Source organism: Cyanistes caeruleus, chromosome 24 (genome assembly GCF_971803275.1).
Source record: "Cyanistes caeruleus chromosome 24, bCyaCae1.hap1.1, whole genome shotgun sequence".
Taxonomy (NCBI): domain Eukaryota; kingdom Metazoa; phylum Chordata; class Aves; order Passeriformes; family Paridae; genus Cyanistes; species Cyanistes caeruleus.
Window position 1 is genome coordinate 1,194,968 of NC_141724.1, and position 136,041 is coordinate 1,331,008.

At 51.5% G+C, this 136,041-nt stretch overlaps 9 protein-coding genes and 3 long non-coding RNA genes across 17 annotated transcripts in view; 4 read left to right on the forward strand and 8 right to left on the reverse strand.

The window, feature by feature from the left end:
* Window positions 1–267: 267 nt before the first annotated feature.
* On the reverse strand, window positions 268–7,620 carry LOC111939763 (uncharacterized). Of its 2 annotated transcripts, XM_086862284.1 has the most exons (6): window positions 7,480–7,620; window positions 6,536–6,642; window positions 6,071–6,242; window positions 4,930–5,716; window positions 3,913–4,858; window positions 268–3,827 (listed from the first exon to the last, which is right to left on the reverse strand). In XM_086862284.1, the coding sequence occupies exons 1-3, from the start codon at window positions 7,562–7,564 to the stop codon at window positions 6,078–6,080; spliced, it is 357 nt and encodes a 118-aa protein (XP_086718410.1). In that variant the 5' UTR covers window positions 7,565–7,620; the 3' UTR covers window positions 268–3,827; window positions 3,913–4,858; window positions 4,930–5,716; window positions 6,071–6,077. The 2 variants fall into 2 exon arrangements, with proteins under 2 accessions (XP_086718410.1, XP_086718411.1); XM_086862285.1 differs by lacking the exon at window positions 3,913–4,858 and having other exon boundaries at window positions 268–1,695; window positions 5,270–5,716.
* LOC111939762 (uncharacterized) lies at window positions 3,197–11,931 on the forward strand. Its single transcript, XR_002869329.2, has 3 exons — window positions 3,197–3,316; window positions 5,900–6,005; window positions 10,882–11,931. It is a non-coding gene; the product is annotated as an uncharacterized LOC111939762 (long non-coding RNA).
* A 4,454-nt stretch (window positions 11,932–16,385) lies between these two features.
* On the reverse strand, window positions 16,386–67,515 carry CR1 (complement C3b/C4b receptor 1 (Knops blood group)). Its single transcript, XM_086861553.1, has 67 exons — window positions 67,337–67,515; window positions 66,653–66,844; window positions 65,949–66,048; window positions 64,388–64,470; window positions 63,726–63,920; window positions 62,590–62,649; window positions 62,330–62,452; window positions 62,069–62,245; window positions 61,670–61,758; window positions 58,750–59,011; window positions 54,837–55,028; window positions 54,092–54,283; window positions 53,788–53,884; window positions 53,537–53,622; window positions 53,099–53,293; window positions 52,513–52,572; window positions 52,387–52,413; window positions 52,217–52,280; window positions 51,967–52,077; window positions 51,555–51,746; window positions 51,223–51,318; window positions 50,865–50,960; window positions 49,562–49,772; window positions 46,855–46,945; window positions 45,844–46,023; window positions 44,582–44,764; window positions 44,270–44,449; window positions 43,940–44,122; window positions 43,474–43,689; window positions 42,651–42,842; window positions 42,315–42,414; window positions 41,893–41,978; window positions 41,248–41,442; window positions 40,637–40,816; window positions 40,351–40,542; window positions 40,128–40,227; window positions 39,891–39,976; window positions 39,173–39,367; window positions 38,534–38,716; window positions 38,007–38,186; window positions 37,739–37,921; window positions 37,423–37,605; window positions 36,267–36,458; window positions 35,543–35,725; window positions 35,139–35,330; window positions 34,799–34,898; window positions 34,196–34,281; window positions 33,016–33,195; window positions 32,554–32,601; window positions 32,172–32,354; window positions 31,705–31,887; window positions 31,318–31,503; window positions 30,884–30,913; window positions 30,663–30,738; window positions 29,937–30,016; window positions 27,858–28,220; window positions 26,903–27,094; window positions 26,597–26,693; window positions 25,912–25,997; window positions 25,379–25,585; window positions 24,673–24,855; window positions 23,949–24,149; window positions 23,110–23,301; window positions 22,265–22,291; window positions 21,518–21,584; window positions 19,961–20,058; window positions 16,386–18,214 (listed from the first exon to the last, which is right to left on the reverse strand). The coding sequence occupies exons 1-66, from the start codon at window positions 67,494–67,496 to the stop codon at window positions 19,968–19,970; spliced, it is 9,573 nt and encodes a 3,190-aa protein (XP_086717679.1). The 5' UTR covers window positions 67,497–67,515; the 3' UTR covers window positions 16,386–18,214; window positions 19,961–19,967.
* A 1,745-nt stretch (window positions 67,516–69,260) lies between these two features.
* LOC111939800 (membrane cofactor protein) lies at window positions 69,261–77,261 on the reverse strand. Its single transcript, XM_023942207.2, has 8 exons — window positions 77,130–77,261; window positions 74,423–74,602; window positions 73,474–73,653; window positions 72,558–72,740; window positions 71,917–72,105; window positions 70,758–70,937; window positions 69,960–70,159; window positions 69,261–69,703 (listed from the first exon to the last, which is right to left on the reverse strand). The coding sequence occupies exons 1-8, from the start codon at window positions 77,197–77,199 to the stop codon at window positions 69,551–69,553; spliced, it is 1,335 nt and encodes a 444-aa protein (XP_023797975.2). The 5' UTR covers window positions 77,200–77,261; the 3' UTR covers window positions 69,261–69,550.
* Window positions 77,262–78,298: 1,037 nt separating this feature from the next.
* TAF8 (TATA-box binding protein associated factor 8) lies at window positions 78,299–84,374 on the forward strand. Its single transcript, XM_023942223.2, has 8 exons — window positions 78,299–78,405; window positions 79,175–79,331; window positions 79,918–80,016; window positions 80,283–80,345; window positions 80,705–80,829; window positions 81,418–81,565; window positions 82,135–82,277; window positions 82,791–84,374. Exons 1-8 carry the CDS (start codon window positions 78,304–78,306, stop codon window positions 82,932–82,934), a joined length of 981 nt encoding a protein of 326 aa, XP_023797991.2. The 5' UTR covers window positions 78,299–78,303; the 3' UTR covers window positions 82,935–84,374.
* On the reverse strand, window positions 80,831–88,853 carry CIMAP3 (ciliary microtubule associated protein 3). 3 transcript variants are annotated; one of them, XM_086861609.1, is made up of 7 exons: window positions 88,533–88,853; window positions 88,097–88,239; window positions 87,743–87,841; window positions 87,467–87,600; window positions 86,932–87,058; window positions 86,339–86,449; window positions 80,831–83,696 (listed from the first exon to the last, which is right to left on the reverse strand). In XM_086861609.1, exons 1-6 carry the CDS (start codon window positions 88,555–88,557, stop codon window positions 86,381–86,383), a joined length of 597 nt encoding a protein of 198 aa, XP_086717735.1. In that variant the 5' UTR covers window positions 88,558–88,853; the 3' UTR covers window positions 80,831–83,696; window positions 86,339–86,380. The 3 variants fall into 3 exon arrangements, with proteins under 3 accessions (XP_086717735.1, XP_086717736.1, XP_086717737.1); XM_086861610.1 differs by having other exon boundaries at window positions 80,831–83,691; window positions 88,533–88,843; XM_086861611.1 differs by having other exon boundaries at window positions 87,743–87,815; window positions 88,533–88,837.
* A 94-nt stretch (window positions 88,854–88,947) lies between these two features.
* LOC111939696 (acidic mammalian chitinase-like) lies at window positions 88,948–96,441 on the reverse strand. Of its 2 annotated transcripts, none has more exons than XM_086861608.1 (11): window positions 93,376–96,441; window positions 91,589–91,618; window positions 91,024–91,225; window positions 90,755–90,811; window positions 90,487–90,652; window positions 90,274–90,398; window positions 89,993–90,098; window positions 89,734–89,919; window positions 89,513–89,632; window positions 89,283–89,424; window positions 88,948–89,142 (listed from the first exon to the last, which is right to left on the reverse strand). In XM_086861608.1, exons 3-10 carry the CDS (start codon window positions 91,098–91,100, stop codon window positions 89,290–89,292), a joined length of 972 nt encoding a protein of 323 aa, XP_086717734.1. In that variant the 5' UTR covers window positions 91,101–91,225; window positions 91,589–91,618; window positions 93,376–96,441; the 3' UTR covers window positions 88,948–89,142; window positions 89,283–89,289. The 2 variants fall into 2 exon arrangements, with proteins under 2 accessions (XP_086717734.1, XP_023797786.2); XM_023942018.2 differs by lacking the exon at window positions 93,376–96,441 and adding an exon at window positions 92,090–92,433.
* A 103-nt stretch (window positions 96,442–96,544) lies between these two features.
* Window positions 96,545–100,076, forward strand: LOC111939809 (acidic mammalian chitinase-like). The gene is made up of 11 exons (XM_023942222.2): window positions 96,545–96,617; window positions 97,090–97,119; window positions 97,483–97,684; window positions 97,836–97,892; window positions 97,991–98,156; window positions 98,245–98,369; window positions 98,497–98,620; window positions 98,730–98,915; window positions 99,141–99,260; window positions 99,349–99,490; window positions 99,759–100,076. Exons 1-11 carry the CDS (start codon window positions 96,593–96,595, stop codon window positions 99,992–99,994), a joined length of 1,413 nt encoding a protein of 470 aa, XP_023797990.1. The 5' UTR covers window positions 96,545–96,592; the 3' UTR covers window positions 99,995–100,076.
* A 5-nt stretch (window positions 100,077–100,081) lies between these two features.
* Window positions 100,082–100,837, reverse strand: LOC147649404 (uncharacterized). The gene is made up of 2 exons (XR_015278956.1): window positions 100,747–100,837; window positions 100,082–100,268 (listed from the first exon to the last, which is right to left on the reverse strand). It is a non-coding gene; the product is annotated as an uncharacterized LOC147649404 (long non-coding RNA).
* Window positions 100,838–101,295: 458 nt separating this feature from the next.
* On the reverse strand, window positions 101,296–107,996 carry LOC111939811 (uncharacterized). Its single transcript, XR_015278955.1, has 4 exons — window positions 104,318–107,996; window positions 102,903–102,958; window positions 101,734–101,875; window positions 101,296–101,470 (listed from the first exon to the last, which is right to left on the reverse strand). It is a non-coding gene; the product is annotated as an uncharacterized LOC111939811 (long non-coding RNA).
* Window positions 107,997–116,454: 8,458 nt separating this feature from the next.
* BTG2 (BTG anti-proliferation factor 2) lies at window positions 116,455–120,103 on the forward strand. Its single transcript, XM_086861874.1, has 2 exons — window positions 116,455–116,729; window positions 119,509–120,103. Exons 1-2 carry the CDS (start codon window positions 116,570–116,572, stop codon window positions 119,844–119,846), a joined length of 498 nt encoding a protein of 165 aa, XP_086718000.1. The 5' UTR covers window positions 116,455–116,569; the 3' UTR covers window positions 119,847–120,103.
* Window positions 120,104–129,135: 9,032 nt separating this feature from the next.
* FMOD (fibromodulin) overlaps window positions 129,136–136,041 on the reverse strand; it is a 7,086-nt gene continuing 180 nt past the window's right edge. Inside the window, exons 1-4 of one of the 2 annotated variants that reach the window (XM_086861865.1) lie at window positions 136,017–136,041; window positions 132,303–133,313; window positions 129,527–130,345; window positions 129,136–129,483 (exon numbers count right to left, since the gene is read on the reverse strand). The exon at window positions 136,017–136,041 is cut by the window's right edge and continues 180 nt beyond it. In XM_086861865.1, coding sequence (XP_086717991.1) covers window positions 130,194–130,345; window positions 132,303–133,299 — 1,149 coding nt within the window. In that variant the 5' untranslated portion in view covers window positions 133,300–133,313; window positions 136,017–136,041 and the 3' untranslated portion in view covers window positions 129,136–129,483; window positions 129,527–130,193. Of the gene's footprint in view, window positions 130,346–132,302; window positions 133,314–136,016 lie in introns of both variants that reach the window. The other variant, XM_086861866.1, reaches the window with a different exon arrangement.

Genomic DNA, 136,041 nt, shown 5'->3' on the forward strand with positions numbered 1-136,041 from the left:
AGGGTGAGATCTGGGGGGTGTCAGGCTCCATATGCTGTCGCTGTTCAGGGCATGGCAGCAGAAAATCACACAGGAGACGCTGGAGAACAGAGGATGAACCTTTAGGCTTCCTCTGGAGGTCGAGGAATCGCTCCCTGAGCCTTTCGTGGTGCTGAGGGAACTGCCAGTGACAGCCTAGAGGGTCAATCCCCTCCCTCCCTCCTCAAAAAATGGTATTTTCCCCATCATCCAGCCCAAAGCAGCTCAGTTGCAAGTCCTGAGATCTTGTTACAATGTTCAGCACTGTAAAAACTGTTTATTTTATTAATCAGCACAGTAAACACTCAGAGCCCAGCTGTGATCAGCCAGGGGGTCACATCCAGTTTGGGAAGAGATTCCTGCCCTGCCATTCCGACGGTGACACCCATCTCCCCTGTCTCAGACCACGGCCATGGATTATTCTCCATTATTCACCATTATTTCCCAAGCCTTCTTTCCAGCCCAGGACTTCACACCCTCATAGGTGGTTCTTACCAAACCACAGCTCTGTCTCCTACAATCAAATTCTGTGAGGAAAAGAAAAATAAAAAAAAAACCAAACTCAAACCAGTAGCAACACATGGAAATGGGCTCCAGCGAAACCAGAAATGCAGCCTAGATTTTTATATGGAAATATATGGAATATATGGAATGTCAAGGATGTTTGAACCAGAAAATGCCAAATCCTGGCCTAGAGTGTCAGAAAATGACTTTTATGTTTTTAGGCCTCTTCACTCAGGTCTGAGGGCTGAAGTTTTCCATTGCCCCAAGATTTCTTACACGGTTGATTGTTCCCCAGAGCAGCACAGCTCTGAGCTCTTGGGAGCCTGAGTGCCACCAGCAAGAACCTAGAGACAGGTAAAGATAGAAACATTCCAGGGCTGCTGATTTTCAAAGCAAAGCAAACCATCAAATAAACGCTGCATTTCCCCTGAAAGCAACCAGAAAGAGTCACTTGAAATAAATCAAAGTTGGTTTCACCTTCTTAACGCGCCGCAGGCCTGACAGAAGCGGTGTGAGCCGAAAGCATCGGTGAACTGCCCCATTTCTGAGGCTCCCAGCGTTTCATCTCGCTCTGGAGCTCCGTGGATCTCCAGGTGGCCTCTGCTGCCTGCACGGCGCGGCGCAAACCGCCGGGGAAAAGTGGGAAGGCGGAAAATCGGCTCCCGAGAGAACGGGGGGGACTGAAATCAGCACAGGCAGCTCCGTGTCTCAGCAAAAGCCGGCCTGCTTCGGGGGGATGACTCATTTCGGGAGCCTGAGCTCGCTCCCAGTCATTAAGGAAGGAGTTAATCCCTGCAGCTTTGGCCACAAAGTGGATGTGTAAGGCCTGGAGTCCCATGGGCTCGATTGCATAAGAAGCCATGTATTGTGGCATTTAGTTGATCATGCACTACTTCTTCTGGTCACATGGAGGCTTGATTTCCCCTTGCATCAGCTACTACAGACTTTTTACATTTCTGGTCCTGCTATTTGCTCAGTTCATCGGGGTCATCCCCTTCACCCCACAGCAGAGCCTGTGCTGCTCACCCCACCCTGACCCACGGCATCTCACCCCATTTTTTGTAGGATCCTGGAAGAGGAACTTGTAATTTCTCTCATTTGTGTCTGTGCGTAACAGGTGTCATTTTCAGTGTAGTACAGACAAATCCCAAAATAGCTCAGGCTCTTCAGACGCTGCGAGGAGAAAAAAAAATCGTGGTTACTTCAGCTTTGGTTGTAGTGAAAAACCCAACGCCGGCAGCCGGCTCTGGAGTCGGAATTAAAATGGCAGACGGAGGAGTGGAGCAGGGCTCTCTCTGCATTCCCCGTTCCCTGACGGACTGCTCCTCGCTGCTCCGTGTGTGCACATCAACTCCCTCACACTGCTGCCTCTCCAGCAGCTCCCCTGATTCCCAGGAGCTGCACCTACCACGGATCCTCCTCCACACTTCCCGGTGCCGGCAGAGCTCCGCTTCCCCTGCCGGGTGCCGGGGCCGGCCGGAGGCACCGGAGTTATTCCAGGGATTTGGGGGGCAGAGGCGAGGAGAGAGCGTGCAGCTGCAAAAGGCTGCCTGCCTGGGGATGATGCCTGCTGTGCTGAAATGCAGAGCTGCCTGTGGACTGTCTCTGTCGGGGATTATTGGATTCTGGGGACTCCAGGAGCGCGGTTATTAGTTCCCCTGCCCACGCCAAGCGTTTTGAATCCGTGTGTGTGATAACACTTATTAATGCTGCTCAGATTAGGAAGATCCTATGGCTTTCCAGCACTTTCAGCACCTTATCTCACACCACGCACCTGCCCAGCAGCTGAACCACGCTCAGATCAGTGTCCTGTGGCCAGCAGAGCAGGGGCCAGCAGTAGCCCTGTGGCCACAAGTCCTGCATTTGTTCACAGCAGCAGCTGCCTTGTGCTTCAGGGGATCTGCCTGCTGAGGATTTGCAGGACCTGGGCCTAAAATATTTTATTTCAGGAAGTCAAGCAGTGGTTCCTGTCACCGAAACAGTTAATCAGAAAGCACCAACTCTCTACTGCAACGTGTGTGTGTGTGCACGTGTTTTTGTTTTTCAGAGCCAGCAAGATTTGCTTTGGCTTTTTTAAAGCAGAAAACACCAAAAAAGTTGGCTGTGGTTTCAGCTGCTATCGCTGGAGATTTGTACTGCTGACTAGCAATCCTAAAAGAGTTAACCTGGTAAGTATGACTCAGAAGCAGAGAAGGAGATGCGAGGCTGAGAGCCGGGGAGGAAGCGCAGAAACAGAGGTGAGGAACAGAATAATTGCCAAAAAAAGGTGCAGAGTCCAGGAGTGACGTTCCCTCCGGTCTGCCTGGCCCTGGCACCGCTGGCACGGGCTCCCTGGAAAGCTGCAGTTCCGCTCTTATAACACAAGGAGCAGGCTGGAGAATTTAGAGCTGCGTCACAGAGCTCAGCGAGAGAGTGAGAGAGCAAGCTCCGTCGATAGGTCTACCAGCAACAGCCCTGCTGCAGCAAGAGGGGAGAGAGGCAGCAAGAGAGGCAGAGAGGGCTCCAGGAAGAGAAGTGGCACCAACACCACGGACTGGGCTCCTGCCACCATCCACTGCCATTTGTACCCCGTACTCGGGCTCGCTCGGCGTAGGAGGCTTCGCCCATTGACGATGCCGGAGACCCTGCGCGCTTAATCCCACGGGGAGGGAGAGTGGGCAGAGACGCCGAAAGGGTTAACGGGAAGGAAATTTCTGGAAGCTTCTCTTCTGCGGCGCTCCAGAGCGAGCGGAGGGCTGAGGACTGCGCAGATGGTGCACGGGCACGGCTCCTCGGTCCGGTTCGTCTCCCTCACGTACGTACCCTTTGATCGGGATGGGGCTGGAGCTGCGGCCGCGTATTCCGATTATTTGCAGGGCGTCCCTTTCCCCCGGCGTCCCTAAGTTGGGATCCCAAAGTGCCTTTATGATTATTTTGGCTGGGCAGGATTGCTCTGTTCTGCGTCAGAGCTGTTTTCTCAATGGAGCGACGGCACAGGTTGTACTAATGTCACTCCTGCCGGCATTGCTGTACTGCAGAGGAGGGTAGTAGCCGTGGGAGAGAGATGACAACTTTGCAAAGACTGCTGTTTTCCCCGGTTTGTCTGAGCTTTTTATCCCCCCCCGTGTCCCCGGGGGCTGGCATGCCAGCGAGGGCTCGGTGCAGGGGTTAACGGGCGCCCCGAGATCCGGAGCTCGCAGCTCTGGCACTGCGTAGTTCGCAAAGTGGCAAACGGTGACGCAGTGATCATTGCAGGGCACGTCGTCCAGTTTTTAAAAGCACTGGGGACAGGTAGGACGGGTGCCTTCCAGACGCTTCCACGCCAGCTGAAAGGGGTTAAAGATGAGTCGAGCCGGGAAGCGAGCATTTAGGGATTAAATGTCATCATTTTGGCGTTGGAAAGTTGTTTACCTTGCTCTCTCGGTGTCTCCATGCTGGCAGGCGGCCAGCTCACATGTGATAGTCTTCCCTGGACTGCTGCATCATTAACGAGAGCCAGCGCCGGCTCCCATTGGCCGGGGAGGGCGCAGCGCCGGGGCCGCGCCGCCATTGGGCGCGCCGGGGATGGCAGGTGGAGCGCCAGAGCCCATTGGCCGTGACAGGGTGTCAGGAGGCTGGCCTGGCACTGACAGGGACAGGGACACTGCCCCGACACTGCTCCTGACAGGGACACTGCCCCTGACACTGCTCCTGACAGGGACTCTGCCTGTGACACTGACAGGGACAGGGACACTGCCCCTGACACTGCTCCTGACACTGCCCCTGCTCCCTGCCCGTGGGTGTCAGTGGGGCTGGCCTGGCACTGACAGGGACAGGGACACTGCCCCTGACACTGCTCCTGACACTGCCCGTGATAGTGACAGTGACACTGCCCGGGACAGGGACACTGCCCTGACACTGCCCGTCACACTGCTGGTGACAGGGACACTGCCCGTGATAGTGACAGGGACACTGCCCCTTCTCCTGCCCCTGACAGAGACACTGTCCCTTCTGCCCCTGACACTGCCCCTTTCTCCTGCCCCCGACACTGCTCCCTGCTCTCAGGTGTCAGCTGTGACTGTGTGAGTGGGGCTGGCCTTGCTGCTGCTACTGCCCATGACACTGCCACTGCCCCTTCTCCTGCCCCTGCCCGTGATACTGCCACTGCCACTGCCACTGCCTGCTCCCTATTCCCTGCTTCCTGCTCCTTATTCCCTGCTTCCCATTCCCTGCCTGCCAAGTGTCAGCACAGGGGTCGTGTGAGCGCCGGGCTGCCCTCTGCCACTGCCTGCTCCCTGTTCCCTGCCTGCTCCCTATTCCCTGCCTGTTCCCTGTTCCCTGCCTGTTCCCTGTTCCCTGCCTGCTCCCTGTTCCCTGCCTGCTCCCTGCCACTGCCTGCTCCCTGTTCCCTGCCTGCTCCCTATTCCCTGCCTGCTCCCTATTCCCTGCCTGTTCCCTGTTCCCTGCCTGTTCCCTGTTCCCTGCCTGCTCCCTGTTCCCTGCCTGCTCCCTGTTCCCTGCCTGCTCCCTGTTCCCTGCCTGCTCCCTGTTCCCTGCCTGTTCCCTGTTCCCTGCCTGTTCCCTGTTCCCTGCCTGCTCCCTGCCTGGGGGTGTCAGCCGGAGTGTCCATGTGGCATTGCCAGCACCGAGCTGCCCTCTGCCCACTGCTGCCCATTCCCTGCCTGCTCCTTGTCTGTTCCCTGTCTGCTCCCCTGCTCCCTGCCCTTCTCTGCCTGCTCCCTGCTCCCTTCCCACTCCGTTCCCTGCCCGCCGCTCGCTCCGTGCCCACCTGGGATCCCGGGATGTCCCTCGGGCAGGACAGGAGCTGGTCCCTGCTGCCTGTGCTGGGTGCAGCCCCTGGCCCATGGGTGCTCTCAGGGGGTCTGAGCTGGTCCCTGCTGCCTGTGCTGGGTGCAGCCCCTGGCCCACGGGCGCTCGGTCTCGTTTCGCCGTCCGGTCGTGACGATGACGTGTCAGAGCTGCAGCTCTCGGTGCGGGGGACAGCACCGGCCTTCGGGGCTTTTCTCCTCGCTTCCTCCTCCCCTGTGAGGTGCTGGAGTGTTGGCAGCACTGTGAGCTGCTTGGGGCAGGGACCGCACCTGGAAATCGTGTTGTGGGAATAGTTAAAGAAATGAAAACGACTCTTACCCAAACTCAGCTTTTGTTGGCACAAGTGTGAGTTTGCCACGGGCTCTGTAACCTCACAGAGAGATGGAGACTGCCCTCGGTGATGGGTCTGTAAAGGTTTCCAAAGGAGAAACAGCATTAGAAAGCACGGACAGAAGGATTGGGAAGGACTGGTTAAGGATAAACGGGAGACTGAGGGCAGAGATCAGCTCCAGAGAGAGGATGGGGAAGTGGAGAACACTTTTCCCTCTTAACCATTCACTATACTATTTTTTCACCTCTCTTCTTAAAGCGACCAGCAATGAAGATGGCAGCTCTGCCGGGAAGTGCTGATGACACAGCCAGCCTTGAGCTTGGTCCTTCTGGCCGAGGAAGCCTCCCGATTATGCAGTGGAGTGGTAACTTTGCTTTCTCATACAACAGGGACCATTATTCCATAGCCTGTCATCATTCTGAGGCTTACCCAAGTTTCAGGATGTGCTAGCAGGAGTGTTTAATCTCTGTTCCTTGCTGGCTGACATCTCCAGAGTCAGGGTTGGTTGTTTAGCAACAACCGCTGGGCTCAGCACCGGCTCGGGCACCGCGTGGCCGCCGTCCCCATCGCCTGGGCTGCAGCCTGGCCTCTGCAGGGGGCTCTGGGAGACAGAGAGAGAGGGAAGGGCTGGATTCACACCCTGGACGGAATTTTGGTGCTTTGGTGGCGAAGGCCGCAGGCGCTGCGGATTTTTCACGACTCCGTCCTTTGCGCAGGGCCGCCATTTCCACCGGCAGTGCGGTGCAGGGAAGAACCCAACAGACTGTACGTGCCACTCCCCACTTTCTTTCCCTCTTTCCCATCTCCATCTCTCCTCCTTCCCCTCCTTTGCTGCCAGATTCCATAGGGAATTTCAGCCTCTTACTGCAGTCATCACAACCCCTCCTGACTCACTGAGCCTCCGCTGGCTGTGGCTGGCTCCCTCGGAGCATCCTCGCCTCCCGCAGCGCCAGATCCGCAGAGCAGGGGAACAACGGGAACAGCAGCGACGAAGGTGGTCCCTGCAGCCAGACAGACAGGCATAAATACATACACACACACACAGGAGAACAGTCCCAGGCAGCTGTGGAGGGGGGTTTGTACAGCCAGGACTAAGGCACGGTGCTGGGTTGTGTGGATGATGGGTGGGTTGTGTCTGTTTTCCCCAGCGTTGGTTGCGTGGACAGCTCTTTGCAGTTTTCCCCACCATAGCTGTGGGGTGGAGAAGCCCTTACTTTGTAAAGCTAGTGCTGTTTCATGGCTTTCAAGGAGGTGCCACTGGCTGCTGAGTGTGTTCAGCATGGATTTGATTCCTTTTGCCACCATGTTTTGGCCAAACTGCGCCCAAACGCAGGGAGGGTAAGGAGACGGATAAAAGAGGAGTTATTTCAATGTTAAACTTCAGCTGTAAATCTCATTACTCAGGAATTGAGGTTACTGGCAGCAGGTAAATCTGCAGGACTGGCAGGAAACAAGGCTAAGAAGGGGACATGGCATATTTCTGTAGGACAGCAGTGCTTTTGTGCCACTGTCACTGTGAGCTGTACCTGGGTAACTGCTCCGGGCTCGTTTTCTGCACGGTGCCGCAAAAGGACTGGGGAAAGCTGTGATTTCTCCCTCCTTCTGCCACTCGTGTGTGTGTGGCACCGTGTGAGCTGATTCATTTTCCTGTATCTGGGTTTCCCTGCTCTGGGGAGTGGGGTTTGCTCTGCCTCGGCCCTGGTGCAGCATCGTGACGCAGCGATCGCTACCACGCCGACAAAACACGCGCAGTTTTCTCGGGCGTTCCGGGGACCGTGGCACTTGGGGAAGGAAGGGTAGGATTTCACGTGCCCATAATATAAATTTGAAAGCATTACCTCTTGTTGTCTGCTGGAGAAGGGAGGCTCTGTGAGGGACGAGGCAGCCGTGATCTCCCCCTGCACTTGTTTTGCCGATGGTCATGTTACATCTGTGACGCAGACGAATTTTGCTGTTGGTTCCTGTCGGTGCTTTAGGGAGTGGAGCTGATGGGGGCACAAGCTTGAATACGGTTAGAAACATTCATTTCACATTGATGTTAGAGTTTGAACCTCACCTGGAGGGTCAGAGGTATCAGATCCACCCAGTGACCTCCCCAGATGATGAAGGAATTCGGATGAGCCCCAGCACCCCTGGCCATTTTGCTGCTCGCAGAGCAGGCTCGGAGCCTGCAGCGCTGCTGCTGCTGCTGTTCATTTCCATGTTATACAAATACAGCATTGGGCTCTGTGTCAGGAGCTTTCTGGTGCTGTGAGAAGCTTAAAGTCTACAAGCAAATGTTTTTCTTTTCTTATTTGGGAACATTCATTAAAACGTCAAAATGCCAAGTGTTCTACCCTCTCTCCTCCGACAAATCTCTCCCAGACCTATCCAGAAAATTCAGTGCTGCTGCTTAGGATTTTTAAAACTTTATCATGGTGTTTTCTTACAGTTTAATATGGGTATGGCTTGGGGGGAGAGTAAGATTTAATTTGGTTAAATATCTGTAATGCTGATTTTAATGGACGAGGATGAAGGCAAGAGATAGGAGTTGTCCACAGCCTCTTTATCTCTGTTTACAGACAGTCCCAAGCCCAGGCTGTGAGGAAAAAGGGGAATACTCTATCCCATTCCCACCCACCCAAACAATTTCGGTGCAAAGGCAGCAGTAGAAAAGGCCAAGCTGGAATGTCACAAAATGGTTCCACCAGCACTCAGAGATGCCAGTGCCGTTTATCCTGGCTCGGCTCCGAGAGCGGCACCGCGAGCTGCCTGCTGCAAGGTCATTCCCCTGACTCATGGTCAGCAACCAGTTGGTTCAGGAACTCCCAATCTACTTCTCTTGCAACTGTGCCCATGCCTGAACCTGGAGGGGAGGCTTGAGAATTAACATTACTGCAGCAGTGGGGGCACTGAGCCCAAAACTGCAGCTCCAAAAAAATCCTGTGTCTCTGGAAAAATTTTAAAATCCATCATTTGTTTCCTTGCTGGCTCCAGAAACTTTCCACTAGTTCCCTCATCCCCTTTTCCCCCCAAGACTTCCTCTGGACTGCTAGGAATGTGTATTTAAGGACTCACACTCTTTTCTAGGAAGAAAACCTCTGTGAATATTTGCATTTCTGTAGCTATCAGGTGGACTCTGCAGGCTCCCCAGGGCCTCTCAAGCCAGGGCTGTCTCTCAGGTGCTTTCAGTTTCAGATAGCTCAGCTCAGGAGCTGCCTTGTGCCCTCCCAGGTTTCCCCATATTTCCCTGGTGTTCCTATTTGCCCATCTCACCGGTATTTTCAGCTGTCTCAGGACAAACCCAGCCATGGAAATGCTCTGGGCTGGCTCTGGCTGCCTCAGCTCAGTGGTTAATGCTTCTGAGCAAAAGAACTTATTCAGTCCCCAAAGCTTGGGGCATGTTCTGTGGCCACAGGGAGAGCAGAGCCAGAGCCCCCAGCCCTGGGCAGCCTGACCCTGCTCACCTTCCCCATCATCATCATCATCATCATCATCATCGTTCCCTGCTCTCCCAAAGGGACAGAGCCTCCTTCCAATCCCCCTGCCAGTGCCACCTCCTCGCCTGCAGGGAGGCAGATGTGATGGCTCGTCTGCTCAGAACCGAGCCAACACACTGTGATTCAGCCCTCCAGCTTTCCAAGGAAGAGCTATTTCTGCGGGAAGCTCATCTCTCCAGCTCCCCCCACAAACACTCACGGCACCCAGGAGTCCGACAGCAGCCACTGGGTTTGCATTTGGGAACCCAGCTCAAAGCCTTCCTAAACTTCTTGGACACACAGTGGTGTTCCAGGGATGAGATGATGGAAATCCTGGGAATAGGGACAGACCAGCAGCTCGTGTGCTTGGGGGAGCCAGCCAGGAGTGCTTGGTCAGTGCTTTTTTCCAGCCTGTTTTGCCAGGTCCTTGTACTGCAGGTAGTGTTAAACCCAAGGTTTGTTGGTTTGTCTGGTTTAAAGGCAGGTTATACTTCAGTGAACATCTGGCTGGGTTTTTCCTCATGCTCCTCCCTGGCTCAGGACATTCTTTTGTCTCTTGAATGACACAAAAGGAAAATATGGCTTCCCTTGCCATTACCTGGAGGAGCAGGAGCGGTGGTGTTGGGGGAACACCGTGTTCCTGAACTGACTGTACAAATCACAACAATCATCTCCCTGTGAGAGCTTTCCAGCCCTGCAATCAGTACTTTACATTCTAAAGGGATGCTTAGGTACAGGAGTTAGGAACAGAAAATGGCCTTTCAGGTTGCAGCTGCTTAGGTGGATCATTTGTTCGAGTGGAGCGAGTTTTGCAATGTGCTGCTCGCTAAATCTGAGGAGTTTTTGTTCCTACTGCCCTTCCCTGACCTCAGCCACGTAAATGCAGAGCTTTTCTTCCCCTGTGGGAGTTTGCCCAGCTTCACCCCACTGTTCCCTGTGAAATCTGGAACCCCCCATAGGATCCAGGGCTTCAGCAGTTCCTGTGCCCCACAAACAGGCTGGGGCTTGGCCCAGGAACTCTCCTGGGAGCAAAGGTGGAGGAAAACTGGGTGACTCCAGGCAAGTGAGAGCAATTTCAGCCGAGCAGAGGGGGATCACAGGCGGGGGAACCACAGCAGGAATATCTGAGCACACCTCCAATGGTCACCATGCTAAAACAGACACTGCAGAGTGCTCTGACAGAATCCCTCCAACAGGAATTGAAATCAGTGACTCATATCAAGCCTGACCGTCCCACTGCTCACAGTTCAATGGCACACAAAGCTCCACAGGCTTTTACCCCCATCCTGTCCCAGTGCTCAGCCTGCCTTGGGGTTTTGGGGGGGTTTCAGACACAGTGTCTGGCTTTTAACTCCATTTGTGCTGCAGCTGTAAGGCTGCCAGAGTAGGACTGAAGGAACAGGCTGTGTTCAATTCAGGATTGTAATGTGGAGTTTTTATTGTGGTCTTAATAAAGGAAAAAAACCAAAAATCTCCCTTATGCTTTAAACTCGTGAAGGAAGTACCAGTTTTTGCTGCCAGTGGCATCTCCAGAGCCATCTCCTAGGCACAAATATCAGTTTTCCTAAGCAGTGCAGCCCCCACCCTGCATGCCCCCAGGCAATGCTGCTGACACACCGAGGGCTCCAGACCGGCTCCCAGTGCAAGCCAGAGCACATTTGTCCACAGCTGACCCACGCAGCACCAGACCTGCACAACAAAGAGATGCAGTTACAGGCTCCCCCACGCTGAGGAGGCTTTTTTGAAACCTTAGAAGTTCACTCATTTCCATTCCCCTTACAGGTCACCACTTGTACTGTCACACCCCTTGTCCTGCACCTGGCCCTGGGCTGATTCATTCCTTCACTGGGAGGATGATGCATCAAGCTCAGATTCTCAGCATGTAAAACAGGGATTATTTTCTCCAGGGGAGACCAGAGCCTGATGAACCACAACCTTCACCCCGTGATGTGAAAATGGAGGAAAACATTTATGATGCACACTGAGATCTGTTTTGCTTTCTGTAAAAGCCTTTCTATACAGAAGGTGTAGGTTGTGAAAAACCAGGTCTGTGGCATCCAGGCTTGCCTTGCTCCTGCAGACTGAAAGTCTCAGGGTAGAGAGGAAATTCCCTTTCTCGGGGAAGCCAGGGATTCCCTTTTTGTCTTTGTCTCCTATGGAATGTATAAAGCAGTGTGAAGTCCATGAAAGGCTTTGAGTTGCTCCTCTGGAAGAAGCTACAGAACAGCACTGCCACTAAAACATCTGAAAAGGAGGAAAACCACAGAATGACGTTGTACTTTCCCTACTGCTCTTTATTGGGAAGTCCAGACCGCTGTGACAAGGCCGAGGACAGGTGACAGCATTTGCTGGTCTCCACACAGCAAATGTTTGAGACCAGCATTGCTTCCTTCCCTTCCCTGTGAGGGTGGGGAGGGGCTGGGATGGAATTCCCAGGGAAGCTGTGGCTGCCCCTGGATCCCTGGCAGTGCCCAAGGCCAGGCTGGAGCAGCCTGGGATAGCAGGAGATGTCCCTGCCCATGGCAGGGGTGAGCTTTAAAGTCCCTTCCAACCCAAACCATCCTGTGCTCCTGCTTTGTGGATCTCAGCGTCCTGAACTGCTCCTCCCTCCTGCCCAGACACACTGGGAGCCCTGGAAAGGAGAGCACAGACAGATGCACCCTTCCCAAAACCTGCACCCTGCCAAGAAGGGCTGACACCTTCTGGGGAGCTTGTGAAGGCAACAGGACAAACTCCAGGTAGCCTGGAGGAGGGGCAGCAGCATCTTAATTATGCTGAAGTGAAACCCGGTTTTATCAAAACTATAAATAATAAATGAGCCATTGGTCTTCATCTGCTGCATGATATTTCTGGAAAGGCTGGTCTCCTTTGCAGAGGGGAAGATGTGCAGAGGTGTTCAGCCCTTCTGAGTCTCATACTTTGAACACAAGTTCCCATTTTCAGCAGAACAAAATCGAGTGTCATTTCCTCCAACTGTTTTTCAAAACCCTAATGAAGATTTCTGTGTAATGCCTCCTACTTGAGGCAAGGAGAAAGCAGAGCAAAGCTCACTGTGAGCCTGTTTCTCAGCTTCTGGGATCTGTGCTGCACCTGCCTCTCCTCAGCAGCAACTCTTGGTGCAGCTTTTCAGGAGTAATTCTCACCTGATAACAGAGGGTGCCTCACAATAACTGTGCCAGCACGGCAGGCACTGGGGAGGGAACCTGCTTTCCACTCGTCTTTCACCCTGTTGCCCCAGATAATGGATTTAGAAACGACAGTAAATATCCAGACACAGGAATCTAGTCCAGTTATTCTCCCTTTCCTCCACCCCTCTTTCTTGGAAGGACGAGCTCTTGTCTCTGAGCTTTCCCTCTGCTGCCTGGGAGTGTGCATTTAGGATGGAGGCGCTGGAGCAGGGTTTTGGATGTGGTTACAACAGGAATACACAGGGTTGCCAAAAAGCCCAGGCCATCCATAAGTGAAACTGCTGCCTCCAGTTGTGCTTTGTTCCATTTCACATCGGCCTCTGCTCCAGCACAGGTCAGACACTTATCCAAGGGTTGATAGGTCCTGAATTATGCATGTGTGGAGCAGTTCAGAGGCTTCTCAACACCCCCTCCACTCCCTCTGCTCCCAGGTTAAGTGCACTGCTCAGCCCTGCTGCAGTTCCAGGAACCATCAGCCACTCATTTTCACACTCCCCTTCCTCGACAGCTTCCACTGAACCGCTTACACCTCAATTTATCAACCTTTCTGTTCTGACCCACACTCAAAGGACTTGCAATCCAATTTGTTTTCATCCTGCCTGCAGAATTTAAAAGTTTTCTAACAAAAAATCTGCGAGTCCTGGCTTATTTAAAGCCCAGGGATTGCTGATAGAGGAAGTTCCATCAGGACACTCACATTTCCTTTCCCTGTCACAAAAAAGCAGCTGATCTGTCCTGTGCTCTCTGATCAGTGACACAAAGCCAGAACTCTCTGTGTCTTGGACAGAATGAGGTTTATAGCCTGGTTTCATCTGCAGTGAAATGGAAAAAAGTGTTCCTGTACCACACAAACTTCCCACACTCACCCCATCAGCATCGTGCTCTGCACTAGCAAGAAATAAAACCTTAATCATCACTTGCTGGGAAGAACTTGAGTGCATTCCACCTGGCTAGGGCAGGAAACAACACTCACTGCCAGGCTGGGGGCTTTCCTCGCCACATAAATTTCATTTCTCCTACACCAGCCACAAAAAAAGCATTATCCATAAAGTAGCTAAGCCCAAGGTAACTGTCTTGCTGTCTAATAAAACTAAATAAATGAATTTTTCTCTAGGTACAGTGGAGATGAAGGATTTTCTCCCTCAGCCTGCAGCCATGCACAAGATGTGTCTTCCTCTGGAAGCTGGTTTCACATGGTGGCTTAGATTTTCCCACTTTGTATCTAGCACCATTTGAAATCAGTGTTCTAGGAGCAAGAATTACAGCGTGGGAGGAGACCAAGCACCTGCTCACTTCAGCAACATCCTCTACTCCTCAAAGCAGCCCCTTTCCCAAAGGTCTTTTTTTGTTTTTGTTTTTTTGTTTTGTATTGCCAGCCATCCACTTTGTAACATCATCTGATTTCTAGAGACTTCTCCAACCACTGTATGCACCCTCCCAAGCCAGGGCCACAGCAGAACAGCCTCCTGCTCGGGTACTTCTGCCTAATAAACAGTGGATATAAGTTCAACTTGTCCAGACTAAAGTGATCCACAAGTTGCATGAAAACCAACGTGGTACTCCTTGTACCTTGACAGGCACCCAAAAACCACGATCAACACTTAATTTCTTGCCTCAGAGCAAAAGGATTTCCACTTTCTGCTTGGGGACTCCATCTCCACAGGATTCTCACTCCATAGCTCTGCAAACAGGAATTCCCTCCAACAATTTCAGCTCAGCAGTCAAACACAGAAGTGCCTCCAGCAATCCCAGAATCCAGACTGGCTGGGGTTGGAAAGGACCTTAAAGATCATCCTGTACCAAGCCCCTGCCATGGGCATCATCAAGATGCCTCACAGCACGCACAGAACCCACTCCTTTCTCCAGCACCATTTTCCAGCACGCACAGAACCCACTCCTTTTTGTAGAATCGCTTTCCAGCTCGCTGTTGGTAGCTCCTAGCAATATTTCACTTCTCCAGCCCTGCATCCCAGCCACTAAAACTGAAGCTGAACTCTTTTTTTTTGCCCTCCCTGATGTCCAGCGTGTTCCCAGACATGGAAAAGCTGATCCTGGTGTGGATGAAGGTTTGATCAGAGCACTGAGTAGTCACCTCTAAAGAATGCATAGCTGTCATCTACAAGAGGATCCTTCTCTGAGCCAGGAAAACATCTCTTACACAGGCTGACCGATTTCTCTTGGTGTTCAGAGTCTCAGTTTTTGTCTAGCACCATTTGAAATCGGTTATGATGTAGGGGGAAAAGCAACAGTAATGGGAAACTTCCTTCCCTCACCCCCCAAGTCACAAACAAACATCCAGAGCATGGCCTGGCCTCCCAAACATGATCCAGAGCACGAGCTGGACTCTCAAACACCATCCAGTGTGTGACCTGGCCTCCCAAACACCATCCAGAGCATGGCCTGGCCTCCCAAACACCATCCAGTGTGTGACCTGGCCTCCCAAACACCATCCAGAGTGTGACCTGGCCTCCCAAACACCATTCAGAGCACAAGTTTGCCTCTCAAATACCATCCAGAGCACGAGCTGGCCTCCCAAACATCATCCAGAGCATGGCCTGGCCTCCCAGACACCATCCAGAGCATGGCCTGGCCTCCCAAACACCATCCAGAGCATGGCCTGGCCTCCCAAAAACCATCCAGAGCACGAGCTGGCCTCCCAAAAACCATCCAGAGTGTGACCTGGCCTCCCAAACACCATCCAGAGTGTGACCTGGCCTCTCAACTCAAGCAAGGCCAGGGCCTGGGTGTGACAACACAGCCACCCAACCTTCTGAGCACTCCTACTCCATGGGATGTTTGCTTGCCTTGACCTGCTCTTTACACAGATACTTTATTTTTTCCTTTTAAATAAAATTGTGTGCTCTGTGCTCCTGGGCTCTGTCTCAGGTAGAGAGATCACTTGATTCCCTGCTGGACAACACCCAAGTGCTGCAAGTCTCTTCACTTCAGCCCCCAGCTCCATTCTCACCACCCTCAGAAATATTTAGATTCAGAGAATCAGAATGGTTTGGCTTGGAAGGGACCTTAAAATCATCCAGTTCCAACCCCTGCCATGGGCAGGGTTTAATTTATATTGATTTTAAGTGTGACACCAAGAACCCACCAAGCACTGTCACTTCACATTATTTAACCTTAAACCAGGTAACTCTGGACCTGTTTTGTTATTCCCACTGCCCCTGTTGCCAGCAGATGGCAACACATTTTTATCCATGCAGCCTTCCCCTTAGCACAGAGTTCACATCTCTTTAATTATCATTTCCAGACTCCAGAATGAAATAATTCACGCAGCACTGAGTTTCAGAAAAACAGCACAGGACTCATGACAATTAGGCCAAATTAATTTGTGGTGTTTAAGTCAGATTTGCAGAATCAGAGAGCAGAATCCCAGAATGGTTTGGGTGGGAAGGGACCTTAAAGACCATCCCATGCCATGCCCAGGGGCAGGGACACTTTCCTCTGGAAGCTTTGCTTATCCCAGCAATGCTCACTGCAAACCCAAACTCCACAGTGTAAAGCTGTCTGGCATCATTTCCACACCAACTCACTTGGAGTATCACAACCACAAACTGGAAAAGAAACACGCCATATAAAGTGGTTTTTTTTTTCCTATTCCATCCCCTGAAAGGCTTCAGTCTATCAGGCAGACTCCACACATGGAAATCCAGTACATTTTGAGTGTGAAACTCACACAATTCCTAAATCCACTCCCCTTTCACAGGTCCCCTAAACCCCCCAGAGCTGTATTCCCTAAGGACTGCATTTGTCACACACTGGACAAAAGGGACAAAACATCCTCTGGCCTTTGCTTTAAGTGTTCCACAGAGCAGCCCCAAGATAAACTTCCTCTTCTCCATCAACCAATTTTTTCAGGAGTCAAAATTTTGGAGATTCTGGGAAATTCTCTTCAATTCTAAAAGGAAACCCCAAAAGGTGCTCAGCAAATTAAAACCCATCCCCTACACTACCACTGGGGAATTCCACTGCAAACTTCAATCTCAGCAGTTTCCACCTGATGTTTGGGATATGAAAAATCACCTGGATAGCAACGGGAAAAGAGCTGCTCAGCACAATGATGAATGAAAGACAAACACTTACTGCTAAATAATTTAACATTTTTATTTGGAACATTACAAATCATGGCTAATCTTTACATCCAGAAAGAAGAGTAAAAAAAAGGCCGCTTTTTACAGTGATTTCACTTCCCAACAAAGTACATTCCAGTGTATTTCAGCACATTGCAGATGCCACACAAAGCAAGCTGAGCTCCTGACCACCAGCACACTCAGCCCCAGTCACACATCCCAGTGTTTGCAAACACCTCTCAAACTGAGATATCAGCCAGGCCACCAACAGCAAATCCTCCTGCAGAGCCAAAGCCCCTTTCTAACAACCACAGCCTATTATCAACTCCAACAATGAGACTGCTGGGATTGTCCCAAAAAGCCCTCAACAGTTCTGTGCCACTCCAACAATCTGTTGATGACAGGGAGAGCAGTGCCAAGCAGCCACAGACAAGCCAGAGCAGTTTGAATGCAGCCTCAGGCATCTGAAGTGAGGCTGTTTGGGTTTTCTGCGAAAATCAGAAGCTGCCTGAATGCTGATAATGAGATTCACGAAGCTAAAGACCTGTTCTAGTTATGATTTAGGGTTTGCTGAGGAATTAGAAGTAGCAGTGGGTCTCTGCTAATGATAAGCACCGTGGTGGGAGCTCCTGGAGTCAGAATCTGGACAAAAACATTTGATGAACGAACAGCAAAACAAGAGACAACCACATCTACCAGCACTCAGACAGCTGAACTGGTCTGGTTCGCCTTTAACATGAAAAGTGAGAGACAGGGGAAAGCTCCTGCTTCCAAACAGGAATCTGATGCTAAATCCAGCTTTTCAGAGCTTGATTTAACATCCCAGTCTGCAGCAGAGGTTAGAAATGTGCAATATGTGACTTCAAGTAAAAAAAAAAAAGCAAGGAAGGTGGATCACACAGCACCTGTTTCTATCCTTGAAAGCAACAGAAGATCTCCAGAACTGACATCAAGGCTCACTAAAATCAAGCACCCCAAGGAACTTCCACTGTGCTCATGGCAGGACACAGCCACCACTGAGCTCTCAGCAGTTCCTTTCATTCAGGACCTCCTGTCAACAGGCAGGGGATGCCTTTGCTACAGAATCCTTCAGCTTTCAGTTCCAACAAATCCACTGCAGTCTTTGGGGGATTATAGCAAAGAATCAGAAATATATATATATATATATATATATGGCTTTTTTCCTTCTTTAAAGCAAAGGAAAAGCTATAAAACTCTGATTTCAAGGCACGCTTTAATTCATTATATACACAGCAACCAGCTTTGGCAGACAAAGAGGTAGAGTATATAAGATCTTAATCATGATAAAAAGACACGGCCTACAAGGGCACCAGATCCTTCGGGGAAGGAGCAACAGCACATCTCAGAAAACAACAGAACCATTTACACCACCTCAACTGCAAAAAGGGACGGGAAGGACAACCAGGTTTGAGGGAGCAGAGCCCTGCAGGAAGGGAGAATATTGGGCATTTTCTGTAAGGCAAGGGGCAGCACTGAAGGCAGCAGGGCTGGGCAGTGAAATTGCAGCATCCCCACAGACTCTGGCATGCTGCAGCTATTGCCTTTCCCCAGCTCACAGAGGGACAACGAGGGCAAAGCAGGATCTGTGGTTATCTATAAGCACACACACTTTTTATCCTATCAAGCATCTCCTCCTCCAGTTCATCAGCAGGGCAAGACACAGCACAAGGAACCCATGGACAGCAACTCAGTGCAAGGGCAATCATCATTTTCCAGCTCTGACAGGGATATTCCACCACAAAGTCCCTCCCAACCCCCCCAAAAAAAGTCAGTCATGGGTTACACATCTTATATTCGGCAGAACTGGGAGCGCTGTCACGTTTCCTACAAACAAAAAAACAAGTCAAATCAGAGGTTTTGCATTGCAAGAGGTTTCACATTTACACTGAAAGCACATCCTTAGTTTTATCATTAAAGCCACAGGTGAAGCCACAAGCTGGGTCGCTCCTCAGCCTCTCTTTACCAAGCAGCTGCTGGGCTGAGGAGATTTCAGCTTCATTCAGCCACTGAAGTGTCAGGAATGACCCAAGGAGCAGCAGAGCCTTTGATCCAAAGGGATCATTTCAAGTCATAACTGATATTACCAAAAAAACGAACACCAGAACAGCTACAGGATTCCTGCAGCACCCTGAAATTCATTTTAATTACGGTGTGTTGCTCAGCACACATTTTCTAACCAGAGATGAAATATTAGTTTGTGTGGATTTCCATTCTGCAGTCCACTAACAGCAACCTTACAATACTTAAACACACAAGAATTAAAATTCACAATGACATTCTTATGTATGTCCTGTTTTGCTTTAACAAAAAACCCACCCCATACCAAACCTAAGTCTCTAAGGAGTTCCACATTCCACAAGAAAACCTCCAGAATTACCAGTGGTTTGACACACCAGACCAGTAATTTCTTTTATCATGCATAAAGGTAAGATTGGAATGAAGAATTCTGTTCTAGTCTATCTCCTGATTCCTTTTTTCCCTCCAAAACCAAGCAAAATTAACCCAGAAACCAGATCCTATCTGAATTAGAAACATTTTTCTTCAGAGTGAAGATGATATTCCTTAATCTATACATTATTTTGGAATAAACACCGAGATTAATCTTCATATAAAAACTCACCAAAAACACTGAAAATTCACTTTACAAGTCAATAAAATCAAGACTATGCACATGAAAAGACCTTTGCATGAAGCTGGAATAAGAGAACCCATCACCTCTCCGAATGGAGAAAAGCAACCAAAAAAAAACTGATGCTGATTTAAAAGATATTTGTAGCTCCAGCTCTGCTGAGATAGCAACGAAAAAATAGTGGCAAGGAACGGTCAAACTGAGCTGTCCTGTCTGCAAAGTGTTCTGTTCAAACAAGCTTTGAGGAGCCAGGTTTTGGAAGAGCTCATTTGACCCCACACAAGTGCAGGAGGAACCCCAACACTCATCAGGCACCTCAGCAGACTGAGCATTCGGTTAAAATACAGGCAAGGACATCAGCTGCACACAAGCAACTGTATTTTGATCCTTTTCAGGGTTAACAAACTCTGAATCTGAAAAAGAAATCAACTTCTCACAAGAAGGTTTCAAAAGATGTTGTTAGGCCCTTCATTCTTCTCTTTTAGAAAGCAAAAATGCAGATGAATCTGTATTTGTGAGAGATGTGATCCGGTTTTCTCTGAAGGGATGCACAATTACCTTCAGAGTTTTAGTGCCCAGCTTTAAAGGTTTTTAGCTTCTAATAACAGGGAATTAAACTATTAATTAAGAAAAGTAACACACCACTGGGATGAGTGCTGAGTATTGTAGGCAATATGCTACTCGTTCTTCAAACACAACACCAAGAAATGTGATTTACAATCACTGCAACCTCTTACTGACACTGCTAAATCAAAGTTCTTTATATATTATATCCTGTTTTCCCAAAATGAATGAAAAGTTAGGATACTCTTTCCTACAGGAAGCCAAGGTTCCCAGCTAGATGGATTCCACACTCCTGAAATTCCAAGCAAGCCACAATAAAAAAAAAAAAGACACTTAAGCTGCATTGCAAAAAGTCCAAACGAAGTGGAAAATTATACCTTTTCTTTAATTCATTTGTGCAGTTCCTTCCATCTCAGCTGGGACATTAGCTTTTAAAATACAAGTTTCCTTGCAACTCTCATCAACTGTGTACGAGCTGAACAGCAGAGGGGGAGAAAGGGCTGATTGAATGTCCTGTCCAAGTGCAATTTAAACACACAACAAAGAGAGGCCAAGGAAAGATTTGCTGTCATTTTGGAGGTGACAAACCAGAGAGGAGCAGGGGCTGGAAGCACAACAGCTCACAAAGGCTCAGCTGCATCAGAACTCAGAATGCTAAACAGGGAGAGGGAGGCCTTAGTAAGAGGAGGTTAGATCAGGGTTTTCAGACAAGAAACAGTCAGATGTTCACAGAGAGGAAGATGAAGGGAAGCACTGGGCACAATAAAGCTTTTCAAGCTGATAGATATTCAGGAATGTCACAGTCATTAATTTTTGATGGTGCTGCTTTAGATCCCTCCTGCTTTCTACACCCTGAGAAGTCTCTCCACGGATGAAGGCAGCAGGAGCTCCTCTTTGCCCCATCCAGGCTGCAGAATATCCAAGTACAGGATAAAAGCAGTGGCTCAAAAGCACCAAATTGCTCAGCAGCACACTCTGGCCTTGGGTTGATACTGCACTGCCTATTTAAAAGACATTAAGGCAAAACCTGACTGGATATAAACCACCTCCAGGGCTCTCCCAGCTCCTCTCTGTATCCTTCCTTGCAAATACGAACCACAGGAATATTCCCTCTGGTTTGCTTCATTTAAAGCATCCCTTCCTTTGTTTCATGCACTGCAGATAAATCCCAAAAGATTCTGGAAAAGGACAACGCTGTTTTGATGAGATGCTTATCCTGACATTCTGTGTGCACCACCTAAGCTGCTCTGGACTGGCAGTGTTTTGCATTTTACAAAAAATTTCTCTGACAAAAAGGGTTATTTTTTTTTTTTCCAGAAGATAAAATCAGATATCACAGCAAAAATCAATGCACAAAGAGGAATTTAAATCTCCTGCCCCTCCATGAAAAACCACACATAAACAACCACACAGTTGTTTTGAAGACAAAGTTTAAAACACCCTACATGTCTCATCAAAAGCTGAACACTAATTGCTTGCTCACAAATCTAATATTTTACAGTTGATTTTGCAAATCTTTAGCACAGGGACACCAACACTGGGGCTGCAGGAGGAGAAGAAAAACCTGAAAACCTTCTGGCAGCACAAGCCCACAACACAATCAAGACTCCCCCTGGCTTTAGGAGATAAACTGACATGATTGAAACAGATGGACAAAAAAAAACCTTCCTTGGCAAGTGGACACTGCTTAAGAACGGGGTTTTTCCTCCCCTGAAATTAGTGCAAGTGTTAATTAGCAGCTTAGCTGAACAGCAGAACCAAAACCAAAGTTGAATTCAGCTTTAGCTTCCGTCAGCTGCTGGGAGGAGCTCACACAAAATCAGACATTTGAAAAAGAAAGGGCACAAGAAGCTCAAGAAACTTCAAACATCAGCACAGCTTTGGCTCAGTCGTTTGGAAATCTGCAGTGTTGATAAAAAGGAAGTTTTACTCACCCATTTTGTGAGAAGAATTTCTTGTAGATCCAGAAGGCAGCCAGGAGCGCCACAACTACCACAATCACTTCAGGGAGAATTAAAATAAATTAAAAAAAAAGCCTTAGAGTGATAAAGATCATCTCCAGCCCACAAAAAAAGCATCAAAAAACTTTGCAGAAATAGCCTTGTTTTCACCTACAGGTCTATCATCCCACCTCCACTCCCCCCCAAAAAATACCCTCACAGCCCAATTTATTTATGGAATGAGCCATGTAAATATTTAATTTACATTTAAATTGATTCTTTACTCAAAACTCTGCAAGATAGCTCAGCTCAGAAGCAGTGACCACCAAGATGGCAAAACCTCACCAGCTCAGAACCACAAAAAACAGGAATGACAAGGCCCTGAGGCTACATTTAACAAGTTTATACAAATCGGGGTAACAAAAGCAAGGACAGAGGATGGACTGAACACTTCTGTTTGCTGGCAGAGTTATTTACTCACACTCTCAGTAATTAAAAAAAAAATAATTAAATTTAAATTTCATTTAAAGTAATTTTAAAAAAGCCCTGAAATTTATCAAAGTGGCCAAGCTGCTGCAAACTGCCTTTGAAATGTGGCCTCACCACATGAGAAAATACACATTTCACACTAAATTAAACTGTAATAGCTAAACAATCTTTTTTTGAATCATGCAGCATGGATTTTCACATAAAAAAAATAATTTGTATTGTATATTTTTTAAGGTTTTAGAAAATACTTACCACAGATGATGGCTATAATATATCCACCTAAAAACAGAAGGAATCAGTGTCACAAGAGGAACAGAGGTGCTTCTTATTCAAACATTATTATAAAAACATTCACAGACCTTTTTCAAGGTACTTCTAGCAACACAATCCTTGAAGCAGATTAATTTAAATGATAAAACATATTTAACTTAGAATATTAACATTTTAATTAATATTTAAAATAATATTTAAATATAAAATGGTGTTTCTGCCCAGTTTTTGAACTGAAGCTGTGAGATAAAAGATTAATTAAGAGCAAAGCATGATTGCCTTAAGTTTATATAGCAGTGATGGTAAAAAGTCTAGGGGTGGAAATCAGTGATTATTTTTTTTTCTTTTTGTTAATTTAGTAGTTTTATTGTTTTAAAATACTTGTATATTGAATATAACTGATAATTTTTAGGCAGGTGTTCACAGGTTGAAGGGGTGGAATGTCCTTTATGATACTGGTATCCCCAAAAGCCTGGTTTATGTTCTATATTAAATTCTGCACTTTTAAGATTAGCTTTGAGAGCGAAGGAAGTTGAAACTGCTGGAAGCTGATGGGAGTTTTTCCTCCTGGCCAATAACAAAAACCTTATTTTCCACATCAAAATAAAGAAGGAAGCTGCACTAAACTATTTCTCCTTAATACCAAAGGACTGAGAGCTAAGGCAGCTGAAACTGCTGGAAGCTGATGGGAGTTTTTCCTCCTGGCCAATAACAAAAACCCTATTTTCCACATCAAAATAAAGAAGGAAGCTGCACCAAACTACTTCTCCTGATTACCAAAAGGGTGTATTTTCATGCTGGTGGGAGTTTTTGCAGCCTGCACTTACTGAGCTGGCAGCTTGGCACTGCTGGCACCCACTGGTTGTCTCCGGTGTACTGAATCCGAGGCTCCCCCTGCAAGGTGTACCCCGTGTAACACTCGATGGTGATGAAATCTCCCACAGAATAGGAAGATTTTTCTCCAGCTGCCACTCTCCCATAATTTATGACTGGTGTGGAACCAGAGCCTTTAGGCTCGCCTGGAAAGAAAAGGGTGGGGAGGAAAAAAAAAAAAATCGTTACAAAAAAAAATTTAAAAAATAAAATTTCATTTAAAAAAATCGTTTAAAAATAATTTGAAAAATCATAAAAAATAATTTGAAAAAATCATAAAAATAAATTGAAGAATCATTGAAGAATCATTGAAGAATCATTGAAGAATCATTGAAGAATCATTGAAGAATCATTGAAGAATCATTGAAGAATCATAAATAAATTAAAAAAATCAAAAATCATAAAAGAATCATAAAAATCATAAAATAAGCATAAAAAAAATCTTAAAAGAACCATTAAAAATCATTAGAAATCATTAGTATTCATAAAAATTATAAAATAAAAAAATAACAAAAATAATAAAATAATCACAAAATATCATAAAGAAATAAAGAAATCATAACGAAATCAAAGAAATCATAAAGAAATCATAAAGAAATCATAAAGAAATCATAAAGAAATCATAAAGAAATCATAAAGAAATCATAAAGAAACCATTAAAAATCATTAAAATATTGTTAACAATCATTAAATAAATCATTAAAAAATCATTAAAAGATCATAAATAAATGTATTACTACATCAGACATTTCAAACTTGCCAGTCTGCTCCTGATTTTAGCGATTTCACTCACAGGCACAGTGCTGTAAAGCACCCCAGGACCTCTGCTCTCCACAGGTCACTGTCACCTCTGCAGAGCCGTCAGGGAAGGAGCAGCCAGGGTTGCACCGGATCTGCACGGACTCTCCTTTGTTATAGTCAGCCTTGACTGGAACCAGAAGCCCATTGGGGACCTCTGGGGCAGGACACACCTCTGCAGGAGCTGCCACAAGAACTTGGAACAAGTTTAGTGAGAATGCAGTTTACTTCATAGTTCAGCAACTCATTCCACAAATACAACTTGATTTCGTGTAAGAAAAATAGCTCAGCACACGTCAGAAGTTTAACTTTACCCCAAATTTAAATACAAATATTCCCTGCAGAAAATTTAAAACATCACAAAAATGATCATAATCATCATAAAAATGAATAAATGTAGGTATTCATTAAGGTAACACGAGTCTATGATGAGGCAGCTCAGAAATCCAAGCTGGTTCATTACTCCTCCGAGCTCTAGAATCATTTCTAGAAAGCAGGAGCTGAAGAGCTGCCTAGAAAAAGACACACAAAGATTTCCACTACTCCAGAAATACTACAGCTTTCCTCACTGTGCATACTCCTCCTTCTCTGGATCAAATATTTCCTCCTGCATTCCACACCTTTCCTCCTGCCTTCACCCATGAAATCACTAGAACACCATGATGCTCTGTTTTAGCTAAAACACTTTTAACACACAAAAAAATTACAGAAAATCTTACTTTTCTCACAAGCTGGTATTGGAGGAACCCAGGTGCTACTTTCTTCACAGGTAATTACCTCTGCTCCAACCAAGAAATAGCCTTGTTCACACTCAAACACAACTGAGTCCTTGTAACTGTAGGAATTTCCAAATCCAGATTTTTTTCTCCCATTTTCAACTCTGGGGTCTTCACATTTGACCACTGAAAAGAGGCCAAACATTTGTTAACGCCAGCATTTGTCAATAAATGAAAACAAAAGCTTGGAAACATTTGTTAACACAAACATTGCACCAAACACAACATCCTTTTCCTGCGTGCCAACTTCCACCACTTTTTTTGGAGAAGAACCTTTGTAAAAACATTGATTCCTGCACTTCCATAGTGACTGTGTTTTAAGGAAAAGGATTTTTCCTAATCCAACCCCCACATCCTTGCCCTTGACACAATTTTTCTGTGGGATTTGTGGTCTCCCAGCTCCTCCACTTTGGCCTTGTCACTTCTACCAACAAGACACTCACACAGTTATTTTTCAAGATTTAACTTAAATTTTAGTCATATTCTGTCTCATAACTCCATCAATATCCACCACGCTGACGTGACCTCCACTGGAACTGTCCCAAACTTTGTCCCAGAGCTTTTGTTCCTTCTTTCCTAGAGGCAAACTCCATCCTGCTTCCCAAGAAAGGGACAGACACTGCAGCAAAGCATTAAAAACCCCAACAACCTCGACATTCTGGAGGTGGCCCACTCCAAACTCCGTTGGAGTGTTCATCAGACATGCAGTGGATCGTGGCATTGCCAATGAGGGAGAAGGGATCGCTGCCCTTGGGAACATCCTGACACCTGTAGGTCACTGAGCTCTGGTACACGTAGCTGACCCTTTCCTCGTAGACCCCGTTGGCTATTTTGGGTGGTGGCTCACAAGGGATTTCTGTAAATAAAGCACAAGAATTGGTTTTGCTGGGTTAGATGGTTCATCTCAAAGAGCAAGCCTTGATTTAAAGGTCATTTCGTTCTAAATCTGACACAGCTACCCAAAATCACACAACATGAGGTTGATTTTAATATAAGATGATTACCACAAAAACTGACATTTTTCAGTGGTCATTCCTCAGGCACAAGCCAAGTAGTTAAGAAAAAAAAAATCATTCCTGTTTTCCCATCATTTTTTATACTGGAAAGTTGGTGGTAGAGCTGTTTGTAAATTAATTACCACCCCCCTGAATAGGAAATCAGACCCAGCAGTAATTTACTTACTTTCACAGGAAGGCAGAGCTGCACTCCAGCCAACACCTTCACCCTTGATATCACAGGAAATCTCTTCACTACCCTGTAATCTGTATCTGAACAGGTAAAAATTTTCAAGAAGTGAAACTTAAATTTCTCATTTCTCCAACAAGCACCAAAAAATTCGTTCTTATAATTAATTCTGTTCTGTCCTTAAGGGGACATAACACACCGAGGTTCTGCTGTAATGAGAACAGAATCTTGTTTATTTTGCTGACAGTCCCACTTTGAAAGCAAAACAGAAACAAAAGAGACATCCCTAAGGAACTGTGGAGGTCTCACCATTTTCAGAAATACCCTCTAATATTAAAGTCCTAAAAATTACCAATACTCAAGGAGAAAAAAAACCTACTTAGTATTTTTGATTTAATTATTCAATAATGGAAGTTGATTAATATATATTTACTCCCTCTGCCACAGGAGCATTAAAAGAAGTCACTGGAGGTAGCACTCAAGTTCTGCAAAATCTCACTAGAAAGCTTAGGGTTGATGCAAAGAATAATTAAACCAGGGAATCAAATTAAATTCAGCTGTAATTTCATTTGTTACAGGTAGAATTCGGATTTCAGGTCAGAACTAGAACAGAAAATTTGAGTTTGGTTCAAATCTGGTGTAAACATAAAAAAGGATTCATTAACTTCACCAAAACACTTACCCTTCTTTACAAAAAAATGTCAATTTTGAACCAAATGTAAGATCTGTTGGATCAAAATAACCATTTTCCAAGTCTCCTGGGTATGGACATTTTCTCTCTGGGGGAAGGGAAAAAAAAAAAAAAGAAAAAAAAAATATCTACATTTTTGTAGTTACATACAAAGACAAAATCTTATTGCTCTTACCCACACCAGCGTTTTCCAAGCTTTGTTTAAAATACAGCAAAACCCCAATTCCCACTTGCAAACCAAGTGAAAATGTTAAATATCAGCGGGGAAAAAGAGGAGGGGGGGACAAAAAAAATTACCTGTACAGAACACGCCCTCGCGTGACCACTGCAAATCATCACCACACGTCCAGGTGAGTGACATCCCCGTGACCCTGATGTATCCTGGGCGGCAAATAAAGGAGATTTGGCTCCCAGCTGGAAAATCCTGCATTTCCATGGAGCTCTGGCTGAGCTCTGCGTACTGCAGCCGCTCTGGCCTGGGACATGAGCCTGGGAGAGGAAGGAAAAAGCAAAACAGCACCTTAGCAACAAGGAGAGAAACGCACCGAGGTGTAGAACAGGAGGATGAAGCATTCAAGAGTGTTTAAAGATGTATTTAAGTCGTTTCCAAATTTTTAGTTTAAGTGCATCCAGCATCCAGCTCCACACGTGTGTAGGGCATTGTTTCCTCGAGTTTTTTAGTCATTCTACCCAGACAATGCACTTCCTTCCAGACCCTAGATTTTGTTTGTTTGCCTCTTTCTGTAGTTAAACACACGACTTAACTCACCGTACACCCATCCCGTTTGCTGCCTGAAAAACAAACCAGCCCCACTCACAGAGCTCACTGTGATGGAAAAAGAAAGCGGAGCTTAAAATCGTCTCCAAGGCCGTACTGGACAGAGGTTTCAGCACAGGTGTCCCTGCCCAGGGCAGGGGTGGGATGGGATGGGCCCGGAGCTCCCCCCCAGCCCAAGAGCCCCGCGGTTCCGCGATCCAAAGCCGGCGCCACCGCCCAAACCCCCGTGCTTCCACCACCGCCCTACAGCCATTTCCTTCCTGCCTCCCCTCGCCCCCCCGGCAGGCCCGAGGGCACCTCAGGGACCAGAGAGCAGGGCACGATCGCCATAGACCCCCATGATCCCCATCCCTCCTCCCGGCCGCGGCCCCTCAGGGGGCTCCACGCCGCGCCCGCCGCTCCGAGCGCCCCTTCCCCAGCGGCACCGCCCGCCCGCCCGCCCGCGGCGGCAAAGAGCGAGCGGCCCCTGCTCACCCTCAGCCCGGGCTCCGCCGAGCTGCCACAGCAGCAGCGCGGGCAGCAGCAGCGGCAGCGGCACCGGGAGCTGCCCCATCCCGCAGCGGGACCGCGGCTGCGGCCGCTCCGCTCCCTCCCGGCGGCAGCGGCGGAGACGCAGCGCGGGGCCGGGTGCGCATGCGAGGGGCCGCCCACACGGCCCGCCCTCAGCGCGGCGCCGCCATGGCCGCCGCTCCCTCAGGGGCTCCTTCAGGGCCTTCTTCAGCCGCGGCGCCCTCAGGGCTCCTTCAGCCAGGGCTCCCTCAGCGCCTCCTTCAGCCGCGGCTCCCTCAGGCGCGGCTCCCTCAGGGTCTTCTTCAGCCGCGGCTCCCTCAGGGCTCCCTCAGCCGCGGATCCCGGGGGACGCTGCTGGGACACCCGGCCCCTTGGTCACCGGGACTCGCCGCTACTCTCTAACAGCATTCAGGCGGTTTCCAGGCACGGCTGGTGTAATGAGTTTATTTCAGTACTAATGACGCAATCCCAGCTCAACGCATGCTCGGGGAAGGCTCTGTTTGACCCCCAAGGTGTGATTTTTATTAGCGTAATAATCACTGTTCGGTTGAAAAGTGCACAGGCCGTGAGTATTTTGCCAAATGCATGCGGCAGCACCATGATTTACTTCATCATTAAATCTAATTCTTTTGGAGATGCACTTGCTCCACTCTTCGGGTCTCCCTTTTCATGGATTAGGATTGAAAGTACACAAAGATTTTTCCACCACAGATCGCCCTGATTTAAAGTAATCTTGGAATATATGGACATATTCCACATTTTACACTGCCCTCAGCGCATTACAGTCCTGGGTGCGAGGAGATCAAACCCTTCAATAAAATAGAACAAAAAATAAATAAATAGACAGCCAAAAAAAAATAATAAACCCAAAACAAAACAGAAAAGACTTAAAGATCTGAAAGAAGACACAGAATTGTAATCATCAGCTTTTATTAGGTTAAGCATTGGTAGAAGAATGCTGCACATAAGCATTGCTGGAAGGAAATAAAGATGTAAATACAGCTGTAATTAAGACATTAATTAATTAACACCTTGCCCAGGTGTGTTTTGGTGGGTGCAGGGAGACAGGGAATGGGGGTTATGTTTCTGTCTGCCAAAGCTCAGGTTTATCTTCTTGGTTATCCAATTTTTTGGGGATAAAGGAAATATTCTTCATCAGGAGCAGCGCACAGAATTCCCTCCGAGGCAGCACCTGCACTGTGCCATCTGAGCCTCGTTAAATCCTCACAGTAACTACTGAGAGCAGAAAAGCATTCAAGATTTACAGTAAAATGTCCTTTTTTGGGCACAGAATTCCAGTCTCCATGTAAGCAGCGTTTCCTCGGAGCCCGGTGCCTGGTTAGCAGCAGCACGGATGCCCAGCCTAGGGGAGATGATATCCTGCTGTTGAAATTAGAGCTTTCCTGTTTTTCTACTGATTTCTAGAGATTCCATCGCCACCCGCAGAGGGAGGAGGGAATTTCTGGGAAATGCTTTGTTTCAAAGAAATCACCCAGCTGATATTGTTTGCGTGTCCCACTTTGTAGGTTGAAGTGCTGCTAACAGTGAAAATTCACTGTTGGCTGCAATAGACCCAGAAAGCAGATTCACTTGTAAGTAAAAATACCATTGTAGCAAGTGTGAAAGCAATAAAAACCCCCAGAAACCAAGTCCAGCGTTCTTTTCTGAGTCTGCTGCAGCTGAGACAGTTTTCCAGTTTTTTCATAATCTGTACAAGTTAAAAGCAGCTTTAAATCAGAAGCAAGGACTGGTCTGGAATGTCTGACACCCAGATTGTGGATGAAGGAAAGACACGCTTTGAGGGCAGTGTCAGAAAGAAAAATAGGATGCTTTAAAAGCCCAATACATTTAAAACATCTTCTATTCAGGAAAAGAAAATATGCTATCAGAAGATGAGAGGGAAAGAGGTTTTTATTTGAATTATTGCATTAGGAAAGTATTTATTCAAGGAGACAATGCAGTCAGCAGTATAAACAAGTGACAGTATCGTTATTGCAGCTCCAGCAGGTGTTTTGTGCCGAGGAGTGTAAATCCTTACCTCCTATGGCAGACACAAGTCTTTGTGCTCAGTTGCTGAGTTCAGGGGGGTTCTGTAATTGTAGTTCTCATAGGTACGATAATAGCTACATGGAAAAGAAGGAAACAATGAATTGCCTCGTAAAAGAACACTGGGTTTGGTTTCCTTTAAGAAAGAGAGGCCTGAAATAAAATGACACAACCACTCCATGGATTCCAGGCTGTATCCCTGACACAACCACTCCATGGATTCCAGGCTGTATCACTGACACAGCCACTCCATGGATTCCAGGCTGTATCCCTGCACAGCCACTCATGGATTCCAGGCTGTATCCCTGCACAGCCACTCATGGATTCCAGGCTGTATCACTGACACAGCCACTCCATGGATTCCAGGCTGTATCCCTGCACAACCACTCCATGGATTCCAGGCTGTATCCCTGACACAACCACTCCATGGATTCCAGGCTGTATCCCTGACACAGCCACTCCATGGATTCCAGGCTGTATCCCTGACACAACCACTCCATGGATTCCAGGCTGTATCCCTGACACAACCACTCCATGGATTCCAGGCTGTATCCCTGACACAACCACTCCATGGATTCCAGGCTGTATCACTCACAAGCCTGAGCTGAGGGTACAAAATGACAAGGCCTGGACACACTGAGGTAAATATTTGGAGTGTATCAAGTGTATAAAGCTAGGGACTTGGCACCAAGGGGCAGGAATAAACATCCAGAGCTGCCTTACCCTTCCTTCTGCTTGGAGATTATTTTCCAGACAACGCCTGCCCCCAGGAGCAGCAGAACTGCTGCGGCCGCCGCTCCTGAGGGAGAAGAACCCAGGTTATTTTCACCGTGTGTTGTAAAGTACACGAAATGCACTACAGGGTGTATCTGCCAAGTAAGCAGAGGGAGGATGTGCCACTGAGGCCACTGAGCTGGGGACAAAAATGTTCATAAGATGCTTACCTAGGCCCACAGACCTGGAGTGGGAGGATGCTGGAGGGAAGGGAAAAAATGAAAATCAGCAAACTCTTCTACCAAAATACAACATTTCTCATCTGTCCTTAATCAATACCAATAAACCTTTTAGAATCATAGGATGGTTTGGGTTGAAGGAATCTCTGAAAGTTCATCTGGTTCCACCCCCCTGCCATGAGCAGGACACTTTCCACTATCCCAGGTTGCTCCAAGCCCCGTCCAGCCTGGCCTTGGACACTTCCAGGTGTTCAGGGGCAGGACAGCTCCCCCATGCCAGTGTCTGCTAAGACCTACAACAGCAGATTCCTTAAAACCACACCTTCTCCTTTGGTATATTTCCTGGTGTATTTCCTTTTTTAAAAAATACAGACATTTGCATGTTTAAAATAAATTTGCATGTCTCTGATCTTTACTTCCTTTACCCTTACTCATTTTACAGGCTGGCACGGGAGGGTCCCAGCTGAAATCCTCTTGGCACTGGGTGTGGCTGATTCCTTCCAGCACGTAACCTTCATCACATTCCAGAGTGATGTTAGTCCCAGAGCGATAAGTATTTCCTTTAATGGCTTTTTTAACACCTTGGACATCCGGGAATTCACATCTGATCTCTGAAATCGCAAGCAGTACAAAGAGGACATTTAGAGGGAACACAAAATACGAGAAACGCAGCTGTGGGTTGTTTAGGACTTGAAGTGTAAGCAGGGATTAATTCTCATTCTGCAAGGTAATTCCTTTATTCGTGGCTGCAGAAGTGGGAAGTGCCTCAGTCCCAGGCGGAATTCTGAGCAGCCAGGGAAGCTCAGACTCACCTTGGCACTGCGGGAGAGGCTGGCTCCAGGCTCCCGACACGGTGCAGGTGATGGAAGCATTCCCAAGCAGTGAGTAACCAGGATTGCAGCTGTAGGATACAGAGGCTCCGGAGGGAAAGGTGGCAGAGGTGTTGCCTTTGAGCCTCCCATTGGTGATGTTTGGAGGCTGCAGACACTTCCCGGCTGGAAAATCAGGGAGAGACAGACAGGATGCTGAAGGGTGGCCAGGGAGTGACCGAGGCTCTGTCCCTCTGCAGCCTCCACTGTTCCCTGCGAATTCCTTCCTGGAATTCCCTGGACTCAGCAGCCCGGACCCCTGGAACTCCAGCAGGCTTCGGAAAGGCTGAAAACCCCAGCTTGTTCTTATCACACATTCTGTACTCAGATCCAGACCTTCTACAAACCTTCCCCCAGGGCAAAACTTGTTAAATGTCCTTTGTTCTCCACTCTCTGCAGCCAGAACACACCTTGACAGACGGGAGGGGGATGGCTCCAGGCTCCAGATGCTGTGCAATAAATGGATGCTGTCCCCAGCAGAGAGAAGCCAGGCTCACAGGTGTAGTTTACAGATGTTCCCGGAGTAAAAACTGCTTTTGCTGGGCCATGGAAAGACCCGTGGGTGATATCTGCAGGCTTGGAGCAGTGCAGCACTGAAAACACAGACGTGCAGATCAAAACAGAGCTCAGAGAGCCAAGAAGGAAAACTTCTGAACAGCTGGGGAAGGCTGAACGCTCCCTCTGACCCCAACAGCCCTGCACAAACCTCTGCAAAGTTGCCTCAAAAAAACAGGACAGGTTGGGAAGAGGAGTTAGTGATTAATGAATCAAATCTTCAGGTAAAAGACCTACCTGGCTTTGTTGTGGTAGCAGGCTGGTGGTAAGGTGCTGCCGCTCCATCTAAATGCAGCATTAAGAGTTTAAAAACAAGAGTTTAGAAGCAAATAAAATGCACAAAATTACCTTCATTCCCCAGTAATACCTCAGTGTTACATTTCCAGGAAAAAAATCACTGCTCTCTGATAGTCAGTGTCCTGCAGCTACCAAATTCCTCTCTTCCAGGGAATGGGGAGATTGTAGATTATGGATTGCAACAAGCAGAGTGAGAAAGCACAAATCATGCCAATACTTACAGCATTACCCAAGCCCTGGCTGATCTCCTGTGTGTGAAGAGAGGCACAAAATGAAAGGAAAAAATTCTGTGTTCTCCTTAAAGCAGTTGGAGCTAACAGGAGAAATAAAACCACCTTTGGTTTCGGTGAGTGGGCAGAAGTCAGGAGCAATGTGCAATAATCCCCGAGAGCTGATTCTTACCCCGCTCACAGACAGGTACAGGTGGGTGCCACCTCCTGTCACCCTGGCACTGGGACGTGGGGTGGCCTCGCAGGGTGAAGCCTCGGTGGCACTTGAAGGTGACAGAGTCCCTGTAGATGTAGTGGGGCTTGGGGACAGCCACCCTCCCATCCTGGATCTGTGGGGCTGGGCACACCACCCCTGAGAGAGAAATCCAGATTTAGGTTTACATATTTAGGGTCAAGAAATCCATATTTAGGGCTACATATTCAGGGTCAAGAAATTCATATTTAGGGTTAAGAAATCCATATTTAGGGTTCCATATTTAGGGTTAAGAAATCCATATTTAGGGTTCCATATTTAGGGTTAAGAAATCCATATGTAGGGTTCCATATTTGGGGTTAAGAAATCCATATTTAGGGTTACATATTTAGGGTTAAGAAATCCATATTTAGGGTTAAGAAATCCATATTTAGGGCTACATATTTGGGGTTAAGAAATCCATATTTAGGGCTACAAAACCGTGTGTAATGAGCACATCCTGAAGTCTCAGTGTGCTCAGAAGAGTTTCACACTTAGGACTCAGAGACTCAGATAAGATAAATTCAAGAAGTGAGAGGTTTTAGTTCTTTTAGGTACCTTAAGGGTACCACAGCATCATATATATAAACATAGTTTTGTGGCTGTAAACAGAATAGTGTGAATATATTCTAATAAATACATGAAATGGGGTAGAAATCTGTCAGTGCTTTACTATCCCGACCTCATTGCCTCCCAAAGCAATTCCATCTGGAGAAAAGACTAATTGCAATGATCAACCCTTGCAAAACATCTTTGTGTTTTGGATAACAATACAGGATTTGGAAAATTCCATTTCAATCGTACTCAAAATACCACTCTTCTACTACAAAACATTTTTTTACTTGATTTCTTATTTATGGTTGTGAAACAAAAGGGGACAAGTCCCCGCAGGCATCTCACAACTCTGCAGTCTGCACTGCTGTGACAGATGAAAAGCTTACATCTGGAAGATTTTTAGAAGAAACCAAACATGCAAGCATAAAAAAACCACCCTATCTCAGAGGAATATTATGCTTTAATAGTCTTATTCCTTTAATTCTGTTTATTTAAAGGAAATGCTCTTTAATTTTAAGGACTTTATATGGCAATTCTGGCCCTGATCTAGTGGTGACCTACTTACTCTGACAGGTGGGAGGCAGACCGGTCCAGACAACATCTCTTCCCAAAATCTCACATCTCCTGTGGGACTGTCCAACCAGTCTGTACCTGGAGGTACAGAGAGACAAATATCAGCTCATACCAAATCCTTCACCTTGGATTGTGCCCTCCCCTGATGTTTCCTTCTGATTTCCTTCTGATTCCAGCTGATCGCCAAGGTCTCTCTGCTGGTTTGACACGAGGGAATGAAGGACACCAAATTCCTTCTTCTCAGATCCAAGAGGAGCAACACTGGCCCCAAAAACTCTGGGTTAGATTGGTCAGGTGATAAATCAGGACCCAACTGATTTCCAAAGGGCTGGAGCCTCCTTGTGTCATGGGCTTGCTCCCACTCTCAGCTCCTGCTTGAGGCCATCTGAGAAGGGAAACTGAAACTGGTTTGCAAATTAATCCATTGAGCACAGGAGGGGAAAATGAGACAATTCTCTCTTTCTGGAGAAGGCAACTATGGTGAAATTGGAACCAAAATTGCAGTTCAGACCTGCTGTGGGAGAAGAGCTGTGCAGAGGAGTGGGCTCTGATCCTTTACCCAACTCAGAGTCAGCAAAGGCAGCGTGGGACTCACCCTTGGTCACACGTGTGGCTCACGGTTGACCCGAAAAGGAGATCTGTCAGAACAACAACTCTGCCGTGCCTGGGGGACTCTGGGTGTTTACATTGCTTCCCTGGGAAAGAACAAGGCTGAGTTTAAACTCCTCTCTCGAGCTGTGTAGCACACTAGGAGGTTTCTTAAGGCTCTGTCCGAGTGCTGCCACCAATAAAGAAGTGATTTTGAAAAGGCTCAAAGCGGCCCAGACCTTGTGACTAGTAAAGCCATGTATCAACCTTTCCTTCAAGATTCCTCTAAAAAACCCACAAACCAGACAATTTCCAACAACCAACACCAAATGGATGGAGCTATTCACTTTTGCAGAACTCTAGGGCTTCAGACCACGTGCGGTTTTGGAGGCAAGTCAGAGTTTGGGGCACTCCGGGGCGTCTGGAGTGTCCCGGCCGGCAGCTGTAGCGCACGGTGTCCCCAACAGCAAATTCCAGCTGATTTCTGTATTCCCTGGTTAGCTCAGCAAAGGTGAGGTTTGGAGGTGCACCACAGCCACCTGTCAGGGGAGAAAACAGGGAGAAACGGGGATGTCAGCTACAGAAGTTGTTTTAAAATGTATTTTGAGTATGTCGAGCTTAAAATCGTTGTGCAATGTGGGTAAAAAGAGAGGAGGGTAAAGGATTCAGAATTTTGGGAAGAGTGAGGATGAGTCCTACAGGTAGAAAGTTCCAGGCTATCCACAACTCCAAGCTTAGAACCACAGTGTACCTGCACACTGAGGGAGAGGGAGGCTCCAGTTGCCAGAGTCGGTGCAGTAGATGGATGCCTCTCCCTGGAGGCTGTAGCCAGGGTCACAGCTGTAGTTCACAACCATCCCAGAGGGAAAAACCTCCACGTCCTGGCTGTTGTGCTTTCCTTTGTCAATATTTGGAGGTGAAGGGCATTGCAGCACTGAAGAGAGAGGACAAAAGGAAACTGAGAAAAAGGCAGGGCCATGATGCTGGGCCAGGATGGGGAAGATGGGCTTGTCCAGCCTGAGGAAAAGGCTCCAGGGAGAACTCAGAGCCTCTTCCAGTGCCTGAAGGGCCTCCAAGAGAGCTGGAGAGGGGTTTGGGACAAGGGATGGAATGACAGGGATGGCTTCCCACTGCCAGAGGGCAGGGTTAGATGGTATATTGCAAAGGAATTCCTCCCTCTCGGGTAGCCCTGGCAAAGGTGCCCAGAGCAGCTGTGGCTGCCCCTGGATCCCTGGCAGTGCCCAAAGCCAGGCTGGACAGGGCTGGGAGCAGCCTGGGACACTGGGGGGTGTCCCTGCCATGGCAGAGGGTGGGATGAGCTGATTTTAAGCTTCTTAAACTCAGTGCCATTGGAAAAGAATCACTATTTTCAGGAGTCTGCCCAAACCTTCCAAAGGAGGGAGTGGTAAAGGAGAAATTACAAGGCTTCAAGCACACAACAACTTAAACAAATTAGAAGCAGCTCCAAAACTTACTTTTGCAAAACTCCTTGGCTTCAGACCATGTTAGGTTTTCAAGACATGTGATGGTTGGTGATATCTGTGGCTGTTCCACATATCCAGGCCGACAGGTGTAGTTCACAGTCATCCCAACGGGAAACGCAGTCTGATTTTCATACTCCTCACTTAGCTCAGCAAATAGCAGCGGTGGTGGTGTGCCACAATCGGCTGCTAAAAAACAAAATGGGCATGAGAAATATGTCTTTAGCTAAAGAGAAACAGGTGCATGATAAGCACTGTTAAACACCAAGTTATTAAAGCATCTTCTGTGTAGTCTGACGTTTGTCTGAATGAAATAACACTCAGCATGGCACCTAATTTATGTGGTCTTAGAAAAAATGGGATAAAACAATGCCCAAAAAATAGTTTGGACAGTGTGGTGCCTTCACACGACTCTGGGCTGTAGAGTGCAGAAATCTTTAATTTTAGCATTAAAACACCCAAGCCTGTCTCCTTTTGGGAAACTTGAGCAGTGCCACCAGCTAGCTCCCAGCGCCACCAGAGCGCAGCTCCTGCGTGTGGCTCTGCCTACACCGGGCAATCCTGCAGCTTGGCAGGTTTGCCTGATCCGGGGTGAGCCTGGCACGGGATGGATGCAGAGCCTGGCACGGGATGGATGCTGAGCCTGGCACGGGATGGATGCTGAGCCTGGCACGGGATGGATTCTGAGCCTGGCATGGGATGGATGCTGAGCCTGGCACGGGATGGATTTTGAGCCTGGCATGGGATGGATTTTGAGCCTGGCACGGGATGTATGCTGAGCCTGGCTCGGGATGGATGCTGAGGCTGGCACAGGATGGATGCTGAGCCTGGCACGGGATGGATGCTGAGCCTGGCACGGGATGGATGCTGAGCCAGCCCCAGCTGCACAGTGTGGGTAGGGAAGGCTCCAGTTGCCCCAGGCCATGCACAGGACCGAGGGGTCCCTGAGCAGGGAGGAGCTGGCAGCTGTGGCTGACAGAGCTGCTGCTGGTGAGGCTCACACCCAGCTCAGGGCGGCGTGGGCGATGGCAGGGGACAAAGGGCAGAGCAGCGCTGCCAGGGCAGCAGCAGAGAGCAGAGAGCAGAGGTTTAGGGGTTTACCCAGAGCTGGAGCACTGGTACCACACAAAGCCCGTCCCAGCTGGCTCACCTGGCTGGCAGGTGGGGACAGCAGGCACCCAGCGGCTGTCGGGCTGGCACTTGGCCGCACGGCTGCCCCTCAGCATGAAGCCTGGCTGGCACTGGAAGGTGACATTGTCCCCAGGGTGGTACACAGCCCTCCTGCCCTCGGCCACCTCTCCGTTCTTGATGCTGGGGCTGCTGCAGGTGATCACTGGGGAGGAAAAGCAGCAGAGCTGGGGCTGGGGGAGCAGCCAGAGCTGAGGTTTCCCCTTTGTGTGCGAGGTCACAGTTCAGTTCAGGGGTGCTCACCCTTCCCGCTGTGGGTACCAGCGTTTCCAGCTCACCTTCACAGCGGGGGTAAGGGATGCTCCAGACTCCTGAGGGCAAACAGGACACGGTGGTTTTCCCAGTGAGGGCGTACCCCGGCTCACAGTTGTACTTCACTGACGTGCCAGGGATGAATTCTGTCACACCCTTGCTGTCGTGCTGGCCGTTTCTGATAATTGGAGGGGGAGGACACGGCGGCACTGCAGGGAGGAGGAACAGTCCCAGCTAGCCAAGAGCTGGTTCACAGAGGCTCAGAAATCAGCCACCACCCTCATTTGCACTTACGCTTCTCACAGGTGGGGGCAGGAGGGTGCCACTTGCCCCCAAACTGGCACTGAGACTCTTGAGAGCCCTTCAAGGCATAACCAAAGTTGCATTCGAAGAAAATGATGTCCTTCAGCTTGTAGGTGGTCTCCAAGCCAGTCGCTTTTCCGTTCTCAATCTCCGGCTTGGTGCAGCCGGTTGCTGGAAGGGAAGAGCACGAGGAGATGAAGATCTGGGGATGTGAAACCCCTCCTGGCTGTGGAGGGACAGCACCTGCTGCTGGGCCTGGCCATCACTGTCACGGGCATTTCAACATTACTGACTCTTGTTCTTACACAAAATGTCGTTATTCAGCTGTTCCTGAGCGTTTGTGCTCAGCAGGAACAGAAAGGGAAACCCACAGAGGCACAAGGGGCTGCTCCTGCCCATGGCACCGCTGGTCCCTGCCTCTCCCTGGGGATTGGGTTGCAGTGATTAAACCAAGAGCCAAGAAGGAGCCCAGGGACAGGCAGAAATCCCACAAACACACAGAAATCCCACAAACACACCTTGGCAGCGGGGCTGGGGCCGGCTCCAGGTTCCCCTGGCGGTGCAGCGGATGGAAGCGTTCCCGAGCAGGGAATAACCCTCGGCGCAGGTGTACAGCACCTCGGAGCCCGGGCCGTGCCTGGCCCCAGGGCTGCCACTGTGCTGCCCATTGGCAATGCTGGGGGGGGCAGGACACCTCACCTCTGCCAGGGACAACAAAAGGAGCGTGAGAAATAGGGACAGGGCAGGAAAACCTCCAAAAAGCCAACCTTCTGAAAGCAAAGGAGGGAGACAACACAAGTGCAATCAGTCAGGACAAGGTGATATGTAACTTTTCCAGAAGCTCTCCTTAGCTCTTTTCTCCATCAGGGGACAACATCCTGGTTTTTAGAACAGTTTCAGAAGTAATAAATCAAATTAAGTTGTAATGAAAACTGAAGCAATAACAGTACTTCCCCACCAGCATCAAAAAGAAAACGCTGTTATACCAAAGCGCTACTCAAATAAACATTTTATGCGTAGAAAAACGATTTGAAAAATTGCAAATGCTCTGAGTCGTTCTGAACACTGACATGAAGTGCTGTGAAGAAATAAAATCACTTGTGTCCCCACGGGCAGGGGGACAGGCAGAGCTGGCTGTGGGCACACCCGAGCCGTACCTTGGCACCGTGGCACTGCCCCGCTCCACGAGCCGTGCTGCCCATCCGCAGAGCTGCAGGACAGGGAGGCGTCTCCAGCCGGGGCCAGCCCCGAGCTGCAGGTGTAGGTGACCACGTCCCCGAAGGAGAAGCTGTCCCTGGAGCCCCCGCTGTGTGTCCCGTGCGGGATGGCCGGGGGGGGAGCGCAGGTGATGCCTGTGGGCAGCACAAGGGCACGGTCACAAGGGGAATGTGGGCACACCCTCTGCCCAGGAAGGGCGCTGATGGAGAGGAAACCACCTCAGCAGTGACACAATGACCCCAGTGCTCCAGGAACAAACTTTGCATGGAAAGAAAACACGTGGGAATTAAAATCTGTCCCCTCCTGTGAGTCACTTCCTTGCTGGCCGTGTCTGGAGGTGCTGGGACAATTCTTACCTCATTTTCCATAACTACCAGTGACACAGCGAGAGGAATATTCCAGGATTCCAGTGAGGAATACTTACCCACCAACAGGGAGTTTAAAATATTAATGTTTCCTCCCAGTTTGGACCAGAAGGAATAAAAGACCTTTGAAACCATTTTCAGAAGCAGATCCAAAACAAAATGGAAAGAAAAAGGAAATATTTTACACATTCAATGACTTGAGAAATCTTTTGCAACAAAACTTTTGGCTTGAAAGAAGTCTTACTTTATCTTGTAAACCATCTCCAAGGGCCTGCTGTGGTGGCCTACTTACGCTGGCAGACAGGAGGATCCCCACTCCACGAGACACCTGTGCCAGAGACCTCACAAATTCTCTGGGAGCCTCCCACCAGCTTGTACCTGGACCACACAGAAGGATTCATTAATTTAACAGTGAGGTTAAATTGGGATTTCTTTACAACCCTTGCAAGTGGCAGGCAAGAGTTCTGACTCGGGAACTGGGTTGTGTAAAGCTGAAAATCCACTTCCCTCTCAGCAGGGCAAGACTCACCCTTTGTCACAAGTGTAATTAATTCTGGAGCCGAGGAGGAGATCTGTGAGCACAGCAGCTCTGCCATTCTCTGGGTCCCCTGGGCTGGGACACTGCTGCCCTGGAAGGGAGCACAGCCTCCTCAGCCACCACAGAGAGCAGGCAGAGAAACCCACAGAGCTGGGCAAACACGGAAAACCAGCCAAGCCTCACACTTCAGCTTCCCAGCCCTTGCAGGACGTACTTTGACAGAACTGCAGCGCTGCAGACCACGTCTGGTTCCTGAGGCAGGTGATGGCTGGCGAGACCCCCGGGAGCTGGGTGTAGCCAGGCTGGCACACGAATTCCACCCTGCTCCCCTCGGGAAACACCTCCTGCTGCCTGTAGCGCTCCTTCAGCTCGGCAAACTCCAGCCTGGCAGGGGCTCTGCAGCCAGCTGCTGGGAGACAGAGCCAGCCCGGCTGTTAAAGAGCCAGGAAAGGTGGATTTGGGAGAGCAGGGGAAGGTTAACGCCCTGCTGGGACACTTGCCCGGCTCGCAGACCGGCACAGGCGGCTCCCAGGTGTTGTTTGGTTGGCACTGGAGCTCTCTGTGGCCACGAATGGCATAGCCTGGGTCACATTCAAATGTCACCGTGTCCCTGTGTGTGTAGGCAGACCTGGGAGCCACGATCCTCCCGTTCTGGATCCGTGGGACCGGACAACTCGCCACTGGAAAAGAAAAGAGGTGCAGGTGCTCCAAACGGGCCCTCAGGCAGAGCTGTGCGGCTGTGAAGCCACCAAGAGCTGCAATTTTAAGATGCAAGCCTGAAAATAATTTTCCAGAGATGATGTTGTGCCCTCATCCTGCAATATCAAACTGGGATATCAAACTGGGATATCAGACTGGGATATCAGACTGGGATATCAAACTGCGATATCAAACTGGGATATCAAACATCTCCAAGGGGAAAGGGGATCCTGGGGCAGTGGGGTGACCCTCCAGCCTCCCCCACTCTGCCTGGCCTCAACCCTTGAAAATACTGGGGCAAGAGTTCCAGCTGGCCGGAGTTTCCCAGTCATTCCCAGCGGGGAGCAGCAGCTCTGGGAGGATTTCTGGGGGATTTCTGGGGGTCCCTGCAGCTCAGGCAGCCCAGCCCCACCTCCGCAGGCCGGCAGGGGCTCGCTCCACACGCCGCTGCTGCCGTCACGGGTGGTGCAGTGGATGGAGGGCTCCCCGTGCAGAGGGAAGCCGGGGTCACAGCTGTAGGTCACCGAGGTGCCGTAGTGGAACTCGCTCAGCAGCCGGCCCGAGTGCTTCCCGTTGGGGATGTCCGGGGGTGGCTCACAAGGGATGCCTGCAGAGGGGCACAACGAGGATTCTCAGTTCAACAACAGCACCTGAAATCCCTCAGTCTGTGGGGCACAAAAGCTGGTTCTAAAGATGGAAATCCTTGTTGGCAAGTGGAAAGCGGGGCAGTAATCAAAGCTCTGAGGAGGAAACACCTGCATGCTTTGCATTTCCTGCTTCTTAAGAAATAAGGAATCAAATGCTTATTTTGTGTCGCTGGTGTAAAATCCTGGTGCCAGGACGTGCAACAGGCACAGTCTGTGTGTCACCTGTGTGTCACACCTAGGAGAGTCTGGGAAATGCTTTAAAACCCCAGAATGTACCAGCAAATGTTTCTCTCTCCGTGTGAAGCTGTCCCCTGATCAGCCACACTACTTGATCAGCAGAGAAAGTGGCAGTCTCTGCTGGGAAACATTTCCCAGATCCATGCAAACCCTCAGAGTTGTGAGCTACTCACGCTGGCAGAGGGGAACGTCACCGCTCCATGCAACGCGTCCCCCAGAGATCTGACAGCGTCTGCTGGACTGTCCAATCAACCTGTGCCTGGTGGTGGAAGGATTGGTCATTCACCCCAAGCCTCTGCAGCTGCAGCTGCTGCTCCTCCCCAGCCCTGGGATGTGGGACCAGCCCTGCTGGCAGCAGAGCTGTGGCCCTGCAGGGAGGTTCCTTCCTTGCTCTTCCTCACCCATTTCCCGGTATTTATAGGCTGTATCTCTATAAATACAGATATACTTTAGTGTTTAGGCACAACAGTGAGCACCTCGTGCTCTGTAGAGAGCCCTGCACTGGGGCTTCTCTGCAGAATCCATTTGCTGGGAGTGAGTGAACAGGGGTTCAGATTAGTTCACTCACCTAATCCATCTCCAGAGCAGGACTTACCCCTCCTCACAGCTGTAAACCACTGTAGACCCAATCTGGAGATCTGTCAGGGAAATAATCTTGCCATTCACAGGCTCACCAGGGTGTCTGCACTGTTTCCCTGGGAAAGGAAAACACCCTTATTTTAGGCTCCTTCACCACAGTACGAAATATGCAATTACTCCTCCAGTCCCCTGCCCGCATTCCCAGTTCCCCCAACACTGGTTTCCAACATCAGAGAGTTACATGGCTTTACTAGTCACACGTTCAGAATAACATCAAGGTTTTGGCAGCACGGACAGAGCCTGGGACCTGTTCCTCCTGCACCAACAGACACCAAATCAAGGATCTATTCACTTTTACAGAACTCTAGTGCTTCTGACCACACTCCGCTCTCAAGGCATGTAACAGTAGGTGACATTCCTGGGACTTTAGCATATCCAGGGCGGCAAGTGTATTGCACAGTCTTCCCAACAGAAAAATCAATGGCATTTCTATGCTCCTCATTTAGCTCAGCGAACTGAAACCTTGTGGGAGCACCACAAGAACCTATTGAGAGAGAAAAGAGACATGAGAACCGGGCAGGACCGGCACATCAGGGGCAAGCACACAAAGGGCACTGCTAGGAGGAAAGGGGTCAGGGTTGCCTTGCAAAAATGTTTATTTTGATTAATGTAAATAAAGAAATTAATAAACAAAATTAATTAATTAAATTAATTAAAATATTAATTACATTATTGATTATTAAATAAAATTATTAAATTATTAATTACATTAGATATAATTATATTTTATATTATATTATATTATATTATATTATATATTATAATATTATATATAATATATAATTATAATATAATATATAATATATATAATATTTAATTATTATATTATATATAATATATATAATTATTATATTACATATATAATTATATTAATTATATTAGATTAATTATATTAAATTATAATTATTAATCATTAAATTAAAATATTAATTAATTAAATAAATAAATTAATAAATAAAATAAATAAATTAATAAATAAAAATTAATAAATTCCCAAAGGGTTGCAGAGGATTAGGTTCGTATTTCTTAGACCTTCCCCTCAAAGGGGTTAGCAACATTTCTGAAACAGGATTAGGGGACATGAAATACCAGCATAGCCCGAGGTTGTTGTGTACCTGGAGACCTGAAGGTGTCCTGGTGAGGCAGTGCTGTGTCACACGCAGGAGCAGGGGGCTGCCAGCTGCCATCCTGCTGGCAGGACACGCTGGCACTGCCCCGCAGCCTGTAACCATCGTGGCACTCGAATGTCACCGTTTGCCCGGGCGCAGAGAGGAGTCCGTGGCCAGCAATTTGCCTTCCGTTGGCTACGATTGGAGTGATGCAGACGGTCCCTGGAAATGAGGGTGGGCAGGAGGAGCAAAGAAAAGCACAAATCCACAGGCTGTTGATGTCACAACAACAAAATCAGCGTGATCTCCACACAAACCTCCCCAGCCGCAGGAAGGCTTGACGCTAATCGATTCCCTGATACATTTTACATGGAATTAACCCTTCTGGAGGATCTGTTTGCACTGGGGACGGTGTCCCCTGTGCCCAGAGTCACTCTGTGCTTGTCCCCGAGGGGACCGAGCCCGGCCTCACCTTCACAGCGAGGGCTGGGCTGGCTCCAGTTCCCCGATGCTCTGCAAGACACAGCGGCATTTCCCACCAGGTAATAGCCGGGATGGCAGCTGTACCTCACAGACATGCCAGCCGTGAAAAACGCTTTGTCCTGCGCGTTGTGCTTTCCATTGGCGACCTCCGGAGGCATCGGGCACGGCCGGACTGCGAGATGGGGATGGGAAATTTAACCCAGCGACAGAGCAGGGAACGAGGGCTCGGCAGGCGGAGCGATGCTGCTCTGCTGGGTTCAATCCCTGCCTGAGCCCCCGTTGGTGCTGCAGCCCCTGCTCCTGCTGCAGCCGCACTCACCCCTCTGGCAGCCAAGGAGCGGCGGGTCCCAGGTGCCCCCGGGCTGGCACCGAGCCTCGGCCGTGCCCTCTGAGCTGTATCCAGCATCGCAGTCGAACAGCAGGGTCTCTCCAGCTCTGTAGGTGCTCTGGGGGTTGTAGACGTTCCCGTTCTGCACCTCGGGGACCTGGCAGCCGATCGCTGTGGGGACAGAGCCCTTTTAGTGTCGCTGCGTGAGCTGCAGCCCGCACACACAGAGCCCCTCGTGCCGCCGCTGCCCTGAGCCCGCTGCTCTGAGCGCACGGGACAGCCGGCAGCGAGGCACCCGCACACCTTCACAGCGGGGCAGGGGCCGGCTCCAGAGCCCGGAGTCCGTGCAGGTGATGGAGGCGTTCCCGAGCAGCTGAAAGCCCTCGCTGCAGCTGTAGGACACGGTCACCCCCCGGGGAAAGCTGGCCCAGGAGTGTCCGCTGTGCAGCCCATTGGCGATGCTCGGTGGCCGAGGACAGCTCAGCTCTGCGGAGGGAAGGGAACGGCCTGTGCCTCTGCTCTTTGCTGCTTTGTGTGCCAGGGTGTTATCCTGGATTCTGCCCTGTGTGCCATTTGCTGGATCGAGGCTTTAATTCACTAAAAGTGCAGCTGCACCTGCCAGAAATTGCCCGGACAGGACTGCGGGTGCATCACAGAATTTGGCAGGGAGCCGCAGTGACATGGAAGCAGTGAATTATTATGATTACTTCCATTCCACAGCGAAGATGAAATGCCCCACGTCTGCCCAGAGAGTCAGAAATCCCCTCGGGATTCAGATCCTGCCGTCTCACGGGGTTCACTTCTCCCCATCCCTGTCGGAGCCCCAGCCAGGGCACAGACATCCATCCATCCATCCATCCATCCATCCATCCATCCATCCATCCATCCATCATCCATCCATCCATCCATCATCCATCATCCATCCATCATCCATCATCCATCCATCCATCCATCCATCCATCCATCCATCCATCCATCATCCATCCATCATCCATCCATCCATCCATCCATCCATCCATCATCCATCCATCCATCCAGCCATCATCCATCCATCCATCATCCATCCATCCATCCATCCATCCATCATCCATCATCCATCCATCCATCCATCCATCCATCCATCCATCCATCCATCATCCATCCATCATCCATCATCCATCCATCCATCCATCCATCCATCCATCCATCCATCCATCATCCATCCATCATCCATCCATCATCCATCCATCATCCATCCATCATCCATCCATCCATCATCCATCCATCATCCATCCATCCATCATCCATCCATCCATCATCCATCCATCATCCATCCATCATCCATCCATCCATCATCCATCATCCATCCATCATCCATCATCCATCCATCATCCATCCATCCATCCATCCATCCCCCCGTCCCATCCCAGCGTGTTCACCGCCGCTGTTTGTGTCTCTGCCAGCTCTGCTTGGAGCAGGGGAGCCGGGACAGATCCGTGCCGGCTTTGCCGTTCCCCCGAATGTGTGAGGACACGAGAGGGAGCTTTGCCCGCGGCCGGCGCTGCTCACCCCGCTGGGGCTCTCACCTTTCCTGCACTCTGGAGGAGGGGGGTTCCACCTGGAGCCCGCTCCGCAGGTGCTGCTGCGGGAGCCTCGCAGAGCGTAGCCCGGGCTGCAGGAGAAGGTCACCGTGTCCCATGTCCTGTAGGAATAGCGACGAGGGGACACCGTCCCGTACCGGACACGTGGGAACGGGCACAGGGCAGCTGGCAAAGGGAGAGAAAGGAAATGTTCGCCTGCACAGGTTCCTGCAGTGATGGTGTCGGTGCAGCTGGGGTGGGGGTCCCTGGGGCCGCAGGACCCTCCCTTTGCTCCCAGGGCACCCCTCTGCCACCTTTGGTGACAAATCCCCGGCAGCAGCCCGGGACTGAGCCGGAGCACCCAGGATCGGTGCTGCCAGGGGCACCCAGGGGCACCCAGGAGCACCCCAGGATCGGTGCTGCCAGGGGCACCCAGGAGCACCCAGGAGCACCCAGGGGCACCCAGGAGCACCCCAGGATCGGTGCTGCCAGGGGCACCCAGGAGCACCCAGGAGCACCCAGGGGCACCCAGGGGCACCCAGGGGCACCCAGGGGCACCCAGGATCGGTGCTGCCAGGGGCACCCAGGAGCACCCAGGAGCACCCCAGGATCGGTGCTGCAGGAGCACCCCAGGATCGGTGCTGCCAGGAGCACCCAGGGGCACCCCAGGATCGGTGCTGCAGGAGCACCGAGGAGCACCCAGGAGCACCCCAGGATCGGTGCTGCCAGGGGCACCCAGGGGCACCCCAGGATCGGTGCTGCAGGAGCACAAGGCTGTGCCGGGGGCTCTCTGGGGGTGCCCAGCCCGGTCTGGGGGTCCCGGCTGTGGCTCTGGTGACCCCAGAGCGTCTCTGCCATCAGCAGGAGGGCTCGGAGGCTCCGTGATGCCACCCGGGACCAGCGCGGGGCTCCCCTTTCCCTCCGCTGGGGTCAGCGAGGAGAGGGGCAGCGGTGAGGAGGAGGAGGAGGGATGTGGGAGGAAGGCCCCAGGGGAGCAGAGCTGCTGCTCTGCCTTACCTGGAGCCCCGGGCGCGGTGCTGAGGAGCAGAGCGGAGCTGCCCAGCAGGCAGAGGGTGAAGGTGGGCACCATCCCCGGCACTGCCCGCGGCTCCGGGGGCGCGGGGCAGATATGGGCACCCCAGTTCCCCCCAGTTCCCCCCAGTTCCCCCCAGTTCCCCCCAGTTCCCCCCCGTGCCCCCGTGGGAGGAAGGAGACGCTGCTGGGGGACTTCCCAGGACTGTGGGACAGGAACTGTGGGCTCCCCGGCACATGCAGGCACATCCAGCACCCCCGGGGAGGCTGCAGGTGCCTCGGGCTGCTGCCGCTGCTGTTTTTGGCAGGGGAGGATGTGGAAGGAGGGGTGGAAAAGGGCTGGGTGCAGGCAGAGGTGTTGGAGCTGTGCCCACGGCGCAGAGCATCCTCAGGGGAAGTGTCGCAGCTCTGTCCCAGAGCCCCAGGTGATGGTGGTGGCACCTGAGGGACATGGCACAATTCACACGGGAGCGGCAGAGTGGGGCATTCCCTCCTCCCATAAAAACCAGAGCAGCTGTGGGCACAAATCCCTCTGATCCGACCCTGGGCTCATCCCTCACCACTGGCAGCAAGAATAAAGGCCCCAGCCAGGACTTTTTGGTGAAGGAGCAGCCCCAGCAGCTCCAGCTCCTCACCTCACATAGGGGACACTTTCTGAGCCTAAAACAGGCAGTGAGACACAAACTGCTTTTATCTCTTTTATTGACAGAGAGATTCCAGTCCTTACAAATCCAACATTCACCCTTTGGAATTGCACTTGGTCGTTTGCACCCAGATTATAAAGAAAAATCAGGTAGAGTTTATTACAAATGCAGTAAAACCTCTGCAATGGTAAATTTTGGTGATCACACCTGTAAATAATGTTTCAGCATTCGCAATTCCTTTCATTGGATTGTGGGGAGATAATTCCAAGCTGATCCCCAAATCACATATTAAATCAATTGAAAAAAAAAAAAAATCACTTTGGACTATGCAGTAGGAATAAATGGGATTAAAATAGCAAACCCAAACACAACCCAGAGCTGCGAGGCTTAGGTTGTATTTAGTCCATTTAGTCTCTCACATGGCTTCCAGTAAGAGAGAAATAAAAATAACCAGCAAAGTGCTTGTTCTGCAAGGCTGAGACAGCTGGGCAGGACAGTGCTCTGCTGGGAAGGGAGAACTTTGGGGGGTTTGTTTGGAACGAGGCTGATGTGTGGATGGAAATGGGTATTTGTGGGTTTCCCTCTTATTAAAGGCTCGTTCCTGCCAGCAGGAAGGCGCTGGGGGAAATGGAGAAACCAAAGGTCTATAGTAGACACATTTTGGGTGGTTCCTGTTCCCAAGTGCGCGTCATGGGAAGCTGCCAGATGGGTGATGTACCTCTGCAGCAGACAAAACCCCAAACCTCAATGTTTTGCTTTTCCCAGCAGCTAAAAAGTCTGAGTGAGTCAAGCTCAGCCAGTCAAAATTCCATATATATAATATATAATATATAATATATAATATATAATATATAATATATAATATATAATATATAATATATAATATATAATATATAATATATAATATATAATATATAATATATAATATATAATATATAATATGTTTATGTTATATGTTATATGTTATATCTTATATATATTATATATTATATGTTATATGTTATACATTATACGTTATATGCTATATATTATACATTATATATAATATATCATATATTATATATCATATATCATATATCATATATCATATATTATATATTATATATTATATATTATATATTATATATTATATATTATATATTATATATCATATATCATATATCATATATCATATATCATATATCATATATCATATATCATTAATTATATATGATATATTATACATTATATATTATATATTATATATTATATATATTACATTATATATATTATATTATATATATTATATTGTATATATTATATTATGTATTATGTATTATGTATTATGTATTATGTATTATGTATTTATATCATATTTATATTATATTATATTATTTTAATATAAATTTATAATTAATTATTTTAAATTTTTATTTTACTTATTTTAAATTAAATTGAATTAATCTAATTGATTCGTTTATTATTTATCAATTATTAGTTAATTTAATTAGTAATCAAATACAAAATTAACCCCAGAGCCAGGATTCTTTATTTTACATTCCTTTTATTTATAAAACAGTTTTACTATAAATACTATAAATTTTGCACTTTTATCTGCACACTAGGACAAGAACCTCAGTTAAAAAATAAAGCAGTTCAAGAAGTACAAATAAGATTGTGCAAAGATTAAATTCTTTTCCCAGCTCAAAGAAACGTTTACTGACTTTTTAACATCTCGCTTTAAGAGCTGCAAAAATACTTTCTTCATACAAAAATAAACAAAGAAGTGAGCATTAAAAGTGGGTATAAAAGTGGTTTTTTCTGCTTCGTTGCCAGCTGAGGTGGAGTGGGAGTTTTGATTTCAGGTCCTTTTATTGCACTGAGAACCGAAGCCCTGCCAGCGCCAGGGATGGGGCTGGAGCTCCCCTCCCTCCTCAGCTCCTGGCTTTATCCTGCAGAGGGAAACAGGAGGGGGTCAGGGGGAGCCCCTGGGCCTGGGGAGGGTTTGTGGAGCCCCCTCCCCTCCCCGGGGAGCTCGGGGTGTTTGGGGGGTCCCGTTCGGGTCCTACCTGCGGCCGCCAGGTGCGGGGGCTGCACAGGTGAGCGTGGCTGGGCACCGAGCACACGGGACAGACGTGGCAGCCGGGGCTCTGCACAGGGACCAGGTGGCTCAGGGTGTCCCCCCCGGCCAGGGGACACACGGGGCTGCTGGCTGTGTCCCCGTGGACAAGGGACAGGAGCTGCCAGTCCCTGCAGGGAGGGCAGATGGGGAGCTCTGGGCTGTGAGGAGAGAGGTGAGGGTGAGCCCTGACAGGACCTGCCCCTCTCCAAACCACCCTGCCCGGGCTCCAGCACCCACAAAAGCTGCTTTCCTTCACAACTTCCCTTTTTAAATTGAAATAAACGATGATTCCAGAATGCAGAACTGGACCAGCTCCCCCAGGATTGGGGCTCACAGCCAGTGGCACAGGCACTCACAGGAATAAATGGAAAAACCCCGAAACGAATGCAGCAGCGAGGAGTTCCCACTCCCTGAAGCCAAAGCAAGCAGATGCACGTGCCAAACCGTGTTTATCTTGTTTCTCATAAGAATTTGACTGTTAAGGAAGCTTTGCTGGCCTGAGAGAGCACCAGACTTGCATGGGAGAGGGTCAGGAAGTAAATAAATAAATATGAGCAGTTATATAAATAAATATATTTTATATAGGTAATATAAATATAAATATAAATATAAATATTATATAAATATAAATATAAAAATAAAAAATATATAAATATAGAAATAGAAATAGAAATAGAAATATATAAATATAAATATAAATATAAATATAAATATATAAATATATAAATATATAAATATATAAATATATAAATATATAAATATATAAATATATAAATATATAAATATATAAATATATAAATATAAATATAAATTATTTATATAAGTAATATAAATAAACTGAGCAGTTTTACCTTATCACTGCTCTGGCCCAAAACCTCCTCACCACGAGCAAACGACCCACAGGCACAGGAGGGAAAAGCACTGGGCAGTGGTGAAAAGAGGCTCCCACTGCTGGGTTCTTAAAAGCAGAGCTCCAAAGAACACGAGGCTGAGCCAGGTGAGCACAGCTGAGGAGCACAGGCTGCTCCAGAGGCACCCACAGAAACCCCACTGTGTTTTTATTATCTGAATAAACCTCTCCCATTTTCACATCTCTGCTTGATGGCACCACACTCCCACCCTAACCCAGGGCCAGGAGCATCCAGCTCCCACCTATTCTTGTTTCAGGTGAAGCAGTGAGCTGTCGGTTTGGAGGGCACTGGGCACACCCTGCAGTGCTGAGAGGAGCTGCCTGCCCTGGCCACACTCACCTCTCGTCCTGCCAGTCCCCTGGTGCCACAGCCCTGCTGCCACCCTGGCCAGTGTGGGCACGGAGCCAGCTCTCACAGATGGGACAGATGTGCTCACTGTGGAGAAGAACCACTCAGGATGTGCACTGAGAGCATGGCTGTGCCTTCCAGGCCACGTTTCTGGGGCTTGAACAACCTGGGATAGTGGAAGGTGTCTCTGCCTATGGCAGGGGCTGGGAATGAGATGAGTTTTGAGGTCCCTTCCACTCCAAACCGTTCTGGGATTCTCTGATAAACACAGTTCTACCCTGACATGAAATCTGCTGATTTTTGTCCAGGCCCACCGTGGCTTCTGGGTATTTTTAGGTGGAAGACTGACCTTTGGTGGTCCCTGGGCTGCTCTGCCTCACTCCACCACGGAGCAGCTTCTTCTGTGCCATTTCCCCTCAGCACATCCCCAGCTTTGACAGGAGAGCTGAACACAGAGAGAGGACAACCTGAGCGTGTGTCTTTCCAAAAACACCAGCTGCCCGACACAGCCACCGTTCCCTAAATATCAAATCCCTGCTCCTGCTAAAACAGGAACCACAGGAATTCCAGCTGCAAAACTCACTTTATCCACATCAAGATGCTTCCTCCCCCTTTGCCATTGTTTTGCCTCCCAGGGGTGTGTGGAGGGGAGAAGGAGCGAGCTCCTGTTGGGGGCTGTACCTGGTGCCTGCTGGGCTCTGCCTGTCCCCATCACCGACGCTGGGGACCGAGTATGTGCGGGGTTTTTGGGGCTGGGAGCTCAGCCAGTCCTGGCAGATGGCGCAGCCGAGGCGTGTGGGCTCTGAGAGAGGGGCCAGGTCACCGTGGAGCTGCTCCTCACAGCTGGGGCACACGTGGCAGTTCCCTGTGTGGCTGTGGATGAGAGAGATGGGGGAAATGCATCCAGAGAGCAGCCAGCAAAACCCAAACCCTCTGTGAAACACCCTCGGGACAGCAGCGTGTTCATCGTGGTGTGGGAAAGTCAAAACCTGCTCCAAGGTGTTCTGCACAGGTGAGCGCAGCAGCAGTGACACCCCTGGCTATAGGCAGAAGTCTGGCACCGGTTTTTGGGCAGGTGAATGAGCAAACCTACCAAAAATAGGAATTCCAGGGCTTGAGCTGCTTCTTCTCATCTGTAACCTCCAGGTGCATGGCTGCATCCCTTCCCTTCATCTCGCACTTTTGTAAATTCACATTGTAAGAGCTGAAGAGGCAGAAAGGAGGAAATTTTTAGAATAAAAAGAAACTTAGCAACATGGTAAAATCCTGCTAACCATGCAAATATCCTGAAGATACAGGGCTTGAAAAGAAAAATCCACTTATCCCCAGGGAAAGTCACTTACTGCTTTTCACTCTCTTTCCGGCTCATGATGACCCCAGCAAGAAGTCCAAGGACTACTGGGGGAACTGACAAAGAAGGGAAAGGGAGAGTGAAATCAACCTTTGACTTCAGGTCTTTAACAGCAAACAGCTTTGGGGTAGGAAAATACATTTTGGATTTTAAGCTGCTTACCAATGCAGCTTGGAATGAGGATGCTTGCTGGGGAGGAAAATAATGAAATGGATGTTAAAAATATGAAGCCCAAAATGTGATGCAATTACAGCAATTAACAGGACTTCTAAGTAATGGAGCTCTTACCCAGCCAGTAAGGATTCTCTTCTGAGGCTTTGGTTTGGTTTGTCTCTGCTGTGGTTTTAACTAGGGAGAGACAAAGGAAAAGCGCTCAAAATGTTATTTTAGCTGGTGCTGAACTTGTACATAATATATAAAATAGTTCAGAGAGGAGTAAACATGACATGGGCAGGTGAAATGTGCAGCTCAGGTTGTGTCAGGGGCCTCTGTGCCCCTCCAGGCATTAAGGACAGAGGGGATTCTGCTGTTACAGCTGGCTTTATTGCCTGGCTGTTGTTGGACACGTGACATAAATCCCTTCTAAGTTCCCTCCGCCAGCTCTGCAGTCACTGACACATTTCACACCCTGTTCATTACATTTCTGCCTGTTCCTCTTGAAGGGAAAATGTAAAACCATGTCTGGCTCTGCTCCTGGTGTTCCTCAGCAGAGCCTGGCACCTTGCAGAGCAGATGCTGCTCCCCTGGAAGCAAACCCTACAGAATGCCCGTGCAGGATGGAGTTAGGAGCAATTATCAGCCCAGCAGGAGCAGAGTGCTGGGGAAGGGGATGATTGTGAGGAGGGGATGGTTGTGAGGAGGGGATGATGCTCACCCCGGCAGGTGGGAGGGGCCCCGCTCCAGGTGCCGTTGTCCCCGCTGTCTGTGGTGCAGAGCAGGGTGTCCTGTCCCACCAGCTCCAGCCCCGGCTCACACGTGTAGGTTGTGATGGAGCCGAACACAAATTCCTGCGAGCTGTTCCCACTGTGCTGCCCGTGAGCAATGGCTGGAGGAGGGGGACAGGAAATCACTGTGGGAGACAGAGAAAAGAACTCAGAAGGTGACCCCTGGGATGCTCTCAGCAGCCTGGGCGGACACTGTTCCTGTCAGGCCTTCACAGGCAGGAGGAACCAGTGATGTCCTGCTTTGTGACAGCAGCTCCCCCCTTGCAGAGATGCTGGCCTGACTTCACTTAGTGAAGTAAACCAAAAGTTCAGTGGTCTGAGCTGGAATATTTGGTTGTTCCAGTCGAGCACTGCACAACTTCACTCACCCTGACAAACTGGAAGAGGACTCCAGACAGCTTTGCCTTCCTGCAGTAAACACCTGATGGAAGGTGACGCTCCCTCCAATCTGTACCTGCGGGGGTAAAGGCACATCCCAAAATCAGCTTGTTGTCACCAAGGATGTGTCACCACAGAGGTGCTGAGGACTCTATTGGCAGAGCCCCATGAATGTCCCAGTTTACACCCCAGTGACCCTGGCCAGGCAACTGGGTGCAGTGGGCAGTGGCTTCACACTCACCCACGGTCACAAACCACATTGGCTGTTGCTCCCAGCTGATGATTTTTTGCCATAACTTGCCCATTTTCTGGATCAGCTGGAATACCACAAGATTTCTCTAAAAAAGAGTAAGATTGTCCTTAGGAGAATATGAGACTGAAAATTAAATGAAAAACCCCACAGACTCAGTTTTCATGGCAGTATGGCAACGTCAAATCAGGCATGGTTTCATGTTAAATGTAATTAGAAAAGAGCGATTTAAAAATACAGATGTGGTACTTGGAATAGAGCCTTGGAGAAAATGAAATTACGTGGAGACACTCACTCTGACACAGTTCAGGAACTTCTGTCCACGTTAAGTTGTCCAAACAGGTGCTGGTGGGGGGCTGGTCTGTGGTGTTTTCATGACTTGGGTGACAAATGTACCTTACCGTGGTATTAACAGCGTAAAAATTCTGCCTTTGATCTTCCGGTGATAACAAAGCAAATTTCACAGATGGTGGCCTGGGACAGCTGCCTGATCAGCACAGGGACAACCAAAATGTCCAGTTACACAGCAAAAGTAACAGAGTTTTGCTTTCAACTGTAAATATAATTCTGAGCAAAAATAACAATATTTTGCTTTCAACTGTAAATATAAATCTGAGGGATAATGCACGAGCCTCACTAAGAACATGGATACTCCAAACAGTGCCCTCCTCCCTGGCCACATCCACCGGGGAATTGTCTGAGGTGGGAAAGTGCAGCCACTTCTCACTGGAGAAGTTTCCAAATCCCCGAAGCCAAACCTCCCTCTGTGATTAACCCTTTGGTCACTCAGTGCTCTGTCCCTGCAGTCCTTCCCCTTTTCCATGTGTTTCCCAAGCTGTTCCTCTGTTTTTCATCAACACTCAAGTGCCAGCCCATGGCGACAGCCTTGGTGGAGTGTAGGAAAAAGGGGCAGCAAGAGAAGTGTCCCAACCACTTCATCCTGTTGATGAGGAAAGCCCTGAGGCAGCAACTGCCAAAGCTGTGAGTGTTTCCACAAGCAGCCCACACCCTCCTTGTGTCAGAGAAAGGGAAACACTCACGGCCACAGAACTCTGGCAGGCTGGACCAGCGGGAGTTGGTCAGGCACTGGATGGTGTCGGAGAGAAAGGGGCGCTTGGTGTAACCCGGGACACAGCTGAAGGTCACGGTGGAGCCCACACTGAAGCTCTGCTGCTCTTTGGTGTCCCCCTGGGGCTCGGCGTGGCTGATATTTGGCAGCGGCCCGCAGTCCGCTGTGGGAAAATAAACGGGGATTTAGCGGGGCTCCTTCTGCTGCTTTTGGACACAGAAAGGGCACACCCAGAGCCTGTGGGAAAGGGTGGCACAGGGAGCAGGGCACACACAGGGAGCACACGCAGGGACAGGGATATGGGGCACAGACACAGAGCACACACTGCCATGAATAATGCACACTGCTGTGGATAACACACAGTGCCATGGATAACACACACTGCCATGGATAACACACACTGCTGTGGATAACACACACTGCCATGGATAACACACACTGCCATGGATAACACACACTGCTGTGGATAACACACACTGCCATGGATAACACACAGTGCCATGGATAACACACACTGCTGTGGATAACACACACTGCCGTGGATAACACACACTGCCGTGGATAACACACACTGCTGTGGATAACACACACTGCTGTGGATAACACACACTGCTGTGGATAACACACACTGCCATGGATAACACACACTGCCATGGATAACACACACTGCTGTGGATAACACACACTGCCATGGATAACACACACTGCTGTGGATAACACACACTGCTGTGGATAACACGCACAGCTGTGGATAACACACACTGCTGTGGATAACACACACTGCTGTGGATAATGCACACTGTCGTGGATAACACACACTGCCATGGATAACACACACTGCTGTGGATAACACACACTGCTGTGGATAATGCACACTGTCCTGGATAACACACACTGCTGTGGATAACACACACTGCCATGGATAACACACACTGCTGTGGATAACACACACTGCTGTGGATAACACACACTGCTGTGGATAACACACAGTGCCGTGGATAACACACACTGCCGTGGATAACACACACTGCCATGGATAACACACACTGCTGTGGATAACACACACTGCTGTGGATAACACACAGTGCCATGGATAACACACACTGCCATGGATAACACACAGTGCTGTGGATAACACACACCCCTGTGGATAACACACACTGCCCTGGATAACACACACTGCCATGGATAACACACACTGCTGTGGATAACACACACTGCCATGGATAACACACACTGCTGTGGGTAACGCACACTGATGTGGATAACACACACTCCTGTGGATAACACACACTGCTGTGGATAACACACACTGCTGTGGATAACACACACTGTCCTGGATAACACACACTGCCGTGGATAACACACACTGCCATGGATAACACACAGTGCCATGGATAACACACACTGCCGTGGATAACACGCACTGCTGTGGATAACACACACTGCTGTGGATAACACACACTGCTGTGGATAACACACACTGTCCTGGATAACACACACTGCCATGGATAACACACACTGCCGTGGATAACACACACTGTCCTGGATAACACACACTGCCATGGATAACACACACTGCTGTGGATAACACACACTGCTGTGGATAACACACACTGCTGTGGATAACACACAGTGCCATGGATAACACACACTGCCATGGATAACACACACTGCTGTGGATAACACACACTGCTGTGGATAACACACACTCCTGTGGATAACACACACTGCTGTGGATAATGCACACTGTCCTGGATAACACACACTGCTGTGGATAACACACACTGCCATGGATAACACACACTGCTGTGGATAACACACACTGCCGTGGATAACACACACTGCCATGGATAACACACACTGCTGTGGATAACACACACTGCCGTGGATAACATACACTGCTGTGGATAACACACACTGCTGTGGATAACACACACTGCTGTGGATAACACACACTGCCATGGATAACACACACTGCTGTGGATAACACACACTGCTGTGGGTAACACACACTGCCATGGATAACACACAGTGCCATGGATAACACACACTGCCATGGATAACACACACTGTCCTGGATAACACACACTGCCATGGATAACACACACTGCCGTGGATAACACACACTGCCATGGATAACACACACTGCTGTGGATAACACACACTGCTGTGGATAACACACACTGCCTTGGATAACACACACTGCCATGGATAACACACACTGCTGTGGATAACACACACTGCCTTGGATAACACACACTGCCATGGATAACACACACTGCTGTGGATAACACACACTGCTGTGGATAACATACACTGCTGTGGATAACACACACTGCTGTGGATAACACACACTGTCCTGGATAACACACACTCCCGTGGATAACACACACTGCTGTGGATAACACACACTGCTGTGGATAACACACACTGCCATGGATAACACACACTGCTGTGGGTAACGCACACTGCCATGGATAACACACACTGCTGTGGATAACACACACTGCTGTGGATAACACACACTGCTGTGGATAACACACACTGCTGTGGATAACACACACTGCTGTGGATAACACACACTGCTGTGGATAACACACACTGCCATGGATAACACACACTGCTGTGGATAACACACACTGCTGTGGATAACACACACTGCTGTGGATAACACACACTGTCCTGGATAACACACACTGCCATGGATAACACACACTGCTGTGGATAACACACACTGCTGTGGATAACACACACTGCTGTGGATAACACACACTGCTGTGGATAACACACACTGCCATGGATAACACACACTGCTGTGGGTAACGCACACTGATGTGGATAACACACACTGCTGTGGATAACACACACTGCTGTGGATAACACACACTGCTGTGGATAACACACACTGCTGTGGATAACACACACTGCCATGGATAACACACACTGCTGTGGATAACACACACTGCTGTGGATAACACACACTGCTGTGGATAACACACACTGCCATAGATAACACACACTGCCATGGATAACACACACTGCTGTGGATAACACACACTGCTGTGGATAACACACACTGCCATGGATAACACACACTGCCATGGATAACACACACTGCTGTGGATAACACACACTGCCATGGATAACACACACTGCTGTGGATAACACACACTGCCATGGATAACACACACTGCCATGGATAACACACACTGCTGTGGATAACACACACTGTCCTGGATAACACACACTGTCCTGGATAACACACACTGCCATGGATAACATACACTGCCATGGATAACACACACTGCTGTGGATAATGCACACTGTCCTGGATAACACACACTCCCGTGGATAACACACACTGCTGTGGATAACACACACTGCTGTGGATAACACACACTGCTGTGGATAACACACACTGCCATGGATAACACACACTGCCATGGATAACACACACTGCCATGGATAACACACACTGCCATGGATAACACACACTGCTGTGGATAACACACACTGCTGTGGATAACACACACTGCTGTGGATAACACACACTGCCATGGATAACACACACTGCTGTGGGTAACGCACACTGCCATGGATAACACACACTGCTGTGGATAACACACACTGCTGTGGATAATGCACACTGTCCTGGATAACACACACTGCCATGGATAACATACACTGCTGTGGATAACACACACTGCTGTGGATAATGCACACTGTCCTGGATAACACACACTCCCGTGGATAACACACGGAGCACACACTGCCGTGGATAACGCACTTTCCCATGGAGAACCCTCCCGCGCCCATGGAACACCCACCCCAGGGTGCCAGGCTCCCCGCCCACCCCACCCCTCTCCTCCCCAGGGGCTCACCCCACACCACAGGCAGGAGCAGCAGCAGCAGCAGCGGCAGGAGCGAGCAGCGGCAGCCGGAGCCCATCGCGGTTGCCCCGGCACTGCCCGGGCAGCGCAGCCGCTCCCGCAGGGCCAGTTCGAGCTCCACGGAGCCCCCGCCCGCCCCTCCCGTCCAGCTCAGCTCAGCTCCGGGAAGCCTCTGACGAAATCCCGAGTGCGGTGGGAGCTGGGTTGGGTGTGGAACACCCGGGGTGAGCGGTGCCTGCTCCGCCAGTGAGCCCTGGCATCATCCCCTGACACCCCCTGCCTCAGCCTCGCCTTCTCAGCGTCACTCTGCGCCTCCCAGGAAAGGCTCCCCTCCCTCCAAAGCTGCCAAGTCCCGAAGGAAAAGACCCCAACCAAAAAGGGCAGGAAGGGGAATGTCCCAGTCCGAGGAAGGGGCAGCCAGCAGCTGCCGACCTGCACCTTCCTGCTTCCATTTGTTATCCAGGAAACAGCGATGTCTCCACTGAGAAGCTCAAACTTATCCCTTCTACGTTTTTTTTTTTATTTTTTAATTTCCACTTTATTTTCCTTTCCCATACAATTTAAGCTCCAAGAAGATGTTACAAAGGCGTTTGCCCTGAGACGCAGAGGTGTTTTCCTAAGGGAGGAATCCAGCACCTTGGATAACGCATTCCTTTGGAACACTTGTAAACACGGTGACAAATTCCATGGAGATACCCTGGCTCCACTTTTACAGCTCACTGGCCTGAGGGGGATGGTGGCTGCATAAGGCAAAAGGAATCTGTTAACAGGAAAAAACCCTACCTTTGAATTCTGGGGAATTCTCCTGTATTAGCTTAGGGCAGTGACCTTGGCACGGGGCAGGAAGATGCTGAAAGGTTTTTGGCAAAGGCTCCGCATCCTGCCGAGCCCTGCAGGGAGTGGTTCCCCACAGAACCAAGAGCTGCAGCTCGGTGAGATGCTCTGGCTCACGGGCTGAACCCTTGAGCCAGGCTGTTTCCTGCTTCAGGAGAGAGCAGGAGACATCTGCACCCCGTGTCCGTGCCCAGGCTCAGCCCTGCCCCTGCTGCACCCACATTTCTGCCCTGTTTTCCCCAGGAACCGAGCGGCAGCTGAGCCCCACGATAGCGGCTCTGTGCCCGCCCGGCCACCGAGGGCCCCCGGCTTTATCTGGCTCTGCCATCCCTCCCTGCAGTGCAGAAATCAGCCCGAGCAGCTGCTGGCAGCACAGGGGAGCAGCCTGAGCAGAGCTGCTGCAGGGCTGGGGCAGCGGGAGGTGTCTGGCAAAACCTGCCAGAAAAAACAGCGCTGGAGCTGCTGGAGCTGCTCCAGGATTTCCACAGAAACTCTGCCTCAGCTGCCAAAACCTCCTGGGGCTGAGCCCTGGCTCTGCCTGGGCCGAGACACAGCTCAGGGGCAGCAGGGCTCAGTCCTGGGGTGGCTGAGTAGGGTTTAGGGAGGTGTGACTCCAGCTGCTTTTTCCAGACCACTTCCCAGAAAAGTCCTGCATGGGTTTGCTTTCCTCTCTTACTGCTTTTTAAAAAAAATATATAATCCACTTAAACTTGTTATGGATGGCATTTAGAAAATGAATGTTCAGAGTGATAGAGACTGATCGTGGAATCTGAGCATTGCCAGGATATACCTTAAAGCTGATTGCTTCTTGAAAAAGAGAATGAAATACGACGAGAAAACAGCAGGGGATTGAATTCACACACTGCCCTTTATAAACAATTACCATTTATTACTAAATAGAAATAAAACCCCAGAAAGGCTTTGGGAGTTTCAGCTCTTTACAGGACAAAATTGGGGTAGGCAGCCGAAAGAACACACACGACTTTCCCCATCCCTCTGTTGCAGGGTGGATATTTTAGGAGTTGGAGATCTGCAGGGTGGGGAGGATATTCAGGAGTTGTAATTCTGTGTCTGTGCGTGGTTGATGTGCTCACAGCAGGACTGAGCTGCCTCCCTCCCTCTGGAAAGCAGAAGTGGCTCCTTTACCTTAGGAGATCAGAGGTGCCCGACCCACACATGGCTTTATCTTCCTGGAGTAGAAATAAAACTTCAAGGAGCTTTGGGCTGGTACAAGAAGCAGATTTTGCTAAAGAAAGGGCTTAAACCTCTCAAGATATAAAGATCAAACAATGTAAGGTCCCAAGTACCTTGGTTTCCTAAAAGAAATGAGCTTAAACTCTGCAGGACAGGGAAGTCCGTGCTTTGCTTTTCAGCCCCGCCAGCAGCTGGATCCACAGCTGGATCCGCTGCAGCCAGGAATTCCTGCGAAGTTACGGGAGCAGCTCAGCTCCCCAGGGAGGCTGGGGCTGTGTTTAGGGTTTGTTGTGGTGTTTCCCGAGAGCAGAAAACCTGCGGCCCTGGAAACACAGCATCAGGCTGGGCGGGGCACAGCCGGGCTCTGGAGCAACTTCTGCAGGAGCTCTGGGGGTTTCTGGGACAACGCAGGCTCGGAAATTCTGGTGGGATCAGCAGGAATCACGGCTGGAGTGGGGATGCTGGAAGGAAATCCTGAAAGGAAAACCCAGATGGGAGGAGCAGATATGGAAACCTGCCAGTGCTTGCAGGAGTAATTTTCAATCCTTTTCTTGGAATGCTGAAACATCATCATTAAAAAATTACAATTGATAGGTGGGACAGACCTGATTTAGGTCATCTTTTATCTTAAAGCAAGGTGTAAGAGTCCTGAGAAGCGTGACCAGTGCATGGGGCACTTTTGGAACAGATCAGGAGCGGTAAAAGATTTTCTGGTTTTGACCCAAAAGACAAAACTCAGCTTGACCCTGACACCAGAGAAAAACCTTTCACCATCCCCCAGTTGGGTGTTGAGATCCTCCAGTGGGGGCTGTGTCTTCCTCACCTACAGTGACACAATTGTGTGTCCCAGCAGTGCCCACAAAGCCAACACTCACCCTTTTCACGGATAAAATCCTCCTTTGCAGCGGGTGGGGAATTTGGAGGACCAGAATTTCCACCACATCCAGCTTCTCCTGGCTGTGCACCACCTCCCTGTGGTGTGCAACAAGGTTGGCATCAGCACCTCAGAGCCCTGGCACTCTCAGGGTAAAAAATTCTCTCTTGCTTTTCAAAATGCCCAAAAAATGAGTTAAAAAAAACCAAAACAAATTGTAATAATGTGAGGGCAAGGAAATAATTGATAAATTAAAATGTATTCCAGACAAAGAAAAGCTTTTTAAGATAACAGGAGGTCGGTGCAGTCAAAGCTGAGCTGTGAACCAGATGCCCCAACCAGCAAAAAAATATAAATTAAACAGAGAAAACTTACAGAAGAAAAGAACATGAGAAGAAACCCACTCACTTCTACAAAATGATGGAAATTTGGATCGTTTTAACTTTTGAAAGCAGCCAGGTGAGGGAAGGATCCCCAGGTGCTTCGGAGGACACATGGCTCCTTTGCTGGCCCCAGAATAGGATTTTGGGGATTTGTACAAAGGCAGAACAAATCTGAACCCTGAGGCAGCCCGGTTCCTGCTCACTGGAGAGAAATGTGGGAGGAAAAATGAAAGCTCCGGGTTTTAGGGATGGGAGGAAGTCCCAGTGATGCCCCTCCAGGACTGACCTGGTTTCCTGAAGGAAGACTGGGAGGAGGAGATGGTGTTTTGGAGCGCCTTTTTATAGAGGCTGAGCTTCATCTCCCACCTGAGACCCTTCCTAGAGGCTTGGATTCCATTTCCCTGGGGAGCTGAGAAACCGAAATTCGCGGGGTGAAATTCATCAGGCGGAGATGAATCTTTGAAACAAACTCATCTTTGGTGGAGAAAGGCGATAAAGGAGAAAAATAAAAGGGTTTTGGTTCAACGTGGAGTCATTTCAACTCACTTTTGGGAGGAGCTCTGCTCTCCATGCCTTTTGCTCCAAGTTTGACAGCTGAGCTTCTCTCTAGGGGACAGAGAGGGATTGTTGCTCGGAGCACTCTGCTCCAGCACTGCCTTTTCCCCTTGAAAATTTCCTTACGGCTTTTATTTGACCCCTCCTGCACTTCAGACCCACAATAGTTTATGCTGGTTTGTCCTAAATACCAAACTCATAATGAATAGTAAATAGTAAGTAATAGTAAATAATAAATAATAATCATTAAATAGTAAATAGTAAATAATAAATGGTAAATAGTACATAATAAATAGTAAATAATAAACGGTAAATAGTACATAATAAATAGTAAATAATAAAGAGTAAATAGTAAATAATAAATAGTAAATAATAAAGAATAAATAGTAAATAATAAATAATAATCAATAAATAGTAAATAGTAAATAATAAACGGTAAATAGTACATAATAAATAGTAAATAATAAAGAGTAAATAGTAAATAATAAATAGTAAATAATAAAGAATAAATAGTAAATAATAAATAGTAAATAGTTAATAGTTAATAGTAAATGATAAATAATAAATAGTAAATAATAATCAATAAATAGTAAATAGTAAATAATAAAGAAGAAATAGTAAATAATAAAGAATAAATAGTAAATAGTTAATAGTTCCTAGTGAATAGTAAATAGTAAATAAATGATAAATAATAAATAAAAATAAAAATAAATAATAAATAGTAAATAACAAATGATAAATGATAAATAATAAATAATAAATAACAAATAATAACTAATAAGTAATAAATAATAAATAATAAGTAATAAGTAATAAGTAATAAAAATAAGAAATAATAATAAATAATAAATAATAAATAATAAATAATAAATAATAAATAATAAATAATAAAAATACTAAATACTAAATACTAAATACTAAATACTAAATATTAAATAATAAATAATAAATAATAAATAATAAATAATAAATAATAAAAATACTAAATACTAAATACTAAATACTAAATACTAAATACTAAATAATAAATAATAAATAATAAATATTAAATAAAAAATAATAAATAATAAATAATAAATAATAAATAATAAATAATGGTATCAGACACTGCACTCAGATGAAAGCACCTTTGCACTCGGGCACGGCACCGCTCCAGACCCCGCTGGTTCCGTCCCTGCTCTGACAGCGGATGCTCCCATTCCCGAGCAGCTGGAAGTCGGGCTCACAGCTGTAGGTCACCGTGGAGTTATAAGCAAAAATTTCAACGCCTTCCCCATCGTGTCTGCCGTGGCTGATCGGAGGAGGTGGAGAGCAGGTGATTACTGCAGGAGAGAAGGACAATGTGTTGGCTAAAACTTGAATAAAATATATCAAATTTGAGTCTTCCTAAGGCTCTTGCAGATAAACTTTGGGCAGTGAAGGTGACCAGCACTGGATGGGTGAAGCTGCCTGTCCCAGTTTCCTCTCGTTTGGCCCCAAAGTTTCTCTTCCCACACCTTTCTCCCTCTCCCAGCACGGCCACAACAAATAAACAGCAATTTTCCATGCTCAGGATTCCTGGAAATCTCACCCCATCGCCTTCAGTCATGACAGAAATGTTGATTTTGTGGGAGCAAAGCTGCTGAAATGGTGTCAGCAACAGAATGGGAATTTCTCAGCTGTTGGGGACAGATCAGCCACAGAGCATCAACAAAAACAATCCCAAGAGAGGTTTGGGCTGGAATTGGGATGCAGGATCTGCTGGAGTGAAGTAGAAAGGTTTAATCTCATAATTAAAAATGAATCTCACATTCACAAGTTGGAAGTTCGCTCCATTCAACATCGTTTCCTTTCAGCTGGCACTGGATGAAATTATTCCCGACTAATTTGTACCTAAAATACACGAGAGAAAATCACTGTAACTGTCCAGAACCTGGGAATATTTCCCACCATGACCAGGAGTGTAGGAAAGGCAGCTCCAAACTAGCAGCGATGATGGTTAACAGGAGAACTCCTGCCAGGGTCTGTGCTCATCTGTTTTAGGTGATTCCCTGCTCTGACTCTGCATTTCCCATGCCAGGGAAGGGAGAGTTTGGATCTCTCTGGGAATGGCAGGCAGGGCTGAGCTGAGGGCTGGATTCCCACACGGATTTGCTGAATCAGGGACTCAATTCCTGCCTGCTCCTGGCCCACAGCAGTGCTGGGATTGGCTCTGTCCCCACCCAGGGCCTTTCCCACGCTGCTGTCCCCTCAGGGATGAGGTGACGAGGGACAGGCTCCGTGCTGAGCACACACAGCACCTCCAAAGGATGGGCTCAGCCCTGGCTGCTGCTCACCAGGGTCCCTGATGGGCTCCCCAGTGTCCCCCAGTGCCACCTCCTGCCCAACACCTGCTTTGGGGTGCCAGGTGCGGCCGTTTTGCTGAAGCTTTGTTGGAAAACCGGGTGGCAGCACGCTGCTGGGGCAGCTCCTCAGCTGATAAAATGCTTTCCCCAGAGACCTTGCACACTTCCCATCCCTGCAAGTGTCCAAGGCCAGGCTGGACGGGGCCTGGAGCCACCTGGGACAGGGGGAGGTGTCCCTGTCCATGGCACTGGATGGGTTTTAAGGTCTCTTCCAACCCAAACCAGTCTGGGATTCTGGGATTCGGGCAGAGCCTCCATGTACAGCAGGGATCGAGCCACATTTAATTCAAGTGGTTTCTGCCCTGGCTGGCTGGAAGCTCATGGATCCTGTTCTGGCCTCTGACACCTTCCCCATTCTGTGCAAAACCCCTCTGGACATGGTGGATGATTTCTGATCTAACAGGAGCAGCATCATCCCTCCACCCTGCTGCGGATTTCCAAAGTTTAGCTGCAGCCCAGCAGGGCAGGACACGCTGTCCTTTCCTCCAGCCACATCCCACGGGAGAGGGAAACCCCTCTGTAAAACGTGGACAAGCACAAGGCAGGTGATGCCAGCTGATTCCTGCAGGGAGGGAGGGAGGGAGGAACAGCAGCTGGAGATACAAATTCCTGTCCTCTGCATTTGGGCCCTGACTGAAAGCAGGCAGCAGCCATGAGTCAGCTCCTGACTGTGGAAATTGTGCTTCACTGCACTTTCCCAGCTGCATTTTAAAAATTCCAGTGTAAAACCACTTTCTGTTCAATATATCTCAACTATCCTAAGCTGAAATATTTTAAATAACTTGTGTGGAAGTCTAGAGCCATCAGCTGAGAGTACAACTGCTCTGGTTGGGATGGACACTTGGAGCTCCTCTGGGTGGCTCTTGGAGGAAGAGGTGGCCCTGAATCCTGGCCCTGGTGTCCTCCCTGCAGCTGTGTGCCACCCTGCAGCTGTGTGCCACCCTGCAGCTGTGTGCCAGCACTCACCCATCCTCACAGGACACATCCACTCGTGCTCCCAGCTCCAGGGCCATGAGGGGCCCCGTTCTCCCCCCGGGCAGCGCTCCCAGGGCGCCGCAGGACCTCCCTGGGGGACACAAAAAAGGCTGAATGAGACCTGGGACGCAGGCTTGGAGGGTTTTCCCAAAGGTTCCAGAGTATTTTATTCCATGGGCATCCCAGCCAGGCTGGCAGGAGCCAGGCTCAGCTGTGGGGGAAGGTGGGGATCCCAAAATGCTCCAGATTCACAGAGGGGTTTCCACAGCAGTGGATCAACTGTGAAAAACCATTCCTGTCACATCACCAGCCCTAACATTCCATGGGTGTCACCAAGAGAATGTTTGGCCTCTGTGTTGGAGTTCAGTGCTAGAACAGCAAATTGGGATTTGTCTCCTGCCTGTGCCGTGCCCCACTGGAAATCCTTCAGGACCATGAAAAGGTTGGAAAAGACCTCTAAGATCACCGAGTCCAACATTCCCTAGCATGAAAATCAAAGCAGACCAGCAGAAAAAACATAAAAAACATCACTGAAACTCCTGCTGTTCAGTCTCAGATAGGAATGACAAGGAATATCCACCCGATTTTGTGTCAAAGGAGCTGCTGGACGATGATGACCAGGCTGCATTTCGGGATGCAGGCTGGGAGCAGCCAGGGATGCTTTTTTGGGGTGTGGGGGCAGCAGCAATACTCACTCCTGCACAGCTCAGGGGGCTGTGACCACGTCAGGTTCTCGAGGCAGGTGCTGGAGGGGGAGCTCTCCGAGGTGTTCTCGTAGCCGGGCCGGCAGACGTAGCTCACCTTGGTGCCAACGGGGAAGAAATTCCTGGTCTTGTCCTCCTTGGACAGGGCAGCGAACCTCAGCCGTGTTGGGGCAGAGCAGCTCCCTGCAGCCAGGGAAAGCTGCCCTGACAGAGCTGCCCACCAGGACAGGGCCAAACACTCCCTGGGACCACGGGAGCGCTCCTGGAGGGCTCCTGCTGCTCGTGGCAGGTTAATTCGGGCTCCTTGCTGGGATGCCAACCTGCTGCAGGCGCCAGAGCGGGGATGGAGGGGTGTAGGAGCTCGGGGAAGGGGTTAGCAGGACATGGGGAGCACCTGGACAGGCTGGGGGGCACGGGACTGACCCCTGTCCTGTCCCAGCCCCTGACTGACCCCTGTCCTGTCCCAGCCCCTGACTGATTTCTGTCCCAGCTGCTGTGGCCACCAGCGGCTCTGAGGGGCAGCAGTGCAGGGCAGTGGGTTTGTCCCCAGGGACAAGGACAGGAACAGGGACAGGGACAGTGGGTTTGTCCCCAGGACAGGGACAGTGAGTTTGTCCCCAGGACAGGGGTGTTAGCCCGGGGCCATGCTGCAGATAAAAAGGATGAAGTATTTACGGCCGCAGGGCTCTGGCAGCCTGGACCAGATGCTGCCGGGCAGGCATTCCGAGGTGTCCGGCAGCCCCGGGATCCTGCGGGCTCCCTCGGCGCAGGTGAAAGTCACCCTGGATCCCACCGGGAAGCTGCTGGAGCTGCTGGAGGGCCTGGAGTGGGTCATGGCAGGAGGCGGCCCGCAGTCACCTGTGGCAGGACAAGGTGCCTCAGGTGAGGAACCAGAGCGGGGCTGGGATGGCCCAGGGCTCCCCTGGGAAGGGCTCCAGCCAGGGCTGGGTCAGGGACAGCACCGAGCTCAGTCCCCGGGCTGGGGGTGGCATCACCAGCCCAGCCCCTGAGCAGCCAGCTGGGATCCGGGCAGGTGCCCCTGCTCCTTCCCCGTACTCACCACGAGCTGCAGCGATGCTGAGGAGCCCCAGCAGGGCCAGGAGCAGCACAGGGTGTCCAGAGCCCGTCCTGCAGCTCTGGGGTTCAGGGTGTCCCCCCTGTCCTGCTGCCCCAGCCCTCATTGCAGCAATTGCTGCGCTCCTCGCTCCAGCCCCGCTGCCTCCAGGGCTGTGTCAGGGCTGGGAGGGGATGCACTGCAGGCTCCACCAAGCCTCTGGAGCCATGGAAACCTTCCCAGGACACCCACGGAGCTGAAATCTCCGTCAGGAACACGGAGAGCAGCCAGGGTGGGGACAACTGTCACTCCCAGGCTCGGGGAGATCCTCCTGGTCCTCCTGCCCCATCAGGCTGGCACTGAGCACTGACCAACACAGTTTTCCCAAAACTACGCTCCCAGAGAAGAAAAGACCCCGTTCCAGCCCCAAGCAGCCTCCAGGGTAGGAAAACACCTCCTCAGTTATTTGCTGGCAGGTAACACACCACGGATCTGCTGTCAGCAGAGGCAGTGAAGCAAATAAAGGCATTTTCCTTCTTGTTTGCTGTTCTTCCATTGCCTGACTCACTTGTAATGAGGAACGGGTGTGAGCAGCCACATCTGCGTCCTCGTTCACCCTGACATCAGCCAGGGCTGCTCGAACACCCTCGGGCTGCAACACCCAGGTTTTGTTCACACTTTGTGGGTGTCAAGCCCTGCCGAGGGAGATAAAGCCCCTGTCTGTAGTCCCAGGTGAGCTCAGGGTGGAGGGGACCCCGGTGTCACCCCAGGACGGGGAGCAGCTCTGGCAGCACCTCTCGTGGCAGAGCTCGTCACCTGGAGGTGCAGGAGCACGGGATGCATCCCAAAGTACCTTTTCTGTGCAAAATCAGAGACACCCCCAATTCCCTGGCTGTTCTTTAGGCTCTGGTACCAAACAAAGTGATTTTAATAACTTCTAAAAGCACACATCTGGCAGTGATGCTCCTGCAGGAGGCGAAGGCTTCTGCATCTCCCACCCCCTCTCCCCGAGCAGCCCAGGACTCACCTGGCTGCCAGAGCTCAGCTTTCCCCCAAAACCACTGGATCCCACTGGAAACCTGCCCAATTTACAGCCAACATGACAGCTCCACCTCCCCCCCTGGATAAACCCCCAGGAACAACCACAGCACCAGAGCCACGGGGTCTGATTGGCATTTTTGAGGAGCAGGAATGCGCTGCCTGGTTCTCTGCTCCTGGCTCAATCCCAGCACCTGCCCTTGGCATTTGCTCACCAGAAATGGGGATGTGGAAGGTGCCACCAGCTCGGATAACAGGAACCTGTTCCCTGTTTAAACCCAGGGATGAGGTAACAGCAGCCTTTACAACACTCCTGGTGAGCTGCCCTAACCCAGAGGAACGGAAATCATTTAATATTTATTGCACTGCTGTTTCCAGCAGGGTGCAAACCCAAACCCCAGCTGGACCATGGCAGCACAAGCACAGAGCTCAGAACCAGCTCTGGACTCACCTCAGCTTCTCTGGACTTCGCTCCCATTTGCCTCAGCTTACCACAGTTAAGACAGCTTTTTTTTTAAAAAGCTACATTTAATTTTTCTATGCTTCCTGATGTGAAATGTGGAACAATTTGTTAGTTAAAGAGCAAATCAAGCTTGTAGGTTAGAGCAAAACCCACTCCCTGCCCTGGCATCCAGCACAGCAAAAGCAGCCTCCCATGCCCTGGTGTTTATTTTTCTGACTCCAGGCATGCAAACATAAACCATAAAATCACCCAGAGCCCTCTCAGAGATGCTGTGACTGCACAAACTGTGAGATCACCAAAGGCAAGGTGAGTGTCGCAGGGATCCAGTTTCGTTTCAGTTTTCGAGTTCTGCCTGGAGTTTTTTAATCTCCAGGAACAGCTTCTGTATTTCCAGCAGACTTTTCAGCTCTTCTACAGGCACGCCACATTCAAAGGTCGATTTAATGTAATGAACCTCTTGGCACACATCAGCATCATCTTCTTTCACCTGTTGAACAGGAAAACAAACCCCAGAGCAGCCTGTGAGGATGGGCTGCAGCAGAGGCAGAGCCACCCCCTCCTCAGCTGCCCTGTCCCAACAGGGGCTGCATCCTCCTCAGCACCAGAAATGAAAAGCCTTTGGGAAGCTTAAGCAGATTTCATGTCAGAAACCAGGCAGGGAAAGGCTGAACCACGGCAGGGGTTGGAACTGGGTGATCTTCAAGGCTCCAACCCAAACCATTCTGCAGTTTTGTGTTACTCACACACTTGGGCAGCGGTGTCCAGCTGCCGTCAGGCAAACACGTGGCTGTCCCAGCATCTCCCAAAGGCATCCTGGCATTGTCTGGGAGCTGGTAGCCAGGCAGGCACTCGAAGGTGACGGTTTCATTGCTCTGGTACCACCTCTCACCACCCAAAGGGCTTCTCAGCCTTCCGTAGAGCACTCGTGGTTCTGGACACAGCACTGAAAGCAAAACCCACAGAAGGCAGCTCAGCCCGAGGTCAGAAAGTTTAAGAAGGCTGAGCCGGTGTAGAGGAACTTAAAATTGTGGAGCTGTGAAATCAAGAAATACTTCTGTTCACGAGGTGAAGGTCAGAGCAGCCCCTGAGAGGCGCTGGGAGCTTGTTATGGATTTGCTGGGTTTGATTTTTGCTGATTTTGTCACAATCCAGGCGTCCCCACGATGGGGGTGGGCATTTGGCAATAAGGGAAAGGAAAGTCACTCAACTCCTGACCTGTCTCAGGGCCTCCTTTACACACAGCTGTCGACAAAAACTCCACTGTTACCTGGAAAACAGCAGCTTTGGGAAGGCTGTTTCTTCTGCAAAGAGGGGAAAGCCCCAAGGACAGACAGAGCCAGGCAATGCTGCACCCCAACTCTCAGTGCAGGGGCTGAGCAGGGAGATTTTGGAAGCACCCCTAAATGCCCCTCACAGCTGCAGGAGAAGGGTGAAGTTAGTGAATCACTACATCCTCCTGCCGTGGGGGTTTGGGACACGGAACTGGAAGGAAAACGCAGGTTGAAAATGAAGGAGCAGACGGAGGAGGAGATGTCCCTGACCTGGCTGGCAGGTGGGCAGGGGAGGGCCCCAGGTGCCATCAGCCAGGCACTGGCTCTGGGCAGCGCCGCGCAGCCTGAAGCCTTCGTCACAGGAGAAGTGCAGGAGCAGCCCGTAGGGAAAGGTGAACGTCTGTGGGGTCATCCTCGCCCTCTCCACCACGGGCCTGGGGCACCGGATCACTGCGGGACAGAGCAGAGCTGGGAATGGGCTCTGGGGACAGCAGAACCTGGGCAGAGCTGCTCCTCCCCACCCCCTGATGGCCCCTGGCTGGGAGAAGCAGGGTCTGGCACTTCCAGGTGGATCATCCTGTGAAGGAAGCAGCATCTCCAGGCAGCCCTGCTCGATTTAACCCATTGTTCTGAGCGCTAACACTGCCCCCAGGGCCTGGCTCAGCCTGATCCCACACCTTGATCCTATACCTTGATCCTATACCCTGATCCCACCCCCCAATCCCATACCCTGATCCCACATCCTGATCCCATACCCCAATCCCATACCCCGATCCCACCCTGATCCCATACCCTGATCCCATACCCCAATCCCATACCCTGATCCCACATCCTGATCCCATACCCCGATCCCACCCTGATCCCATACCCCGATCCCATACCCTGATCCCACACCCTGATCCCACAGTGATCCCATACCCTGATCTCACAGTGATCCCACACCCTGATCCCATACCCCGATCCCACCCTGATCCCACCCTGATCCCACACTCCGATCCCATACCCTGATCCCACCCTGATCCCATAACCTGATCCCACACTGATCCCACACTGATCCCACACTGATCCCACACTGATCCCACACCCCAATCCCATACCCTGATCCCACACTCTGATCCCACACCCTGATCCCACCCTGATCCCATACCCTGATCCCACACTCTGACCCCATACCCTGATCCCACACTGATCCCATACCCCGATCCCATACCCCGATCCCACACCCCAATCCCACACCCTGATCCCACACCCTGATCCCACAGTGATCCCATACCCTGATCTCACAGTGATCCCACACCCTGATCCCATACCCCGATCCCACACCCCGATCCCACACTCTGACCCCATACCCTGATCCCACACCCTGATCCCATACCCCGATCCCACCCCGATCCCATACCCCGATCCCATACCCTGATCCCACACTCACGCCTGCACTCGGGGGCAGCTCCGCTCCACGCCAGCCTGTCGCCATCCTGGGAGGTGCAGTAGATGGACTCGTCCCCGATGAGGGACAGCCCCTCTGCACAGCTGTACTTGACCTCAAAGCCGTAGGGGAACTGCTTGACCCCCAGGGCAGAGTGCTGCCCGCCGGCGATTTTGGGAGGGGGGTCGCACACTGGGTGAGGTAAAGGCAAAGCTCAGGTTCTCCTCATCCGTGGGGAGGCAGAACACAGGGGGTGACACCAGAGGCTCCCCGAGCTCTGCCAGAGCTGCTCCTCGCAGTTCTCCTGGCCCTGGCCAGCTTTGGCTGTGCCAGCATCGCCAGCGTGACCCACTGAGGTGCAGCCATCCCTCAGCCCCTTCCTTATCCCCTCCTCTTTTCCATGAGAAACCATCCTGCTCCTGAGCAGGGTCAGGGAACGGGGAGCACCCGAAACCTGCTGAGGAATCCTTGGAGAAGCGGCTGCGAGCCCCATTAACCAGCACCTTTCATCCATCCCAGTTTCGGTGGGAGATGGAAATGCTGAAACCTTCAGTGCTGTGGGTTGGGCGCCTTCTCCTCACACCTGACACGATTTTCTCCCCGGGGATGGAATTGGCAGCCCCGCTGCCGCTGTCCCCACTCACCCCTGTCGCAGTAGGGCACGGGGGGTCTCCACATCCCCTCTGCCAGGCACTGCACCCTCTCGCTGCCCCTGAGCGCGAAGCCAGGCTCACACTGGAACTCCAGCTGCTGCCCGAAGGTGTAGGAGGCTCTCCTGGGGCTGGCCTCTCTCCCGTGGGGGATGACCGGGCTGGGACACTGCACCTCTGGGGAACAGCAGCATCGGAGAGGAGAGATTTGCACCGAGGGATCCCCAGCACTGCGGCTTCACCGAGCCAGGACACCTCTGAGCAGAGCCGGCGGGCTCGGGGCTGGGAATTACAGGCTAACAACCATTTCTCCATTTAAGATGCAGAAGGACGTGAGAGCCCCGCGATCAGGCAGAAATTGTGCTGAGGGGATGGCCCTGCCTCCCTGAATCCTCCTTGGAGCCGCTAAATAACCCAGGGGAGCTGCGGCTTTTCCTTTCCGGCTGCGCCACCCTTTGAGCAGCAAAATCACTGCCAGGGAGTATGGATGCTAAATCTGAACCACAGTGCCTGTACAGATTACAGGCTGCATAGCTCCTCAGGCTGCCTGAGAAAGTAGCCTGGGAAAAATATATGAGAAGGAATTAAAACAATTCTCAGGGACGCTAAATAGCCTTGCAGGTGTTGTTTTGCAGCCTCTTGTTTTCCCTTGCAGGACAGAGTCAGGGGGGTTGTGAGCCCCTGACCAATGATGGTGATGTAGCACTTTGCTAACCAGGAAGAGTTTCCTTTCTGTACTTTCCACGTATCTGTCTATAAGACAGGCCTGAAGCAATAAACCAGAGAATTCTCGTGTTGAAACTCCCTTGAGAGTTTTGTCGTTCTTTAAAGCCGTTCCCAGTCGGAACGACAAGGGAGAGCCGGAGAAATCCCGCTGGATTTGGGAAAGCGAAGGGAGCGATGGACTCACTCTGGCACAGCCGGGGCACCGAGGACCACGTGAGGTTCTGAAGACAGCTGATGGTTGGGGACACGCCGGGGACCGGGGAGAAGCCGAGCCTGCAGGAGTAACTCACGGTGCTCCCAACCGGGAACTCCCGGCGGGGCTGGGGATCGGCGAATTCCACAGGGGGAGGGTGGGGACACTGCCCTGGGGACAGAGATGGGGACACAGAGCTGGGGACACTGCCCTGGGGACAGAGATGGGGACACAGAGCTGGGGACACTGCCCTGGGGACAGAGATGGGGACACAGAGCTGGGGACACTGCCCTGGGGACAGAGATGGGGACACAGAGCTGGGGACACAGAGCTGGGGACAGCACAGACCCCCAGCACTGCCCTGGGGACAGAGATGGGGACACAGAGCAGGGGACACAGAGCTGGGGACACTGCCCTGGGGACAGAGATGGGGACACAGAGTAAGGGACAGAGAGCTGGGGACACTGCCCTGGGGACAGAGATGGGGACACAGAGCTGGGGACACAGCCCTGGGGACATCACAGACCCCCAGCACTGCCCTGGGGACAGCACAGACCCCCAGCACTGCCCTGGGGACAGCTCAGACCCCCAGCACTGCCCTGGGGACAGCACAGACCCCCAGCACTGGCAGCTTTTCTTTGATGGAAAACCCCCCAAAAACAAGTGAGGGACAGCAGCACCCCCGAGCGTGGCTGTGGAGTGCGTGGGGTGAAAGGAAAGGGAAAAACAGCGGGGAAAATTCACCTGAGGACATGAACGGGGTGAGAATCTTTATTCTCGCTCACTTTGGTACCTGCTGGGTGTCCCCTGCAGGAGGGGACAGCCCCGCCACGCTCCCCAGGGCCATCCCAGAGGGAATCCTGCTGACTCCCACCCTCCGACCCCGCTCCTTCTCGGGGAGCAGCAGGTGGCAGGGGCCAGGAGGGGGGTGTGAGCTCACCTGGCACGCAGGAGGGCACCCGTGGGTACCAGCGGCCGCCGGGTGTGCAGCGCACGGTGCTGGCAGCGCCCAGCGGCACAAAGCCGGGCTGGCAGCGCAGAGTGGCCGGGCTGCCCCAGGTGAAGTTCTGAGCGGAGATCAGCTGCCCGTTCTCAATGTCAGGGATGGGACACTGAGCCCCTGCGGAGCACCAAAACACAAAAATGGATTTTTTGGGGGTGCTCTGGCACCGCAGTGAGCAGTGGGATGGGGCTGAGAGGAGCCAGAGCTGCGCGGTGCTGCAGCGACGGAGGCTTTGGGGGTGAATAAATGTAAGATATTCCTCGGGGTGAGGACGGTCTGGTATGGATGCTAACTCTGAAACAGAGAGCACGGTGCCTGTGGAAATTGCAGGCCACATAACTTCCTCAGTCTTGCCTGAGAAAGCGGCCTGGGAATTCATGGGGAGGAATTAAAACAATCCTCAGAGATAAAAAACAGCCTTGCAGGTGCTGTTTGTCCATTTCTTGTTTTCTTGCAGGAGAAGGTCGAGGGGTGGTGAACCCCACTGACCAATGATGGTGATGTGGTAGTTCACTAACCAATACGAGTTTATTTTCTGTACTTTTCACCTATCGGTCTATAAAAAAGACCTGAGGTAATAAACCAGGGGGAAATTCTCCTGATCCACTCCCAGGAGAGTCTGTGTCGTTCTTCTCGCCACGACAGTCTGGGACACAGCAGAGACCTCTCCATAGCAGAGTCAGATGTTGGGAGTTTATTTCAGGGCATGGGTGAGAGATCCAACAGATGAAGCTCAAAACAGGCTCAGAGGGAACATTAGAAAAAGGGGTAGAACATGAAAACATGAGTTAAGAAAGAGTAACAGGACAGAAGTGAGAGAGCCAGAAAAAGAGGAAGAAGAAGAGTGAGCTCTCCTCTACAATTGTTTATATAATCTATACATTGAATATTCTATTCCTTCACCAACCAATCTTTATAAGAATACTAATACAGTAACATTGGTGTGTGATCTATAGAAATCACTGCTTTTGCATATTTTTAGTTAAATCAGGGTACTTCAGACCTTTCCTTGTAAGGCTGGGGAGAGGGGTCTCAGCTTAGTTTTATTGGGGGGAAAATGTGTTCTGCCATGCCAGACTGGTATTTTTTAATTATTCAAACCATTCTTTCATTTGTATTTCTTCCTTAACCTCTCTGGCTAGGGAATCACATCTATAATTCCTTTCTGATTCTGCCTTTCCAACAAATAAACATCCTGAACCTGCAGGGTTTCCTTCCTGCACCATCAAACCCCTTCTCTGCCCTCCCCTTGGGGCACTGCAGTGACCCAGCCCTCGTGGGTGACTCTGGGGTGCAGCAGCTCCCTCCAGCCGTGCAAAAAAAGATGCTCTGGGCACATCTGTACCACCTCTGGGCACACCTGCATCACCTCTGGGCACATATATACCACCTCTGGGCACATCTGCACCACCTCTGGGCACATCTGCACCACCTCTGGGCACACCTGCATCACCTCTGGGCACATCTGCACCACCTCTGGGCACATCTGCACCACCTCTGGGCACACCTGCATCACCTCTGGGCACACCTGCATCACCTCTGGGCACAACTGCACCACCTCTGGGCACATCTGCACCACCTCTGGGCACATCTGCACCACCTCTGGGCACACCTGCACCACCTCTGGGCACACCTGCACGTGTGTCCCAACAGAAAACTCCTCATTCCACGTCTGCCATGAGAAATACCTGGGGGCTCATCACAAATAACAGAGAAATCAGAACTCCAGCAGCTCTAACTGGGATTTCTTCATGCCTGGCAGGTCACCAAGGCGGAGTTAAAAACAAGTTTGAACATCCTGGCTCACATCCAGGTGCTGCAGCGTGCCACACCTGCGCCGTGCCAGGGCAGGGCCACCGATGCTGCCTTTGGTGCAGTCCCCATGGAAAATATCTTGGGAAAGATCTTGTTTGCGTCTCCTCCGGGCCCCAGATTAATTATTGGCACCTCATTAGTAGCGTTTGGCTTTGGGAAATGAGCTGAGAAGCACCAGAAGTAAAAGCAATAAATATTAAAAATGAAGCCAGTGTGCACAGGCAGTGCTGGTGCAGGGAGAGGCTGGGACGGGCTGTGCACCCTGCAGAAGTTTCTGGAAAGTTTTGGGTTTAACCAAACCTCCAACTTCTAGACAGAAACTGGTGTTTATTTCCCTTCCCAGAGACATCCATTACTCAGCAGATTTGCACTTCTCCAGTTCTGAGGTCAGCTGGGGGATTCTGGCCGTGCCCCAGCTGCCCTGAGCACGTCTGGGGGCTGAGGCATCACAGAATCGCTCAGAGAATCATGGAAGGGACATTAAACCCCAGCCAGAGCCACCCCTGCCATGGCAGGGACACCTCCCGCTGTGTCCCAGGTGCTCCAAACCCCATCCAACCTGTCCTGGGACACTTCCAGGGATCCAGGGCTGCTCTGGGCACCTGTGCCAGGGCCTGCCCACCCTGCCAGGCAACAATTCCTGCCCAAAATCCCATCCAAACCTGCCCTTATTCACCTTAAACCCATTCCCCTTTCCCCCCCTCTCCATTCCTGGTGCAAATCCCCTCTCCAGCCCTCCTGGAGCCCTTCAGGCATTTCAAGGCTCAGTCAGCTCTTCCCAAAGCCCTGGTGGAAGGAGAGCAGAGCTCCAGGAGAGGGGAGGACTCACCCCGAGTCCCTGGTGGCTGCAGCAGCAGCAGAGCCATCAGTGCCAGGAGCTGTCCCAGGGCTGGGGACATGCTGTGGGACAGGAGACAGAGCAGCTCCTCTGTCCCCAGAGCCACCAGGGAACGGGAAACAGCAGCGGGAAGTTGGGGACAGGCCAGACACGCCACTGACGCCACCCCCAGCCCTGAGCTCCCCAGCTGGGCTGATAATAAATGAAATAAATAAGTAATAAAATAAATAATAAAATAATTAATAAAGGTGTTTCATGGCCTGGCCTCATCTGAAGCTCATTTCCACCCAGGGCAGGTGGGGTGTGGGGTCAGGCTGCTGTGAGAACATCCCCCACATCCCTGCACTCATGGAACAGCAGCTAATTGAGCTGTTTCTTTACATACACTGGGAATAAACCCATTTATTAGATACACTTTATATATTATTCATATTTATCTATTTATACTTATATTATTTTATATTTTATATTTTATATTTAAAACTTTATATTTTATATTTTATATTTTTTCCTTTATACTTTATATTTTATATTTTGTATTTTTTCTTTTATACTTTATATTTTATATTTTATACTTTATATTTTTTTATTTTATATTTTATATTTTATACTTACACCCGTGGGTGGGGACATCCAGGTGCCATCAGCTGAGCAAATGGTTTTGGGAGCTGTCCCTAAGTGTTTTTGAGGGGTTTTTGTAAATTATTTCCAAGTGGGAATGCATTGCCGTGACAGGAGGTTTGTGTTGGGCTCGTTGTGAAATGTGGGATAAATCATAAATATATAAATAAATCAATTATCTCAAATCAGGATGTTCTTTGAGGTCGGGTCTTTGTCCACTTTCGAGCCTAATCAGCAAGAAAAGAGAATTAATCAGTGGAGCAGGTACAGATTCATCCCCAGCTCAAGGAGCTCCAGCGATAACTCAGGATGGCGATGGAGACTTTGCTAACTTGGCAGAATCCTGGCGGTCCCTGTGTCCCGTGGAACCCCAGAACGGTTTGGGATGGACGGGACCATGAATCTCATCTTGTTCCACCCCCTCGGGATCCAGATGTGCAGGGGATGTGGGATGGGGGTGGGCGGATCCAGATGTTGCCCCTCCTCCGCACTACAACTCCCACAATGCTCCGCGCTTGGCTCCACCCGCACTACAACTCCCACAATGCCTCGCGCTCCCCGCCAACCGCCCCTCCGCATCTGGCGCATGCGCACAGCTCCATATGGCTCCAAGATGGCTGACACAGCGTCCGGCGGCTCCGGCACGGTAACGGCACCAAATCCCCGGGGCGCGGGGCCGTGAGGGCGGGGCCCGGGCGGGGCCGGGCGGGGCGGCAGCGCCCGATCCCTGCGGGGTGCGGAGGAGGCCCCGGCCAGGCCCCGGAGCGCGGAGGCGGTGGGTGGAGAGACGAAGGCGCTGATTGGCTGGAGGGCCTGCGGGGAGGCGGGGTTTGATTGGCTGAGGATGAGGTGCTTGGATTGGCTGGCGGGGAGCGGGGCGGGGCGTGAGGGGGCGGGTCCTTAAAGGGGCCGCGTCCCAAAAGTGTCAGGGGAGGTTCTATAAGGACAGGTGTGTACATCTATGTGTATATTCACATAAATATAAATATAAATATAAATATACACACACACGTGCCCATGTGGGTATGTGTGTATAGGATGCACGTGTGTGTGTGTACCCGTGTTCCTGCTCTGTGACCCTTCCCAATCCCTGCTCCCAGACCATTCCACCGGCTCCCACACCCTGTTCTCTGCCCCATCCCATCCCATCCCATCCCATCCCATCCCATCCCATCCCATGGATCACATCCACTGGATCCCATCCCATCCCATCCCATGAATCCCATCCCATCCCATAAATCCCATCCCATGGATCCCATCCCATGGATCCCATCCCATCCCACCCCATGGATCCCATCCCATCCCTCTCCCGTGTCCCTTCCAGCCACTCTGGGGCCGGCCCTGCTCTGTCACCTCTCCTGGCGGTACAAACACTCCTCTCCCCATCTCCTAACGCCCCATTCCCGGAATTCCAGCGGGCGGGCAGCAAGCAGGCGGGCACCCCTGCGGACAATTACCACCTGGCCCGGCGCCGGACGCTGCAGGTGGTGGTCAGCTCGCTGCTGACCGAGGCCGGCTTCGAGAGCGCCGAGAAAGCCGCGGTGGAGACGCTCACCGAGATGATCCAGAGCTGTGAGTGCCCCTGAGGGCTCATCCAGGGATTCCACCCCCCATTCCAGAGGGGTTTGATCCTGGTTTTGTTGTTAAGGGAGGTGTTAAAAGGAAGAGGGTTGGGTTGGTGGCTGGAGCACAGCGCTGATTTCTGTGGGTTTATCCCAGCTCAGAAATCCTTATTTTTTTTAACTCAGTGATTACTCATTAGGTGCTCCCAGGAGCTCCACATATCACTGGAATAAAGAGAAACAACGAAATTCCAGATATTTCCTTCGTGAAGTCCCTCTTGGAGCAGCTCTGCTCCTTCCCCTGTGGGTGTTGATGAAAACCTCACTTCCAGATTGTTTTAAAAGCAAGAAATTATAATTTCTGGGCTTATTTTTCATGTTTTAGATGCGGATTTGCCTTTTGCCTCAGTGGCAAACACTGATTCTTTACTCCTTAGCATCCCCACGCTTTAATTTTAAACCCCACATCCTGCAAAATGCTCCATTCCAGGGGCTGTTTTTCATTCCTTGTTAAATTTGTTCAAAATTCCCATCCCTGTATCTGACAGAGCCATGGCCAATGTGAAAATGAAATCCGTGGTGGTTTTATCCCACAGATATTTCGGAAATTGGGAGGAGTGCCAAGTCCTACTGCGAGCACACGGCCAGGACCCAGCCCACACTCTCGGACATCGTGGTGACCCTTGTGGAAATGGGTCAGCAGCTCCCTCTTCCTGCTCTTTCCACCTTTGGGTTAGGAAATCTGCCCCCAAAATCTGGGATTTGGGCTTTGCCCGCTGCTGTGGGCATGCACAGTTCATGGTTTTCCATGGTCCTTCCCATTATCTGCTCCCAGACCCTTCCCAGTTCAGAATCCCTGGCCCATCCCATTCTTCTTTTATCTGGAAAAATTCTGGGGAGAGGGGAGTTTTGACAGGATGAACTCCTGGAGCGATTCCTGTTCTCCTCCTTTGTGTTCCAGGATTCAACGTGGAAACTCTTCCCGCCTATGCCAAGCGTTCCCAGAGGATGGTGATCACTGCCCGTACGTGGGGAGCCTCTCCTGCTGTGCTGGGAGTCACTGGAATTCCTCTCTGCTGCCTTTCAGAGAGCTCCTGATGAGCTTTCTGTGGGATAATCCCAGGAATTCCAGGAATTGGGGGCTCCTGTAGTGGCACCACCGGAGGTGAAGGGACCTCGGTCACTCGGGAGAAGCCTCAGGGTGGTTTTGTTTGCAGGACAGGGGGGGTCAAAGGATCCTTTTCCCCTCTGGGATGCCAATCCCAAGGTCATGGGATGTGCTCCGTGCCTTGGATGGGGTCAGGGAAGGGGTCACAGCTTTGGGTGGATGCTGGGCAGGAGGATTCCCACGTTTTCCCTGATTCCCACGTTTTCCCACTGCAGCTCCAGTGACAAACCAGCCCGTGACCCCCAAAGCCCTGACAGCTGGGCAGAACAAGCCCCATCCACCCCACATTCCCGGCCATTTCCCGGAGTTCCCAGATCCTCACACGTACATCAAGACCCCAGTGAGTGAAAACATTTTTATTCTGTTTGGGATCTGTTTGAATTCCAGGAGTGGGATGGTTTTATTGCAGTTCTGCTGCCATTTATCCAAAATATTCCTCCTGGCTTAATGCTTTCCTTCTTCGTGGATTTTGGACATCCCTTGCCATTCAGAAATCAGCCAGAATCCCTGGATTTCTGTCTGATTTTTGTGCTGGTTGGGATCTGTTTGAAGTCCAGGAGTGGTGTTGCTTTACTGCAGTGCTGGTGCTATTTATCCAAATATTTATCCAAATTATTGTTTTTCCTGGCTTTGAATATTCCTTGTTTGTGGATTGTGGACATCCATTGGGATGGGATCCTTCCCATTACCTGCTCCCAGACTCTTCCCAGTTCAGGATCCCTGGTCCTTCCCATTATCCACTCCTTGCCCTATCCCATTACCTGCCTCCAGAGCATTCCCAGTTTGGGATCCGTTGTCCCTCTCAGCGCAGAATCCCTGGATTTCTGCCTGCTGGACACCCGTGGATCCTGAAGAGCAGAGCCTGCAGCTCCTCCACCCCTGTGAAGTGTGGAAGTGGAGCTGCTCCATCCCTCTCCTTCCCTTCCAGACCTACCGGGAGCCGGTGTCCGACTACCAGGTGCTGCGGGAAAAGGCGGCTTCCCAGCGGAGGGACGTGGAAAGGGCCCTCACACGCTTCATGGCCAAGACAGGAGAGACCCAGAGCCTCTTCAAGGATGATGTCAGCACATTCCCACGTCAGTGATTTTCATTTTGCATCCCTTTAGGGTTTGGGGAGCTAAAATGGGGAGGAAAAGCAGAAAGCAGCTCCTCAACTCCCCAAGGCTCCCTTTTTTTTCTCCTGATGGAGAAAGCCTAAATCCAAATCTCATCCCAATGCTGGCTCCACCCCTGTGACCTCACCAAGGAATTTCTTCTCCCTGACATTTGCCTGCTGCTGGAAATTTTCCTGTCTCTCTGTGTGATGAGAATTCCCACTTTCCCAAGGCTTGCTGGCAGCACAGCTTCATTTAAGGGGAACCCAACTTCCCAGATAATTGGGATTTTGCGGTGGAGCTCAGGAAGGAATTTCTGTGTTGGAACATTGCTGTGTGTCCTTGGCTGGAAACGTAGAGAGATTCAGAAAATTGGGAAGTAGAGATCTTTGAGGGATCAGGATTTCCTTCCTGACCCTTGGGAACAGCAGGAAATGCATCCAAACCCAGAACCAGCGAATTGTTTGATCTCCATAACTTTGTCCTTAATTTCTGAGGGAGGGGATTTCTCCCAGCTTCCTGACTGTGTCTCCTCTTTTCCCTGATCCCAGTGATTGCTGCCAGGCCTTTCACTGTGCCCTACCTGACAGCTCTGCTCCCCTCCGAGCTGGAAATGCAGCAGATGGAGGAGACGGATTCCTCGGAGCAGGACGAGCAGACGGACACCGAGAACCTCCCGCTGCACATGAGCACGGTAGGGCCACCCTGGGGGGCTCCTGGGGGCCATTCCTGCAGCTTGGAATGCTGGCTCTGCCTCCTGGGAAATGGGAAATGGAGCTGAACATTGTCCTGCTTCTTCAGCTCCCTGCAGAGTTCAGTGCAGAACGAGGCTGGAGCGGGAGCTTTCAGTAAATCCTGAATTTCAGTGGCAGGGAAGAGGCTTCTCCTTGGATCCCACAGTTTCCCAAGGGATTTTCCTGTCTTAGAAACCAGGAGGCCTGGCCTTCAGTGCAGCTCCTTGTGTGCTTGGCTGCTGATTATCCCTCCTGCCCACAGGTTCTGGGGTTTGAACTCGGAATCCTGGAATGATTTGGGGTGGGAGGGACCATAAAATTCTTGTCCCATGGGCAGAGACACCTTCCCCTATCCCAGCTTGTTCCAGCCCAGCCTCAGACACTTCCAGGGATGGAGCAGCCACGGATTCTGTGGGCAGAAGGATTTCTAAGCCTGACTTTTGTTTTTTTCTTGTTGTTTTTGGCTGTGCCAGGACGATGCAGGACCTGAGAAGGAGAACACCTCAGTGCTGCAGCAGAACAGCTCCCTGGCAGGCAGCAGGAACGGGGAGGAGAACGTGATCGACAATCCCTACCTGCGGCCCGTGAAGAAACCCAAAATCCGCAGGAAGAAGTGAGGGGGGGACCTGAAATTCCTTTGGCTGCTCCGAGTAACGCACAGGGGGGTCAGGAGAGGCAGTCCAGCTGAGGATGGAGCTCTCTGCATGGTGAACTCTGCTCCCACCCTGCCTTCCCGTGCTCCCTCTTCCCTCTGCTCACTGCAGCGCTCCAGGAAAACTGCCTGGGAATTGTCTGGGGGACTTTGGTTTCCATTCTGGGGAGGATTTCTTTTCTGAAGAGCTGAGGGACCCAGGGCTGGGAGGGACACAGGATTTGGATTTGGATACAGGAGCTGAGGGACACAGGGTTGGATTTGGATTTGGATTTGGAGGACACAAGGATTTTCCTGCTCCCACTTCCCAGCAGAACACATTGGTGTGTTGGTGCCTGGCAGGCTGGAAAAAGAACTTCCATCCACCCTTAAATCCTAGGAATGTGTATTAGCAAAGAAACCTCCCAGGGAGGTCCCTCCTTTCGCATTCTTGGCAGGTAAAAGCAAACAAACCTTTTCTTTTATAACCTGAAGGTTGTTTTTGGTGTGCTGGTAATGGAGTGAAGTGCAAATCCAGAGCTCCAAGGACATTTCATCCCCATTTTGCAGCTGCTCTGAGGACTCCAAACCTTCCAAGTGTGGTGGTGTCACCCCTGAGATGATTTTCCTGTCACAGCTGCTTCGGGCTCCTTTGCAGTTCATTGTTGTTTTCCACACAGCTCAAATCCTTGGAGAGTTCCCTCCTTCCCCAGTTGCTTTGGAAGCTGGAAAATGGAACAAAGCTGCACTGACGGCAGCAGTGCTTTTATCACCAAAAGTTGGGTTTTTTCCCTGCTGTATTTTTATTTTTATCACCAAAAGTTGGGATTTTTCCCTGCTTTATTTCTGCTTTTATCACCAAAAGTTGGGTTTTTTTTCCCTGCTTTATTTCACCCCTTTATTCCCTTTATTTTTATGCCAGAGTTGTCATTATTGGCTGGTTCTGGAGGGCTGTGCTTTCATCTTCCTTCAGCGTTTTCTTACCCAAAATCTGGGTTATTATCCAAGAGAAAAGGCTCCTGTGGTTTGATCCAGTCTCCCAAGAATTCCAAGTTCACCTCCATGCAGTTAAAAGAATCCTCCCTCTCCCCCCCATCACCCAGGGAGGTTGAAAATAAAAACAAGTTATTTTTTTTTTCAATGATCTCCTGCCAAAAAAATCTGAAATTAAATCTCAAAAAACCCCCTCTGTGTGTGCCACTGTCACTTCTGCTGGTGCCTTGCTTGTACAGAATGACAAATGTACAGACACACCCTGTATATGTTTGTATATATCCAAAAAGTTTTATCTTTTTTTAACTTTTTTTTTTTTCTTTTTGCAAGGAGAAAAATCCCTTGCTGGGTAGGGGAAAAAAAAAATAAAGTGGAATGAAAATTGTAGTTTTTATGTTCATAATAAAAGAAATTTTATCTCCTATGAGCAAAACAGAGTCCTTCACGTTTCAGGAGTGGGAAAATGCCTCACACATCACTTTTTTTTCTGGTTAGAAAGAATTAGGTGGAGGTGAACCACAGTATCAGCCAGGAATACAAAAATAAAGCTTTAAACAGCATAAAAACTCCAATTTTTAGGACAAGAAAAATTCCAAGGAGCCAAATCTTGCTTCAAAACCTTGGACCAAAAAGGGACAGTTGTGACACAAAAAGTCATGCTGGGAGCAGCTGGGAGAGCTCCTGAAAATTGAAATTGGACAAATAAATTTTGTTTTATTAAATTAGTTTTATGGCTAAAACTGGGCTGCAGGTTAAATTGGCTAGATAAACAGGTTTAAAAAAAAGCAGAAAATTGGAAGAGGAGTAGAGCTGGAATGACAGCCAGAGGGATTTTGTCTCTCCAAGCTCTCTCTGGGATTGGGATCAGACACATCCATGTGTGGGAGGGTTTGGAAACACAGAAATCAAAGGTCTGAGGGGGAAACAGCTGCCACAACAGCAGGAACTTTCTGTTTCAGGCCGCGGTTATTTTTGTGGCCAGATTCTCACTTCAAGTACTTTATTGTTGTTGTTCTGCAATTGAGAATATTTTTGTTTCAGCGGGGAAAGAGCCAAAATGCAAAAATGCACCTGGTGAGGCCTGGCTGGGACAGGCCTTCCCCTCAGGCTGTTATTTTGGGCACAAAGACATTAAAAACTCTCTGAGGGTACAAAAACCACCTCAATATTCCTCCTTTTTCCTCAGGTTTGTGGAGGAACCCCCTGGGCTGGCCTGGATGTGAGGGGAAAACGGGGGGCGAGCTCCAGGAAAAGCTGAGGGGAAAATGGGAACGCTCATTCCCGGCGCTGGGGAAATGGAGGAGCTGCCCTTTGGCTGTGCCTGTTTGGCTCCTTGCCTTCCTCAGGAAGGGCTGGATTTTGAGGGAAAAGTGAGGAAATCCATGGAAAAAGGGGGATGAGTTGAGTGGGGAGCTGGGGTTGTGGTTTTCAAGCCCCTCAGGCACTCGCTCCCCATCCAAAGGGATCATGGAGAGATTTGTTTTCCTGTGGGATCAAGGAGAAGTTCGATTTTTATTTATTTTTTTTTTTTCCCAGCAGGATTTGGGAGAGATTTGTGAGGTGAAAAGCTGGAAAATTCATGGGTTGAGATGATTTAATAGGGAAAGCAAAGGAAAACAAAGAGTTTAATCCCTGCTTTCCACAGGCAGGCGCCTCCAGGAGAGCAAGGCCTCATCCAAGGCCTTCAGCATGGAATTTATCACGGAATGACTGGAAAATCATGGAGCGGAACCTGTGACTTGTCCAAATATCACCCAATTCCTCCCTTTCCCCCTCATTTTATACCCCAACCATGATCTGGAATATCTTTTGTGTCTGTTTGTGTGTCCCTCACAACTTCCCAACTTCTCCCCCAGGAAAAGCAGCGACAACCAAAAAAATACCCCAGCGTTAACCAAAATATCCCAATGTTAACCAAAATATTCCAATGTTAATCAAAATATCCCAACATTAACCAAAATATCCCAATATTATTAACCTTGAGTTCAGCACAAATCCAAAACACAGCCCTACTCCAAACTCTGGGAAGGAAATGCCTGGGTTTGAAAAGATTTTATTTGGATATTACTTTATTTTATTAGTTTATTAGGATTTTTTCAACTTATTGTACTTTAATTCTGATTTTATTTCAGTTCATTAGTTTATATTTCATCTTCAATACATTTATTTCAATACATTAAATACATAATATCTTCAATACACTTAAAATACATTAAAATAGTTTAAAACATCTTCAAACTACTTTAAAACAAATCCTAGAGTTAACTTTCTTCTGAAGTGCCTGGAATGGGGCTGGTTTTGTACTTGTACTGAGCATGGGGTTGAGAATATTGAGCTGTTTTTACTACAGCTGAGCAGAATGCATTTAAAACATTTAAAATATTTGATTTATTAAACCTGGTGGTACAGGTGTCTCCAGATGAAGGAGGTTGTGGCTCTTCAGCTCTGGTACAACTTCAGGTAGGCCTCTCTGCCCTGATTTTTCCGGAAATTTTTATCCACAGTCATCTAAAAAAAAAACCCCCAAATTTTCATTAATAACAACGAAAATGCTCCAGAAAATGAAGGGGTGAGACCTAAATCTGTGCTTTAAATGAGATTTTCTTTCCAGCAGAGCCACATGAGACAGTGGAGGCCCCACTTTGCTCCCTTTGGGGGTGGAAAATTACAGAGGAAATTTCTGAATAAAGGGTTTGAAGGGTTTTACAAACAGGCATTTTCTGAGAGAAAATCACTTAGTATATCATGCCCAGAGCAGGGAAAGATACCAAAAAATCATGGAAAATGTGAAGGAAAAAGGAAATTTCCTCTCCCAGGAGCACCAGAGGACAACAGAACAGTGAAAATGGGAAATAAAAAAGAAATTTATTTCTCTCAGAAGCACTGAGGCAGGAAAGGAAAACAAAACAATGAAAATATGAAGTGAAAAGGAAATTTCCTGTCTCAGATGCTTTGAGGCAGGAATAACATCCCCTCATCCCCATCCTTACCTTCTGGACCTGAATCTTCACCATCCTCCGGGGTAGTGCTGGCACTGCAGCCCAATCTGGAGCCCCAAACTTCATCGGCCAAGTGACTTTTCTGCCTATAGGCTGATCTATGTTGTAATTTCCAGGCCTGAAGGAAACAGGCAGCAGATATCTCAATTTTTGCAGCTGGTTTTGGAGTTTGTGATTCCAGAATTTATCTCTGTGGTCATCGAAAATGCAATTATTCCTTAATAGCAACAATAATGCCTCAGAAAAAGAAGATGTGAGACAGCATCGAGAACCTCGGCCTTTGAACCAGTTTTTGTTTCCAGCAGGGAAAGATCCATGGGAATTCCATGCTGTGGTGTCTCAGTCATTGTTCTAAGCTAAAGCCTAAAGCAGGGTGAGCTTTTTGGAGATAAAGAACTTCTTTTTGGAGATAAAAAACTTATTTTTGGAGGTCAGAAGCTTTACAGGGAACTTCATCCCCATCTCCCACTTGTGCATCTCTCCCTGCCAGGACTCCTGCTCATTGTGAGAAAAAGATTTAAATTACCCAGGGAAAAAATCCTTATCCAGAAGCCTGGTTGGGAACCGTGGGCTGCTGGAGGAAAAGGGAACGCGGGCAGGCTGGCACCTCCTCTCTTCCCCCAGGAAGGGCTGGTACGCAGCAGGGCCAGGCGTCACCGTCTGCAGGGACAAAAACCCCTCAGGATGGAGCATTTCATGCCAAAAATTCCCACATTCTCAGAGCAGCAGCCAGGTGGGCGTCACTGCCTTGCTGGGGGAATATTTTGGCCTCTTTTCCCCGCTTTTTTGGTCCTCTCCTTACCTGAGTCTTCCACTGGAAGCGCGGGGCTGTCCTGGCTCCCATCACGTACCCCCTGCTGCTCATGGGTCGGGTGCTTATGGAAGATTTGAGGATGTTTGACTGGAGTTTGAAAGCCAAAACGATTTATTGACATTTTTAAGGCCCCCGTTTGCTGGGCAGGATTATCTGAGCAGCAAATGTTATTCCTAATAATTCCCTTAATTCCTCACTATTGCAGAGCCTCGGGTGGGAAAGGAGATAATTCCTTTTTCCAGGTGGATGTGGGACATCCTGCAGTGGGTTTGCAGGGCAGGTGTGGCCCTATCACTCCTGTGCCTTTCTCTAAAGGAGCCCCGAGATGAAAGAACAGCTCACCTCTGGCCCCAGGTAACAGCCTGGCCCCAGGAAAGGGCTTCCCCGCATCCCTGGCATCTCGATTCCCAGCCTGTCTGGGGCATAGTAGTAGGGGAACATTTTCCGGTCTTGGGTTGTCCCAAAGGAGATGTGCTTGTCCACAGCTGGGGGACAGGCACAGGGAAATGCCACCGGTGGGATAAACGAGAAAGAAAGACAGAAAAGAGAGAAAAGAGTGACCATGTGCTGCTCTCTGCATTCATCTCCCAGGTGGGAACCTCCCTCAGCCCTGGATATTTGGGAGGGCTCTGCCTGTCCAAAGCCACAAAGGGCTGATTTTCCCCAGCCCGAGCAGGGAATTGGGATCTGAGATCGCTGGGGAAGCTGATGCTGCTGGGGAGGTGAAGGAGAAGGAAACACAGCCCCCCTGGGTGCCCCCACCTCAGCCAGCTCTCACCTTTTGGGTTGTGCCCCGCTGCCATCCTGCCCTGCCAGAGCTTCCTGGGATGGGAACTGCGTGCTCAGTTGCTACAGCCACGGAGCAGGGGGATGGAAGCACGGGCAGGGGGCTGGGAAAAGCCGAGGATTTGGCATTTCCCTGTGGAATGTGCTGGGCTGGCCTCGGGGAGCAGCCTGAGGTTGTGATGTCGTAGACTTGAGGATGTGACAGCAGTTCCCTGGAGATGTGGCAACAGTTCCCTGGAGATGGGACAACAGTTCCTCTTTTGGTTTCCAAGTGGCTGCCAGGGCACGGCAGGAAAAAATCCCTGGCTGGGATGAAGTCCAAACCCTTCCCCGAGCAAAAGTGTCAACATCCTGAGAGAATCAGGAAGCAACAAAATATAAAGGACAAAAAGAGTTGAAGCAGGAAGTGGTGGGTTTTGCGCAAAGCTTTATTTAATCATTCTCATTGTGGGAACAGAGGGATCACTGGGCTGGAACGGGATCGGGATCTCCATGGCCAGTCCCCACCATCGGCACTGCAGCTCCTCCTGCACTCCCACTGCCACCTGCACCTCCAGCAGCTGCAGGGACGTGAGGACTGCGCCGTGCAGAGCTCTTGCAGCCTGAAAAGAAAGCAGGATTTTCCTTGGGGAAGGGAAGATGTAACACCGCCTCCTCCCTGCCCCCCTTCCATGGCCCCACGGCGTTCTCAGCACTGCAGCCTTTGGGGCACAAACCCCGTGTCCCTCCCTGCATTACTCACGGCACATTCACAGCCCCAGCCCCTTCTTCAGGCTGGAGATCAGGGGGTATTTGCCCTCATGGCAGAAGGTGCCAGTGAAGTCATCCAGGTCGATTGTCCACACCATGGCACCTCCGAAGTTGTTCTGCTTCAGCCAGTCCACCTGTGGGGAGGAAAATCCCGGTGAGCCCCAGGAACTGATCCCACAGGAGATTCCAGCCTCGTCCCAGCACGGCCCCGCTGCCCCAGACCTTGAGGCCGAAGCTCTTGACGTTGTCGTAGCCGACCCATTCGCTGCCCTTGTAGGCGTAGGGAACATCCTCAGGGGCATCCCAAGCCTGGGTGGCTCCAGAGCTCAGGAAGGTGCAGATCTGGGAAAAAGGAATGTGAGCCAGGTTAGGAATTCTGCTCTGGAAATATCCAGCAGTGTCCAGGCTGCCCTTGCAGTGCCAGGGACGAGTCCCACACACACCTCGTAGTAAGCCAAGAGCCCGGCCTCCCTGGTGTAGGGCCCAGCGGGGCCTGGCCCGGAGGTTGGGGCTCCGATGGCGGTGTTGGATGGGTTCTGCAGGGTGAAGGTTTTCCCGTAGGTTGGGAATCCCACCAGGAGCTTCTGAGCTGGGGCACCGTTGTTCTTCCAGTAGTTCATGGCATATTCCTGGAAAAGCCAGCACGGTTCAGGCACGGGCCGGGATGTGCTGTGGGAAAAGAAGCTCCCCAAAGGCACTCACAACACTGAGGGTGCTGCCACTGCTGAACAGGGGGCTGTTCTCGCCTGCAGAGCCGTCCCAGGGCCCGTGGAAGTCATAGGTCATCACATGGATGTAATCCAGGTACCTGCAGGAGTGGGGGCTGTGTCCTCACCTGAGGCACCCGAGCTGAGGCTGCCCGCTCACCCCAGAGCCCCGGCCACAGCCACTCCTCCGGCACACGGGGCTCCCTCAGGGGCTCTGTGCGATTTCACTAGAAGGAACCCACCAGTGCCACCAGGGACCCCAGGCTTGCCACTCACTTGCCCAGCTCAGCAATCTCGTAGCCAGCCTGGATGGTGGAAAGTCCTCCAGCCACAGCAGCAGTGACCATGAGCCGGGGCCGGTTGGTCTGCCTGGCCTCCTGCTCGAAGGCTGCCAGCAGTTCCTGAGGGATCCAAGGGACAGCGATCACCTGGGGCTCTGGGATGGGGCTTTGCAGCCACCCAGGGCTCACAGGCCACAGCCAAGCCCACCTTAACCAGGACGGTGAAGAGAGCCTTGTCCTGAGCGGGGCTGCCCCTGGAGCCGGGGTATTCCCAGTCCAGGTCCAGCCCGTCAAATCCGTACTGGCGCAGGAACCTGACCACGGAGTTGATGAAGGTCTGGCGGTTCTGGGGTGTGGAGACCATGGTGGTGAACCTGGGCAAGCAGCGAAACAGGGTTGGGGTTGGAATCGACTCCCTTCATCCTTTCCCTCCCTTTCCTGAGACTCATTATTGGAGAGAGCTGACTTGAACTCACTTCTCTGTGCCGAAATTCCATCCTCCAATGGCCAGCAGAGTCTTCAGGTTGCTGTTCCTGCAAGGAAGGGACAAGAACAAGAGTGACCTCAAGCGTTTGGTGTCACTGTGGCCTTTGCAGCTCGGGCGCTTTTGGTGGGAAAGGCCAAGGGCACATGGGCAGCGCCCAGAGCCGCTGTCCCCCAGCTCAGAGGACGGGGCTGTACCCCTGCCCAGCCCTGGCCGGCCCCAGAGGGAGCAGCAGCCCTGCCCGAGGCTCCCGGCACTCACTGGTTCTTGAGGCCGTTGAAGGACTTGTACAGGGTCTCGTCGTTCCACTCGTAGGTGGTGATCTCGTTGTTGTTCATGCCAGCAAAGGCGTAGATCAGGTGGCTGCACAGGTTGGGGTCGATGTTCTCAGGGGTGTATCTGCCCTCACCAGGCCGGTACTGGGCCCAGTTGGTGAAGTAACAGGTCAGCACATAGGCAGTGCCTGCAGGGAGACACCGGCCATGGAGGGGCCTGCAGTGCCCTGGGCACAGCCCGGCCCCTCGGGCACAGCATCCCCGTGCTGCTGCCGGGGCAGGCTGGGCCAGGCTCCCTGCCTGGGCCAGGAGCTCAGGGCAAGGCCGGCGGGGCTGGGGATCCCTCGCTCACTGCCGGGCTCCCCACCACCGCCCCGGACTCGGCGCCTTCCTCCTCTGGCCCTGCCGAGGGCTTGGTCCCGGAGCCTCCGCTGCCCTTCAGCTCCTGCCCCGGGCTCGCTGCCCCACACGGGCCCTTCCAGCCCGGGAGGCAGCGCGGAGCCAGCCAGCAGCTCCTGCAGGAGCAGCTGCTCCAGGGGACCAGCACCTACCGAGCTGGGCGTTCAGCAGCAGCGCCAGGCCTGCCAGGGCACAAGGAAACAACACACGGGTCACTGCTCGCTCTTAGAAATGCAAAGCTCTTCTGCAACACTCTGCTCCCAAGCTGGGGCAGGTGAGCTTTTCTAGAGAGGAGGCTAAAATTTGTCCAAACATTTCCAGTAAAATGTGACAAATTATTTCAGGCAATAGCATAGGAAGGAACCCAAAGAGATGCCAAAGCAGTCATTTGATTTTCAGATTCAAGTTTGAAAGCACATTCCATTTGCAGCCTGCAATGAACTCTGTCCATGTTCAAAGCACAAGAGATCCCCAACTGCAGCAGCACGAAAGAAGAGAAATCTCCCTCCCCAGAGGAAATTGTGAAACCCGTGACAGAGAAGAGAGAGGAGCAGTTCTATCCCCCCACCCCCTTGCACCAGCAGCAGAGTGAGGTGCCAGAGCCTCCAGCCCGGCCAGGAGGGCAGAGAGCTCCAGTTTGCAGCGGCACTCACCGGTGAGCAGAGTGAGCTTGGCCATCTTGGACCAGACTGATGTGCTCAGCCTCTCTCCCGCTTTTATACCCTGCTCCTCTCTGCTGCCCGTCTCACATCAACCGCAATGGACAAATATTATGAAATTGGCAAAGATCCTCATCCCCAAACTGACACCAGGACAATGGGGCTGAGCACGCAGCTGGAGTTGTCATTGCTGTGGGGCCGTGCCAAATCCGGGTGCTGCAAGGGCAGATAATGAACGGGATTAGATTGCTTTGATTGTTCCAAGTGCTGTTTCCATGTTTGTGTCACCTCTGGCAGCCCCACAGGCACCGATGGCTGAAGTGTGTGACCTTCAGCCCTTCCCCAGGGGGTGGCACTGCCAAAGCTGAACTTTGGGCTTTGCCAGGCTCGGGTGTCCTTGGTGGGACCGTCCCAGGCAGGGCTGAGCGGGGCTGTGGTGGAGCACTGGGAATGTTGGAGGCTGTGGGATCTGGGCTGGGACAGAGGGACCTTGGTGGGCTGAGCTGTGTCTTGCCCCCCCAGCTGTGGTGGGCTCACATCAGGGAAGCAGACAGGAGGAATCACCAAAGAAGAACCAGATTGTTTTTCACTGAGTCATTCTCCACCTGATGAAGAAAAACTTTTCCATAAGAAGGGTTGTTTTTGTCATTTTCTTTCCCTGATCTCCTGACACCCATGGTCACAAGAACAAGTGGGAGGACAACGCAGCGGAAGCTGATTCTGATTCACTTTGTTTCCATCAACCCAAGGAGACCAATCCCTTGTGCCACAGCTGTGCTTTGATAGTGCCTGCATCTCTGGAGGCACTCAAGGGCAGCACAAGGTCACACTTCAGCCATCGGTCCCTGCGCAGTCACCAGCAGGAACACAGAGCTGTTGTTAAAAACAACATCTGAACAATCAAAGAAATAGAATTCCATTTTTTACCTGCCCTTGCAGCACCCGGATTTGGCACGGCCCCACAGCAATGACACCTCCAGCTGGGTGCTCAGCCCCATTGTCCTGGAGTCGGTTTGGTGACAGGATCTTTGCCAATTTCATAATATTTGTGCATCGCTGTTGATGTCAGAGGGGCAGGAGAATGGGGAAGGATATCAAAGTGGGAGGGAGGCTGAGCACATCAGTCTGGTCCAAGATGGCCAAGCTCACTCTGCTCACCGGTGGAGCTCTCTGCCCTCCTGGCTGGGCTCAGAACTCCCCAGCCCTGCTGCTCTGGCTCACAGGTAGCTGTAGGAATTCCTCCCTTCAGGAATGGTTTGGCTGAGCACGTCCCAACCCACCACAGACTCCTGATGTGTCCTGGAGCCCCAAAAGTCCAGTCCTGTCCCAGTCCAGCAGCCTGAGGGTGGAATTGCAGACTTGGAGTCTTCAAAACACCAACAAGTGGCTTCTGCTTTTACCTGTCTGGAAAGGAGCCTCAGATATTCCCTGGAAAAGCCACCACAGAGCAGGGAGAGCTTTGTGACAGCAGCAGCAGCAACCCAGGCGTTCCCACAGGGAAAAAAAGCAGCAGAGCCAGAGGCTGTTCCCACCACAGATTCCATCCCAGGTGCAGCATTCCAGGCCCACGGATCCCTCCAGGTGCTGCAGCCACCCTTGAGGACCCGTCCCTGGCGCACAGCCAGCGTCCAGCTCAGCTCCTGGGAGCTGCAGGAAAATCCCTCGGGAATCTCCCAGCTCAGCTGCCCCACCTTGGATCTGCTCTCCGTGGATAGTTTCTTCCAGGAGCAGGGAGGGAGCTGGGAATGCTGGAGGCTCTGAGGTGCTCCTGGCACACAGGGAAACACGGATCCATCTCCAGGGGAATCCTGGAGCCCTCAGCCACGGGCAGGGAAATCCCAGTCCTGAGCCTAGGGCCTGGATGCTCAGATGGTATAGGCCATAAATATATATATAGATATGGATAAATTTACATAAATATATGTGGGTATGGATAAATTTAATTAAATAGATAGGGGTATGCATACATTTAAATAAATATATATGGATATGCATAAATTTAAATAAATTCATATGGATATGCAGACAAATAGAAATAAATATATACATGCAGATAAATATAAATATATATAGGCAGATAAATAGAAGTAAATAAATATATGGAGATAAATAGAAATATCCATGGGCAGAGAAATAGAAATAAACATGTATAGAAATAATTATGTTTGTGCATATAAATAAAAAGAAATAAATATGTATATGAAGATAAAAAATAATCTATGCAGACTTATTTTTTTAATAAACCCCCACAGGAAAATTCAAAAAAATTTTTATTTTTATTCCCAAAAATCAAACCATCCTGGGGCAGATTGTCCCTATGGTTGTTGTCACGTCACCAGACGTGCCCCAAAGCAGTCCTGGCTTTCCTGAAGTTTTCCTTGGCAAACTCATCCAGCTCCTCACATCCAAACCCAGCGGTGCCTTTGCTCCATGTGGGAATCCCGGGCTGGATCTCGGCTATCCCCAGGACTCACCCACCTGCCTGCCATGGGCACAAATCCCTCTGGGAGCAGCCAGCCCCGCTGTCCCTGTTCCAGGAGCCCGGGATCTGCATCCCTGCGTCCCCATTAGGGACAGGCCAGTGTTTTCCAAAGGACATGGCAACATTCCAGTGACCTTTCCGTTTGTCCCCATGGAGTTTTCCATGGGGACCTCGCCAGCCAGGGCAGGGAGAGCCAAACACCCTTCCTGAAGGGATGGCTCAGACACAGCGAGGTCAGCAGGGCTGGAATGGATGAAGCTTTTGGGGAAAACAGCAGGTTTTGGGGATTTTTCCTGTCAGAAACACCTCTGGCTGTGCCGGTGCCATCCCTGAATCTGCCAAACCTCCAGGACAAAAAGGAGGAGAAAGTTTGAAGGAATCATCCTGGAAGGAGCACCTGGGCACTGCTGAGCTGGGCACAACAGGAAAATCAGGATCTGATCTCCATGAGCCATCAGGAAAGAGCAGAAGGACAGACAGGCTCCGTCCCAACAGCCATGGAATCAGTGGGATGAGAGCTTTAGAGGGAAGATGCAGCAGGAAAAGCCCGGAGTGGTGGAATCTCTCTGCAACCCAACATTGGAATAGTTGGAAGGTGACTGTCTGCTCTTTTAAATTGGAATTCTTTCAGCAAGGACCAATTCTCGTGCCTTTTTTTAACTCCCACCACTCCCAGGGAACCCATGGCAAACCACTTTTATAAAAGCAAAAGGGTCGGAAAAGTCCAGAAGGAAAAGTCCTGACAGAAAACTCTGGGATCTGAGTTTGTTACCCCAATAAGAAGACAAATCAATGTCCTTGAGCCTGCCCCAAACGCTTTCCTTACCACACCAAAACACCCTCCATGGATAACAGAGCTGAAAACGTTCCAGAAGTCATTGAGGGTGGGATTTTCCAAATCTATCCTGGTTCAGTTTGTACCCTGGGACTTTATCAACCAAGAAAAACATTGGAAAAATACTCCTTGAGGATGTTGTCCTGTTATCAGCCGTATCCCACCCCGTGCCTGCACCAAACCCCACAGGCTCAGGCTGGCACAATTTAATCTGCAGCTCAGCCAACATCTGATACCAGCCTGTTTTCCAGGCTTCCATACATCCAAGGCTGGGTGACCTCCTGGAAAGTCACCTTCACGTCACCTCAGAAGGAATTAAACATCCCAGTGCAGGGACACAGCCGTGTCCCCGCTCCTGAGCAGGGAAAAGGGAAGATATCCCTGGTCTCCTGACACAGGGTGAGAGATTGGAGTTTCCACCTGGACAGAAGATGAAAATAAAACTGTGGGAAGAATATTTTGAGACATTTCACCGATGGAGATTCACATAAGGAAAAACGGGAGTGCTCGGCAACAGGGCCGTGTCTCAGTTTGGGAAAGAGCTGAGCAGGAAGAGACGGGGATAAATGTCAGAGGGAAATCCACCTGCCCCATCTTTAGGAGTGTCCCTTGTAGAGTTTAACCTCCAAAAAATAAAGAAACTTCCTCTGCTTCCCTGACGTGAGCCCACATCAGCTGGAAGGGCAAGACACAGCTCAGCCCACCAAGGTCCCTCTGTCCCAGCCCAGATCCCACAGCCTCCAACATTCCCAGTGCTCCACCACAGCCCCGCTCAGCCCTGCCTGGGACGGTCCCACCAAGGACACCCGAGCCTGGCAAAGCCCAAAGCTCGGCTTTGGCAGTGCCACCCCCTGGGGAAGGGCTGAAGGTCACACACTTCAGCCTTCGGTGCCTGTGGGGCTGCCAGAGGTGACACAAACATGGAAACAGCACTTGGAACAATCAAAGCAATCTAATCCCGTTCATTACCTGCCCTTGCAGCACCAGGACACGGCACGGCCCTACACCAGTGACCCCTCCAGCTGGGTGCTCAGCCCCATTGTCCTGGAGTCACATTTGGTGACACGGCTCCCTGCCAAGTTTCGTAATGTTTGTCAATCACTGTTGTTCCCCCATTGGCAGCAGAGAGGAGCAGGGTATAAAAGCGGGAGAGAGGCTGAGCACATCAGTCTGGTCCAAGATGGCCAAGCTCACTCTGCTCACCGGTGAGTGCCGCTGCAAACTGGAGCTCTCTGCCCTCCTGGCCAGGGCTGGAGGCTCTGGCACCTCACTCTGCTGCTGGTGCAGGGGGGTGGGGGGATAGAACTGCTGCTCTCTCTTCTCTGTCACAGGTTTCACAATTTCCTCTGGGGAGGGAGATTTCTCTTCTTTCGTGTTGCTGCAGTTGGGGATCTCTTGTGCTTTGAACATGGACAGAGTTCATTGCAGGCTGCAAATGGAATGTGCTTTCAAACTTGAATCTGAAAATCAAATGACTGCTTTGGCATCTCTTTGGGTTCCTTCCTATGCTACTGCCTGAAATAATTTGTCACATTTTACTGGAAATGTTTGGACAAATTTTAGCCTCCTCTCTAGAAAAGCTCACCTGCCCCAGCTTGGGAGCAGAGTGTTGCAGAAGAGCTTTGCATTTCTAAGAGCGAGCAGTGACCCGAGTGTTGTTTCCTTGTGCCCTGGCAGGCCTGGCGCTGCTGCTGAACGCCCAGCTCGGTAGGTGCTGGTCCCCTGGAGCAGCTGCTCCTGCAGGAGCTGCTGGCTGGCTCCGCGCTGCCTCCCGGGCTGGAAGGGCCCGTGTGGGGCAGCGAGCCCGGGGCAGGAGCTGAAGGGCAGCGGAGGCTCCAGGACCGAGCCCTCGGCAGGGCCAGAGGAGGAAGGCGCCGAGTCCGGGGCGGTGGTGGGGAGCCCGGCAGTGAGCGAGGGATCCCCAGCCCCGCCGGCCTTGCCCTGAGCTCCTGGCCCAGGCAGGGAGCCTGGCCCAGCCTGCCCCGGCAGCAGCGCGGGGATGCTGTGCCCGAGGGGCCGGGCTGTGCCCAGGGCACTGCAGGCCCCTCCATGGCCGGTGTCTCCCTGCAGGCACTGCCTATGTGCTGACCTGTTACTTCACCAACTGGGCCCAGTACCGGCCTGGCCTGGGTAAGTACACCCCTGAAAATGTTGACCCCTGCTTGTGCAACCACCTGATCTACGCCTTTGCCGGTATGAACAACAACGAGATCACCACCTATGAGTGGAACGACGAGACCCTGTACAAGTCCTTCAACGGCCTCAAGAACCAGTGAGTGCCGGGAGCCTCAGGCACGGCTGCTGCTCCCTCTGGGGCCGGCCAGGGCTGGGCAGGGGGACAGCCCCGTCCTCTGAGCTGGGGGACAGCGGCTCTGGGCGCTGTAGACATGCAATAACTCTGGGTCCTGCCTCTTCCCCTGCAGGAACAAAGATCTGAAGACCCTGCTGGCCATTGGAGGATGGAATTTCGGCACACAGAAGTGAGTTCAATCCATGTCCTACCCTAAACATGGAAAACGACTGAGAGGAGGATGGGGCTGCATGGAAACCCCACCTCTCTCCTGCTCTGCTTGCCCAGGTTCACCACCATGGTCTCCACACCCCAGAACCGCCAGACCTTCATCAACTCCGTCATCAAATTCCTGCGCCAGTATCAGTTTGACGGGCTGGACCTGGACTGGGAATACCCCGGCTCCAGGGGCAGCCCCGCTCAGGACAAGGCTCTCTTCACCGTCCTGGTTAAGGTGGGCTTGGCTCTGGCCTGTGAGCCCTGGGTGGCTGCAAAGTCCCATCCCAGAGCCCCAGGTGATCGCTGTCCCTTGGATCCCTCAGGAACTGCTGGAAGCCTTCGAGAAGGAAGCCAAACAGACCAACCAGCCCCGTCTCATGGTCACCGCCGCTGTGGCTGGAGGACTTTCCACCATCCAGGCTGGCTACGAGATTGCTGAGATTGGCAAGTGAGTGGCAAAGTCTGGGGTCCCTGGTGGGATTTGAGGGGTTTCCTGGGAGTGCTGAAGTGAAAGTGCCCCATGGGCAGCCTCAGCTCCGGTGCCTCAGGTGAGGACACAACCCCCGCTCCTGCAGGTACCTGGATTACATCCACGTGATGACCTACGACTTCCACGGATCCTGGGAGAGGAACACTGGCGAGAACAGCCCCCTGTTCGCCGGCCCTGCTGACACTGGCGACTACAAATACTTCAACGTTGTGAGTGTTTCTGTGGGACACTCACAGGTCTCAGACCCTTGGTGGCTGCCCTGAGGAGATTTTGAGGAATTCATCCTACAGAGACTCAAGCAGGAATGGTTTCTTGCAGGAATACGCCATGAATTATTGGAAGAGCAACGGTGCCCCAGCTGAGAAGCTCCTTGTGGGATTCCCAACCTATGGAAAGAGCTTCACCCTGCAGAACCCATCCGACACCTCCGTTGGAGCTCCAGCATCCGGCCCTGGCCCCGCTGGGCCCTATACCAGGGAGGCCGGAACTCTGGCTTACTACGAGGTATGGATGTTTCCATCACATTCTGTTCCCAAATCATTTGAAGGAATTTTTCAGGGTGGAGTTTTCTGCATGGCTCAGACAGAAAGCTATCCATGGAATCGCTAGGAAGGAGCTGTGTACTCAGAGAACAGGGAAGCAGCACAAAACCAGAAGATGAAGCCAAGGCAAGGGCAGAGCCTGGGCTTTTCCCTTTTGTGGGTAACATTCCTGCTTCCTTCTCCTTAGATCTGCAGTCTCCTGAGTTCTGGAGCCACCCAGGCTTGGGATGAACCCCAGGATGTTCCCTACGCCTACAAGGGCAGCGAATGGGTCGGCTACGACAACGTCAAGAGCTTCGGCCTCAAGGTCTGGGGCAGCGGGGCCGTGCTGGGACGAGGCTGGAATCTCCTGTGGGATCAGTTCCTGGGGCTCACCGGGATTTTCCTCCCCACAGGTGGACTGGCTGAAGAAGAACAACTTTGGAGGTGCCATGGTGTGGGCCCTGGACATGGATGACTTCACTGGCACCTTCTGCCACGAGGGCAAATACCCCCTGATCTCCAGCCTGAAGAAGGGCCTGGGGCTGCAGAACGGCGGTGAGTGGCTCCAGGAGAGCGGGAGCAGCTCCTTGGTGGGGACTCCCCAAATTCCTATGGAGGTGTGGGAGGGATGAAACACTTCCAATCCTTTCCCCAATTCCAGACTGCGTTCCCCCCGCTGAGCCTCCATCACCGAGGTTCCCACCATCTCCAGCGGGAGCAGCTCCGTCATGGAGACTCCCAAACTTCCTACGGAGGCGTGGGAGGGATGAAACACCGGGAACATGAAAATAAACCTTTTCCTACTTGAATTCTTGAATTCCAGACTGCGTTCCCCCTGCTGAGCCCCTGCCTCCCATCACCGAGGCTCCCACCACCACCACCACCAGCGGCGGCAGCGGCGGCTCCGGCTTCTGCGCCGGGAAACCCAACGGGATCTACGCAGACCCCGAGAACAACAGGAACTTCTACAACTGCGTGAACGGCCAGGGCATCCCGCAGAGCTGCGAGCCAGGGCTGGTCTTCGACCCCCTCTGCAGCTGCTGCAACTGGCCCCAGTGATCCCAAGCCTTTCCCAGCCAATCCATCCGTCGGATTGAATTGTGTGCAATAATGATGATTAAATAAAGCTTTCCACAAGCAATCCTCCTTGTTTCAACTTGGGTTTTTATTGGCTGTTTTCATGCTCTCGGCTCTGCTGGAGTGTGTGGCTATTAAAATTCCCGACAGCAGGTGTCAATGTTGCCTGCTCTTCTTCCCAGGCCGTGGAGGGATTTTCCAGGAGTCTTCCGGCAACATTGGGAGAGGAAAAGCGGTTGCAGGCCAGAGAGCTGAGCTGTTAATCACAAATCGAGATTGGAGGTGAAGAGGAATTTTGTAGCAGTTTTTTATGGAAATGGAGCAGTTTGTCCTTGCCAGAGGTAAAAAAAGCCAGGATAAAGGCAGTTTGTTTCTCCAGGGTTTAAAAGCCTGTGGGAGATGTGGAATCATGGAATCCCCAACTGGGTTGGGTTAGAAGGGACCTTAAAGCTCATCCCATTCCACCCCTGCCATGGGCAGGAACACTTCCCACTATCCCAGGGTGCTCCAACCTGGCCTTGGACACTTCCATGGATCCAGGGGCAGCCACAGCTTCTCTGGAATTCTATTCCTGGGCTTTCCCACCCTCACAGGGAGGAATTTCTCCCTTATATCCTATCTAACCCTGCCCTCCTTCATCCTCAGGCCATTCCCCTTGTCCAAAGTCCCTCTCCAAGACGTGACTGGTTTAGGGTTAAAGAGAAATTATTAAACATATCCACCCAAAACCTCACCCAAGCCTGCCAGGATGCCTGGTGAAGCATTAATCCATCTATTTCCACACTCAGGAATCCCATTCCGTACAGCAGAGCACCCCAGAGCCTTGGCAGAGATAAACTCGTCCTTTTTGGCCATCTCAGATGTCCCATCGCGTCATCCCAGCACGTGTCTGTCCTTCCCTGGGCGCACACGGAGCTGCTGGAGCTCCTTGAACAGGGGCAAGGAGGTGATTGGAATGCTGGCAGGGCTGGAATCTACTCAGCTGCCTCAGGAGAGGGCTTTGGGACCTGGCCTGGCCCAAATTTCTTCTTTTTTTTCCAAACGGAACATTTGGGATCGCTGCCATGAGATCCACGCTGTGGGAAGCCCTGGATGAAGGTCCAGCATCAACACCTGAGGTACAGCAATAGAATCTCAAAATCTCTGAGGTTGGAAAAGCCCTCCAGGATCATGGAGTCCAAGCTGTGCCCAATCCCCACCTTGTCGCCAGCCCAGGAGCTCCTCGGACACCTCCAGGGACGGGGATTCCACCTCCACATGCTCTCTCCGTGCACAGCAAATACCTGGCAGCTGGTTTGGGTCAGATTCATGGCAAGAAAGTTTTTAAGTCTTCAAATTCCCTCCTCTTAAAGGAAACATGTCTTGGTCAGAACTCCCAAAGGCCTTGGTCAGGAGATCCATGAAGTTCAGGCCATTCCTGCTGTTTGGGACAGCCCGGAAAGCTCCTCTCTCCCAGCTCTGTGGAAAGAGCTCCGTTTTCAAGCTGCTTCCTCCAGTCCCAGCTCCTCATTCCTCTGCTCCCGTCCTCCCCTGACATTCGATTTCCCTTCTCTCCACAGCTCATGGAAGAATCAAGCGCTGATTTTCAGCCACCAGCCCTCCCCTGCTCCCGGGGGAGATTCCTGCCTCCCTCATTCCCAGAAATACCAACTCTGACTCACCCCCATTACGAAACGCTGCAGCCATTCCCCCCTGCCTCTCCTCCAGGGTCGTTTGCTCACCTCTTGTCTCCGGGGATGTTTTATGAGCGCTCAGAAGAGTTTTTTTCCGTGAGGATTCCATGCTGCCGTCTCCCATTGTCCATTCCTGCCTTCTTGCATCATTCCTCATTTTCCCTCGGCGCTGAGCCGCTGTCATCGGGCTCTGTAAACAAATCCCGAGCCTCTCTGGCATTGTGAAACGGCTCCAGCTCGATTTCTGACCATCCTGTTCCCCAAATAACCCTGGCTCTGCTCTGCTGGCATCTCCCTGACATTCCCTGGAGCTCAGCATCCACTTCCCCGCAGGTGCTGAACTCCAGGGAGCTCCTGGGAACGGGCTGCAGATCCTTCCACCTATCCCCAAATCAATCCCAACATTATTTCCTGCCTTTCCAGGCCTTCAGACAGATTCCCAAATCCCTTCCCTGCATATAAACGTCTCCATGCACAGCACAGGTGGGAAAAAGAACTCCAGAAATGCTGGATTTATATGAATGAGCAGGCACATGGGTGTTGTTTTGTCTCAGGAAATATTTTATGGATAATTGGAGCTTCTTTTCACTGGATTTTCCTTTATTTTTTTTTTTTATGGGCCTTATGTTGCATCAATTCTTTTATTATTTTTTATATATATAGCTTGATCTCTTAAAAATTGGATTTATTAAAGTGTGTAATCTCCCAAAATCCATTTAGGATTGGTAATGCATCTCCCAGCCTGAATTAATATCAGCTGTTATTTTGGGGGAAAAAACATCAGAACTGGGCAGATCCTGAAGTGCTTCCAGCCAGGATTCCACACGGCAGCTCCCACCACGGAACAGGACCCGTTTCCCATCCTCACAATTCCCATCATCTCCCAGGGATGATCTGGACTGGGAGCTGGGACAAACTGGGAGAGCTGGGGGTTAATCCATCCGCCAGCAGAGGGATTTGGGGACGGCACCCTGCATTTCATCCCAGGATTTTTGGAGGTTCAGACCTCACCAGGACCTCGGAAGCTCCTCCCGTGTCCCCCTGAACCCTTCCGAGGATGCTCTGCCCCCACAGCCCCATCCCAGCTCATCTAATTACAGCTTAAACCCTTCTGGTGAGGCAACATCTGCCTGTTCCCCGTTAATCCGTGTTCCCCAGCTCCAGAACCGGAGCCATCTGGGCAGGGAAGGTGGCTCAGCTTCCCATTAAACATTTACAGCGACATCAAGGCAACTGTTGCTGAGACAACCCCGCTGATCCCGCGTTTCCAACGCTGCAAAAAAGAAAAACAAACAGGAAAATAAAATAAAAGGGTCTAAAAACGGCTGTGGATCATCACATCCCCCCAGCCCAGGGTGTGAACTCCTCTCATTCCCATCTACAAATTCTTGCTATGTTAAAATAAAGGATTTGGGATAATTTAATAATATTTAGGGCCCGGCTTGAGCAACCAAATAGCCTTTAAATAAAACATTCCCTGCTGGAGCAGGTGCCCTTCAACCTCCCCGGGCTTAAAATAGCTCTGGAGTCAGGATGAGCCCCCAGTTCAGCTTTCCTGAGCGGGGTTTAATGTGACCTTAATTTGGGCAGGGCCATTATCTCTGTCCCCACGCTGTGGCAGCCATTCAGCCTTGGTTAGAAATAAGAAAACATTTTCCTTCCAAATCTTGCTGGATTTGGTTGAATGTCCCACCCTTTTATCTCCCTCAAGGTTTTTTGGGACAGAATATCCCGTTCTCTCACCAGTGGCGAGGTCAGCAGAGCGGGGAGAGCCTAAAAACTTGGCTGAAAATTAAGGAATGAAGCCAGAAATTGGGAATATTTCGAGGGGGAAGGTTGGGGGATTATGGCTTTTGAGGGTGTGTGGAGTTCACAGGGCCAAGAAATTCCGATCCTGTGTTCAGTGTTGGGCTCCTCAAGGGAATGGAGCTGGAGAAGGATCTGGAAATGATCCAGAGGTTCTCTGGAAGAGCCTTTCCTTCCGTGAGCTCATGGATCCAGGAGCTTCCTCTCCCAGGACTTTTGGGTCCCTCCCAAACCAGTCTGGGATTCCTGGGGTCACCTGGAGCAGATTCATTAAAAAAACACCCTGGAATATTGGATCCAGGAATGAAAACCCCCGCAGGCCCAGGAATAAAAGTGAAATTCCTCAAAGAAACTCCCAAGTACCACCGGCACCCCGGGCTGTGCTGGGAGCAGCGGGATCCGGGAGTGGGGAAGCCAGAGAGAGGGAATTGCCCTGGGATTCATCTGAAATTCCTGGTTTTCACTGTGGGGCTGCTCTGGGAGCACCCAGGGAGGCTCCCAGGGTTGGGAAGGGGCAGGAGGAAGTGGGAATTTTTGTACAATAATTTCTTGGGAGAGCCAACATTTTCCCTCATGGATCAGACCCAGGGAAAGGATTTCCCTTCTATTTCCTGGTCCTTTATTTCACCCACAGGGGAGCAAACACGCCCTGCTCACATCCATATCTGGGACATGGAACAGGACATTTCCTGCTGACAATTCCCTATTTTCTGCCAGGAAAGATTGGATTTGGACCTTTTGGATCAAAAGATTTGAATTGGATCTCTCCCACTCCTTCCTCACTTCCAAGCTGGATCCAGCCCCTCTTCCTGGATGTTCCTCTCACCTCACCCTGCTGCCAAGCCCCACAAAACCAGGAGAATCTCCAGCAGAATCCCTGCCATTCCCGGGGCTCCAGAGGCTCTCCCAGTGCCGGAATCCTGCTGGGATCTCCATCTTTGGAAGCGTGGCTGTGCTCCAGTGCCCTCCGTGGGAGGGTTGGGCTCCCACGTCACTTGTTTTGGAGCTTCCCGCTGCTCCTGCTGACGTCCACAGGACCACGTCAGGCTCCGGCAAGGGAAGCGCGGCCCTTTTTTGGGAGCAAAGGGATTTGGGAACAGCTGGGCTCTGTCAGGAATTCAGCACTCCAGTGATAAACACTCCAGGGTTGTTTGTTTTTTTTTCCCCTCTGCTCCAGCACAATGTTTTCCTTTCTCTTTAGGAAGCGTTGTTTCGCTGCTGAGGGTGGAATTCTTTGCCGGAGTCCTTTTGGAATTTGCTTTTTCCCCCTCATTGCAGCCTCTCCAAAGCAGCTGTGGCCCCTTTGGAAAGGGAAAAAATCCTTTGGCTCCCACAGAACTTGGGAGCTTTGAGTCCTGAGGCGGAACTGGGGCGCTTTTGGGGGGTTCAAAAGGTTTGTGGAGGGAGAGAGGTGGAGGAGCAAAGGAGAATTGGGGGTTTCAAATGTCTGGGAAAAGGGGATTAATCAAAAAAGAGGGATTAAAAAAAAGGGTGGTTAAAAAATGGGGGTAAAAAAGGAGGATAAAAAATAAAGGGAGCTAAAAAAGGGGGATTAAAAAAGGGATAAAAAATAAAGGAGGATAAAAAGGGGGGTAAAAATAAATGGGGATTAAAAAGGGATGAAAAATAAACGGGAATAAAAATTAATGGGGATAAAAAAATAAATGGGGATATAAAAAAGGGGAATAAAAGAAAAGAGGGGGATAAAAAAGTAGAATAAAAGAGGGGAACAAAAAAAGGGGGCTAAAAATAAAGGGGGGTAAAAATAAAGGGGGAATAAAACAGGATGAAAAAGGAGGGATAAAAAAGGGGGATAGAAAAAAAAGGGGGACAAAAATGGGGGATAAGCCCAGAGCTGGCAGTGGTGTGTTACCCTAAATAAATTTTGGGATAACAAAATAAAACAAAATAAAACAAAAGCACAAATATTTGGCAATTTGAACACTTTCCAGAAAGCCTCTAAGCCAGACAAATCCCCACCTGACTCGTCCTTAGCTCCTGGGAAAACCCCAAATCCACAGCGAAGCACTTTTCACTGCACACACACCCTGACCTGGCTGCAAAGTCCCTCCTTTCATGTGGGTGGCAGGGAGATAAGGCAGGCCCTGCTCTTAAAAATGAATAAATCAGAAGTAAATAAAGAAATCAGTGGAAAATAAAGAAATCAGCAGGGAAAAATCAGATTAGAGAGCCAGGAGGTGGAGTTGGCTCAGCTGGGACAGCCCCAGCTGAAGGACAGGGACACTGGGAGACGCTGCCTGGCTGGAAAATCCCTTTATCCCAACCTGGAGAGATCCAAAAGTGAGGATCACACCCAGGGCTTTCATCTTATCTGGGAGCTGGGAACCTGCTGGGCAGGGGAAGGAGCAGGAGGCCGAGTGGGGCCAGCAGGAGCTTCTCACCTTGGGCCAGATGTGGTCAGAGCCTTTTTTATCCCACGTGTGCTGCCTTTCTTTGCATAGCCCAAGTGCCATTAGGTGTAATTAAGGCAATTATGCTGAATTTTAGCAGCCCACAGAGTAATTGGGGGCAATTTTTAGCATCCCCAGGGGCATTTTGAGAGCCCTGCTGATGATTTTCCTGCTTGAGGTCTCAGCTCAGGTGTGGCTCAGGTGACACCTTTGAAGTGGACGTTGTTGTGCTGCTGCTGTTGGGATAGAACTGGAGGAGAACAACTCAAATTTTCCAGTTTTTCCTTTCTTTCTAGTGAAAAAAAAGAAAGGAATTTTCTCTTGTTTCAGCTCTGAAGCAAATTAAACCTGAGGAACGAGTGGGAAAGATCCAGGCTCAGGTGGGACACCACGCTAGAGAAGAAATGGACTCAGAGCTGTCACCCCACAGGGAACAATCTGAGGATCATTTTGTCCTCCCTCCCTCGCTTTGGGTGAGAAATTCCAGCCTGCCCCTGAGAAACCTTCCCCAAAAAAATGGAAAAAAAACCTCCTTGATGCGTTTTGTTTGCAGCAGAAGGATCTGCCAGCTCTGCAGATCCTGCTCTTGGGAGACAAAAGGCAGCTCCAAAAAAACCTAGGAAAAAAGTTTTTCCCAGCCTTTTCCAGGTTCCTCCAAGGCATTTTGTCCCTTCCCTGCCTGAGGAGTGACCTCGGCTCAGCAGCAAAATTCCTGGGACCGCTCAGAGCCTGATCCCAGCTCTAAATCTGGAGCGGCTCCGGCCTCACCCAGAGAAATCTGAGCTCTCCTCTGGCTGTCACTGAACGTCAGCACCTGATCCAGAGTCACCTGAGCACCGGGAAGGGCAAAATCCCCAGGCTGGCTTGGGAAAAATTCCATCAGGAGGGAGGGAAAGCTTTTCTGGGTGTTCTTGGAGCAGGGAGAGCAAAGGGGACTCAGCCCTGGGCTGAGGGAGTTCCGAGCATCACCCTCTGCTCCACATCCAGGGAAAATCTGGGAATTTCGTGGCTTTGAAAAGCATTAAATCCCTGTTTTTTACTCTACCATCTCCTCTGCTCCAAAACACCACCAGCCCAAAGGGAAATTTGGGATTATTCCTTATTCCCTTCTTCCCTCAGCTGACTCCTGCATTTCAGGCCTTCCTGTGGAATTGCCGAGCAATTCCCATTCCCAACTTTTTTTCCTCAGCCACAACCTTCCCTGAATTCGAGCCTCACCCCTCACAGTGGGGCAAGAAAAGCCTGGAACGGGGCGAGATTTGGGGAGCTCGGAGCTGGAATTCCTGACGGAGCAGAGCTCTTGGAGCACAGTGAGGCCTTGTCGGAAAGAGGGGAAAAAAATAATAAAAAAAATCCCATTTATGGCTGACAAACGTGGCCAGAGGCCAAGGAAAACCCTCCTGGACTCTGGATCCGGCAGGGTGAGGGGGTGGGAGATATTTTTAGCTGTTTTTTCTGCTCCTGAGGCCTTCGCTTGCCTCAGGCCTTGAGCGAGCGGCTGAGGAGCTCTCCTGAGGAAGGGGAGGAGGAGGAGGGAGTGGGAAGTTGGAATCTGAGACCCTTTTAAGCTCTGTTTGCTCTTCCAGCCTCCGCAGGTTCCAAGGGCACGGCCGTGAGGCCGATCTGGTTATCCTGGGGAGGGAGGGGAGAGCCTTGGAGCACTTTATGGGGGATTTATGGAGGATTTTCCCCCCTCCTCTGGGCCATTCCCATCCCCAGCGTCCCTTATCCCAACTGGGATCCTCAGCAGGGATCAGAGGGAAACAGGCCCGGGCTGTGCTTTCCCATGGTTTGTAGCTCCAGGGAAAATGGATTTCCCCCTCCCTTCTCCTCTTGTGCAATGTTTGACCTTGCCAGGCTCAGCCTCTTTCCAGGCCTCACGTTCCCAGCTCCTTCCCCTCCTCAAAAATTCACTTTTCCAGCTTCCCGAGTCCCCAGGTGCTTCCAGAGTGGGAAGTGAAACTCCAGATTCTTCAGGAAACTGAGGATTGTTGTGTTTCAGCAGCCACAGAGCAGCCCCGTGGAGTGAGTTTTCCAAGGAAAATGGGAGGAATGTCATTGGGATAAGGGATTTCAGCCTGGCTGCACATCTTGGGATGGTAAAAACACCCCCAGAGCCTCTGGCAAAGCCTTGGGAACACTGAAATCCAACAGGGAGCGGATGTGCTGCTCCAGGGAGGGATCCCTGTGGCTCTGACCTGAAATTTGGGCTCCAAATGTGATCCAACCCCAGATTTTTGGGTAAATGACACCTCCTTTAACAATTTCCCAGTTCCCTCCCTGGCTGCTCACACCCAGCTCCAGCTCCAAGGCCACATTCCCGCTCCGGCCTCCCGGATTTTCTTTAGTGACAGAACTTTCCTGTGGGATTTTGGGGAGAAAGCACATTAGCTTCCTCCTCAGGGTCTTCAAGACAAACAGAAACATTTGGAGGGTGATGCTCAGCCCGTCCTTGCTCCGGTGCTCATCCAGCTCTCAGAATTCCCAGCGGAGCAGCTTTGGGAGGACGTGGTGGAGCTGTGGATTTCTCCAAGGAGTTTTCCAAAGCTCTGGAAGGTGAATCCATGCGGTTCCTGCCCTGCTGCATCACCCCAACAAACCCAACCCTCCAGCTTTGCCAGGGAAGGGCGAGGACTCCCTGGGAAGAGCCCGGAGCAAGCCCGCAGAGGAAGCCAGGAGGGATCTCCTGGAGCAGGGATCAGCTTGGGAAGAGGCACCACCCGGATTTAAACTGGGCCTGGGTGTTTCCCAGCTTTAGCCAGGCTCCCTTTGTGCCCTAATTGCTGCTTGCAGGGCCAGGGAGCCCTGGGAAGCCGTGGCCTCTTTCAGAATTTGTGGGTGTAGCCTGAGAAGATCCCCCAGGAGCTTCTCCCAGTGTCCCTTCCCTCCCATGGACCGTCCCCAGGAGAAAAGTCCACCCTGGATTTGGAGGGGGTGGGTTGGGCAGAGCTTTGGGCCCCAACTCTTCATTTTGGAATCAGATAAATCCGTTCCTTGCACAATCCTGCTGCTGCTCAGCCCCGCAGCACCTTCCATGTGCAATCCCAGAATATTTAGGCAAAGGGAAAAGCTGAGCTGAGGGGTGGCTTTGCATGGGGAAGTGTCCCAGACCCAGGAAAAAGAAGTTTCTGGGTTTACCATGCTGAAATGGGGCTTCTTTTATTATTCAATTTGCAAAGTGCCTTTGGGTTGATGATATTTTAAGTTATTTATTTCATGTTATTTATTTATTTATTTTATTTTATTTATTTTAAATAAAAGAAGAAACAGTGAAGAGCATCCCAAACAATAAGAAAAAGCCATTCCAGATATCCCAAATACCAAACCCAGGCCCAGCTCTGAGCTGAGCCACGAAAAAAATCCTTCCTGAGGAGCTGCTCCAGCACTAAAAATATTGTATAAAGGAATTTGGGAAAGAGGGATGGACAGGGTGCATTAAATAAAATTAAATAAATGCATGAAGAAAATAAAGTGGAGTAAGGAAGGGGCTGGTGGGCAGGGAGAGGAGGGGAAGGTGGATCCATCTGGACAGATCCAGAATCTGGGCGGGGAATGAGGTCTGGAATCAGCCCTGGATGGGTCAGTTTGCCATGAACTGGCCCAAATCTGGTGTCTGGAGCCTTCTTATCACCGCCTGCTACACCTGGGACTGCCTTGATCCCTTCAGCCTTGTGGGAAAGCCCAGAACATCCCAAAAAAATCCCATATGGACACCGTGGATCCCACAAAACCCCCCAGACCTGTGGAGCAGCTCAGATTTGTGCTGCCCCAATCAAAACCCCTTTAATCGGTGCCCATCTCCCGCTCTCCCCCTCCAAAACAGCGAGAATAAACTGCATTTCACAACCTTTTAAAAAACACATTCAAGCCCAGCCGGTGGCTCTGAGCAGGGTCAGGAAATTCCCTTCCCAGCTGCTGCAGCCACGGAGGTTTTGGTGCTCTTGGCCTTGTTTTTGTGCCGGGGATTGGGGTTGCCATGGAGCTGCACCACACGTTCCCTTCTCTTCGTGCTCCCCAAGCAAAGAAACGGGCAGAGAAATGCAGATTTCGGGCAATGTGCTGCCTTGGCAGCTCCTCCCAGCCTGGCTGAGCTGCACTTTGGCAGCCCAGGTGCATTCTCAGCACCTTAAAATAAAAAAAAATAAATAAAAAATAAATTCCCGTCTTGTGGTTTTGGCCGAAGAGGTTTGGGGTTTTTTTTTTTCGCTTTTATTTTCTTTTTTTTTTTTAACTTCTCGTTTCTAAGAAAAGAAAAATCCCTTTTTCATAGCTGTGTGTCAGCAGGGAAGGGGGAAATCCTTCAATCCACCCCTCCAGCCTGCCTTAGAAGGAAAGGTGTGAGATAGACCCAAGGAGGGAGGTTTGGCCTGAAAAACTCAGGGAGACGGGAGGAATTTTGCTCTCTCATTCCACCAGCTCTGCGTCCTGATTGTTTCTTTGGCTTCAACCAGGACTTGGCATCTCCCAGGCTCGCTTTTCTCCATTCTGAACCCGCCTTGGCCCCGAATTCCTCACGGATTCCTTCACCTGGGTGTCTCTGGCGAGGGCTTCGTGTCATTCCCAGCGGTGGCTTCACCTGTCCCCAGGTGTGCGCGGGAGGGAGCGGCTGTTTTGACTGGAGTCCGTGTTTATCCCGGGAGTTTCCAGAGGGGAAAGAGCAAGGCCTGGCTGGGCAGCCACACCCCGATAAGGAGGAATTACCGAGGGGCAATTTGCCTGTGCCCAGCTGTGCCCCCACGTGCTGTTTACCCTGGGCTGGGGGAGATTTTATCGCCGAGGCCATGGGGCTTGGGGTGGGGCAGCGCCAGGGCACGTCTCACCTTCATCCCTGCTCTGTTCCCAGGGCTTGGGAGTGCTTTTATCTCCTAAACCAACAGGGCTGCTCCAGGTTTTCCAGCTGCCAGCTTTCCCTGGAGCTGGCTGTGCAAACACCTCTGCTCGGTGTCCCCTCTGTCCCCTGTGACAAGGACAGGGCTGGGTGGAGGCGCTGGCAAGGATGTGGAAAACGAGCAACAAACCCAGCTCAAAAGAACAGGAAACCATCTCTGAGCTCATCTCCACACCTTCCCCGCCGAGGCAGCTTCGGGAGGAACCCAAGGCCGAGGTTTCCTCTCCAAAAATGTCGAGATCTCACCAAATTCTCCTTGCCCAACACGACATCAGCAGGAAGCTGAGGCCGCGCAGAAACCCCCACGAGCGCCCTGGGAGTTCAGCAGCAGCGGAAAACAAAACCCAGAGGCCTCGGGAGGGTGCAGAAAAAGCAATGTTTGCTTCCCAAAATACTCCAGAGCAGATGGGACATTGGCAGTGGGGTCGGAGAGGAGGGAACGGGGCATGGAGGAAGGGAATTGGAGCAGAGGGAGGGATTTTTGCAGTCCCAAATCTCCTGTGTGGAAATGTTGTGTGGAAATCCAGCCCCCAGCCACACAAATCCAGCAGGGAGCCCAGGGGAATATTTAAAGCTCCTTTATAGGATGAGGGAAGCTGCCTGGACATGCCCCAAATGTGTCCTGGCATGTCCTGTCCACACATCCCCAGGTCCCCAGGAGGATTTACAGGCGACAAACCAAGCGTGGGGCTGACAAAAGCCTCCAAAAGCGGGCTGGAGGAGCAGAGCTGGGGGCTGATAAAGCCCTGGAATTCCCTGGGATGCCGGGAACCAGACGTGCTGGGGGACACGGTGTCCCTGTCCCGCCTCATCCCCCCATTTCACACGGTTCCCTCATTTCACAACCCCATTTTGAAAGGCCCAAAGTGTAGGCTGGGCTTTAAGCCCTGCCTTGTTGTTTACCGAGCCCGTTCCTGGGGTCACACCCGGGTTACCAATTACAGCTGGGATTAAACATCTTAAACCCGCTTTACCCCTGGGCTTTTTTCCCCTTAAATTCCCACTGATTGTGCTTAACTGGTGTCACCAAGCAGGTGGCTGCTGCCACTGCCCGCACACTTGTCTGTCCCTCCTCCGCCACAGCCACAGAATGAGATTTAAACCACGCCAATACATCCATTATTTTTTCAGTTCTTGACAGTTCCCAGCGATTTTTTTTTCCCCTCCCCCTAAACTTCAAGAAAAGCCAGCCCTTGGCTGTTCAAATTGGCCAAAATAACCTTCAAATCCTTCCCAAAGCTTTGGGTGGCTGCAGGTGAAACAAAGAAATTAAGAATTAAGGGATAAACATAAAGAAATGCTTAACTAAAAAATGCCCTGACACCCAGATCCACAAAAACTAGAAAAGAGTCAAACTGCAAAATAAGATAAAGAGCTAAAATACACAAATGAGATGAAAAGATAAAAGCACCACAAGATAAAGGAGACTCCTCAGACCCTAAACCGAAAAAAATGGATTTAAAGTCCCAAAAAAGTGGTCAAAAGACTGAAAAGGGCATAGAGCTAATTGTAATATGTAAATGAGCAAGGTTAAGAAATGAATATGTATTAAGAGTATCGTGTAACTCTAGTTTGTAAAAGATAAAAAAGAAAAAAATCAAATCTAAAAATTGTGCATGCCTTTAGAAGAGATAACCCCATGCACCTCAGCGCTGAATAAATTCATTATTCTGCGAGTTATAAAGTTCCTTTTTATTCCACATATCACAGGGACCCGGCTAGAGGAGCTGATTCAGCGACGTGGCTGATGAGCAGGATTTGGATGTTAATTCTTAATTCTGGGGTTGTTTTCCTGCCTGGGACGGAGCCAATGGGCAGTTGGCTCTGCTGGGTCTCCAGGACAGATTGGAATTGGGGTTTTTGTGCCTCGTGCCCTGTAAACTGCAGACTTCAGGGTGTCGTCACCCCAAAAAAAACCCACAGTGAGTCCAAGTGTGGCGTGGGAACTTCTGCCTTTTAGGTGAACGTAAAACACCCCGAGCTGCTGACTTGCAAAGCCTCAGTCCCTGTGAGAAGCTCGGGTTTTAACCCTTGATTGAATGCCAAATGTTCCCCTTTTTTTTTTTTTTTTTTTTAATTGTAAAATTTCCAGCTCGACTGGTTTGGAGCCTCATTTGGATAAACAGGAGGGTTTGGTTATCTGAACTCCTGGTTCCTGTCAGACCAGTTCCAGCCCCAGCCTGGCCAATCCCTGGGCAGAAATTTATTGAGTTTGGGTTGCTTTTTTGTTTGTTTGTTTGTTTTTTAAATTGAAATCTAAATGCTCTCAGCTAAATGCAGGGTGGAAAACCAACCCAGCCAGAACAGCCTCAAACTCGGTTCTCTTTTTAAACCGAATTTTATTTTCTGATGGTTTCTTTGCTCTGTAACTCCTCCGAGTGTTTTGAAAGGCTGCACTAAGCCTCAAGCTCTGCCTGAAAAACCCCAGGGCCAGAAATTAGGGACGCATAACCCGCTTAGAGGGCCTTGAGCTGCACAGGAAATCTCCTATTGGAAGGGCTTAACGGGGCCAAGCTGATTTGGGAGCCACATCCCAGCAGATGAACACGCAGGGAATGGGGAGCGAAGTGGGAGACCAGGAATAAATCAAATGGGAGCTGCGAATTTGGGGAATGGTGCCACCATTTCCCCCATCCTGGGGGGACCAGGGGAACCTGCCGGGTCAGGCTGGCTCACCCTCATCAGGGCCTAATGAGCACAGTTAGCCCCTAATGGCCAATTAATAGCCCTGGTTATTAGAGCTATTCTAGGCAAGGCTGCAGGAGCCCTGCTGCTCCAATCCAGTGAGTCAGGGCTGGAGGATTCCATCCCGATATTCCTTAGGCTGGCAGAAACCAGCCCTGCTCCCAGCTGGGATGGCCAAGCTCAGCCCAGTCAAAACCAAAACCCATGGGGTCACTTTTTAATTTGGTTTTTCAGGCTGTTTTTGCGCAGGGATGTTCCCCACTGGGGTGGATTCGCTGCGTTCCCACTTTTCCCGCTGATCCACGCGCCCCGAGCACGGCAGCACAGGTGTGTTCAAAGCTCTGGAGCCGTGCATGGACACGCTGGATGTTTATCCAGCCTCTTCCAGGGGCCTCTGGAATATCCAACCCCCTCCCCCTGCAGCACGCCGGCTCTCCCAGGCCTCTTTCATGTGTGGTGCTGACTTGGAAAAAAAAAATTAAAAAAGAAAAAAAAGTCCTTAGACTTTAATCCTTGGGTTTATTTCAAGGCTTACAAAGGCAAATCTGGTTTGTGGCCAGAGATTTGCCTGATTTCTTCTGCTCTGGGGATGAATGGGGCAGCAGATGGGGAGGATTTGGGGACCCCTCGGATGCGTCTCCTCGCAAACCTGACCCTGCCCTGGGCCTGCTGCGCTTCAGGGCATGAAATGGGGTCAGTGCAGAGCCCTGCTTGGGCTGGAGCTGTTGAATTCCCCTTTTCCACAACTTCCAGAGCCGTTTTCCTTCCCCTGATTCCTGTCTCATTCCCAGTTCCTGTTCCAGGGTCTGCACAGCCCTTGGTGGGGGTTGTTAACACGTGAAATCCCGAGCGCAGCGTGGGAATAAAACCAGCTGCAGGCTGCCAGCAAAAAGCCTCAAAAAAATCCTATTTTACCCCAGATTCCTGGGAATCATTGGGAATTTGAGACCTGGAGAAAGAGGTGCTGGAAAACCTCAATGCCATCCCCAGTTTTGGGGGTACAAGTGGGCGATGCCGCCCCTTGCTGGGCAAGTCCGTGATCATTTCCCATGGGACAGGACCCCAAGGGTCAGCAATTCCAGGATCATTTCCCGGTGGAACAGGACCCCGAGGGGCTCAGGAGGAGCCCCAGAGAGGTGGGATGTGCTGGCAGGCCCTGTGCCAGCAGCCCCAGCTCCTCCTGCTCTGGGAATGCTGCGCCAGCACCGGGAGCAGCTCTGTGGGAACGGCCACGGGGCAGCTCCGCGGGCAACCAGAGCTCCGGAGCTCCTTCCCTGCCCTGGCTCATTCCAGCTGCTCCCAGCCCTTGTGGAGATGCCAAATGAGGCCCCAGCCACGGGAGGAGAGGGCGTTTTCCTGGGGATCAGAGCAGAGCTGTGGCTTTAGGTCCTCCCCCGGTGCTGGAGGAGGCTGCCAGGCGATGGCTTGGAACAATCCCGGTGCTCTGCCAGGGAATATTCATCCAGGATCCCGTCCTGCGCTGATAGGAACTCTCTCATGGTTGATCAAAGAGAAGAGTTCGGCCTCCCACTGCTCTTTAGCTCGGGGCCAGTTTCAGCAGGAGCTCTCTGGGCAGCGTGGCAGGGCCAGCTGGGCCAGCTCCGGGCTTGTGGTGGCTTCCAGGTGCTCCTTCATCTCCCACAGCATCAGGGCTTCTCCTCTCCCTCCCGCTGGGCTGGCTGGAAGCACCTGGAGACTCCGTGTTCTGCTCCATCCCTGCTTGCCTTGGCTTGTCCTCCCTGATTCCCCGGGGTGGGGACACGTCCTCGGCGCTGCAGCCACCTCCTCCTGCATCCCACTCTTCCTCCAGCCTGGATTTTGGCTGGAAGGTGCCAGCCCTGACCTCCAGTGCTGCTCAGGCAGGGTGGCAGTGGCACTGTCACCCCTCAGCTCCTGTGTGACACTCTTGGAAGGTTCTCCCTTCTCCAGGGATCTCTGCCAAGGGACTGGCCTTGCCCGAGGGACACGGGTGGATCTGTGGCTGTGTCTGGAGGAGGGACATTTGGGGATGGAAACACTGCTGGGAAGAGCCCCCTGTGCGGGGGGATTCCAGGGGGGTGGCAAAGGGCTGATCTGGATGGGAGAGCTTGGATCCTCTTCCAGGGGCCCCCAGGAGAGCTGGGGAGGGACTTGGGATGAGGGATGGAGTGACAAGGGACAATGGCTTCAAACTGAAAGAGGGAAGGTTCAGGTTGGATACTGGGCAGGAATTCCCCCCTGTGAGTGTGGGGAGGGGCTGGGATGGAATTCCCAGAGCAGCTGTGGCTGCCCCTGGATCCCTGGCAGTGCCCAAGGCCAGGCTGGAGCAGCCTGGGATGGCGAGAGGTGTCCCTGTCCCTGCAGGGGGTGGCACTGGGTGATCTTTAATGTTCCTTTCCATGCTCAGGATGGCTCTGCCCCGCTGCCCTCGGGGGGACTTTGAGCAGGGGCAGCTGCCCAGGAGCCCCAACCCCCAACCCCAGGAGCGGGGGCTTTGCCAAGGGGTCCTGGTGGGCTGGCTGTGTCCCTGTCCGTGTGTCCCTGTGTCCCCTTGCCCCTGTCCCTGTGTCCCTGTGTCCCCCTGCCCCTGTGTCCGTGTTCCTGTGTCCCTGGGCCTGTGTCCGTGTCCCTGTGTCCATCTGTCCCTGTGCCTGTGTCCGTATTCCTGTGTCCCTGTGTCCCTGTGTCCATCTGTCCCTGTGTCCCCATGTCCCTGTCCCTTTGTCCCTCTGTCCCTGTCCCCCTGTCCCTGTGTCCATCTGTCCCTGTCCCCATGTCCCTGTCCCTGTCCCTGTCCCCCTGTCCCTGTGTCCCCCTGTCCCTCTGTCCCTGTCCCCCTGTGTCCATCTGTCCCTGTCCCCCCCCAGGTCACCCCGAACCTCCCCCGGTAACCGCCCCCCCTCGCGCTGTGACGTCACCGCGCTGAGCTCAGCCGCTATTAGCATACCACCATTTGCATTCCCTCATTTGCATACGGCCCAGCCAATGGAACGCGGCGGCCGCGCCGTGACGTCACTCCCATCCGCTCTATATAAAGCGTGCGCGCAGCCGGGGGCGCAGACCGAACGCCGCGGAGCCGCCGAGAGGTCGCGGGTGTCCCCCCGTCCCCGCCGGGATGAGCCACCGCCACAGCCACCGCCGCGGCCCCCGGGCCGACATGGTGCCCGAGATCGCCGCCGCCGTGGGCTTCGTGTCCGGCCTGCTGCGGACGCGGGGCTGCGTCAGCGAGCAGCAGCTACAGGTCTTCAGCGGGGCGCTGCGGGAGGCGCTCACAGGTGAGCTTTGGGCGAGGAGAAGCGCGGCGACAGGAGCCCGCTGGTGGCCGGACTCTTCTTGTGGCCCTCGGGACCAGGCGCCCACTGGTGTCCCTCCCGAGTGCCCCCCGTGTGCCTGCCAGGACCTGGTGTCCCTCCCGAGTGCCCCCCGTGTGCCTTCCAGGACCTGGTGTCCCTCCTTGGTGCCCCCCGTGTGCCTTCCAGGACCTGGTGTCCCTTCGAGTGCCCCCCATGGTGATGCGAGGACCTGGTGTCCTTTCAGATGCCCTCTGTGCTCCTTCCAGGACCTGGTGTCCCTCTCAAGTGTCCCTCTCTGTTGGTCCGAGGACCTGGTGTCCCTCCCGAGTGCCCCCCGTGTTCCTTCCAGGACCTGCTGTCCCCTCCCGTGTCGCTCGTGGGACCTGGTGTCCCTCCTTGATGCCTTCCATGTCCCTTCCAGGACCTGCTGTTCCCAACAGCGTCGCTCCCGGGACCTGCTGTCCCCTCCCGTGTCGCTCATGGGACCTGGTGTCCTTCCTTGATGCCCTCCGTGTCCCTTCCAGGACCTGGTGTCCCTTCTTGATGCCTTCCATGTCCCTTCCAGGACCTGCTGTTCCCAACAGTGTCGCTCCCGGGACTTGCTGTCCCCTCCCGTGTCGCTCCCGGGACCTGGTGTCCCTCCCGAGTGCCCTCCATGTCCCTTCCAGGACCTGGTGTCCCCTCCCGTGTCGCTCCCGGGACCTGGTGTCCCTCCTTGGTGCCCCCCCTGTCCCTTCCAGGACCCGGCGTGCCCTCCCGTGTCGCTCCCGCTGTCCCTCCTTGGTGCTCCCCGTGTCCCTTCCAGGACCTGGTGTCCCCTGGTCTCGCTCACCCCTCGGGGCTGTCCCAGCTCCGTCTGTGCCTTTGTGTCCCCCCCGAGCCGCCCGTGTCCCCGCGGGGTCCTGGCAGCCCCAGTGTGGCACTGCAGACCCCCGGGATGATCCCGAGCCCCCTCCCGGTGCCAGCGGGGCCTGCCTCTCCCCCCGGAGGGTTTTTGGGGGTCCCTCCCAGCCCGGGGCTCTTATCGGCCGCAGGGAGGGGTGGCCGCTTTGTGATAAGGAGCCCCAAATTCTCCTGAGCTCGGGTTCCGTGGGGCAGCTTTGGGGTGCCCGATACCGTATCTGCCCCGGGCAGCCCCTGCCGTGGATTTTGGGGATGCACTCGGTGCCAGCAGCACCTCCCCATCCCCTGCCCCACCCCTGGGAGGGGGATTCGGGTCCCATCTCCTCGCTACACAACTTTCTGGGCCGTTTAATTCCTGCTCTGCCCTGCTGGGGTTTGGGGTTTGGCCTTTAAACCCCAAATTTGGTGGGGGCTAAATGAGGGATATCTGCCTGAGGGATATCCCTGCTCACTCCTGTTCCCTCCCAGAGCCCTGCAGAAACCCTGACAAACCCTCCACAGGGCGTTGTGCAGGTTTCACCTTTAAATCTGAAATTCTACGGTGGCTAAATGTCCTAAACTCCATTTCCCACCTGGGAAAGATCCATTCCTGAGCTCCCCCTGCTCGCTGCTCTGCCCATTCCCTTCCAGAGCCCTAAACTCCACTTCCCACCCGGGAAAAATCACAGCTCACTGCTGTGAAAAACGAGGTTCATATAATTTTTATAGAATTTAAAAGTTTAATAGAAAAAAAAACCAATTAGGAGAAAAAAATAAAGTATACAGATCTGGCCAGGTGTCTCTGCATTCACCTCACTGACAAAAGATTGTCCCTTAAAAACAGAACCCTGCTGCATATCCAGAAATTCTCATCCATATCCAGGAATTCTCATCCATATCCAGAAATTCTCACCCATATCCATAAATTCTCACCCATATTCATCCATTCTCCTTAGGATCTTTGGTGTTCTTCTGTTTAGTTTTCTCTTGCCCCCTTCCCAAGAGATCAATCTTCTTGAGATTTACATTCCCTGATACCAGAAATGCAATAAATTCCTCCCCAGCAGAGTTCTGGTCACTGCTGTCTTCATCTGGATAAGATATTTACAAATGCAGGAGTTCTCCAGCTATTTTTTTTTCCCTCTTTGGGTTTCCTCTTTATCCTTTTTTTTTCCAGTCTTTGGTTTATACAAACAAAAGCAGTTTTAATTTTATTTTTTATTTATTTTTACTATGCCATAGCCTAACATATATGTATTATACCGCTATTCCTAAATTTCATCAATAACAGAAATAAACTACATTAACACAACAAAGTTTCTCATACACATAACATTCATTTTAATATTTGAAATTAAATATATCTATAAAATATATTTAAAAATAAAAAATATATCTATATAAAATATATCTATATAAAATATATCTATATAAAATATATCTATATAAAATATATCTATATAAAATATATCTATATAAAATATATATAAAATATAAAATATATCTATATAAAATATATCTATATAAAATATATCTATAATATAAAATATATCTATAATATAAAATATATCTATAATATAAAATATATCTAAAATATAAAATATATCTAAAATATAAAATATATCTATATAAAATATATCTATATAAAATATATCTATATAAAATATATCTATATAAAATATATCTATATAAAATATATATAAAATATAAAATATATCTATATAAAATATATATAAAATATAAAATATATCTATATAAAATATATATAAAATATAAAATATATCTATATAAAATATATCTATATAAAATATATCTATATAAAATATATATAAAATATAAAATATATCTATAACACTGCTCTCCCCCATCCCCCTTGCAGAGCACTACAAACACCACTGGTTCCCCGAGAAACCCTTCAAAGGCTCCGGCTACCGCTGCATCCGCATCAACCACAGGATGGACCCCATAATCAGCAAGGCAGCGAGCCAGATCGGACTGAGCCTCCCGCAGCTCTACCAGCTCCTGCCCAGCGAGCTGACGCTCTGGGTGGATCCCTACGAGGTCTCCTATCGCATCGGAGAGGACGGATCCATCTGCGTTTTGTACGAGGCCGCCAAACCCCCCAGCTCCTACGGAGGGATGCTCACCTGCAAGAACCAGATGATGCTGGGCCGTACCAGCCCTTCCAAAAACTACATCATGACTGTCTCCAGCTAAAAAAAACAAAACAAAACAAAAAAAACCCCAAACAAAACCCCAAAAAAACACGACAAAAACAAAAAACAACAAAAAAAAAATCTCCTCCTTGTCCTTACACTGCCAAGACACAGGCTACTGTAATACCTCAAGCTGAGGATCTATTTTTAAGATGAAGAGCTATTTATATTTTTTAAAAAAAACCCTCCAGAAAATCCAAAATTAAAATATTGGGTGTCGCTCTGAGCCGAGGCGGCGCCCCAGGTGCCTTTTCTAAAGCTGTTGCAAGCTTGTGAGTTTTCTTTTTTTTTTTTTTTTTTAATTATTATTATTATTGTGAAGCTGAGATCTACCTAATTAAGTGTTGGATGGCAGTTTTGGGGCTGGCTTTGCTCACCTTGGAGTGTCAGAATGGGGGATGAGGGGGGTGAAGCCAGGCTGGGAAGTGGCTGAGATGTCACCTCGTCCCCACCCTGCTTTCCAGGGCTCTTCCTGCATCTCCAGTGGTGCTGGAGCTGCTGGCCTGACCTCTCTGTGCCGGGGTTTGGTGTCACCTCGGGGCTGGCTCAGCCTGGGGACACCGGGGTGCCCCTCCTGGGTGTGCTCTGCCCCTCTCCCACCCCCTGCCCTTCCCTGGACGGGCTCACTGGGCTGTGGAGCTCGGCAGAGACACCCTGGTGGTGTCCCCAGGGTGGCTCGTGGTGGCACTGAGGGGACATTGCTGCTCCGAGGGGCTCAGCCCTGGTGACCTCTCCGTGTCCCCAGGGCTGCCTCGTGTCCCCTGTCCCGGAGCTGCTCCTTGTCCTGCTGAGCTCGGGGTCTGACACCCCCTTTTTGCTGCCTTTTCTCCTCAAACCTGGAGTTTTTGGGGTCCTGATGTTGCTCTCTGTGGGATGCTCAGGAGTTTTTGGGGTCCTGATGTTGCTCTCTGTGGGATGCTCAGGAGTTTTTGGGGTCCTGATGTTGCTCTCTGTGGGATGCTCAGGAGTTTTGGGGTCCTGATGTTGCTTTTTGAAGCTGCAGCACTTCCCCTGCCCCCTTGGGAAAGGAATTTGGGTCCCATCTCTTTGGGACAGAGCTCTTGGTGCAGTTTAATTCCTGCTCCAGTGCTCTGCCCCTGTCCTGTGCTCTCCCAGCACTCAGGAAGGCTCTGCCCAGCTGTTTTTTTTGGGGGATTTGGCTTTTAAACCCCGAATTTAGCAGGGGCTAAAGGCCCTGAACTCCACCAGCCTGCTGGGAAGGAGCTTTTCCTGGGATATCCCACATCCACTGCCTCTTTCCCAACCCCTGCTGCTCCCCCGGGGGTCCTGGGGGAAGATCGGGGCGTGGATGTGCTCGGTTGTAGCAAAACTTCCTGGATAATAATTTTTATTATTGTGAAGCTGAAACTTCCCCTTTTCCTGACGTGGCAAAGGCAGAGTTGTTCAAGTTCTCAGACATTTGTGCAATATATTTCCAAATCCTGGGTGCTGTGGGAGAGGAAGGAAGCTCCCAGCTTTAATACATTAAATAATCCAGCCCAGCAACCCGGCCTTGACTTGGAAAATTCAGATTTTTTTTTTTATTTTTGCAAGCTCCATCAAGTCCAGAACTGGAAAATCAGCCTCGATTCTCAAATCCTTTATTCTGTTTTTAAGTGTCAGGTCACTGTTTGTGCCCGAGGAGATCAGAGCAGAGTCTGGGCTTGCATCATTTCCCTTTTCACTCGAATTTCTCACGTCAGCAAAGCGGAACTGAAGCACTGGGGGGGCTTTTCTTGTGCAATAGGTGACCTCACCCACAGGGGAGTGCCTGGCAACGACCAAAAAAATCAAATTCCCTTTTCCAGGAAAAGTCATCTCTGCTTTTTTTTTGTTGGGATTCCTGACTCGAAGCTGCCTGATGTGGAGAGCCCACCCCGGGAGGAGCTCGGGGCTGAATTCGGGCAGGATCAAAGCAGCCTCCAAGTTTTATTCCCTCCTCCTCCCCAGAGGAGTTTTCCAGGAGTTTCCCACCAAAGGAACACCCCAGAACCAAAACAGCCTCGCTCTTCTCACCCCGGGGGTGGAGGAGCCTCGTGTCCAAGGTGTCTTTTTTCTTTAATTTTATTTTTTAAAGCTTCAAAACCAACCAAATTTGGGTAGAATCCACTTCTCTCTCGTAGCTGGTGACACAAAAGCTGTGAATTCCCGTGCTCTTGCTGCCTTTTGCCTCCAAGCCTGATGTGATGTGGATTTTGAGACAGTGTCTTTGAGGGGGGTTTCTGTCATTATTAATATTTTATTTTTATTTTTAACCAAGCTGGACTGTTGAACGGGACCTGCTTTTTTTTTTTTTTTTTTTTTCCTTTTTTTCCTTTTTTCCCCCCCTTTTTCCCCCCCTTTTTTTCCCCCTTTTTTTCCCCCTTTTTTTTTTCCCCCTTTTTTCCCCCCCTTTTTTTCTCCCCTTTTGTTTTTTTTCCCTGTTTTGTTTTTTCCCCGTTTTGTTTTTTTCCCCTTTTTGTTTTTTCCCCTTTTTGTTTTTTTCCCCCCCTTTTTTTGGGGGGGTGAAAATGTTGGGAATTCTGTGAGGAATTGGAGGAGGGAGCAGCTGGTTCCTGATGTACAGAAACGTTTTATACCCGGAATGTACAGACCCCCGGGCTTTTTTTTTTTTTTGTTACTTTAATAAAAATGTAGCATTGTAACCCGGCCTGCCTCATTCCTGGGAGCTCAGGGAGGAGATTTGGGATTTGGGATTTGGGATTTCAGCCCAAACCCCGCCCTGGGAATGTTGTGGGGGTGACTGCAGATTTCCGGCTGCGTCACCCAGGTTCGGCAAAAAAGCTTCCTGGCCTTCCAAACTCCAGGAATTCCAGCTGGGCATGACTCAGAAGAGGCTGTGGGTGTCCTGCCCTTCTTCTCCTCCTCCTTGGGACTCTGTGGAAATCTCGTGTCCTGCCCGGTGTTAAAAACCCTGCCCGATCTCCCCTCCCCAATCCTGGGAATATTTGATGGGAATTTTGGGAAGCGGGGGATTAAGGGTGAAGCTTCCCTGGCCTCTCTGTCCTTGCAGGAGGGTGAGGGATCAGCCTGGGGTTGGATCCTTGGGGCAGGGATGGGGATGGGGAGGATGCTCGGTGTCGTCACCACCGAAGCAGCCGGGGCTGAGTCACGGCCCATCCTGTTCTGGGGGGGCTGAAAAAACTCAGAGCTGTCCCCCCTTCCCAGGCTGGGGACCCCTCTCTGCCACCAGGACTTTAAAAACCTTGACTCAACCAGCTTGGGCTTACCTTGAACCCAAAATTCCATTTTTTATTGAATTTATTCCATTTTTTATTGAATTTATTCCATTTTTTATGGAATTTATTCCATTTTTTATGGAATTCAGGAGGGTTTGGTTGACCTGCCAAGCTCCCTGCCACCATTCCCTCTGCCACCAAACTTCCTTTAAAGGCCTCGGCTCAGCTTGTATTTATTTTGACCCAAAACTCCCTTTTCCATGGAATTTAGGAGGGTTTGATTGACCTGCCAGGCTCCCTGTGAGTGGGGATACCCCGGGGGGACACAGCCCTGTGTCCCCTCTGCCCCTGCCGGGCACCCAGCAGCTCCTCCCCTCCTCCCAACCATTTGTGGGTGCATTTGGGCGCTGCCTCGAAGCCTCTCCTCTTTTATTTCCCCCTCCACTGCCACCAACACACCCAAATTATCTCTGCTGCCGGGGCAGGGCCGGGCGCCGCTCACCTGCGGACTCACCGGGAGGAATCCCCGGCTCCGGAGGCTCCTCCAGCCTTTTCCTCCCTCTGCCTTCCCAGCTCCAGCCCGGAGCTGCATTCCGGGCTCCCAGCCCGTTCCCAGGCCAGCCCGGCGTGCCCTGACCCGTGGCTGGCATCTGGGGCTGCTGCTGAAATTTGGGTCGCTCCCAGGCCGGATAAAAATAAAATTTAGGTGGGGAGTGTTGGGAGGCCGAGCCCTCCCTGCCGCTGGGGCGCTGACGGAGGTGCTATTTTTAATTTCCCCGACGTTTTTGTGCTGGTGGGATGGCGGTTCCTGGGCTGGGAGCTGCGTGAGCTCGGGGTTTCATCCCTGCCAGCCCTTTCCAGCCTTTCTGGGATCCACGGAATTCCCTCAGGGAATGTGGGGGGTGTGGATACCCCTGGACTGCTCGGCAAAGACTGGAAGCAACAAAATCCACCTGGAATGGGGACAAGTTGGAATTGGGAGGGGGACACCCCAACACCATCCCCATGTCACCCTGTTCCCATGCCATAGATCCCATCCCATAGATCCCATCCCCATCCCATCCCATGGATCCCATCCCATGGATCCCATCCCATGGATCCCATCCCCACCCCATCCCATGGATCCCATCCCATGGATCCCATCCCCATCTCACCGATCCCATTCCCATCCTGTGGATCACATAGATCCCACCCCATTCCCATCCCATCCCATGGATCCCATCCTGTGGATCACATGGATCCCATCCTATGGATCCCATCCCATTCCCATTCCCATGGATCCCATCCCCATCCCGGCCCCTCTGCCGCAGCTGCTCCCGGCCTGGGCCGGCTCCAACGCTCCCATTTCTGCCTCTTGGGGGATGAAGGGGATTTGTTGGTGCCGTGCGGGGACAAGCGACAATTCCCCGACTGTCCCCATCTGTCTGCGGGGGCGGGGGCAGCGCCAGGGCCGCGGTTTTGTTTCTCCTTTCACGCCCCGCTGAACTTTGCACCTTTTGTTCGGCAGGGAAGGGCTGGGAGCCGGGGCAGGGCAGAGCCCGCCGGGCCCGGGGGTGCGCAGGGCTTTCAATCTTCATTTAATCTTCATTTAATCTTCATTTAATTTTAATTTAAAACGGGAATTGTTGAGGGCTCGCAGCCCGTGCTCAGCCCCGGGAGCTGCCGGCGCTGGGTGGCCTCGGAGGGACAGCGGTGGCAGCCCTGAGGGTGGCTGTGCCCTCGGCACCAGGACACGCCGGGGCTCTGTCCCCAGGGGAGGCTGTTCCCGCATCTCAAAGGAATTCCGTGCCCCCGATCTCAAGGGACATCATTCCCACATCTCAAAGGGACATCGTGTCCCCTGTCCCCAGGAAATGCCGTGTCCCCTGTCCCCAAGGGGAGCTGTGTCCTCTGTCCCCAACAAATGCTGTGTCCCCTGTCCCCAACAAATGCTGTGTCCCCTGTCCCCAAGAAATGCTGTGTCCCCTGTCCCCAAGAAATGCCATGTCCCCTGTCCCCAAGGGGAGCTGTGTCGCCTGTCCCCAAGGAATTCTGTGTCCCCTGTCCCCAAGGGAAGCCGTGTTCCCTGTCCCCAGGGGAGCCGTGTCCCCACCCCTGGCAGAGCCCGGAGCAGTGGCATGGGGAGGGACAGCCGGAGGCTGCGTTCCCTGTCTGGGGCAGTTCCCTTTTCCCTGGAGCCGTGTCTGGGCTGGGAACGCAGAGCCCGGGGCAGCCCCGGCCCGGCCCCCCCAGCAGCTGCCGGGGCTTGTCCAGGGCTTGGAGCCGCTGCTCTCCTCGGCCTCTCCTTCCCCTGGGATGAGCCCGACGTGTCCCATGGAGAACATTCCCGCCTCTGGAAGCACCAGAGAGCTCATGGATCTCCCCCCTCTGCCGTGTCCCACGCAGGTGACACCCAAGAGGGTCCCGTGGGCCACATCCAAACTCCACGGGTGCCATTTGAGATGCTCTGTGTCCCTTCTGCCCTAAAACTCGGGAGCATCCCTAAAAATCCCTGCCAGCCTGGCCAGCTCCCACCAGGCAAAGGGAGAAGGATTTGGGGTGACCCCAGGATGGCTTTGGGGATGTTTTGGGGCACCCGAAGATCCCCGTGGGGATCCCTGTGCCTGGCACAGCGGGGATGGGGCAGCTCCTGGTGGGGACACAACCCCCGTGTGACCTCCGGACCTCCCGAGAGGGACATCGGGGAAATGTCACCGGGACCGGCCCGAGAGGGACATCGAGGAAATGTCACCGTGCCCGTCCCGAGAAGGACATCGGGGAAATGTCACCGGGACCGGCCTGGAGGGAACAACATCCCCGAGCCTGCGGCTCCCGGAGGGCGAGGCTCCTTTCCCCCGGACAATGCCCTTTGAGCCGGGAGTTGTTCCCGTCGTGGCACCGGATAAAACAGGGAAGGGCGAGGCTGGAGCGGAGCCGCTGCCCCGCCTGCCTCGGGTGCCGCTTTATTGGGGTTAAAAACCTGGACTGGGATGAGATGCGGCAGTGGGGCTCGCTCCAAACTCATCCCCCCTTCCCAGAGATTGTCCCTCCTGCCTCGGAACCCAATCCCCTGGCTCTGGGAGAGCGTTTGCCTCCATTTATGGCAGATCTGTTGGATTTTTTGGGAGCTGTGCTCCCGTTTTGGGAGGGATCCCACAGAGGATCTACCCCACAAATTCCCCTCTGGGCCACCAGCAGATCTTGGGGTGTAGAGTGAAGCTCTACCCCGACATTCGGGCTGAGAATTCCCATTTCTCCCTTTTTTAATGGGGTTCAGCCCCATCCCAAGGCCGTTCTCACGGACCCCATGGTCTCAGAACCACCCCAAAACCTCCTGGGGCAGCAGGAGGGGGGAGAAGGGCGATGCTGAGCCCGTGCCCCCCAAACCAGAGACCCCTCCCGCGGCCCCCAGCAGCTTTAGGGGGGTTTAGGGGGGCCCACGCTGCCTTTTGGGGCCGAGACAAAGCCCGGCTTGATATTTATGGCACGTGCAGAGGGGGCGAGCGGGACAGATGGCCGGGGGAACAAAAGGGGGACGCAAGAATGGGAGCTGAACAGATCGGGAATTTCCTGCCCAAATCTCTGCCTCCCGTTCCCAAAACGCCGCCCGCCGAGCAGGACGCTCCCCACGGTCCCCAAAAAGTGTTGGGGATCTCAGAGGGGAGCGGGTGGAGAGACCCCAAACCCCCCCAAATCCCAAATTCCAGCTGCATTTTGGAGCTGTGGGATCAGGACCCCTCATCCCCCTGACCCTCAGCCCGTTCCAGGGGTGGGATCCCCCTCCCGGCAATTTTCCTATTTTTTCCTTATCTCTTCCCAGCTGCTGCGGCCGGACCCCGACAGTTGATTATTATTAATTATCATCTTTAATTGCGGCGGCGGCGGGAGCTGCCCACCCCTTGTCCCTTTGTCCCCGAGCCTCCCAAGGCCAGGAGAAGTTTTGGGTTAAATCCGAGAAGAATCGGGCAATCGAGGGTGTGACACCGGTGACACTTCCCTGAGTGCCACCACCGCTCTGGGACCTGTCTCGAGCTCCTGTCCCCATTCCTGGAGAGGGTTTTTCCCATCCTGGATCCCTCTGGAAGCGCTGGGATGAGCCCAGCACCCGCTGCCTCGCTGCTTTTTATTTTGGTTTTGAGGTTTTTTTTGTGTTCTCCTTTTTTTTTTTGCGCTTCTCCGAGAGGAAATATTTGGAGGGGTTGTTTTCCAGCAGAAATTTGCGTTTCCTGAGGGAAACATCCTAAAGGGAATGTTTACAAACAGTCTGGGAAGTGTTGGAGCTGAGGGAGGGAGGCTGCAAAAGGGGAGGTAGGGAAAAAAAAAAAGAAAAGAAGAAAAAAAAAGCGAGGGGATGAGGAGAACTGGGAGGGGAAAATGTGGAAAGGAGTGGAGGCGGAATTCGGGGTTTTCAGGGAAAAATCTGGGGGGTTCTGCAGAAATCCTGCTGCTCCCCATGGGGCACCCAGTGAGAGCTGCTGGGTTTTGGCATCCCCTGAGAATCCTTGGGAGAACCCCAGAGCCCCGCTGGGATTTTGGGGGGCTGCAGCTGCCGGTGCCCCCTGCAGCAGTGCCCCCAAAGCCCCTCCAGGGGGGTTCTTTGGCTTGGTTTGGGGTTTCCCCCTCCTTTTTCCTGCTCTGTGGGTCTGGACAAAGCCCTGCTCTCCCCCCTCCTCCTCCTCCTCCTCGGTGGGATCCAGGGGCCCCCCGGACCCCGCAGCTCCTCCCGGCAACAGGAGGAGGAGGAAGGGGGTGAGGAGGGGGAGCCAAGCCCCCGTTGCCTGCTGTTCCCACCACAACAAGGCAGAGATTGGGCGCCCGCGGGACCAATGGGGGCTGTCCCTGGATTTTGGGGAGGGGGGGAAGCGGGGCAGGGGGGGTGCTCTGACCCTCTGCCCCCTCCCCTTCCCCCCAGCTGCTGGGAACCAGGAATCCCCGGCCCTGCCCGGCTCCAGCAGCTGCTGGAGGAGCTCTGGGTTTTGTTTGCTCCCTTCCCAGATCCCTCAGGAATTACAGGATTCGGGCTCCCTAAAACCTCCCCGACTCCTCTGGTTGTTCCCTCTGGACCGTCCTTCCCAGATCCCTCGGAAATGATGGGATTTGGGTTCCCTAAATCTCCTCCTCATCCCCTTTGGCTTTGCAGGGATTTGGGAAGGAGTGTGGATCATCCCCCCAAGCCGGGGATGAGGGGAGATGGGATCCAGCAAATCCTGCCCCTGGGAGCAGCTCCCGACCTCCTGGGGCAGGAAATTCCCCTGGAGCAGGGACAGCCTGGAGGGGACCCTCGGGGACAGCCAGCACCATCCCTGCTGGGATCCCAAACCAGGGGTCCCCTGTCCTGGTGCCTCCGGGAGGGTCTGGGGGGTTGGGATGAGGATGAGAATGTCCCTGTGCCACCCTGGGATGAGGAAGGGGTGTCCCAAGGGGATGGAGTGGGATTTTCCAGCCCGTCCTGGCTGGGAGTTCTGGCTGGAGCTTTGGGGCTGGTCCCGGCCAGGGATTGGGGTTTTTTTGGAATCCCAACTCCTGCATCCCATCCAGGTGACCCCGGCAGGATTTGGATCTCTGGGATGGGGTTTGGGAGGTCGGGATGAGGTCGGGATGTCCCTGTGCCACCCTGGGATGTGGGGAGGGATCGGGATGTCCCAAGGGGATGGAGCCGGATCTTCCTGCCTGGCTTCTGCAGGAGCCTCGCCTGGAGCTTTGGGGCTGCCCCTGACCAGGGATTGGGGTTTTTGGGAATCCCACATCCCACAGAATCCTGCAGCCTCTGCTTCCCTGGCTGCTCCCAGCCAGGGAATGGCACTTTCTGCTTCCCTCCATGTGAAATTCCGATTTTTCATCCTTATTTTTGTAAGCATCCCTCAGCTGAGCCGTTAAAAATCCTCAGGGCCGGAGCTTGCGGGACCAGGAAAACACCCGGCAAAAAATCCCGGGGGGTGCCGCGATCCCTCCCACTCCCCCTGACCCTTTTCCGTGGATATTTTCCTGGGAAATGCGGTGGAGCAGCAGCTCCTCGGCAGAGCTCCGTGCCATGCCCGGGACAGCCGCTAGACGGCAATTCCAGCCTGGATTATGGCTGGAAAACCATCCTGGAGAAGAGGCGAGGCTGCAGGGCTCCCGGGACGCGCTGGCTGCAGGTACTGGAAGGGTTTTATTGATGAGTTGGGGGTTGACAGTTCATGCTGGTGAAATGATGGGATTTTGGGGTGTTTTTTTTTAATGTTTTGCATGCAGGAACAACGCGGAGGGTGCGGGTGACCGCCTGGACAGGTCACCCCCAAAGCTCAGCTGCCCCTTCCGTCCTCAAACTCAGCCGGCTGAGGGTCCCAGTTGGGGAATTTGGGATTTTTGTGGTGAATTCCAACGCGGCTCTGTGATTAGGTTTGGGGGTTTGATTGGGGTACCCCGGGGGCCTGGGCAGGGAGGGGGCTCAGGGAGGGGTGCCCAGGCAGCTGGGGGTGACAATTCCAGGGGTGACAACTCCAGGGGTGACAATTCCAGGGGTGACAACTCCAGGGGTGACAACTCCAGGGGTGACAACTCCAGGATTTTCCAGGACAGCTCTGGGGGAGGGGGATGACAGCACCGGGATTTTCCTCATCCTGCCCCAATCCAGGGGTTTGGGAGGAAGATTTGAGACCCCTCCCATGCCCAGGCTGTTCCTCGGGGGGTCTCCCTCTGACCCCAGGGAAGGTTTCTCTCCTTTAGGGTTTCTCTCTGTTAATTCTGGAGCAGGTTGATGGAAAAGGGGGAAAAAAAGAAAGGGAAGGGATGGGTTTGCTCCTCCCCATCCCACACTGAGGGACCCTCCTGGAGATTTTTAACCCTTCACTCCTGCAGCTCCCGACCCCTTGGATGCCCCTTCCAGGGACCGCTGGCCCAGGGGGTTCAGATCCGCTTTTGGGATCGGGACTGGGATTCCCGGATTTCCAAGGTGGGATGAGCCCCATCCCTGCTGCGTCCCACCCCAGTCCTGGGGAGGGGGTGACCGCGGGCACAGCGCTCCGAGGCGGGCTCCGAGAGGGCTCCGAGCTGGGATCTGGGCGGAAAAAGGGAGAATTTGGGGAAAACCGGGCGCGCACGGGAGCGCGCTGTGATTGCGCTGCTGCCAAGCCGAGTCGGATGGAAAAGCGGGAAGGAGGGAATCCCTGGGAATGAGGGACACGAGTCCTGAGGGTGGCAGGGCCGGGTCAGATCTCGATGACGGTGGCCCGGCGCAGGCACAGCGGCGCGTCCGGGGGCACCGCGTTCCGCTTGATCTCGTTGCCGTCGAGCCGCAGCACCTGGAGCCGGGAGTAGTTCATGACATCCACCACGGAGCAGAAACTGCTGATGGAGAACTCTGGGAAGGAGAGGAGATGGAGCTGAATCCCCCACAGCCTCCCCCAAAGGGACGATTTTTAGTTGGAAATTCTCTGTCCGGGGGATCGACCCCCGAGAGCCGCTTCATGTGGAGGCAGACGGGGCAAAAAAGGATGGGAGCAGCCCAAATTCGCTGATTTTTCCTGCGGATTTGGACTCAGCCCCGCAATCTAAAAGGGTTCCTGGTGCTCCTGGCCGCAGCCAGGAGGAGCAGGAGGGTTTGTGCCTATCCCAGGGTTTGGAAGCTCCCCTGCCCCGCCTGGCTGGAGCGCTCGGAGGGTGGAGTCGGACAGAAGACGTTGCTTTCCATCAGGATTTGCCTCTCCAGCCTCTTTTGGAGGCTTCCTGGGCTGCAGCCTCCATCCCCCGATCCCCCTGGCCGCCGTGGGACCCCCGGGCAGCGTGTCCAGGAGCAGGGATGTCCCTGTCCCCATCCCAGCCGTCCCCTCCCCGCTCCTCTGCTGCCAGCGCCGGGCAGGGAAATTCCAGCCCGGCCCAGGCTGCGTTTGGGAGCGGGAGATGGAACAAACTCCAAATACTTTCTTTTCCTTTTCCGTGCAGGATTTGAGCCTAGAGGGCAGCAGAGCTCCAGGCCGGGCTGCTGCTGGAAAAGGCAGCGGGATGCTGGGGGAGCCAGGCTGGGATCTGGGGGGGCTGCAGCCACAGAGGGGACCCCCGGTGGGGCGGAGGGGAACGACCGCGGTCTGGATGATCCAAAGGGGTTGGAGCAGAGCTCCTGGAGCAGCATTCCTGCTCTTGGGGGTGCTATGAAGGTCAGCGGGACCCGCAGAGGAGGAGGAGGAGGAGGGGGAGGAGGAGGAGGAGCTGGCGGTGGCTCCGCGGCGTTTGTGGGCAGACGGCGGCAGCTCCGGCTTTGGAAAGCAAACATTTGGGAATCTGTTCCCGTGTCTGTGCTGCTGGCAGCTCCCCGCTGCGGGGTTCTGTGTTTTCCCTGCAACAGCTGATGGCTGCACTAACGCCCCCATCCCCATCCCCATCCCCAGCCCCAGCCCCATCCCCATCCCCATCCCCATCCCCATCCCCATCCTCATCCCATCCCCATCCCCATCCCCATCCCCATCCCCATCCCCATCCCCATCCCCTCCTCATCCCCATCCCCATCCCCATCCCCATCCCCATCCCCATCCCCATCCCCAGCCCCAGCCCCAGCCCCATCCCCACCTCTCCATTCCAGCTCAGTCCTGCCCCCAGGGCCTGGCAGGTGAGGGGATCAAGGCCGGCTTTTTCCAGGAGCTTTTGCTCGGGGGTTTTATTTTTCCAGCCCGTTTTATATAAATAGCAGCCCCAGAACAATCTGTTCCCTTTATTTATTTGTGTATGGAGGGGAGGGAACGTCAGGCCTGGCAGGAGATCAGGATCGGAGCGCTGAGAGCTCCCAAGGGAAGGACAAACCCCTCAGCTGCAGGCTGGGACATGTGGGGGGCTTTGGGGACACGGATGGGGCTGTGGGGGGGACAGAGGGGCTGGCTCTGGGAATCGGGGGATGTCCCTTGTGCAGGCACTGGGGAATGTCCCTGTCACCTGTGCTGGCACTGGGGAATGTCCCTGTCCCCTGTTCTGGCACTGCCCGGGGTGTTCTGTGTCCCCTGCGTGGCTGTGGGGACCCCCCAGCTCTGTGGCCCCACTGCCGTGACCCCTCCTGACCCCACAGACCCCTCCCCAGGTCTGTGGGGTCTGTGGGTTGCTTTCCACCTGCTTTCCCCTGCTTTCCACCATCTCCAACCCCAGGAGATGCTCAGGCTCCTGAGGAATCCCCCAAAATCCAGCGCAGGGATCCCACGGGAGCACCCCAGGCTGGGACAGGACAGCTCCCACCCCTGCCTTGCTCAGGACTGCCCAGAACCCTCACAAATCCCAAATCCCTGCTCAAACCACCACCCCAGGCCATTTCCCAGGGGTTTTTCACCGCTGCTCACCGTTGATCTGGTTCCCCTGCAGGTAGAGGTTCTCCAGGTTGGTGTTGACCCGCGGGATCTTCTGGAGCCGGTTGTAGGAGAGGTCCAGCTCCAGGATGCTGCTGCTGTTGAAGGTGTTGCTGGAGAGCCCTTGGTTGGTCAGGCTGTTGTGGGACATCCTCACGTAGAGCAGCCTGGGGGACACCTGGAAATAATCATCGGGGATGGCGTTGATGTAGTTGTACTCCAGGTACAGCTGCTCCAGGGACGCCGGGAGCCCATCGGGGACCTTCCTGAGGTTGTTGTAGCTCAGGTCAGCCAGGATCAACGACTTGAGCCCCTTGAGGGAGGCGCCCAGCTCGAAGATGAAGTTGTGGCTGAGGTACAGCGCCGTGAGGTTCTCCAGCCCCTCCAGAGCATTGGAAGGCACCTTGGAGATCTGGTTGTAGGAGAGGTGGAGCTCCCGCAGCGAGCGCGGCAGCGGGCCGGGCAGCCTGGTCAGGTTGTTGTTGTTCATGTAGAGCCTCTCCAGGCGCTGCAGCTTCCCAAAAACCCTTTTCCCCATCTTTTCACTGCTGATCTGGTTGTTGTGCAGCGCCAGCCACTCCAGCTCCGTGGCGTTGTCGAAGGCTCCCTCCTGGATGGAGGTGATCAGGTTATTCTGGAAATAGACGTATTTCATCCGCGAGGGCACGAACGGGAGGTACCGCAGGTTCCGCGTGTCGCAGTACATGGCCGAGGAGAAGTTGGGGGGACAGTCACACTCCTGGGGACACCGCCAGGGCGCGGCTTGCTGCGGCTCCGGCTCGGGCTCGGGCTCGCTGTCGGTGGCGGAGGGGTAGGAGTAGGCGTACGCGGGGCTCTCCTCCTCGTAGTAGGGCACGTAGTTGTAGGAGGAGACGCGGGACTGCCGCAGGTAGTACTGGAGCCACGCCAGGTCCTCCTCCTCGTTGTACTGGCCCAGGGCGGAGCCGCAGAGCCCGGCCAGGATGAGGATGAGGGTGGTGGCCCAAGGCATGGCGCTGCAGGGACCTGCCAGGGGACAAAGCCAGGGGAGGATGAGCTGGTGGCGGAGCTGGAGAAGCAGGAGATGAGGGAATCCCACCCAAAAATCCCCGGGTCTGGACACTTCCCCTGTGTGGGGTCATCTGATCTTCCCCCTTTTCACCTTGGAGAAAACTCCATCCCAGTGGAGATCTGGGAGGAACCAGTGGAGATCTGGGAGGAACCAGTGGAGATTTGGGAGGAACCAGTGGAGATTTGGGAGGAATCTCAATCCCAGTAGAAATTTGGGAGGAACCAGTGGAGATTTGGGAGGAATCTCCATCCCAGTAGAAATTTGGGAGGAATCTCCATCCCACTGGAAATTTGGGAGGAATCTCCATCCCACTGGAAATTTGGGAAGAATCTCCATCCCACTGGAAATTTGGGAGGCATCTCCACACCACTGGAGATTTTCTTGTGAGATCCTGATTTCTGGCTAATTCCATCCCAATTTCTGAGGAAATTTCGTTTGCAGGGGATGGAGACTGGGGACACGGGGGTTTGTATGAGGTCACACGAGGTGCCCGGGGTCGGCTCTTCATGGGAAGGAGGAGAAGGAATTTGGATTCCCTTGGGGAAGGGATTTGAATTCTCTGGCTGAGAAGGGAAGCTGCCAGCTCAGGGTGATTTTGGGAGCTCGAGGCATCTTTTGAAGGAGCTCGAGGCGCCTTTTGAAGGAGCTATTTATGCTCCGCTCGCTGGTGACAGGAATCGCTGTGGGTTTCATCCAGCTCTCCCTTCCCCCACAGAAACGCAGGATGCAGATCCCGGTAAACAAATTCTGCCTGATTTTGGAGCTGAAACCTCTTCCAAGCTTCCATTTCCCCAGGCACGGGAAGGGGCAGCACCCTGGGTGTGCCCAGGGAGAGAGGGGCCGTCTCCTGCTGACGGATCCAGAGGAGAGCAAGGAATGAGGCAAACCCATCCCTGCTCCCCTGCCATGCCCAGGTGGGGCTGCAGCGGGAGGATTCCAGCCCTGGAGTCATCCTGACTCCTCATCCCGGGATAAACGAGCTCACGGGGTGTTCCTGCAGCCAGGCAGCTTGAAATCCCTCCAGGAATTTCGCTGCTGGGAGCGGGAGAGGATCCTACGTGGCTGGGAGGGTGTCAGTGCCAGCTCTGCTCCGGCGGGGACAGCAGCGACCAGCAGAGACCAGTGTCCCCTTTTTGCCGTGCCAGGGGTGGCCCTGAGGTCACCTGGTGGCTCCTGGCTGTGTCCCCACCTGCAGCAGGGAGAGGGCACCTGGCTGGGCACACACAGAGGGCACGGAGTGCCCTGCCCTGCCAGCCTGGCACGGGAGAAAAGAGGGATTGGGGCAGGCTTGGCAAGGCCTGGATTCCTCCTTTTTTCCTTGCTTCCCGCTCAGTGTGCTCGGGATGGGATCCTGAGGGATGCTGGGTGCCACGGAGAGCTTGGCAGGGGCAGAGGAGTTTCTCCTCCTCCTCCTCCTCCTGCTCCAGGGCTCTGTGCCTGCTCTCATACCAGAGCCTGCAGCGTCTCCACCCTCTTGGCAGCCCCTTCTCGGGGGCCCCTTTGGGGCAAAACCCCATCCTTGGGGGCAAAACCCCATCCCTGGGAGTAAAAAACCCATCCCTGGGGTCAAAACCCATCCCTGGGATCAGAGCCCATCCCTGGCGTGTCTCCCCCTTTCCCAGTGCCCCCCTTCAACCTGCTGGTGACCCCAAAATCTGTCCCCAGTGTGCCCCCACTACTTGTGGGGTTCTCCTCCCCTCCCTGGGGGCTTTGTCTCTGGCTGTGGGGTGGGACCCTGGTGTCCCTGTCCCCTCCTGGTGTCCCTGCCCTGTGCCAGGGGCTGTAATGGGGTCAGCTCCTCCTTCCAAGGATTTGGGGTGAGGATTGTGGGCATGGAACCGGGATGGGATGGGATGGGATCCATGGGATGGGATCCATGGGATGGGATGGGATCCATGGGATGGGATGGGATCCATGGGATGGGATCCATGGGATGGGATGGGATCCATGGGATGGGATCCATGGGATGGGATGGGATCCATGGGATGGGATCTATGGGATGGGATCTATGGGATGGGATGGGATCCATGGATGGGATCTATGGGATCCATGGATGGGATGGGGTGGGAAGCACTGCCCAGCCTGGATGGACATCGGGAAGCATGTCCAGATCCCAGAAAAGTGGGCATGGATGTGGCAGAGGGGCGGGAGATGGGCAAGAGGGGAGCTGGGACCGGGAGATGGGTGGGATGGGAGAGGAGCAGCAGGAAAAGAGGGAGAGGAGAAGTGGGCAGGAGGGGAGAGGGACATCAGAAGTGGGCAGGAGGGGAGAGGGACATGAGGAGAAGTGGGCAGGAGGGGAGAGGGACATCAGGAGAAGTGGGCAAGAGAGAGGAGCAGCAGGAAAAGTGGGTGGGAAGGGAGATGGCACCAGGAGAAGTGGGCAGGAGAGAGGAGCAGCAGGAGAATTGGGCAGCAGGAGAGATGGGCACCAGGAGAAGTGGGTGGGAAGGGAGACGGCTCCAGGAGAGGTGGGCAGGAGGGGAAGCGCCTCCCTGGCAGCTCCGTCTCTCCAGCTGTGCCACCTCCGGCGCTGCCGGGGCGCGGGGATGGAAACCAGGCTTCAAACAAAAAAAAAAACCCAAAAAAACCCCCAAAACCCACCTCCAAAAAAATAACAATAATAATAAAAGAATCAAAAGAAGTCCCGGACTCACCGGGGTGCGCTGCTCCTGTGCAAAG

Bases quoted from the DNA above. Each gene is read 5' to 3' on its own strand.
- LOC111939763 (XM_086862285.1), bottom strand. From the start codon at position 7,564: ATGACCATCGGCAAAACAAGTGCAGGGGGAGATCACGGCTGCCTCGTC. The intron at 6,643-7,479 runs GTAATGCTTTCA...GTCTGGCTGCAG, and splicing joins TCTCCAGCAGACAACAAGAG to GGACCACCTTCGTCGCTGCT. The intron at 6,243-6,535 runs GTGAGTCAGGAG...TCTGTCTCCCAG, and splicing joins CCACAGCCAGCGGAGGCTCA to AGCCCCCTGCAGAGGCCAGG.
- CR1 (XM_086861553.1), bottom strand. From the start codon at position 67,496: ATGACCCACTCCAGGCCCTCCAGCAGCTCCAGCAGCTTCCCGGTGGGA. The intron at 53,885-54,091 runs GTGAGTGTCTCC...ACTCTTTTTTAG, and splicing joins AGTTCCTGAACTGTGTCAGA to AGAAATCTTGTGGTATTCCA. The intron at 52,281-52,386 runs GTAAGCAGCTTA...CTTCTTTGTCAG, and splicing joins CCTCATTCCAAGCTGCATTG to TTCCCCCAGTAGTCCTTGGA.
- LOC111939800 (XM_023942207.2), bottom strand. From the start codon at position 77,199: ATGTCCCCAGCCCTGGGACAGCTCCTGGCACTGATGGCTCTGCTGCTG. The intron at 74,603-77,129 runs GTGAGTCCTCCC...GGTGCTCCGCAG, and splicing joins GCAGCCACCAGGGACTCGGG to GGGCTCAGTGTCCCATCCCT. The intron at 70,160-70,757 runs GTCAGGGACATC...TTTTGCTTTCAG, and splicing joins CCTGCCCACCTGCCAGCCAG to TGCTGTGTCCAGAACCACGA.
- TAF8 (XM_023942223.2), top strand. From the start codon at position 78,304: ATGCCTCGCGCTCCCCGCCAACCGCCCCTCCGCATCTGGCGCATGCGC. The intron at 79,332-79,917 runs GTGAGTGCCCCT...TTTATCCCACAG, and splicing joins CACCGAGATGATCCAGAGCT to ATATTTCGGAAATTGGGAGG. The intron at 81,566-82,134 runs GTCAGTGATTTT...CCCTGATCCCAG, and splicing joins TGATGTCAGCACATTCCCAC to TGATTGCTGCCAGGCCTTTC.
- CIMAP3 (XM_086861609.1), bottom strand. From the start codon at position 88,557: ATGGCAGCGGGGCACAACCCAAAAG. The intron at 88,240-88,532 runs GTGAGAGCTGGC...CCTGTCCCCCAG, and splicing joins AGCGGGGCACAACCCAAAAG to CTGTGGACAAGCACATCTCC. The intron at 87,059-87,466 runs GTAATTTAAATC...TGTTTCCTTCAG, and splicing joins GATAAGGATTTTTTCCCTGG to GCCTGGAAATTACAACATAG.
- LOC111939696 (XM_023942018.2), bottom strand. From the start codon at position 92,114: ATGGCCAAGCTCACTCTGCTCACCG. The intron at 89,920-89,992 runs GTGAGTGCCTTT...TGGCTTTTCCAG, and splicing joins GTGGCAGCACCCTCAGTGTT to GAATATGCCATGAACTACTG. The intron at 89,425-89,512 runs GTCTGGGGCAGC...TCCTCCCCACAG, and splicing joins TCAAGAGCTTCGGCCTCAAG to GTGGACTGGCTGAAGCAGAA.
- LOC111939809 (XM_023942222.2), top strand. From the start codon at position 96,593: ATGGCCAAGCTCACTCTGCTCACCG. The intron at 97,685-97,835 runs GTGAGTGCCGGG...CTTCCCCTGCAG, and splicing joins TTCAACGGCCTCAAGAACCA to GAACAAAGATCTGAAGACCC. The intron at 97,893-97,990 runs GTGAGTTCAATC...CTGCTTGCCCAG, and splicing joins TGGAATTTCGGCACACAGAA to GTTCACCACCATGGTCTCCA.
- BTG2 (XM_086861874.1), top strand. From the start codon at position 116,570: ATGAGCCACCGCCACAGCCACCGCCGCGGCCCCCGGGCCGACATGGTG. The intron at 116,730-119,508 runs GTGAGCTTTGGG...TCCCCCTTGCAG, and splicing joins GCTGCGGGAGGCGCTCACAG to AGCACTACAAACACCACTGG.